We start from the raw sequence: 144179 nt of genomic DNA, 5'->3' as shown, positions 1-144179 counted from the left end.
CAAACAAAATTCCACATTTGCTGTATTTTCTTCATAGTTGCAATAGATTCTGATTTTTTTTAAATACTGTATTTCCTTCCCTTGTTCCTGGGGTGGGCCCTTATCTTCTGAACATGTTCCTTGATTCACGAATAACTTTGCTGTCAGATGTATCTTCAGATGTTCCTCTTCGTTTTCATACATCTTCAGAAATAAGGGTAGAGTAGGAGTCTATTTCTGTTCCCAAAGGTACAACCTACACCTCATGTACCCCCTTAGGGCTCATCATTGGTCCTCAAGGTAATGGTGTGCCTTTGTTTGGCCAAAAATGGACGTTATGTTAATAACATTTACTGTAGTAGATGCTCTTATCCAGAGTGATGTCCAGCAAACCCAGAGCAAACTGGGGGTTCAGTGCCTTGCTCAAGGGCACTTCAGCCATTCCTGCTGAATCCATCCATCCATTATCTGTAGCCACTTATCCTGGCCTACAGGGTCGCAGGCAAGCTGGAGCCTATCCCAGCTGACTATGGGCAAGAGGCGGGGTATACCCTGGACAAGTTGCCAGGTCATCACAGGGCTGATACATAGAGACAAACAACCATTCACACTCACACCTACGGTCAATTTAGAGCCATCAGTTAACCTAACCTGCATGTCTTTGGACTGTGGGGGAAATGAGAGCACCCGGAGGAAACCCACGTAGACACAGGAAGAACATTTAAACTCCACACAGAAAGGCCTTCGCCGGCCACTGGGCTCGAACCCAAAACCTTCTTGCTGTAAGGCGACAGTGCTAACCACTACGCCGTCCCTGCTGAATCCATTCCAGGGAATAGAACCAGCGACATTTTGGTATAGCGACAATAATGTACTTTATTTCCTGACAGTGTAAGAGGCTTGATTTGGAAGGGAAGAAGAAGATGTAAATGACCACATTTTACAAAGATTGTGTATTCAGGTGGCTTATGGCATTATGGTCTCGTATCTCTAGGCTGTCGATCCTGAACTCTACTATCTGCTTGGGATTCCTCCAGGTTCTCCATTTTCCCCCATGTTAACCTCCTATTAACATACAGTACAACCCCAATTCCAAAAAAGTTGGGACAAAGTATAAATCGGAAATAAAAACGGAATGCAATAATTTACAAATCTCAAAAACTGATATTGTATTCACAATAGAACATAGACAACATATCAAATGTCGAAAGTGAGACATTTTGAAATTTCATGCCAAATATTGGCTCATTTGAAATTTCATGACAGCAACACATCTCAAAAAAGTTGGGACAGGGGCAATAAGAGGCTTGAAAAGTTAAAGGTACAAAAGAGGAACAGCTGGAGGACCAAAGTGCAACTCATTAGGTCAATTGGCAATAGGTCATTAACATGACTGGGTATAAAAAGAGCATCTTGGAGTGGCAGCAGCTCTCAGAAGTAAAGATGGGAAGAGGATCACCAATCCCCCTAATTCTGCGCCGACAAATAGTGGAGCAATATCAGAAAGGAGCTCGACAGTGTAAAATTGCAAAGAGATTGAACATATCATCTACAGTGCATAAGATCATCAAAAGATTCAGAGAATCTGGAAGAATCTCTGTGCGTAAGGGTCAAGGCCGGAAAACCATACTGGGTGCCCGTGATCTTCGGGCCCTTAGACGGCACTGCATCACATACAGGCATGCTTCTGTATTGGAAATCACAAAATGGGCTCAGGAATATTTCCAGAGAACATTATCCGTGAACACAATTTACCGTGCCATCCGCCGTTGCCAGCTAAAACTCTATAGTTCAAAGAAGAAGCCGTATCTAAACATGATCCAGAAGCACAGACGTCTTCTCTGGGCCAAGGCTCATTTAAAATGGACTGTGACAAAGTGGAAAACTGTTCTGTGGTCAGACAAATCAAAATGTGAAGTTCTTTATGGAAATCAGGGACGCCGTGTCATTCGTACTAAAGAGGAGAAGGACGACCCAAGTTGTTATCAGCACTCAGTTCAGAAGTCTGCATCTCTGATGGTATGGGGTTGCATTAGTGCATGTGGCATGGGCAGCTTACACATCTGGAAAGACACCATCAATGCTGAAAGGTATATCCAGGTTCTAGAGCAACATATGCTCCCATCCAGACGACATCCCATCTGGGCGGCACGGTGGTGTAGTGGTTAGCACTGTTGCCTCACAGCAAGAAGGTTCCGGGCTCGAACCTCACGGCCAACAGGGGCCTTTCTGTGTGGAGTTTGCATGTTCTCCCTGTGTCTGTGTGGGTTTGCTCCGGTTTCCCCCACAGTTTAAAGACATGCAAATTCGGTACAATGGGACCACTGTAATTGGCACAAGCTGTTGTGGTTTCCCATGCCATGATGTATGTATATATAGATCTTCCTATGGCAAAAACTAAATAAATAAAACATCTCTTTCAAGGAAGACCTTGCATTTTCCAACATGACAATGCCAAACCACATATTGCATCAATTACAGCATCATGGCTGTGTAGAAGAAGGGTCCGGGTACTGAACTGGCCAGCCTGCAGTCCAGATCTTTCACCCATAGAAAACATTTGGCACATCATAAAATGGAAGATATGACAAAAAAGACCTAAGACAGTTGAGCAACTAGAATCCTACATTAGACAAGAATGGGTTAACATTCCTATCCCTAAACTTGAGCAACTTGTCTCCTCAGTCCCCAGACATTTACAGACTGTTGTAAAGAGAAAAGGGGATGTCTCGCAGTGGTAAACATGGCCTTGTCCCAACTTTTTTGAGATGTGTTGTTGTCATGAAATTTAAATCACCTAATTTTTCTCTTTAAATGATACATTTTCTCAGTTTAAACATTTGATATGTCACCTATGTTCTATTCTGAATAAAATATGGAATTTTGAAACTTCCACATCATTGCATTCCGTTTTTATTTACAATTTGTACTTTGTCCCAACTTTTTTGGAATCGGGGTTGTACTAGTAGGTGGATTGGATATGTTAAATTCCCCTTAAGTGTGTGTGTGTGTGTGTGTGTGTGTGTGCATGATGCTTTAGATAAACTGAGCACCGATGTAGGTGGATTTCACCTCAGGATTCCTGGGATAGACTGAATCATCAGACCCATAATCAGTATCAAGCACGGGCGATTGCTCTAAGACAACGAGGGACGCTCAGCCTCCTCTAAAAATGACGAACATCGTGTAAGATGAATTGCGCGAGGCTTATGTTATAGCCGACCTTATTACATTGCTATTTCAGATCCAGAATCATAGAAATATATGTGCTCAAACCAACTACAGTGCGAAATCATTCCGTTATAACTTTCCCCAGTTCGCCTAATGTGTGCGTGAGTTTTCCCCCTCGTGACAACGCGATGCAGCCCAGCCTCAGTGGACTTCAATGGCATTTGGGAGCTATGCGCTTTTCAATATCAAAATGCAAGACGATTATTGGACAAATACTGCGAAAACACCCGCCCACGGAGTCCCACGGACTCCCAGCCTCAGTGGACTTCAGTGGCATTTGGGAGTTATGCGCTTTTCAATATCAAAATGCAAGATGGTTATTGGACAAATACTGCGAAAACGCCTGCCCCACGGACTCCCAGCCTCACAGTGGGAGGGACATGGCAAAGCTTTCCGCAAGGAGACTGGCGATTGATGAAAGTGGCTGAATATTTTCTTTGATTGACAGCTCATTTCAAATATAGACAGGCAGCGGTGAATCTCAGTTCAGTCCCATGCGGATTCGCAAGTGCTGTGGTGTACTGTAAGAGATCAGCTTACATTTCGATTTCATTCATTACATACGGTTTCTACCAGCTTTTTTAGTTTGTATATATTTTCATTGTAAATAAAGTGTAAATATAGTGTTGTCAAGTTTGCTATCTTAGTTCCAGAAATTTCGTTTATTTGAGTGATTGAACTTGAACTTGAGGGGGCTAGTCAGCTAGCAAGTAAGCTGCGCACGGATGCCAAGCATTGCTGATTTAATTTTGGCGAAGCCATTTGCCAGTCTTCCTTTCGAGGTAAAAATTAAAATTAAAGAGCAGGGTAGACCAACGCCTCAAATTGACTTGGTGAAAAAGGTAGGGAATAATACTCGTTCCTTTCAGCTCTCCTGGTACGAGAAAGTGAATTGGCTAACAGCAAGTGACCCACATCAACAACAGTAAATAAGCTACTTTAGTAATATGTCATGGATGGACCAAAAATATAGAATCTATTTAAAATGTTTATGCTGAGTATATTATATTGGAATATATATTTCTCTGGATATGAATTAAACACAGCTACAATTTGGAAAACATTTTTAAACAAAAACACAGCCGAGAACATTTCACACTACAGACCTGGATTAAAAGTGAAGGGTTATCAAAATTGTCAATAAAACATTTCTCAGTCAAAATAAGTAAAATATAGGGAAAGTGTCATTGAATGAAATGTGTGGCACCAACTCTATGTTTGGCTCCCCAAGGTCAGTGCTTGTGCCTATTCCAGAACACTCTGCTGTTACTGCTGAGGTTCCTGACAAAGAGCTGCTTTCAATAATGATCAATTTTTAAACAACATGCCACAATTTTAAAAATATAAAATGTTAAAATATACCCCCCCAACACCACCATCATGTATATTGGACAGTAGGCTAATGGGCCAAAAGAACCTGTAATTTCACAGTTTGTGACCCTGCCAGCAATCAGCCAGATCATAGGCAAGAGTATGGGCAAAATTGATGTGTTTTTTTCTTTTTTCTTTTAAAATCTGGAAATATCGTAACCGACCACCCTCCCCTGTTTGAAAGACTACCAGCCGCCACTGGTATCAAGTCATTAGTGAAGATGAAGCCAAAATGACACAGGTTGATATTTATCCATCTTACTTCAAGGATTTAACAAAACAGTTTAATTAGTCACAATATACAGAAGTTGAATCGTAATATGTTCGTTTATATAGTGTGTACTGTATGTGTCATCCCTCCATCATCAGTAGATGAAATACATGGCACTCCTAATTGCTGTGTCTCTGCAGGCTGACACTCATGCCCAGCATGCGCGTGCACACACAAACACACACACACACAGGGGTTAAATTGGGATTGGTTATGTGGGGGGGCTCTGCCTCGTACCCGCCCCTGCCCCCGCCGCCCTGCCCCAATATACTTTTTGGAAAATAACCCTCTAATTTGATAACCATATCATATTGCACAGAGATATACACCTTATCTGTGTGTTGTAGGCCTATGTGTGTCTTGTAGTGCCCCCCTACACATTATGGCAGTTTGAATGTAGATTGGTTGGCCAATGTAACAGATTGTACAGGTTGTTGTATATTGGTTTGAAGGAAATGATTAGTGGGGGGTCTGGGGGTCCTCCCCCAGAAGTTTTTTATTATCATACATGTTATTTGCTGAATTCTGGTGCATTTTAATAAGTTGTTAGCTGACTTTACAGAGGTAGGTTGAGCAATATCATGTTAAATCTTGTCACATGCCTACAGGTGAAAAATGTGAAGGAGAAATGTTCAGTGAGAAAATTTGAAGCCTTGCACAATCTTAAACCAAAACAGTTGATTTATTTTGGAGGATAAATGTTAAATATGCCAAAACACTGTCAGTCAAATTGTCAATCAAATATATTCATGCAGTGAATGCAACCAAATACAAACAACACTATAACATTGGAAGCATTTATTATTATTGCTATTATTATGTATTCAATTATTTATTTGGCATGTGGTGCTTTTTATATTGTCTAGAACATACATAAGATGAGCATATTATAGCAGCAAAATAGAAGCACAATCATTTGAATGCAGCAAAAGTTTTGCTGCATTCAAATGATTGTGCTTCTATTTTGCTGCTATAATATGCTCATCTTATGTATGTTCTAGACAATACAAAAAGCACCACATGCCAAATAAATAATTGAATACATAATAATAACAATAATAATTACACTAATAATACACTAATATTAACAATAAATAATAATAAATTAACATTAAATTAAATATTAACAATAAATAATAAAACACTAATAATATTAACAATACAGTGAACATAATCATTATCATATTTTTTATTATTAAAAACAAAATATCAAATAATACTGAAGAGGGGAAAAAATAATACTGATCTAAATATGTTGTGTTTTTATTTTTAGACAGTATGTGTTTTGCTAAACCGGACTCTGAAACTGTAAGCTCAAATCTGTAAGCTTCCTCCTCTTTGCTTTCCTCATTTTTAACCTTTAGCTGCTGACCTCTAAAAATCAAAGACAACAAAACAATTTATTAACCTTCTTGTATAAAAGTGAAATTGACTGTATCGACAGTTAATTAAGGCTAGAGCACAAGACGAGTGTTTTGTTTATGTTTGCCAAAGGTAGCTAACTTGAGGCAACGTTAGGCTCAACTTTTGGTCAATCTCAGTAGCTAACTTTAACTGACATCTCCCCCTTCCCCCTGGCTAATTTCTGTCGATAACTGGGGACTATGGAAATTGAACTCGCCAAATGCACAGACAGTTCGTTCAAGCACCTCTGATGGATTAGGATCGTATGCAGGTAAAAGGGGAGACGGTGTACGGAGAAAATTATAAACAAGTCACAACGCTGAAGCACAAGCCCAAAAACCCGCAAACCACGACTTCTGATTTTTTTTTAAAGCGAACTCATAAAAAGAAACCCCAAAGTCGCTTATAAAAAGCGGAATTGGCAACCCACGCAGTGTTCCAGAAACCAGAATCTCTGATCGCAAGTTCTGTTCTAAATAGCTTTGACAGGTCGTCTTATCAGGAAAACTATGATCTATCTCATAAAAGTCATGGGTTTATTGATTAATAAAACGATATTTAATTATTCAGAACTGAAAATCGTGAAAAGGGTTTGTTGCTTTTGATGTGTGCATGATCATATGCCATCCGCTCCGAGCTTATGTGCCGGGGCTCAGCCCCGGACAGCCCCGGCCCAATTTAACCCCTGCACACACACACAGCGTAATCTGTCTGTCACAGGCCGAGGAGTTGATTAGCCAATGCAGGATCCCTAACTGTACACACAGGCTGATTCAGAGCACAATAACCAGTAGCATAAAAACACACAGCAGCCTTCACTTCGCTGTTTTGTGGCCAGATGGGAGAGATATTGTGGGATTCATTGGCCTTGCATTTCCCACTTGTGTGCATACAGAAACTGTAAGGCTTTGTTATGACTGCTGCTTAGAAAGAGGGAGTTTCATTTTCCTAAAAATACCCTTTTGTAATAAATGTTTCCAGTCAAGCATTGCAAGGCAAAGGCCTTTTCAAGGCAAGGCCTTTTAGGCAGTTTAAACTGTTCTAAACAGTCGGGCTATAACCCAATGCCACAGTCTGTATCTGTTAAATGCTCCAAATATCTGTACTCGGATTTGTACTGGAAGTCGGTGTGGTTGTACGCACTTTGCTACAGCTCCTGAATTTCTGCAGTTCTTCAACCTCAGCTACATCACACAGGTCCATTTTTGGTCTCGACCAGACATCTTGTGGATCTTTCTGGAAAGCCTTCTGTCTAATGTGATGGAGTAAACTGGATTAAACTGTAGATAAATAAAAGCTATATAAATAAAGGTTTAATTTTTGTGAATATTGGGCCAGTTTGTATAGAAATATCATCGTAGAAGTAGGGTTCTGCTTTAGAGCTCAGGAAGGCAGTGTTTAGGTTGGATGGGTGAAAAAAAAACATAGTGCCTCTGATTCATATCTGTTTATTGTGAAATTTTATTTATTTATTTTTCACATTCAGTTACATCAATACTCTAAGAACTGCAGTGCACACTTTTGGCACTTGATGCAATGCAGGGCCCGACGTTAACGGTAGTCCGACTGTCTGGGACAACCAAATGTTTAGTCCAGACAAGTCAAATCCACATCTGCATCAACTCGTTGTCAGAAATGGCGAGCTGAGGTGAAGTGAGGACCCAAGACAGGCAGTGTACAAAAGGAAACTTCTTTAATGAAGTACACGGCAGAGGTACAATAGGGCTCAGGCAAAATCAGTGGTCAAAGAATGGGCCAAGAGGTCAAAATACAGAAGAGCAGGCAGGCACAGTCAGGGACAAAAACAGGACAGAAAGATCTTCAAAAAAACTGAAAAAAAAAAAAACCAAACAGGGACAAGGGAAACCCAGGCAGAGGAAGCAAAAATACAATCCAAAGGAACAGGCAGGTAAAACAGGGGTAAAAACTGGACAGAAAACTAGACAAAAAACATGGAACAATACAGGCAGGGGGAATCGAGAAGTCACAATACAAAAGGGCTGTAGCGAGGCGAGGAAAGTCTATAAGAGACAGTCTGGCAACTGAAGTAGCTCCAAACAGCTCTTCAGAAGGCCCTGGCTGATGGGAGAGGAGTGGTAGCAGGTGTGAGAGTGCCGCTTCAGAGAAGATGGCCTCCAGCAGGGCAGGACTGAATTCCTGTCCAGGATCCAGCCTGGAGCCGGCATGGAAGTCCCACAAACTCAGGCATGGATGGACTGGACTGGACTGTGACACTTGTCTGATGGGATAAGTTGGATATTTGTTGAAAATCACCATTTTTATAGTAATTATTCAAGAGTTAGATCAATGACGTTCCAACAAAACTAGCTCAGTCCCCTCCCTGATCCAGCCGTGTTATTGTTTACAAAATTCCGGGGAAGCAGAGTACAGCAGGTGTGTGTGTAAAAATAACCATGTTGTAATATCTAATTATAGATGATTAGACTTTGAATTCCTCGAAATCTGAGAAATGGTGATCAAATACCTCAATAAAATAAATATCTGTGGTCAATCTTCATTTATTCAGACATTTCATTGTATTTTTCTTTTGTACGGTCCACATTAACCATCGCATATCGTAAAATATTTCGCAGGAACTTTACAACAGTGCCGAACTCACGGTTTGTTTTCATTCACAATGTGATTCTGTCACCCTTATCACGTCTGACTTGTTTTCTTTTAGTTTTGTTTCTTTAAATTGATTTATACTTCAAGTGTTACTGGATTAGTCACGATTTAACTTTATTTCCTTCAGAAGCTTTGAATTTGGTTGAGTGACTTTTAAAACTGCAGATCAGGTTATGGGTTAGAACAAAACACACACACACACACACACACACACACACACACACCGTAATGGGGTATTCGATAGTTTTTGTTTATTGTTGCAATTAAAGTTTGGGTTTTATTGAAAAATGATAAATCATTAAAGCATAATGATGATCATGACTATACCTGCTTTTTGATAATTTTTTTGTTAATCACTTTCATTTCATTAAACGAGTAAATGCATAGTAATAAAAGGTTCTGGTCAGGACAAGTGAAAACTCTTGCTGTTTGTCTGACTGGAAAAGTGGATTAAAAGTGAGTGTCGAACCCTGTGATGATCTTGAAATGGGAATGGAATGCTGCATTCAGCTGCATTATGAGTGACTCATGGCCGAAACACCAAACTGATGACTCTTGGAACATTTCCAAGTTCTGGGCTGAGTGACAAATGGGAAAATGTCAGCTGACTCTTGAAAAATACAACATTTATGGGCAGGAGCTGAGAAGCGTGATAAAGAAGGATCTCTTTGGGAATTACAAGCTGTCTTTATAACTATGCAGTTCGGTCGTTTTGGGGTCGAAGGTCAGGGATTAGTCTCTCCCAAACAGATAGCATGCAGGGCCGGGCGTGGGTGTGCTGTGTTTACAGTGTGAGGAGTGTAATCGTAGCTTTCCCAGCTATCTCTTCATTATGAACACACGGCTGTGTTTTCTGTATCGGTCTCTGCTTCGCGTTTATTTTCAAGGCACATGGAAGTTAAATCTGTACTGTAGAGGAAACGTAATGCTGTTTCTTTAGAGCGGAATGACTGGAATGACTGACATGCTGTCAAAGTCTTAAATCATTTGGATAATTTGAAAGCTGACATATGCCTCTAACAAGAAACTCACCTCTCAGAATCAGATTACACCTGTATCAAATCAACACAATTCAGTTATTTGTTCTCAGCACATTACAACACAAAACAGAGGGGAGTTTGTATCTTGATTAACAAAAGAATCTCTTTCACTCATAACACCACTATCACAGACCCAGAAGGAAGTTTTATCATTATAAACATTTCAATTAACAACACCCCTGTTACAATTGCTAATGTTTATGGCCCTAACACAGATGATCCAGTTTTCTTTCAGAACCTTTTTGTTTCCATCTCAACTTTATCTGACTGTCCCATCATAATTGCAGGTGACTTCAATACAGTTTTAGACCCCACAATAGATAGATCTGATCATTCAAAAAACAAACGAATTTGTCAATCCACAAAAACAGTAAAACAGTTCATGAGCGATTTTGGCCTTGATAGTTGCCGGCTTCAGCACCCAGACTCTAAAGACTACTCTTTTTTTTTCACCAGTCTACCACTCTTATTCCCACATTCACTATTTTCTCACTAGCAATTCTATCATGCCAAATATCTCTGATTCAACAATTCATCCCATAGTCATTAGTGATCATGCCTCTGTAACAATCAAATGGAACAGAACCCCCCCACAGAAATATAGTAATAGATGGTGCTTCAATACTTCCCTCTTGCAAGACCCCAAATGAGTCTGGCATGCTTTCTAGAAATGAATGATTCCTCTGGATCATCTCCTTCCCTTCTGTGGGAAACAGGAAAGACAGTACTTACAGGAAGAATAATCTCATTTTCAGTATACAAAAAAAAGAAAAAGAACAGGAAGTAGAACTAAATAACAAAATTAAACAATTGGAAGAGATCGATGCAAGTAACCCAACAGAAGAAATGCAGATTGAACTAAGGAAATGTAAATTCAAAGTCAATGAAATACTTAATAGACAAACTCAATTTATGATCCATCATTTAAGGCAAGAAAATTTCCACGATAGTAATAAATCAGGTAAATCCTTAGCAAATCAAATCAGACTAAACATGGAAAAAGCAACAATCCCAGTCTTTAGAACTCAGCAGGGAAGCTAACCAGCTTACCTGAAGAAATAAATCAGGTTTTCTACAATTTTTACAATAAACTATACTCTTCAGAAATTATCCCCAACCAGGACGCCATTGACTTATTTCTTAACAGCATCAACTTACCACAACTTAATGAAAACCAAACAAATAAACTAGAGTCACCTATAACTCAACAACAACTGTTTGAGGCTCTTAAACGTATGCCTAATAACAAAGCACCAGGTCTGGATGGCGTCCCTGCTGAGTTCTACAAACAATTTTGGTCCATTTTGGCTCCACTTTTTTTCAGGATGATCAATGAATCAAAACAACAAAAAAAGACTTCCAGCTAGTATCATGACAGCTTCAATTTCACTTCTCCTTAAGCCCAATAAGGATCCAACGATGCCATCCAGCTACCGGCCAATCTCCCTACGCAATGTTGACAATAAAATAATCACCAAAACGTTAGCGCGCAGATTAGAAGAGGTCTCCCCATCCATTATCCACCCAGATCAGACTGGTTTCATTAAAGGCAGAATTTCTTCCTCCAACACCCACAGATTGTTTAACATAATGTACCACTCCTCAACTATACAAGTAAAAAAAACATTATAGCAACTCTTGATGTGGAAAAAGCTTTTGACAGGATCAACTGGAATTTCCGTTTGCATGTTCTCCCCGTGTCCGCATGGGTTTCCTCCGGGTGCTCCGGTTTCCCCCACAGTCCAAAGACATGCAGGTTAGGTTAACTGGTGACTCTAAATTGACCGTAGGTGGGAATGTGAGTGTGAATGGTTGTCTGTGTCTATGTGTCAGCCCTGTGATGACCTGGCGACTTGTCCAGGGTGTACCCCGCCTTTCGCCCGTAGTCAGCTGGGATAGGCTCCAGCTTGCCTGCGACCCTGTAGAAGGATAAAGCGGCTAAAGATAATGAGATGAGATGAGATGAGATGAGAACTGGAATTTCCTGTTTTCCACATTAGGGCGGTTTGGTTTTGGGGAATCGTTCATTAATTAGATTAAGATTCTCTACACTTCACCCTCAGCCACAGTGATCACCAATGGACTAACATCACACAGTTTCATTCTGCACCCGGGAACTAGACAGGGATGCCCACTCTCCCCTTTATTATTTACCATCTTCATTGAACCTCTAGCTGCTGCCATCCGTCAGAACCCCCACATTAAGGGAGTTCAGACTCTAAGGCTACATCCACACGACAACGGCAACGAGATGTTATTTAAAAATATACCGCGTCCAAATGGGCAACGATCAGTAAAATATCAGGTCCATATGGCAACGCAACGCTTGCTGAAAACGATGCAATACACATGCCACACCTCTAGGGGCGCTGTAAGACGGTCCCTTCGGAGACACCAGAAGAATAGAAGAAGTAAGGACGCATGCGCATAAACTATTATGCGCGAGACTTCATATTAGCCACAAAGTCAGGAAAATCTGTTCGTAAAATTACATTATAATGACCAAATACAATGAAAAGTATTTTTCCAGTCTCACCTGTGAAAGGTAATCCCATGTGATCTCGTTTGGACGACAAACCTGTTGGTACAGTTAAACGCAGCTAATCTTTATTCTCCGCTTTGACCTATCCAATATGGCGGCGAGGATGACGTATGATTCTATGCGGAAGGCGGCGTCTTTAATGGTCCAGAATAAATTGAATACTACACGTTGATGGATTAATTTGTTGTTTCTCACCTGTAAAAGGTAATCCTATGTGATCTCGTTTGGACGGTAAACCTGTTGGTACAGTTAAAGGCAGCGCATGAATCTTTATTCTCCGCTTTGACCTATCCAATATGGCGGCGAGGATGACGTATGATTCTACGCGGAAGGCGGCGTCTTTAATGGTCCGGAATAAATTGAATACTACACGTTGATGGATTAATTTGCTCCTCTACACCCTTTTTGAGGAATGTACTGTAGGACTAAAACCAACATCTGAAGAGGTGAGATCGCTCCTTTTTTCCCCTATTTTTGTTGGCGGGATTGACTCTGCCCTAAGGGCAGAGTCTCTCTCTCTCTCTCTCTCTCTCTTTGCATCATTACACAATAAATATTCACAGTGAAAATATTTTGTAAGCGCGTTTCATGAACCAAGTTATAGGATTTGTTGACAACTCGCATCGCATCGAGAAGATCATTGGCACTACTGGTGTTAAGAATCAGACCATTTCATAAATGAATATTTTGCTGTAGAGCTGCAGTGTTTGTACAATTGCATGTTTTTGCTTCACTATTACTGTCACTATTCTGCTTCTTGCATTACTACTTTGAACTAACACTGAACATAATCTCATTCATTATCCTGTTCTACAGGGTCACAGGCAAGCTGGAGCCTATCCCAGCTGACTACGGGTGAAAGGCGGGGTACACCCTGGACAAGTCGCCAGGTCATCACAGGGCTGACACATAGACATAGCCAACCATTCACACTCACATTCACACCTACGGTCAATTTAGAGTCACCAGTTAACCTAACCTGCATGTCTTTGGACTGTGGGGGAAACCGGAGCACCCGGAGGAAACCCACGTGGACACGGGGAGAACATGCAAACTCCGCACAGAAAGGCCCTCGCCGGCCACGGGGCTCGAACCCGGACCTTCTTGCTGTGAGGCGACAGCGCTAACCACTACGCCACCGTGCTGCCCGAACATAATAATAATAATATCCAAGCTCGTGTTTCACTCTCACTAGTGCTCTGTAAGGCTTTTTCCTGGTGATATCCTGGTGATATTCGTTACACTGCTACCCGGCGTGAAGCACTGACAGTCATGTGGTTGTGACATCATCGTAAACAAATCCGTTCTACTCATCCAGACGACTTCACAACGGCAACGTTGCCAGATCTTTCCACTCTGGAACCCGTTCTCAAAAAGATTGCGTTTTGGGCACCCAAAATGCCGGTGCCGTGTGGACGCCAGGCCTAAACGATAAGCAATTGTATCGGAGTCACCTGAATCCGTTGCCGTGTGGACAGGGCCTAAATATACATCATAAAATCTGCCTCTATGCCGACGACATCCTACTTTATAGGAAACTATATAAAATGGGCTTTGACTCTGACTTGTGTTCTCACTGCATGCAAAATAACCCAGACACATACATTCATACTGTCTGGCATTGCAATCCAATCAACAGGTTTTGGTTAAGTGTCACAGAATCACTCTCTACCATTCTTGGCTGTCACATCCCAGCAACCCCTTCCCTATGTATACTTGGTGATACAACCACTATCAGTATAAGCACCTCATGCAATAAAATACTGCTAGTAGCGCTGACTATCGCCAAGAAAACAATCCTCATGAACTGGAAATCAAGGAATACTGTATACATCACTCATTGGAAAAATTTGTTAACAGATTATATATCATTGGACAATATATCCACTCCAAACTCAAACAATACTCAGGATCACCTTCTTACAGTTATGACCTGACCCTCGGCGCCTGAGCTCCAACTCACAAGTTTACATCCACATGTAAATAGCTATGTATAATAGGGGGGTGGATGGTAGCTGGAACAATTATTTTTACTATTTTATATATATATATATATATAAATAAAATCTCCCTCTCCCCTTCCCTTTTTTTAATTTTTTTTCCTCTCCTTTCCTCCCTTCTCTTTCTCTCTGCCTCTCTCTACTTCACTCATCCCTGTTCTGCCTGGGCCCCATGAGTGGCTCAGGTGGCCCGGTCCTGTTGGGTTGCTATGTGGGACCGGTGTTGGTCAGTGCTGTGGGGTATTCGTGGGTTCTGGGCCCCAGCCGCACACTCGCCCTTTGTGCACACACATAAACCTCTTCCTGGCAATATGCAACACGCCTTATTCTCTTTTAAATGCACTACACATTACGGTAGATTGCATACATCATACATCTACCAATAACAAGAACAAAAAATAGACTAGGGCAAACAAGGCGTGCATGCAGATGCCTCTGCAGGTGTTTCACTGCATGCCTCGCTTCTTTTAATGCTAACACAATTTAGAGGAGGCATATATTTTTTTCTCTCCGTGCTTCCATGGAAGGCGGTCACATTTTCTGCTCTCCCTCTCCCTCCTCTTTTCCCTGCTTGTGCTTCTGTGTCTTATCTCGTCTGCTGTACTTTTTGAAGAGACTCTCCCTGCATTACTTTCTAAACTAAAAAAAGCGTGGAATTGATAAACTGGTCTCCTAACGAAATTGACACAGTTTTCTCGACGAGAAGTTTGGGTTCGGGGGAACCCGTCTGTCCTGCCAGAACATTTGCAGCTGGTTACACGATGGACGTGTGGGAGCGGTGGCGGGTTGTGTGCCTGGCGATTCTTTCTGTGGACGACATTGAAGATATCTACCTATTCAGAACCATAATTACAGGACTTTTGCTAATTGGATTAGGCATTGCCCTGGTATATCGAGGAAATCAGACAACGGTGACAGCTGTTCAAAGCCCCACAAAGCTGCCTGATATGATTGGAGTGGTGGGCAAAGCTGTTGGCACTCGGACTGTGGACATTTAGAACTTTAACCACAAAATGGTTGTTATCTCAGAGCAGCTTTCAGCTTTGCAAGGAATACGTTTTTCGGAGATCAATTTGAATAGAATGGATGGAATGGACAGATATGGATGAGCGGTGTGGATGTGCAAAGACTGCGTCTGGAAAGACCAAACAATTCATATCTTATCGACATTCGGCACCCTGAGACAGCACCGGCCTTGGTTCAGGCCATTGCTGAGGAAACATTTCCCCCTGAAGGTCACTGCCGGGAGACACTCTCACATTCCTCGCATTCCTTCTCTAACTTTCTGTGGTTGCCATTTTTACCCCCAGTGTGACAAGCGGGTGCGTGACCAGCACCTTCATGGCTGCAGGAGCAGACGGCTGCTTGCTTGCACTGGATTACCTCCTCCCCCCTCCCCCCCTTACCCCTGATTCCCCCCCTCAAGTCCCGTGTTTAAAGTGTACTTGTGTTGTTGTGTGCTTGTGCAGAGGTTTTTAAATGTTCCCACACTGTACTCCTGACAGGAGCATAGTGTGGGGGTGTTCTTTTTTCCTCATCTTTCCTCATGTTACTACTGTGTTTCTTTTCTTTTATCCCTGTCTTCCTGTCCTGTTCCCCCTCTGTAAGGACAGGTCGATGGTCAATTTCACTGGTAACAGTGACAATAAAGGGTTCATTCATTCATATCTATGACTATGCAGGGTTGTTGCGGCGTGCAGGGGGAAATCTGGGCAGAGACTCACCCTGTGCGCACACTTCTTTTAATGCAATACATTAGAGAAAGCCCACAATATAGCCATTTACATTCTTACATAGGACAAATATGGCGTGTTGCGTGATGGTCTGGAGTCGAGGTGTGGTGGGTCGTGGTGGGTCATGGGGGGGCGTGGGCTGGCTAGCACGCAGGGCCTTCCCTCTGCCGTCTCATTGTGGTATATCTTGTGCGGGGACAGGACGACACCATGGTCATACTTGGGTGCCCAGGCAATCTGTATAATCAGTCAGTTAATAAAATTATTCCTATTCTTATCCCTATTCTTATTTCTCTTATTATTATCCTACATAAAGATAATAATACTCATTTCCTTTGAAATCCTCCTTCTCTGTGATCTAGCCTCCATCTCCCCAGTCCAACAGTAAGTCAGTACTACTCCTTATATACACTGGAATATAAATTTGATGGTGTGATGCCAGAGGTATAAACAAGATCTAAGATATGACCCTTTGAGTGGGTGGGAAAATCTACATGTTGGGTGAAATCAAAACAATCAAGGACAGCCACAAAGTTTTTAGCAAAATCACATTATTTATAGTACATTATAGGATAGTACATTTACATTATTTATAGTAATGACTGGCCGCGGCACTTAGAACACCTAAGGGCCGTCCTTAGGTCGCTGAGGCGAGCGGGTCTCACAGCCAACCCGACAAAGTGTGCGATTGGGCGGGTGGAAGTATGGTATCTGGGCTTTCACTTGGGTAATGGGCAGGTGCGTCCCCAAATCAATAAGACAGCAGTGATTGCAGCCTGCCCGAGGCCCAAGACCAAAAAGGGGGTGAGACAGTTCCTGGGGCTGGCTGGATACTATCGTAGGTTTATACCTAATTATTCGGACCTCACCAGCCTGCTGACTGATCTCACTAAAAAGGGGCCACCAGATCCAGTCCAGTGGACGGAGCAATGCCAGCGGGCTTTCGCTGCACTGTGGGGGGGGGGGCACTGTTACACTCCCCTGACTTTTCTCTCCCCTTTGTTTTGCAGATGGACGCATCAGACAGAGGGCTGGGGGTTGTTCTGTCCCAGGAGGTGGAGGGGGAGGACCGTCCAGTGCTGTACATCAGCCAGAAGCTGTCAGTGCGTGAGGGCAAGTATAGCACAATAGAAAAGGAATGCCTCGCCATCAAGTGGGCGGTCCTCACCCTCCGCTACTACCTGCTGGGGTGCCCTTTCACCCTCTGTTCGGACCATGCACCCCTGCAGTGGCTCCACCACATGAAGGATGCCAATGCGCGGATCACTCATTGGTATCTGGCACTCCACCCATTTAAGTTCGAGGTGGTCCACAGGCCGGGGGCGCAGATGGTCATGGCAGATTTCCTCTCCCGTCAAGGGGGGGGGAGTCAGCTGCAGGCCAGACAGCTCCCCGGCCTGAGGCAGGTGGTGGGGGTATGTAGCAGCGGGGGCATGGTCAAACATCGGTCTGTGAATGGTGGGCGGAGTCAGGGAAGGTAAGTGGCAGAATTACTGCACCTGATGTGAATTAACCTGTTTGTGTGTCTCCCCCAGTGACCGCGCCCTATAAAAGGAGAGAGCAGAGAAAGGGAGCTCTCCCCAACCTGGACACTTGTGTGTGTGCGTGTCTGACTGGGAGTGTGTGAAAGGGAAAGCTGAAAAGCTAGAATAAAACGTTTTTGTAACACTCAGTTCTGGCCTGCCATACTTCTGTGCTCCACCCACCTTCAACAATTCTTACAATGACTTTTCTTGTTTCCTGGAGCTTCTCATTACAATTCCATAGCTATATGTTATGCACTTTTGAACGTAGCTTAGGCTTAATTTCAAAAGAATAGATTTTTCATGCTGGAAATAATCAGATCTTTATTACACGTATGTTAAAACTGTAGGTGGAAGCCATGGTCTAATGGTTAGAGACGCAGCTTTGGGACTGGAAGGTGGCTGCTTCAATTCCCTGGACCAGCAGGAATGGCTGAAGTGCCCTTGAGCAAGGAACTTAACCCCAGGCTGTTCTGGGTATGTTGTTTTGGATAACAGCGTCTGCTAAATGGCATTAATGTAATGTGTGTTAAAAAAAAAAAATCATGCCACTTAAGTTCTGTCATCTAACAGTGGCATCAAAATCGGATTGAGGGACAATACTGCTTTGCTGAAATATAATATTATCATGGATGTGATGCAGATAATGTAAATGCTGCTAAAATTAGGGTAATTTCAATATCAGGCACCAATATCTATTTTTTATTAATTTTTTTTTAAATACACACCGCCTGAGTTTTGTTTGAATTTTTATTTATTTTTTGCAAACTTGAATTGCCCTTTTGTAATTGAATGGTTAAATTATGTTATGAATTCTTGATACTGATTGATCAGAAGGTGTTGAGCTCCTGTTCTAGAAACTTAACGATCAGAAATCACAGGTTTATATTAATGGGTTTAATACATTAGCACTTCTTCTCTTGCTTTTATGGTGGACTTGCTACATAAAGATTAAAAAAATAAACTCATGAAATTGATGTGGTGTTTTCTCTCAGGAAGTGTTTAGTTTGTTTGGCTTTTTTTTTGGAAGGAGCCTCTCATGTCAGTGTTTTGTTCCGGTTAGAGGTCAAGCTGTCCATTTACATTTGCAGACAGGAAGTTTCTTGGTAATATGACAAGCTTCATCTTATTAAATTTAATAAAGAGAGGAAGGTGAAGAAACAAATTGCATTATCACTGCTATAAACCAGATAACAGGAACCAGTTTGTTTTGCGGATGTTACAAAATTGTAATTGGCAAGTTGCTGTGGTACAAGAAGAATAAAGTGCAACAGGGCATGCGGTTATAGGAAAATAATCAACTGAGGTGATAAATTACTAGTAACCCTGTTATGTGATTTACACTCACCGGCCACTTTAATAGGAACTTGTTCTTGATTCTAAGATTCCTGTTCTTGGCTGGAGGAGTGGAACCCAATGTGCTCTTCTGTTCTGCTGTTGCATGCAGAGATGCTTTTCTGCTCACCATGGTTGTAAAGAGTGATTATATGAGTTGTTATATCCTTCCTGGCACTAAAGCTCGAACCAATCTGGCCATTTTCCTCTGACCTCTCTCATCAACAAGGTGTTTGTTTCCATCCACAGAACAGTCACTCGCTTGCTCAATGTTTTGTTTTTTGCACCATTCTCTCTGTGCAAACTCTACAGACTGTTGTTTGGGTGCAAAAACCCCAGGAGGTCAGCAGTTTCTGAAATACTCAAACCAACACCCATGCCACAGTGAAAGTCACACTGAGATCACAGGTTTTTATTTTATTTTTGGGGGGCTTTTTTCACCTTTATTGGATAGGACAGTGTAGAGACAGGAAATGAGCAGGAGATGACCTCGGGTCGGAATCAAACCCAGGTCCCTGGATTTATGGTATGGCACCTTATCCACCTGAGCCATGATGCCCCCATGGATTTTTTTTTTTCCCCCATTCTGATGGTTTAAAGTGAGCATTAACCAAAGCTCTTGATTTTTATCTGCATGATTTGATGCATCGTGCTGCTGTCAATGGATTGGCTGATTAGAGAACTGCATCAAAAAGCAGGTGGATGGATGTTCCTAATAAAGTGGCTGGTGAATACAACAGTAATCCTCTAATGTCCCTTTTTTTGTTGTTGTTGTTGTTTTTGGTGTCCATACAACTGAAATAATTCAGTGTACATGTGTCCCTCAGTTTAACCTGGGTCCCTATCACATGTTGGTAATATGACAAGCTTTGTGTGTAATATGACAAGTAATGTGTGTATTTTTCAATATCACACAGAACTAATGTAAGTACATTACAGGCATTTAGCAGACGCTGTTATCCAGAGCAATGTACAACATACCCAGAGCAGCCTGGGGGTTAGGCAGAGATGGACAAAGTACCCAACTTCATTACTTAAGTCAAAGTACAGATCCCACTGGTCAAATGTTACTCCGATACAAGTGAAAGTTGTACAGTCAATTTTTTTTTACTTAAGTTAAAGTACTGAAGTATTTGCTTTTAAAAATACTTAAGAATTAAAAGTACATTTTCTGTCAATGCATTGTTGTATTATTGCCACAACGCTTACAAAACCTAATGCCTCTGAAGCAACCGACTGGATCTACTGACTAGCAGCTACACCTGTAGAATAAACACCTTGTAGAATGTTACAAAATCAAACACAACTGAAAAAGAACCAGCCATTTTTTTTTTTAATTGTAACACTCCTCTCACCCCCACAAAGTAGCATGGTAGTGTTCTGACACAGCTCTGGTAGTGTATATTATATACAGTATATATATTATATACAGTATATATATATATATATATATATATATATATATATATATATACACACACACACACACACACACACACACACACATTATATATATATATATATATATATATATATATATATATATATATATATATATATATATATATATGCGCGCATGTTAAGCAGGAAGACATGGAATAGCTGTAAATGCAGCTTGCTCAGAAAATAAAAAATGACAATACAACCTGTTTAAAACCCAGGTCCACTCCTCAAGCTTAATAACTGCCCAACAACAACACTGCTTTAAGCAAGACAAAAAAAAAAAAAAAAGCTCATCATCATATGACATCAAAACAAAAAATTTCAACAATTTATTGTGACTGGCTAGTACAATACTGTCCATCTCACAGGTCTCATGTGTGTGTGCGCGCGCATAAGTGTATGCATTCATGCACATATGAATCAGTCTCTGGAATCATGGGGGTTTAACATTAAGCTAGCTAGTCAGTGAAGCTCATGCTAGCAAACGCTTTTCAAACTGGAACTCATACTGGGTAGCTAATGTTACTAGAAAATAAATATTTCTACATTTTATTTGCCAAGATTATGTTCAAACTTTCTGAAAGGACTTCAGATAAGTTAATGTTATTCATGTTAGCATAGCTCTGTTTTTACATGCGAATTAACAGTGTCCAAGTTAACTAGCTTTTTGTTCATGTTGGCCATGGACAAGGCTATGGCAGCTTGGCAGGCAAATCCATAGAAATTCATTTGAGTAACCAGACCACATAGCTATTGCAACATTATCGCTAGCTCTAAAAGCACAGACAACTTCATTGCAAGCTTCCTCTTGGAATAAAACATTTACACACCTCAATATGCTTCCACAGGTTAGACAGCAAGGTTTTGTGGGCTGTGATGTGCTCCGTTTTAGGCAAACAAAGCAAACATTTAGAACAAAATGACTCTATTCCTTTCAGAAAACTGAAACATGGGTTCTAGCTATAGTCATGGGTGTGTGCATTCCCCAGAAGAACTGCTTCCTTCCATTCTGCCATCAACTGAACGTGTTCAAATAATGCTGCTGGGAAATCATGGAACTTGATTTTATTCAGTCTGTGGACATGACCCTAGTAATTACTGAAGTTAAAGGAAATATGCAGAACCTTTATTTTAAAATAAAGTTTTTTAATCAATGTGAATATATATCAGGGACGCAGGAACTCATCTGAAGTGCAGGGTGCTGTAGGCTATGTCATCGGATGATGCACCAAATATAGCCCAAAGGCTATATTCTCAGTATTATTTCTTACAGTAGGCTACTAAAAGCCAGGCCAGAGCTATAATCTTACATTTACTGAGACACTCACATGTATTCAATAATAAGTGCATTTATTTTTTTAGACAAAAGATGAAAAATACAAAGTGCGTTCTCAGCCAGAGCGCGCCGCGTAGCTGTCCATGGTATCAAACATCCAAACTATGATAGGTCGTACTCGTAGGCGTACATTTTTAGGTGACAAAAACAAGATAACCATAACCTTAATAAGATTAACCATACTAAAAGAAGAGCGGGCCTATTAAATTATTTACGGCCGCATTTTGACATCGTTCATAGTCCACACTCGCGTTCGTGTTCTCCCGCTCTCACACACGCAGCGGAGGCAGCCCCCTCCATCTTTAAAGAAATCAGAAATCCTTTTCTGGCTCATTGCTGCTACATTGACACACACCACTAGCTAATCGAACTCTCCCGCCACCAGTGCACTGTTCTACGCCACTGTTTTTTCCGGTCTGGTTGAGGTCTAAACGTTTATCACTCACCTCAAACCAAATTTTTAAATTACATTTAAAACTACTTATAAGCATGTAAAAATTAGAAAAAAATGTTTTTTCATTTTGTTTTTATTTTAGAATAAAAGAAAAACGTATGCCTGAATTTACAATGCCAATGTTGTAGTTGCGTCTGTTGTCCAGGAGGGGGGTGGTGCAGCACCCTCAGCACCCCTAGTTCCTGCGTCCCTGATATATATTGCCCTATTTCTAATCAAATAAGTATGTTTATGTCAAACAACTAATAATGTTTTAAGTGGATAAATATTCATTGAATATATTTGATGTTTTGAAGCTCTGAGCCAGTTTAAATCTGACATGTAATTTGCATTAATATGTTTTGGCAGGGGGCGGCACGGTGGTGTAGTGGTTAGCGCTGTCACCTCACAGCAAGAAGGTCCGGGTTCGAGCCCCGTGGCCGGCGAGGGCCTTTCTGTGCGGAGTTTGCATGTTCTCCCCGTGTCCGCGTGGGTTTCCTCCGGGTGCTCCGGTTTCCCCCACAGTCCAAAGACATGCAGGTTAGGTTAACTGGTGATTCTAAATTGACTGTAGGTGTGAATGTGAGTGTGAATGGTTGTCTGTGTCTATGTGTCAGCCCTGTGATGACCTGGCGACTTGTCCAGGGTGTACCCCGCCTTTCGCCCATAGTCAGCTGGGATAGGCTCCAGCTTGCCTGCGACCCTGTAGAAGGATAAAGCGGCTAGAGATAATGAGATGAGATGAGATGTTTTGGCAGAGGGGTATGACTAAGTGTTGGCTGTGGGCAGAGAGGAGTCAGGTAGAACCAGAAGGTAACGCATGAAAAGTCTGGCCTACTAACTCCTGTGCTTGCAGAGAAGCTGGGGTCAATCCACTCATGTATGGATTCCCAGAGAGAGAACCAGAACAGTGTTTTGTGTTTGAGTTCAGGGTCTCAGAAATCCAAAGTAAGATCTTTATCATTGTTCAGTTTAAATGTTATGAGAAAGAACTTTTTGTTATGAGAAACCAGAGTGTGAGTGAGTGAGGGGTTTTTGTTGTTGTTGTTGTGTGTTTGTTTGTTTGTTTGTTTGTTTGTTTGTTTGGGGGGGGACATTCAGAGAGAGTGTCTTGGACAAACAGGTGTACATACATGAAACTTCTTTAATAAAATCTTCCTCTCTCTAAGTGTATGCGCCTGCTTGCAATCTTTATTGAATGAGAAAACAGGAAATTTAATTCAAAATCTAACACAACTTACCTTAAGAATTTTGCTCGAGCTTTCACCGCCGTGAATCAAAACAGCAGTTATCGAAGATTTTTTTTAAAGAATCAAATCTGTATTTAAGCTGAAGACAGAGGACATGAAGGTAACACAACTTGAGTAACACAATTAATTAAAATCACCCACTGATATCCTTCACCTGAGTTACTATCATTCCACCAATTTCCAGGAGGTTGTAATCAAGGATCTTCAATCTTATCCGCAAAGGGCCGGTGTATTACACTGAGTAGTAAGAAAGTACTGACGAGTTTCTAAATAGCTGGCATTAGCAGTGTTGTTCACATCATCTCTGAGAAACAATGAGGATGTTCAGATGGATTCAGTGACCACTGAGCTACAGATTTTTTTTTTTTTACAACTGACATAGTGAAGTGATTGTAATATAAAATATGATATTTTATGTACAGCATAAATGACTGGTGTTAGCAGTGTTGTTTACGTTGTCTCTGAGAAATAGAGAGGATGTTCAGAGGCATCCAGTGACCAACATAACTGCAGACATATTTTATTTTTATTTTTTGTTTTAGTGATTCACAGAGTGAAATGATTATAATATAAAATATGCTATTTTATGTTCAACATTATACAATAAAATGAAAATGACATGGCAAATTGATGTCATTGTCAGACGATGGGCAGGGTGCTGTTCAGCTAAATCAAATAGTTCATGCATTTTAAAAACTGATACTGAATATGTGTAGAGCAGATCAATCTACACATACTGTGTTGAATGCTGTGCACAAATTCACAGGCTGTGTTAATTTTAAATCTACACAAAACTATGTGTAAAAAAGCTGAATACTTCCAACGCAATTTTATTTAATTTTGACAAAATGTGTAGAATACTGCACATAATTTGTGCAATTATTCTACTCATTCCTTCAGTGGACTTTGAGTAGCTCACGTGATCATCATTCTGCATGTCTCACTGAGACACAAAAATATGAAGTTCAAGACACGGGCACTTGATTGTTACATAATAAATATTTTTCACAAGTTGACTTTGAATACAGATCCATGGGGTCGTCTATGAACACAACGCAAGCTTATGTCACTTACCCTCAGCCAGTGGGCAGATATGTTGCCAGCATGTGATGCCCCCTCTTGTGTGTACTGTCCCATAGCAGTTTCCAGAAGGAAGAGGGGCAAACCACAGGTCACAGCAAACACCAAGTAGGGCACCAAAAACACCCCTAATAATATACAAACAATGGCAACCTCCAAATTAGTCACAAAATATTTGTACATACTAAAATTCTGTTCTTGTAGTTGAATGTTTTGTGACATTTTTATGTCAGAGAAAGCACAATGAATCATTAATACAACATACAGTATAAAAAGAGATAATAGACAGTATAATACCCCTTTCAGTGCTCTTGCCTCCTCCATTCCTATAGCAGAGGTAGGGGAATCTCCAAACATTGCCCAGTCCTACGATGTCTCCTGCTACAGCCAGAAGGAATTCAATGTTACTGTCCCAGAGTCCCCTCGCCTCTAATTTTCTGTTTTTCAACATCTTCTAATGAAGTGCTGTCTCCTGCTATGATGAACAATTGCTGTCTCTTTGATTCCTGGCTCCACAGCCAAGTTTGACACTTTGAGCTGCTGTCTATACTCTTCCCAAACTTTAAAAGGAAGAATGCAAACAATTGTCAACATTTATAACCACACGTCACTTTGAAGCTAATTATTATGCACAGGTTTAAACTGTGAAGGGGTGTGGTCAAAACTGAACTGAAAACACAAAGGGAAGGAGAGAGAACAGGTGAGCTGTTGTATGTTTATAATTAAGACAAATCTATATAGTTTTTATGGAATACTGAGAGTGGACTTCATATTATACACACACACACACACACACACTATATATATATATATATATATATATATATATATATATATATATATATATATATAAAATTGTGTGTGTGTGTAGTAAAATCCACTTTTTGGTGAAGTAGCTTTAGCTCACACTGAAAAAATGAAAAAAAAAAATCCAACCATTAATTGAAATTCATTTATTCAGAGAAAAACAAATCCCTTATCAAGAAATAATTATTTTCAGCAAAAACACATATGCCCCTCTTATTGGCACTCCTGCATTTAATTCTTTGCACAACTTCCCTTCGCCAGCAAAACAGTTACCTAACTTACCTCAAGAATTTTGCTCTCGCTGTCACTGGCACAAGTCCCCTCCCCATCAAAATGGCAGTTTTGACATCATACAATGATGCTTATCACACATTCCGGCCAAAGTCACTGGACATTAGCATTACCCGGTAACACCATGCATGAAACACACACTTGCCAAACAAAACGAATTAACCACTACTGTGACTACAACATAAACCAGCCTTTACCTATGTCAAGAGCATGTCAGATGTAGTTGTTAAAAACAAGTAGCAAGCTAATGTTATTCAAGTTGAAGATAGAGAGAGCTAGCGGTAATGTAACACTACTTAAGTAACCACCATTAGTTAAAATTCCTCCACTGAAATCCCTCACCTGAGTTATTCTCATTCCATTTATTTCCAGGAGGTTGTAATCAGGGGTCTTCGAGCTTATCCGCAAAGGGCCAGTGTATTATACTGTGAGTAGTAAGTACTGATGAGTTTCTCAGTGGTTGGCATTAGCAGTGTTGTTCACATTGTCTCTGAGAAATAGAGATGATGTTCAAATGTGTTCAGTGACCACTAAGGCACACATATTTTTCTGTTTTGTTTTGTCTGAGTGTTTCACATAGTGAAGTGATTGTCATATGAAATATGATATTTTATGTATAACAGTATAGGATAAAATGAAAATGAAATGGCAAGTCGATGTCATTATCAGACTACAGATGACCGCTCTTCAGCTAAATCAAATAGCTCATGCATTTAAAAAAAAAGAAAGATACTGAGTTTGTGTAGAGCAGACCAGTCGACACATACTGTGTTCAGTGTTGTAAATAAGTTCCCAGGCTGTGTTTATTTTCAAACTACACATAACTATGTGTGAAAATCTGAATTCTTCCAACATAATTTTATTTAATATTGACACAACGTGTAAACTAAAGTGCTGTAGATAATTTGTACAGTTTTTCGACACATTCATAACCTAACACTGGATATTTAACACTGGATAAAATGCCAAGATTTTGTCATTATCAGACTATGGTCTGTCTGCTGTTCTGCTAAATCAAATAGTTCATGCATTATAAAAACTGATACTGAGTATGTGTATCATATATATTTTTACCGAGTAAAAATAACTGAGTAAATTGAAATACTGAATGTCATCATTTTATAGTTTAAAGTCACTGTACTGTTGTCAACCATACAAGAAAATTGCCAATGTTCTAGAAATTAGATATAACCAGGGCTTTGAACCGGTTCAAGGAACGAAAACGAAAACCGGGAACTTTTTCTATTTCACATGGAACAGAAACGAAACCAGAAACTTTATTATTTTTTATGTTCCGGAACAGAAACGCTTATTAAAAATAATGGTAACCGGTTAATACCGGTTTTTATTTCGTTCCTCAAAGTTTCCGTAGCCTACAAATAAAAAAGCCATTCTTCTCCTGCACAAGTTTCTATGACCCGCTGGGGTTCACTTCCTGTGTGACGTTCGCTGACTGAATGGAGAGAGCGGGAAGGTGGACTACTATCACGTCTCCATTACTGAGTGTCTGAGCAAAGAAGAGCCTGAACATTGCAACCTCCCTATTGGCTGTTTGTAAAAATGTATCAGTTGTTGCCCTTCCCACGGGAATCATCGCGGGCTCGAGAGACGAGACCTGACGAGTTAGTTCGTTGGTAGCAGAACAAAATGTCTGGACACAAATCGGGTTTTCAGAAAAGGAAAGAAAATAAACGGAGGGTTGAAAATACAAAAAAGGAGGCAGAAAATGCAAAACGAGTTTTAAGGTAGGACAAATGGTTACTTTTTAAGGCAGCCCGCTGTGGCTGCAGGCTTTCAGTTGTCATTGAATGGTTACTTTTCTGAGGCAGCCCGCCGTGGCTGCCTGCAGGCTTATTTATTATAGCCCATTTAGTTAAAATAGTTGATATAAAATGTTTATAGTTATAGTTATGTGATGGTTGTCCTGATTTAGACTGGTGGTTTTATTTTTTTTTTTGGGGGGGGGTGTTGCGCGATGTTGCACCCGGGTCCAGATTAGGGCAGATCCGGCCCTGGCTACATTTCAGGTGTAGTTTGTTTTATGTATGTATGTACTTGCATAGATGTGTACTTGGTCTTCCAATATGGCGCCTAACAAAATCTCGCGGCGCGGTGACGTCATGCGGTAGCCCTCTATAGGGCCTGACTAGCCTTTGGTAACACACTAAACGAATTATCTTTCATTTTTGGCACTTTTTCTGTTTGTGTAGATGGGGAGACATACTGAGAATCCAAACCACCAACATTTGAAATAATTGTTTTGAATTATTTCTTGTCTTATTTAATGAAGGTTGTAATAGAATTAGCCTACATTTGGCTTAAGCTGGATGAGACAGAGACATAATTTTATAGCCATTTGTTAAACAGCTGACAGGGAACGTAATTAACCGTTCCGGGAACGAAATTTTTTTGTTCTAACCGGTTCGGGAACGTCTATTTAATGGTGGAACCCAAAACCGGAAATGTTAAAATTCCGTTTCTGTTCGGAATGAACCAATAGGAAAAAAATTTTGGTTCAAAGCCCTGGATATAACATTGTTGAAGTAATTTTAAAAATAGGTGTTTTTAAACCCGCCAAAAATCCAGCCCACTGCCAAGCACTGAAACACAGGTGAAGACAATGTATGTTCCATTACAGGTATAGGAGTCAATCAGCTGAAATACATACACTGGGGACACACACACGTGTAATTGCTTTGCCACTCACCTCCCACAGTCTTGCCCTCCATTCAGAAAATGACCACAACTCCACCTCCCATCTACAGCCAAACACCCCAATAGTGGGAGAGGAAATCTCCATGAGCTATCTGCACCCATGGCCTGTGGACCACCTTGAACTGATTGTGATGAAGAGCCAGATACCCATGAGTGATCCACAGGTTGGCATCCTTCATGCAGTGGAGCCACTGGAGCAGGGTGTGATCTGAGCAGAAAGTGAAAGGGCATCCCAGAAGGTAGAACCTGAGGGTGAAGACCACCCACTTGAAGACTAGACACTCCTTCTTGATGGTGCTGTGCTTAGCCTCTTGCACTGAGAGCTTCTGTCTGATGTACAGCACTGGGCACTCCTCTCCTTCTAGTACCTGGGACAAAACAGCTCCCAGCTCTCTGTCTGAAGTGTCAGTCTGTAAAATGAAAGGGAGAGAAAAGTGTAACAGTGGCCTGACACACAATGCAGCTTTTACCTGAGTGAAAGACTGGGGGCATGGCTCTGTCCACTGGTCTGGATCTGGTGCTCCCTTTTTAGTGAGATCAGTCAGCAGGCTGGGGTCATTCGAATAGTGAGGCATGAACCTGTGATAATAGCCAACCAGCCCCAGGAACTGTCTCATCTCATCTTTGGTCTTAGGTATCTAGCAGGTCATAATTGCTGCAGTCTTATTAATTTGGGGATGCAACTGCCCATGACCCAAGTGGAAGCCCAGATACCATACTTCCCCCTAACAAATTGCATACTACTTTGGGTTCGCCGTAAGCCCTGCATGTCTCAACAATTTCAAAACAGCCCTCAGATGTTAAAAGTGCTGCTGCCAGTCATTGCTATAAATGATAATGTCATCGAGATAGGCCATGGTGCAGGCCAGGGGTGGGGAACATCCGGCCTCCAGGCCATATACAGGCGAGACCGTTTAATCCGGCCCACAAGATGATTCATAATTACTCTCACACACACACACACACACACACACACACACACACAAAAATTAAATCAGAAAAAATGAGACTGCAATTAATAAAATAGGTGAGTGATTGTCTTTCCGGGCCAAGGTCAGGGTCCTGAACCCCACATGAGCAGAGCGTGGTCATGCGGGGTCACGTCATGTCATTTGGCAGGCATAGGCAGACTGTTGAACAATTTCACCAAAACGCACCATGGTGAGTATGAGGAAGAGAAAGGTAGATGCGGAATGTCATGCTTTTCAGGAAAAATGGACAAACCATTATTTTTTCATAGAAGTAAAAGGCAAGCCAGTTTGCTTAGTTTGTGGGGACACCCTTGCAGTGATGAAAAAGGCTAATCTGGAGCATCATTACAGCACCAAACATGCCAAGCTGGATAAGCTGAAAGGACAAGTGCATGTGGATAAATTAATGCTCTTCAGCAGAGTTTGGGCACCCAACAAGCAACATTCACAAGACCTCAAGGTAACCAAGAAAACGTTACACAGGCTAGTTTTGTGGTAAGTGAGCTATCTGTTAAGAAACTGAAACCACATTCAGAAGGGGAGTTTGTGAAGGAATGCCTTGTCGCTGCCGCAGAACTGCTCGCACCGGACAAAGCAAAACTTTTCCAAAGTGTCAGTTTGTCTCGAAGAACTGTCTCCAATCAGATTACTGGCATGGCACAAGACATTGAGAAAACACTGAAGGATACCGCGAGGGATTTTCAGTTTTTCTCTTTAGCCTGCAACAAGACAACAGACATCACAAATACCACCCAACTTGTCATTTTTGTGCATGGGATTACAGCCAAGTTTGATACCTGGGAGGAAATGCTGTCTTTGCAAGCCATGCATGGCACCACCAAAGGTGAGGATTTGTTTGAGCAAGTTGTTTTGGCTATGAATAAATTTGACCTGCAGTTTGACAAGCTAAGGGGACTGGCTACAGACGGAGCCCCAGCCATGGTTGGCACGCAGAAAGGATTGACTGCATTGGTTAAAAAAGAAATGAGCCATCTCAGTCTGGATCCAAATGAGTTGGTTGTGTGCCACTGTATCATACACCAAGAGAGCCTGTGTGCATATTCCCTGAAGCTCAATAATGTGATGACTACTGTTGTTTCCAACATCAACTTTATTAAAAGCAGAGGACTTAACAGCCACCACTTTAAAGAGCTACTGAGTGAGCTTGAGTCAGAGTATGGAAACCTGGTTTACCATTGTGAGGTGTGGTGGCTGAGTCGCGCAGATATACTTACATGCTTCTACAACTTGAGGGAAGAAGTCAAGCAGTTCATGGAGATGAAGGGCAAACCAGTCGTTGAACTCAGTGATAGCAAGTGGCTGTGATTTGGGCTTCATGGTGGACATTACCAAGTACCTCTCAGAACTGAATGTTAAGCTCCAAGGTCCCAACCATCTTTTCAGTGCACTGTTTTCAAATGTGAAATCATTTGAAGCTAAACTGAAGCTGTGGTAAGTGCAACTGGAAAGGGGAAACATTGTGCACTTCCCTGCTTTGCAAGAACAAAAGCCTGCTGTGACATCTGAATATGCTGGGGAGTGTGCAAAACTACTCCAGGCCTTTGGAGAGAGGTTCCAGCTGATGAGAAGTTACGAGAAGGACCTGAACATATTTGCAACGCCATTCAATGTGAAACCAGCTGATGTGCCTGACAACCTACAGCACAAAATCATTGAGCTGCAAAGCAACACTGAGCTCAAAGCTAGGTCCAACCACCTTCCTCTGCTTGAGTTCTACAAACTGTATGTGCATCCTCAGGATTTTCCTACTCTGAGGAGACATGCACTGAAGTTTGTATCATTGTTTGGGACAACTTACTGCTGTGAGCAGTTCTTCTCAAAATTGACCCTTGCAAAGAATTGGTTCCACTCAAGACTGACTGACCCAAACCTGGAAAATCAGCTGCGAGTAGCATCGCCATCTGAACCATCTGATATCAGATGCCTCGCCAAAGAGAAGTTCCAGCCTTCACAAATAAGGATTGGCAAGAGGAAAAGTAGGCTGGAAGTTCTGACCATCAATTACTCTCACTTGGTCAAAAGCGTGTTTCAAAGTCTCACTGGCTGCTCCACTGGGAAATCCCTGAAGGGAATCCCAAGGGAGGGTGGAATGGCAGGGCCCTCCCCCCTCCATTTCCCCCTTACACAGAGCTGATGTGAAGGATCCTGGAACCATCTCCCCAGCTAAAGCTACACACAGCCCATATCATGTCTGACTACCACTGGAGCCATCCACAAACAGGTACGACATAAGCATTTAAAACCCCAGCAAATTTGTTCCCAAAATACGTGGATGCATTAGGTGGGGACAAACCACCAACTTGACACTGATTTTCTCCCCAAATTTGGATCTTGACAGACAGAGTATTCTTGAATAGCCCCATGCACACACGCTTTGGCAGATGGAGGTCTGGTTACAGTTTGAATCCACCAATGTGTGGTAGGTACCCCCCCCCAGATATTCACAGGTATGAGATGCATCCCAACTCAATGGGCCATGGTCTGTGGTGCATCAGTGATCCTGACCAATATGCCCACCTCCAACATGTGGCACTGGTCCTGGAAGTGCCCAGATTCCCCACAGTGCCAACAAAGGATTCACTTCCTCACCCACAGCTCAGGGATCACTCACCTGGGAGGGAGAAAAAACAAAGACATATGGTAAAGGGAAGGGGGAAGGGAAAACATGCATTCGCTAAACTGATTGTGGGGGAGTCGATCCCTGCTTCTGTGGTACAGGGATCTGGGGTGTGAGGAGAAGAGGAGAGACAAGAAAGACATGGGGGAGAGAGAGAGACGGGGCAGGATGACTGCCTGCCACCAGAAAGACTCCCGAAGGTTCTCAGCCAAGCAGATCACATCCTTCATTGATGCTGGACAGTCACACTCGGCCTATTCTGCTCTTCCTCTCAGCAACCAGGCAATGAACTGCCCTAGCACCACTGAATCAATGATCTTCTTGGCGTCATGCTCTTCTGCCATCAGCCACCGCCAGTAGCTGCTGGGTGAATGAAACCAGCCAGCTGACCCCCTCCATGGTCAGAATGTGGAACCATGTTGCTTTAGGGTGTGGCAGACACGTTGCAAGATGGCTCGTTTCAGGTCCGGTTACTCCAACATGTTGTCAGTGGGCAGCTGCTGTGCCATGAGTTGGGCTCCTCGACAGGAGCGGGAGTAGCCATGCCACTCGCTACTCTTCTGAGCTCCAAGAAGGCCTCAGGACCATCTTGTGGCTCAATGTTGGATATTGTGTATTTGTGAATAGAATAGAATAGAATAGAATGCCTTTATTGTCACTATACACATGCACAATGAGATTAAAGCATCTCCAATAACAGTGCAAACAGTGTGGAGAGAGAGAGAGAGAGAGAGAGAAAGAGAGCGAGAGAGAGAGAGAGAGAGAGGAAGGAAAAAAAGGGGGTGTAAGGGGGGTAAGATGCACAGTCCTGAGGTGTATGTGTTGTGTTACATATTATGGAGTGAGGTATTGCTCATTGCACATTATAAAGTATTGCACAGAGTCAGTCACAATATAAAGTATTGCACATTATAAATTATTGCACGAGAGAGTCAGATTATAAAATGAAATATTACACATTATGAAGTATTGCAAGGTAAGGTAAGGTGCACAGACTCGAGGTGTATGTGCTGTGTGTAAGGTGCACAGTCCTGAGGTGTATGTGTTGTGTGTAAGGTGCACAATCCTGAGGTGTATGTGTTGTGTGTAAGGTGCACAGTCCTGAGGTGAATGTTTTGCGTTTCACATTATGGAGGGAGGTATTGCAAATTATAAAAGTATTGCACAGAGAGAGTCACCTTATAAAGTACTGCACATTATAAATTATTGCACGAAGAGAGTCACATAGTAAAAATAAATAGACTATAAAGTCAGAGCATATCCGAGTTCAGGGTGGTTATGGCTATTGGAAAGAAGCTGTTTTTGAATCGATTTGTCTTTGTCTTGATGCACCTGTAGTGCCTCCCTGAGGGCAACAGGTCAAACAGATCAAAGCCAGGGTGGGAGCTGTCCTTGATAATGTTCTTAGCTCTGCTAAGGCAGCAGGAGGTGTAAATGTCCATCAGGGAGGGGAGAGGGCAGCCAATGATCTTCTGTGCTGCCTTAACTACCCTCTGGAGCCTCTCCCTGTCTACAGCAGTGCAGCTGCCATACCATACTGTAATACAGTACGTCAGCAGGCTCTTGATGGATGAGCGGTAGAAGGTCAGCAGCAGGTTGGAGTTTAGGTCATACTTCCTGAGGCCTCTCAGGAAGTGTAGCTGCTGCTGAGCCTTCTTAATGACTGCTGTAATGTTTACTGACCAGGAGATGTCGGCGGAGATGAGGACGCCGAGAAACCGGAAGGTGTGGACCCTTTCCACATACTCGTTGTTGATGTAGAGGGGGGCTAGGTCGGTGCTGTGCTTCCTGAAGTCAACAATGAGCTGTCTGGTTTTCTTGGTGTTCAGAGCGAGGTTATTTTCTGAACACCAGGCTGCCAACTTCAGGACCTCCTCTCTGTAGGCTGCCTCGTCTCCCTTTGAGATGAGTCCGACCATGACTCTTTATTTTGTAGTTTGGGACATCAAATATCATGTCATAGCATTCATCAAACAAAATTGGTAATAAACAGTAATCAAATCCTTATAATGGGACCAGTGCCAGTTATACTGCTCACTCATCATTCATCAGTTGTTAATTTAAAATTTCAGTCTCATTTACATTGAATCAACTTTTTTCATACATCACTTGGTATCATAAATATTGAAAGTTTCAAATGGATGCCACTACATATATTGTCAAGTAGATGGTCAAGACAGCAAAAAAAAAAAAAAAAAAAAATATATATATATATATATATATCATCTCATTATCTCTAGCCGCTTTATCCTTCTACAGGGTTGCAGGCAAGCTGGAGCCTATCCCAGCTGACTATGGGCAAAAGGCGGGGTACACCCTGGACAAGTCGCCAGGTCATCACAGGGCTGACACATAGACACAGACAACCATTCACACTCACTTTAGAGTCACCAGTTAACCTAACCTGCATGTCTTTGGACTGTGGGGGAAACCGGAGAACCCAGAGGAAACCCACGCGGACACGGGGAGAACATGCAAACTCCGCACAGAAAGGCCCTCGCCGGCCCCGGGGCTCGAACCCAGGACCTTCTTGCTGTGAGGCGACAGCGCTAACCGCTACACCACCGTGCCGCCATATATATATATATATATATATATATATATATATATATTTTATTATTATTGTTAAACCATGAATCCTACCTGTCTCAATGAATCAGGACAGTGTACAGAGTCAACATGTGCAAGAGTGAAATGTGATTGGGAAGTAATGTCTGAGTTACTGAAACATGGCAAAGGTCACTATAAACCAAAGGAAATTTTCCAATTTGATGTAGCTCATGGCGGCACGGTGGTGTAGTGGTTGGTGCCGTCGCCTCACAGCAAGAAGGTCTGGGTTTGAGCCCTGTGGCCGGCGAGGGCCTTTCTGTGTGGAGTTTGCATGTTCTCCCCGTGCCCGCGTGGGTTTCCTCTGGGTGCTCCGTTTTCCCCCACAGTCCAAAGACATGCAGGTTAGGTTAACTGGTGACTCTAAATTGACCGTAGGTGTGAATGGTTGTGTCTGTGTGTCAGCCCTGTGATGACCTGGCGACTTGTCCAGGGTGTACCCTGCCTTTCGCCCATAGTCAGCTGGGATAGGCTCCAGCTTGCCTGCCACCCTGTAGAACAGGATAAAGTGGCTAGAGATAAAGAGATGAGATGAGATGATGTTAGAGATATTAGTTTATTTGCTTTAACTACAGGGTTGAAGAAGGCTTGCGGAGAGATTGAAATGGCGAAGGTGTTGAGGGATGGAAGCCTACTAGTTAAGTGTAAGGACGGTGGACAAAGGGAAAAAGTAATGAAAGCTCAGTCAATCTGTAAGCAAGAAATAGTGGAGGTAAGAAAGTTTGGTTAGCTTGGAGCAAGACGAGTAATTTCAGGAGTGGCGCTTGGTGAAAACTTGGTGGAAATTAAAAAACATTAAAGGAGGGTCAGTTTTGGGAATTAAAAGATTGATGGCAAAGAGAGATGGAGCTAAGGTTGAGAGTACATCACTGCTCTTGGAGTTTAAAGAACATCATCTGCCTGAAAGGGTGATGATAGGCTTTATGAGTTTTAATGTGCAGGAGTATGTACCCCCTCCAATCAGGTGCTTTAAGTGCCAGCGGTATGGTCATGTAGCTGCAATTTGTAAAGGTAGTCAGAGATGTGGTAAGTGTGGAGGTAACCATGAGTATGGCCAGTGCGGGGAGGGAGTGGTAAGGAAGTGTTGTAATTGCGGCGGGGATTATACAGCCACTTATGGCGGTTGTCCAGTGAGGAAAAAGGCTGTTGTTGTGCAGCAGGTTAGAGCAACTAAAAACCTCTCTTATGCTGAAACAGTGAAAGAAGTTGACAAGGAAAAAAGGCTAAATGAAACCATGATCAATTCAGTATGTTTAGTGCTATTTATAGCATATGTAATAAATTGCACTGAACAGGCTAAAAACAGGACAGAGAAAATCAGAATTGTAGTGAAAGCTGCAGCAAAATTCTTAAATCTCACTAATTTATCTTGGGAAAAGATATATGCAGATCTGAATAGGTTGGGTGAACCCCCAGAGATATCATCTGCACCACTGTTGATAAGTCAACCTTAGTGATCTTACAATGAAACGCTAGAAGTCTCATAGCTAATGGTCAGGAATTTAAAGGTTTCATTCAAGATTTAAATGAAAAACCGGATGTCATCTGTGTTCAGGAACCCTGGCTAAAGAGTTAATTGGACTTTGTAATTAAGGGTTACTCTAGTATCAGGAGAGACAGGGTGGGGGGTAATGGTGGAGGGTATGTTACTTTTCTCAAGAGGGGACTACAATATAGAGAGCTAAAGAAAGGAGATGATCTGGACTATATAGGTGTTGAGGTATGGACTAAAGAAGGGAATGTGAGTGTGATAAATTTTTTATATTCCATGTAACCAGATTGACTTAGAGCATTTAGAAGAAATTTGGAGGGGTTTGGGTGAAAAGGTCATTTGGTGTGGGGATTTTAATGCTCACAGTTCATTCTGGGGAGATAAAAATGATATAAATGGTAGTATATTTGAAGAGTTTTTAGATGAAAAAGAGCTTGTATGTTTGAATGATGGGTCGTATACAAGAATAGATGTAGCAAGAGGTAATGAGTCAGCTATTGAGGTATTTCACCCACGTGACCAAGTCATGTGATGCTGCCATTTTGGACGGCACGGCTCGAATCAGTTTGAATGCGAGGAAGGCGACAAACGAAAAACATAAAAGAAAAAGGAGCAAGATGCAGAAAACACCTTCACTATCCAGCGACGTAGGGCATTTACAGGGCGAGCAGAGGGAGAGGTATTTGCAAAAATTGAGGTTAGCAGGCTTAGAGAACGACGTTTACCTGCTTCCACCAGGATTGCTCATTAATGTACGGAAGTACACGAAGCCCTCGTCTTTACCTGACTTCGGCCCACATGATCTGTATACCTATGTCGTTAAAAACCCATCGCCATACACAGGTATTGATCTGAAAGCGTATACGAGTTTGGATGCCTAAAAATATTTTGTGTCAGGCTGGGTAACATGCCTACATCAGCGGGTCGTTCCTGGAGCCGGTGGTCGCCATCTTATTACAGCTAAGGTTTGTTCACATTTTCATTTACTTTCGGTCCTCAGGATAAACAAAATGTTATTAAATGTCATTGAAATAACTTCTTAGTCTATTGAGACATGGCCCGTTATAAATTTGCTGTTACCAGGCAATGACCAAGAACTGTATTATTAGGGTCAGTGTAGTTGTAGCAGTGCACTAGCAGCTAGCTGTTAGCACTAGCTAATGTCAACAACAGTAGCTGGTACGGTAGTGACATACTCAGAATGCTCGCCTGTCTGCCGCAGAACGGTAGGGGCCCTCGCGGTAAGCTGCGGTAAGGGTGCAGTTACAACTTGCAGCCATGGGGGCAGCATAACACTGAAGTAGGCTTTGTCAGTGGCCGCCAAAACATGTGCGCCCGCCATCTCTCCCTCTCCTTTCGTTGATAATCGGCGATTTGGTGATAGCAAATTACCTCTATTGCTAACTAATAACAGAGACAATTGAACGCATACGAGTTGATAATTGCACGCCACAAACTTGAGCAGATGCGCCAATTTCTCCTCTCACCTCCTTTCCTCCATGCAGCTGTTAAAAAAAAAATTGCAATTGCACAGTTTGTTTGGCATGCCCCGTCACTTAATTTTTTTGTACAGACACTGCTGTTGTTTTGTAGGTGAAGACAGTTCGTCTGGTTATGTTAGTTATTAATAAATATCCCAACTTAATTTATAACATTAATATTCTAGCGCATGCCGATTCAGCTGATAACGAGATCATTAAACTGCACAGTATTCTCTAGCACACTTCCAGGATTTAAGTTAGAGAGGTGAAGTGGCTGTGCGTGATTTCGGTATTTAAAATAAATGTTGTTTGTATAAACGTAGTTCGGGAGGAAGCCTGCGGAGTGATTGACAGCTGTCATTACCTGCTCCCGCCTTCCCGGAGATTTAATCCCTCCTGCTCCTTTCACCTGTCATGCGCGAAGGCTTCTCGAATTGTCCCACCACCTCCCCCTTCTCCTCCATTTCACTAGAGCGCCCAGCTGCAATTCCTCTATAGGGGGTGTGTGAAGCGGATCTCATCCCGTATGATCTCCGCTGAAAGCATCCAGGTACCGAGGCCAGCTGACATGCCAAACATGCTTAATGTACACCAAGCACTCAAGGGAGAACTAGTGAAACTTGGTTTATAATTTACGCTATTTTACGCATCTAATGACAAAAGTTAAGATAGGCTATTAAACTGTTGGGACGAAGGCTGAGCATTTTTGCACAAGTGGAATTTAAACACATAGCCTAGTTATCATGCAGTGACGTTTCATTTAATTTCTCAGCATTCCAGCTTAATGCGCGGCAGAAATGACACTGCATGAAAAGTGGGATTTACGGGAGCAAACGGGACTGTAGATTTCTGTGGAATTTCAGGTTTATGACAATTTACAGCAATTTGCAGGCAACACTGAAAACTGCCGTGAATTGTCGGAAATGGACGTGTAACTTGCTTTGGCAGTTGTCCCCCATGACCCCCCTTCCCCTAAGCCTAGGGAAGGCTATACAAATGCAAATCAGGATAGCAGGGGGAGTTCCCAGGTAACATTTTACTAAAAGGTATTAACTTAATTGTAAGAATTGAGAATTGTAAGCTTTTTAAAACTGAGTTGCTGCACACAAGTCAAGTCAAGAAGGTTTATTGTCATTTAAGCCATACATAGTACACAGTGAGATGAAAAACTTTTACTCGTACTAAAAATAACAAAGACATGAATGCAACAATAATGTGTTTCAACAGTGTACTGTGAAAGTAGCAGCCAAGGACTTGGTTTCGCTTGGTTATTGTCTATCAATAATAGCAACAGTACAAAACCTGTATATTGCTGGAATATTGATGGAAAAGGCAGTGAGGGAATTAACACAGAGAACATTTCCAAGTATCCACACAAACTGTTTGATGCACAGAAGAAGCGATGTGATGGCGTTATCAGAAATCTTGAAGGCTGATTGCCATGACAAAAGCATCATGGCCAGAAATTTCATCAAGTCTTCTGGTTTTTCACTTCTGGACTGATCACTTCCATGCCCCTCTCCATCTTGTATGTCTGGACAGGCTTCACTCTGCTCCTCAGCAAGGCTTTCCCCCTCTTCAGTCACATACTCATCCTATGCAAATGTAAAACACATTTAAATTCATATCCATGCAATAAATTACAATGCATGCAAATGCCCACATTCGACACCTCAAACGACCATACTCAGTGCATGAATATGTCCATGTCAGAGTGAATAGGCCATCATTAGCATGGCCATTTTAGTATGAGACCAGTCAAATGACCACAGTCAGTGCATGAATATGTCCATGGCAGAGTGAATAGGCACCGTTCGAACTACGGGGGTACTCGGGGGATCCGAGATCCCCTGAAACAGACATGAGATCCTTTGAAAACATGATTTGGGAAATGTTGGGGGGGTCTCTAAAATATTGGCAAAATGATGTTTATTGACATAGCAATCGTGTGTAACGGGAAGCATTTGCATATCCGAAGTGTTGTGTTCACATCAAAGATAAAATAAACTGATATGACAACGACTGCTGCTGCCAGGTTGGGGACACAAACTAGTAGAAAGGAAGTGTGCCAACAGTGCCAACACACTTCCTTTCTACTAGTTTGTGTCCCCAGAATTTTCCCATTGTTACCATTGGTAATGTTCCCGTTGATATCATTGTTGATGCGAGGTTGTTTTTTGAACATGCCAATGTGGACATGATTTCCCCTGATGAGTTATGACTTCAGACGCGATGCGTGTGTGGAGGTGTGGAGTCCGCGTGATATGTGCGTAAGATAGGCTTCTCATGTGTTTGGAGAGCCGCACTCTGAGACAAGCGCAAGCACAAGCACCCCCCCAAGGGAAAAAAAGGGACCCCCCGAAAATATCGGCATAGTTTGAACACTGTGAATAGGCCATCGTTAACATGACCATTTGAGTATGAAAAGATTGTGAAACTATAGTTTAAAAAAATTATATGCATCTCAAACTGCTGTTAAAAGAAGCCTAATCTGTGGCCTCTGTGTTTATTTCAGGGGAATCTTGAAATTACTTATAATTGAATTATTTAATTCAGTCAGTAAGCAGGAACTTCATACTTCTATATTCAAAAATATCCAAAATGGTTTATATCACAAACATGCGAGCATGTACCGTATAACAATAACCTCGCATGTGATTGGACCAGGACCAGGCGGTCATGGGCGTGGCTTATACAGTATAAACAGGTGTACCATAGCTTACCAGGTACCGTAGTTTTCATGTGCTCTGGAACTTTCTCTTGGTTTCTGGGATTTTTGCTGCTTGGTGATCTTCAATGGCTGGACGGCGCCTCGCGTTCTACTCTCCGTCGACTCCTGTGTCTGGACGCGATGGACCTGTGTCGGGAAGTCCGCAGATCGATGAGAGAAAACTGCTGTCTGCTCTCAGTGGGTTGTCTCGTCAGATTGCAGAGCTGACTACGTTCGTAACCGACAGATTCAACTCTATGGACGACAGATTCAACACCGTGGAAGACAGATTGACTGCTTTGGAGGGATGTAACTTTGGGGAAAACGCAAACTCCAGGAAGAAAAGACGGGTGCAGAGTCCCATGATTGTGGTAAGAATTTGTCCGGTGTCTGCTAGCTAAGCTAAATAGCCTAAAAGTAAGCATAGCAGCTAGCCCAAGCTAAAAGTAGCCAGTAGCTAGCTATGAGGGACAAGTGACTTAAAAACGTTGTTTTGTTCTTTTCATAGGAAACAGTACGCCGTCTTCACAACTCGGAGACAAACACTAGGCGATACGAGCCGGCGCAAGGGTAAGATTTAAAGAATATGCTTTCATTCTGTATGAGATACGTTAATAGATGCAGATCCTAGCCTGATCCTAACTGTAGCCATCTTATTTTCACAGACTAACTTTGCCTCATAACGAAGCCGTGACAAGCTATTTAGTGCGGGCTTTGTCGACAAATCCAAATCTTCATGATGCTGACGAAGACAACATTGTGTGTAAGTAACAACTATTTCACTAAATATTATGGTAGCCTATACTGTCCTTTCTCTGCTGTCTACACTTCCCTTCTTCCTTTCCCTTATTAAGCTTAGCCTACTGCTACGTTTTTAATCGTACTCTCATTTGTTTTTCTAGCTGCCTGCAAGACGTATTACGAAACCTTACGCAGGAGCTACAGATACCAGCAGCCTGATCTTTCGTTGCAGGCGGAAGCAATGAAGTAGCCGGCTCGTAGTCGCTCCAGAAGAAAGAGGGTAAGATTTTTCAGTTTTGGTCAATTTGACTTTTTTTTTTCAGTGTTTTTCATGTGTTGTGTCCATACGCAGTGCATTGCTCAGTACTTATTCTCTTTATCGATCGTTTTTACAGCTGTTTGACGCGAGACGAGGTGTCCTTGCTATGGACAAGATGGATGTATGGCAGTGTGCTACCGTAGACCTGATGTCGGATGAGGAAAATGGGGTGGTGGATGGGGTGTCTGGGTGGATCGTTAAGCCTCCGCCGTCCCGTAACCCGGAGGTCAGCGAATTATTGCCGCTTTTCCACTACAAACGCGGCTGAGCCATGCCGTGCTGAGTTGGGCTGAGTCGAGCTGAGCGGGGCTGTTGGAGTTGCATTTCGACTACAACCGCGCTGAACTGTGCTGGCTGGAAGTGGGTGGACACATTGGGTGGAGTTAGCGAAAGTGGGTGGACGTCACGTGATGTCACTGTTTGCGCCGCTTAACGACATCAGTGATCTTTTAAGCGGTAGTCTCACAGCCCGGATAGTAAACAATAAACATGGAGGACATGGTGTCGTTAGTGTTGCTGGTCTTGGTGCTGTGGCTTGTTGTCACCGACAACGCCAACAGATACTGGCAAGAGCGTATAGATGAGACGAGGCGCATAAGGCTTCAGAAATTCTCGTAATTCGTAATTCTCCTTCTTCCGGGTTTACAGATCTCAGCGTGCTCGCGGGGCGTGTGAGGACACTCCTCCTCACCAATCAGTGCACAGGGGAGTGTCTGCTCACGCCCCCAGCCTCACTCAGCTCGGTTTGGCTCGCTTCAGCCCCACTCCAAAACCGTGCGAGTTTTGGGGGCTAAGCAGGGCTGAAGCGAGCTGAGTCGTGCTGTTTTAAGGTAGTCGAAATGCGAGCCGTGTCGGGCTGAAGTGAGCTGAAGCGAGCTGAAGTGAGCTGAAAAAGGGTAGTGGAAAAGGGCCATATGTGCTACCAGTACGCTGCAATCAAGGCTTGAGGCAGATCCAAAGTACAGGGCAACCCACCACAGACGACTGCATGTCGGTCCGATGCCGCCTGCTCCCCACAGCTCAGAGACCGCAAGCATGTACTTCATGGAGCTGTAGGACTAAAATACGGTGCTTATTTGCTTTTGTTTAGTTTTGTATCCTGCACATCTCTCTTGCACTAGAGAATGTATAGGCAACTACTGTTTGTCTTTGACTGAATGCTGCCATTTTGTTTATTTTTTAACGTCTTGTACTTACTCTGATTTTGAAAATAAAGCTCTTGTTTGATACAACGTTCCTTGCAAATTTTCCTTCCTCAATAAATGTGTGTCATTGATAGGATAACAATGACATGAATATACAGCATCATAGCTAATCATAACCACAACAGATATATATATATATATATATATATATATATATATATATAGGTTGTGGTTATGATGACCCAGGGTAACCAATAGCCTAGGCCTAGTGGCATCTGCCAACCAATCACGAGTGATTTCTTTGGTTTAAAAGTAGTGTTTTCATCCAATACTGAGTGAGGAAATTCGAGGCAAGCCAGGCAATTCTCGGACCACGCGCGGTTTCGCTGCTATTCATATGCAAATAGGCTACCCATTGATGCAGCAGTTTCGCTGCTATTCATATGCAAATAGACTACCCCGTGAGTAGAGGGGGGCCGGAGGATTTTGCTATCTGGGGCGAGTGCTCCCAAGTGCTACCTGGTGGTCGTTTGAGTACATTGCAGCTCAGTTCAAAACAGATGCGGTACGTACCGCGTCGATACCGCGTGCTTGCCGCGTCAATGCGGGCACATTGGCCTGCCACCGACGGTATGTTACTGTAGCAATGTTTACGTTCAGTCATTTGGATGACTGTTAAAAACCTTTCAGTCTCAAGTTTTTCCTTTACTGGATTTACTAGTTTACTGAGCTAGCGCACTCGGGCAAGCTGGGAGCTAGCGCGCGCTAGCTCCCTGGCGGCCGGCGCGCGCTAGCTCAGTAAACTAGTAAATACAGTAAAGGAAAAACTTGAGACTGAAAGGTTTTAACAGTCATCCAAATGACTGAACGTAAACATTGCTACAGTAACATACCAGCTACTGTTGTTGACATTAGCTAGCTTGACGTTTAAAATGGAGGACACCGGGGCGTCATGTGACCCTGTGACGTCAGGTGAAATACCTCAATAGACCTCACAATAGTTTCTCAAACTTTAGCTGGCAGATGTAGTTGGGAAGTATTAAATTACAGTACACTGGGTAGTGATCACTATCCTGTTGTGGTTCAGTTTAAGCTAGAACTAATAAGAGATCAGGTGGTAAGAAATGGGAGATGGATTTTAAGGGAAGCAGATTGGGAAACCTTTTCAGTCATCAGTGAGAGCAGTCTAATGGGTACTGGAGCTAATGCCAGTGTTGACTCCATGTGCTATTCTGTTACAAACAACATAATTAGGGCTGCTGAACTAACCATTCCCAAGTCAAAGTCAGGTAGTAAGGGAAGGATTGTTCCTTGGTGGTCTGAGGAATGTAGTAGGGCTGTCAGGGACCGTAATAAAGATTTTAGAACTTTAAAGCAAACTCTAAATTTTGGAAACTTGATTAAATACAGTGTCAAGCTGTGGTGAGGCAAACAGTCAAGAATACAAAAAGGGAGTATTGGAAAAAGTTTTGTGATTCAATAGAAAGAACAACTCCAATTCAAAGTGTATGGAACATGATTAAGAAAATGGGAGGGATTTTGAGTATCCAGTAATGATTGATGATCAAAGAGTTATTACAAATAGTAAAGATAAAGCTGAGGCCATAGCGAAGGCATTGCTAAAGGTGCATAGCTCAGAGAACCTCACTCATGAGGAGAAAAGAGGAAGAGAAATGACAATAGCAAAGTACAGGGATGTTTTATTTGAAGAGACAGGAGATGGGGACATTTTAAATACACCTTTCAACTTACAAGAACTTAATAGTGCATTAAAGAAAGTTGGAACGTCTACCCCAGGGAAGGATATGATCTGTTACGCAGTGTTGGAGAATTTGACTGATAAAGGGAAGGAGGTGGTGTTGACCTTATTCAATAAGGTGTGGACAGAAGGAGTCATCCCAGCAGAATGGAAGCAGCCTGTTATCATCCCTATTAGGAACACTGGGAAAGATGCAAAGTACCCAAGTAACTACAGACCTATAGCATTAACTTCTCAAATGGGTAAAGTAATGGAAAGAATGGTTAATGACAGGCTGGTCTACTGGTTAGAAACTAGAAATCTATTACATAGCTACCAGAGTGGTTTTTAGGAAGGGAAGAGAAAAAATTTATAATCTTATAAATTTTTGCCAGCATTTCTCAGGAGAATAGCATTAATTTTACAGCATGGATAGCGATAACGACAGTCTTCACAGCGAAAGCGAGTTTTACTACCCTGAGGAAGAAGAAATAAAATAAAACATTTCAGGAGAAAGCTAAAAACCTGTAATTTGCTAACACTGAGCAAAAACATGGCTGACTCCTGAATGACTCCTATTTGTATAAATAGGGGACTGCATAGGCGGCAAAATGTAGTTTTTTTCCTGCCATGGAAGTGCACTTGTATACCGAGGGGAAAGCAATTTGCATTACAGCCATGAATGAAGATTCAAAATGGCAGCTTGGCTTGGTTTTCCCTTTCGGGTGCTCTCGTTTTCTGTTAGAATTTGGAAAAGAAAAAATATATATTATTTACCAGCTTAAGGTCGGTTCGTATGGTGAAATACCGTGACCTCGGCCTTGAATACTGACCTCGGCCTTGAATACTGACCTTGGCCCAGAGGGCCTCGGTCAGTACTTTCAAGACCTCGGTCACGGTATTTCACGATACGGACCTCCCAGCTGGTAAATAACATATATGTATTTTCATTTTTTGTGTTTCAGTTTTACAAACTTTCAAGAAGATTTCAGTAAAATATGCTCAACCTGTAATCGAGCCTATGGAGTCTTTATGTTCGTTATCTGTTTAAGAATAGAAGTGATGTATCTGCCAGGAGAGAATAAGTACCACCAAGTACTTTCTCCAGTCTACAGACCAGTATAGCACAGCCAAGACTACTATGAAAGTGGTCAATATCTGGCCTGTGCTTTTCCAATATTTCAAAATGTTTGAATGTATTGCTCCCACTCTAGAAGTTGGCTGGCAATAGCTCATCACCTCTTCACAATGGGATTGTTATTATTTTATTTTTATTTATTTATTTTTAAATTTGCGTCCTCCCCTGGTTTAACACCACATTAATGCTCTTGATTGTGAAAAAGAGACACAGGAGGCAGAGGTGGTGACTCGCAGAACTTTTTTTAAATTGTATTTATGAAATTAAATGAGTGCTTTACCTGACCAGCATAGCCAAGGTCTGACAAATTACAAATATAAAATTGCAGGACCAAAAGGTCTAAGGCATCAATGGATATCCAATCTATGGGAAAAAAGTAACAACTCTCCTCGTTTATATTTTCTGTTTGTCCATCAATCTGTCTGTCCATGTGCCTGTCTGAGATTCTTGTTAGTGTAATCATTCAAGAACAAGTCATTATTTTAGACTATTATTTGTCTCATTTATAGAATTAGCAAATGTCATTTCTCCATATGTATGTGAAAAGACAGTGGCACTATTTGTTTAATATTGTGTAGTTTGTTCATTAGTGTTGATGGCTTTGTCAAACAGCTGATGTCATTTCCCTTTTAGGTCTCTGGTTACGGGTCAAAGGTAAGTTGCTCTTCGGACTGCACAGTTGACACCAACGCTGTGGAAAAAGCAAGTTATTAATTTTTATTCCCGATTTCTATACTAATTGACTATCATTCTAGAAAAAAAAACAGCATAATAAATGACCCTTGCTAAAAGACCTGCACACCTACTCAACCAAGAATCATGCATCACTCATGCAAGCAACACACACACTTTTTTTTCTCTCAATCTAAAAATAAAATTAACCTAAATTTTCACTGAATATAGTTTCTTCTTTTTGTACTAACTTATTACATCCTGGTCAAAACCCGCACCAGAGTTTATTTATTTGTTAACCTCTTTCTCCTGATTACTCTTATGGTAGATCTGGAGCTTATCCCAGGAAAACTGGACAAAATTCAGGAATACAGCCTGGAGGGGATGCTAGTCCACTGCTGGGCAATATGCACATACACACATTAACACACTTATTCACAGCTTGGAGGAATTTAGAATAGCCAATTTACCAAGAGAACCCAGAGAAGAACAAAATAGACACCGTAAAACTGAGACAGCAACACTTTGATATACCATATAGAATTAAAATGATGTGAACTACAATGTTAAAGCAAAAAGCATCATACCATACTTATCAAGGTATAATTGTTATATAGATGTTGTGTTTCACTGCTGACAATGGGCTATGTAATGTTTTAAAGTTGCATCAAATAATTCTGGGTAAAATTACAGTGTAATAGTGAGAATTTTCTCCAGGCCTGTAAAAACTGATTTTTTTTTCCCCTTATCAAAATAGTCAGTGCCAAACAGGGTAAAAGTGTAAGTTGCTTGAACTTTACAGGTCTCAGGAAAGTGTAAAATTCAAGTGGTGAGCAACGTGTAATGAAGGGAAGAGAAGTTATGTGGCTATTCTCACCTGCTTGAGGTTACCTTCTGCTTTCCATAAGTGGCCCAATGCCCATGCAGGAACCAGCAGGATGGAGGAGAGGGCCATCAGCCAGCCCAACCCATATGCCCCGGCTGGGTACACATACCAGCGTTTAAACGTCAGAGGCTGGTACTCCACCATGGAATATATGAAAGATATCTTGGGTTAAAGGAAGAGAGATAAGTAGTCAGTCAAGTCCACAAATGGGAGCAGGTAGCAGCAATGTTGTATTTGTTTGAAGAGGAAAAAATTTTCATTATCCAGGGAAAGATGTAAAAATGAGCTCTGTAACTGATATGTGGAGAAAATACTGTGAGACCAGGGATATCCAATCATTGTGTGGCTTCTTCTCTAATAATTAAATCATTTATTAGTTGCATTATTCAGATTATCTGAAATGGCTTTATCTACTGGTTGTTTGAGGTATGATGAAATATTAGTTAATTTGGTAAGAGTAAGCTTCTTTTAGTTAAAGAAGAGAGTGTAACAGCCAAACAGAAGCTTACCATAAAAGAAATGGGGTAATGTATTTCCAGCACAGCCTAAAGATGACATGAGGGTATGACCCTGTCATGTCTTCAATGATTTCAGACATTCGTTCAGCCCCTGAAAAGAGTCACAGCATATAAATGGGGTGAATGCAGGTATGTATTAAAGTTTTAATGGGGTCTTTAATGAAAATTGAATGGGTTTCCTAAAGTAGCAATCAAAAGTTTGGACACCCCTGCTCATTCATAGACGCGTTGCACACTATTGGCATTATCTTAACCAGCTTCATGTGGTAGTCACCTGGGATGCTTTTCAATTAACGGGTGTGCCTCATCAAAAGTTAATTAGTACAATTTCCTGCCTTCTTAATGCGTTTATCAAACAGTAAATAGTCAAGAATAAAAATACAGTAAATAGCCCTATTCCCCAACTGTAGTAATTTATATTTTGTAGCGAAATGCTCAGCTCAGTAAAGAAAAACGACAGTCCATCATTACTTTAAGACACAGAGCGTCTTAATTAATAAAGCAAAAGAAAACCCCAATTAATTAGGTGTCCAGACTTTTGACTGATCCTGTATTTACCTGTGGAAACAGATTTACATTTACCGATACATTTAGCAAAGGATCCCAGGCATAAAGCCTTATACTTCGTTTGTCTCCGCTTCTCAATGTGAGGACTGGTGCTCTATTTATAGTGCAATGTGTGAATAAGTAAGCTACAGTATACAAGAGAAGATTTTGTTTTTGATTCTGTACTCCAGCATTTTAAAGGAATTTGTAACTAAACTGTTTGAATCCAAGGACTCACAGCCAGTTTTATATGTAGTGTTCTTAACTCAGGGCACCTTAATATTCGGACAAATCCACATGATCCAAATTAAATTGATCATGTTCAGTACAACTGCAATAACCAGCCTCGGCATTCCCACTTCATACCATCAGTGGACACCCTCTCCTGAGTTTTGAACCTCTTCTTTGATGTTTATGCTCATTTCCTGTTTAACTGCAATCTTTTTTTTTTTAAAAAAAGCACATTGACGTATGCTAAAAATGAGTAGCTAAATATCCAATTAATTATTGTCTCCTAAAATGTGTGGACTATGTATAAGCAGACTCTGACTACTTTACCAATTACAAATGAATGAGAGCACAGCTACTATGTGAAGTGTTTGTGACCCACCAAAGGCCCAGCCCACAGCGAGAGACTGAGACACAGAAAGGAAGAAGATGCAGGCTCCATTGCACGCATAGTAGTCAAACAGCTGAAACATGTACATACCACCCTGCAAGACAGAATGACAAATGAAAATGCAGATCAGACTGTGAGACAAAATAATGACATCTTTGAAGTTACAAAACTTAAAAAAAAAAAAAACACACACTTTGGGAGAGACAGGTGTCGTCTCACCATCTGAGAATGATGGATGTGTTGGAGGGGTTGGGAAGAAATACACACACACACACACACACACACACACACACACACACACACACACACACACAGTGGTGCTTGAAAGTTTGTGAACCCTTTAGAATTTTCTATCTTTCTGCATAAATATAACCTAAAACTTCAGATTTTCACACAAGTCCTAAAAGTAGATAAAGGGAACCCAGTTAAACAAATGAGACAAAAGCATTATACTTGGTCATTTATTTATTGAGGAAAATGATCCAATATTACATATCTGTGAGTGGCAAAAGTATATGAACCTTTGCTTTCAGTATCTGGTGTGGCCCCCTTGTGTAGCAATAACTAAATGTTTCCGGGAACTGTTGATCAGTCCTGCACACCAGCTTGGAGGAATTTTATCCCATTCCTCCATACAGAACAGCTTCAACTCTTGGATGTTGGTAATTTCCTCACATGAACTGCTCGCTTCAGGTCCTTCCACAACATTTCGATTGGATTAAGGTCAGGACTTTGACTTGGCCATTCCAAAACATAATGTTTTATTCTTCTTTAACCATTACCCACCTTCTCTTGAGATTCAGTTCATGGACAGATGTCCTGACATTTTCCTTTAGAATTGGCTGGTATAATTCAGAATTCATTGTTCCATCAGTGATGGCAAGCCATCCTGGCCCAGATGCAGCAAAACAGGCCCAAACCATGATACTACCACCACGTTTCACAGATGGGATAAGGTTCTTATGCTGGAATGCAGTGTTTTCCATTCTCCAAACATAAGGCTTCTCATTTAAACCAAAAAGTTCTATTTTGGTCTCATCCGTCATCAAAACATTTTTCCAATAGCTTCTGGCTTGTCCACGTGATCTTTAGCAAACTGCAGACAAACAGCAATGTTCTTTTTGGAGAGCAGTGGCTTTCTCCTTGCATCCCTGCCATGCACACCATTGTTGTTCAGTGTTCTCCTGATGGTGGACTCATGAATATTGGTTAATGTTAAGCCAATGTGAGCGAGGCCTTCAGTTGCTTAGAAGTTACCCTGGGGTCCTTTGTGACCTCGCCGACTATTACACGCCTTGCTCTTGGAGTAATCTTTGTTGGTCGACCACTCCTGGGGAGGGTAATGATGGTCTTGAATTTCCTCCCTTTGTATACAATCTGTCTAACTGTGGATTGATGGAGTCCAAACTCTTTAGAGATGGTTTTGTAACCTTTTCCAGCCTGATGAGCATCAACAACGCTTTTTCTAAGGTCCTCAGAAATCTCCTTTGTTCGTGCCATGATACACTTCTACAAACGTGTTGTGAAGATCAGACTTTGATAGATCCCTGTTCTTTAAATAAAACAGGGTGCCCACTCACACCTGATTGTCATCCCATTGATTGAAAACACCTGACTCTAATTTCACCTTCTAATTTCGCATACTTTTGACACTCACAGATATGTAATATTGGATGATTTTCCTCAATAAATAAATTACCAAGTATTTTATTTTTGTCTCATTTGTTTAACTGGGTTCTCTTTATCTACTTTTAGGACTTGTGAAAATCTGATGATGTTTTATGTCATATTTATGCAGAAATCTACAAAATTCTAAAGGGTTCACTAACTGTCAAGCACGTGTGTGTGTGTGTGTGTGTGTGTGTGTGATATATATATATATATATATATATATTTGAGCCATCAATTCGCCTAACCTGCATGTCTTTGGACTGTGGGGGAAACCAGAGCACCCAGAGGAAACCCACACAGACAGGGGAAGAACATGCAAACTCCACACAGAAAGGCCCCTGTCAGCCACTGGGCTTGAACCCAGAACCTTCTTGCTGTGAGGCGACAGTGCCAATCATTACACCACCGTGCCGCCATACGTAAATCAATCCATGTTAATATATGAAATGTAGATATATGAAACTTTTTGCTTTGTCTGCTGAATTTCAAGGTTGCAAAAAGCCAAACTTCTCACACACTGTTCAGCAGACACAGCCAAAAGAAGTCCAGAAAACACATCCTGACTTAAATGAAATGAGACTCAAGTGAAGTATATTTCATAATATTTTTGTGAAATTATTTCTCTAGTGTCTTATTCATTCTCATTCCCTCATACTTTAAGATCCCACAAGTGCTATTGGCAACTTAGCATCTTTTACAAAACATAGTTTTGACTGTGGTGACTGGCAAGTTTCTTTATGTTTCTACCCTCATATTGGTGATTATTTCTTAATTATCCCCACCTCTGTGACCATGATCAGTTGGCTGAAGAAGCAGACAATACAGAAAAGAAGCAGGAAGATTTCTCGGGATCCAGTTCTACGTAGCATGTTTGGCAACACGTCTGTCAGTGATGTCATTATCATGTGGATAAAATAAACTGGAAAACCATACAAGTACAACAATATGCTTAAGAGTTTAACTGTTCAAAACTATTTCTGAAGATAAAGCACAATGTCTGTGAGCTCTTTTGGCATGATGATGAAATGGAAAACAATCAAACAAAAGTCACAAGGTAAAGGAGAGGTGGCCAAGAAAAGAAAGAAGAGGCATGACAATGCATCACTGAAGAGACATGTGCAAGCATCATTGACTCTGTCTTCATTCATGACAAGACAATGGCATAATCCAAAGCATCATTATAGATGCCACTGGCATCCATAATGTAAGGAACAGCCATGATTGCTTAATTAACATTTCAATTGCTTAATTATTATTTAAGGTATTATTTTGAAACCCTAAATACACTGTCTCTTGGTGTGTGTGCATACACCTGTGTGTCCAGACCAAGCAAAATAATCATAATGAAGAACACCACAGCCCACAGCTGAGGCAAAGGCATCAAAGCCATAACCTGAGGATAAGCTACAAAAGTTAGGCCAGGACCTGAGGGAAAGAAATTGGAACAATAAATTTATATATAGAAGGTATGGCTATTCAATAACAAGACTGATGCTGTTATTCAATTTTAAAGAAGAAAATGTACATTTCAATTCCTTTCTCCTTTAATATATTCCACTTCTGCAACTGCACACTGCTGTATTCTTGTCTTCTGCTGATTAATGCAGTGCGGTAGGTCTTCTTTTGTTAGTTGTCTCAGAAGGGCCGTCACTGTCTTTGTCATTTCTGGAAAAGTCTCAATAAGGGTTCTGTGGCAGCGGGGGCGTGGCTGAGCATCAGTTTGTGAATGGAGGGTGGAGTCGGGGAAGGCGAGTGGTTAAATCGCTACACCTGTTGTCAATTAATGTGTGTTTGTGTGTCTCTTGCAGTGACAGTGCTCCATAAATGGAGTAAGGGAGCAGAGGACGAGAGATTGGGACCAGAGCACGATGGTGTGTGTGTGTGTCTGAATGTCTGTGTGACTGTCCCAAGTGGGAAAGTATTGTGTTGAAAAGCCAAATAAAAACAAATCTGAATGCTAACAGCTGCTTGCCATATTTCTGTGCTCCACCCACATCTGGGCAGCTTTGACAGTGGTGCTGAAACGAAGGAGTGCAGAAGGGACCCCCCCCATGGAGTCCTCACCCTTTAAAGACCTCATCCATGCCCTCGCCACTGCACAGCAGAACCAGCAACAAGTGCTGATCGCCCTCCGAAAGGAGCAAGAACAATGGTTTGAAGCCTTGATGCTGGCCCAACAAGAAGACCGCCAGGCATTCCAGCACCTACTCACATCAGCGGGGTCCGTGACCGCCACTGTAGCGGACCCTCCCCACCTCACCCGAACAAAGATGGGTCCACACGACAATCCAGAAGCCTTTCCTCGCACTCTTTGAGCAAGCAGCGGAGGCGTGGGGTTGGCCAGTCGAGCTGCGCTGCAGCTCCCCGTCGACAACCTCCTCGTATATGCGGACCTCAAGAAAGCCATCCTCCAGCGTGTTGGCTGCTTCCCGGAGCAACAGTGTCAGTGCTTCCGCTGCGCTTGGAGGAGGTCGGCCAGCCGTTTGTGCTAGGCCAACTCTGGGATGCCTGCCAGTGGTGGCTGAGGGCAGACGACTGCGACGCAGAAGGAATTATCAACCTGGTGACACAAACAGTTCATCATGCGACTTCCGGAAAGATCGGTGGAGTGGGTCCAGTGTCCTCACCCAGCGTCACTGGATCAAGCCATCGAGCTGGCAGAGGACCACATGGCGGCGGTTCCAATGGCAGGAAGACATGCTTCTCCTTCTCTCCCCTCTCTCTCTCTCTCTCTCTCTCTCTCTTTCCCTGTGCTTCCCATCCTCACCATGTTCCCCCACCGTGGAGGCAGGGACCGGCTTCCCCCAGACGGCTTGACACACCTGTGGTGGCCTCCTGTTTCCTCCTTCCTTGTCTGTGTCTTCTCCCTCCCCCCAGGTGAGTGATGTCCATAACACCAGTGCAGAGGGGGAGCCTGAGCTGGTGTGCTGGCGCTGCGGGGAGCTGGGACATCTCCAAAATCAATACGCCGCAATGGAGGTGGGTGTGGTGGTCCAGGTCCCTGACTCCCCAGAAACCGCGCTCGATCGGCCCAGAGCATATCATATACCGGTAAGTGTCCAAGGGGATATGCATCAGGCCATGGTGGATTCTGGCTGTAACCAGACCTCAATTCACCAAAGCCTGGTGCAAGGTGAGGCATTGGAGAGAGCAGAAGTGGTGAAGGTATTTTGTGTGCATGGGGATGTTCACAACTACCCTTTAGTGTCCATCCACCTTCTCTTTCGTGGAGAAAAGCATAGTGTCAAGGCAGTGGTTAATCTCACCCACTCACTGATTTTGGGGACCGATTGGCTAGGATTTAAAGAGTTAATGAAACACATAGTAAGAAGTGGGTCCTGCAGTAATGTGTCTCGGGAAGATCCCGGACTAGCATTGGCAGGAGAAGCTGTCACAGAACCGTTTATGTCAGCACCGCCTCAGGGCGATATGCAGTGCAAGGAGCACCCAGCCCCTCCTCCCTCTCTCGGGGATTCCCTTGATGATTTCCCGTTAGAGCAGTCACGAGACGGGATTCTGCAGCATGCATTTGACCAAGTGAAAGTAATCAGTGGTCAAATTCTCCAGCCAAATGCGACTCCAGCCTTCTCATACTTTTATATTATAAAGGATAGGTTATACTGAGTGATACAGGACATGCAAACTGGTGAAAAGATAACACAGTTATTAACCCCAAAGAGCCACCAGGAACTCCATATTCCATGCAGCTCACTTTAATCCCATGGCTGGACACTTGGGGCAGGACAAAACACTAGCCCAAATAATGGCCCGGTTCTATTGGCCAGGGATTTGTGGGGATGTCCATCGGTGGTGTGCGGCGTGCCGCGAATGCCAATTAGTAAATCCCGCGGCCACTCTCAAAGCGCCTTTGCGTCCCCTCCCTTTGATCAAGACCCCTTTTGAAAGAATCGGGATGGATCTCATCGGGCCATTAGTTTGGTCAGCACAGGGATATTGCTTTATTTTAGTTCTGGTGGACGATGCAACGCGATATCCAGAAGCAGTACCTCTCCGGAATATCTCAGCACGCAGTATTGTGGAAGCGCTTTTCCGTATTATCTCCCGGGTTGGGATTCCAAAAGAAATCCTGACAGACCAAGGCACTCCATTTATGTCACGCACACTACGTGAACTGTATGGGCTATTAGGGATTAAGCCTATCCGCACCAGTGTCTGTCACCCACAAATGGGTGGCTTAGTGGAACATTTTAATCAAACACTCAGAAACATAATTTGGAAGTTCCTAAGTGAGGATGCACGTAATTGGGATAATTGGCTCGAGCCCCTGTTATTTGCAGTACGAGAGGTCATGCAAGCCTCCACAGGTTTTTCACCATTCAAATTATTATATGGGTAGAAGCCACATGGCATTTTGGATGTGCTACGTGAAATTGGGAGGAGGGACCTTCGCCTAGGAAGAACGAAATTCAATATGTTCTCAACTTGCACGCCAAACTCCACACACTCATGCACTTAACCCAGGAGAATTTGTGGAGGCACAAGAATGTCAAGTGTGACTGTATGACAGGGGCTCGCACCTTAGAGAGTTCATGTCAGCAGACAAAGTACTCATATTATTGCCCATGTCAAGTTCCAAATTAATCGCCAAGTGGCAAGGGCCCTTCGAGGTCACACGGTGAGACGGGGACATCGACTGTGAGATGAGGCGAACAGACAGGGGTGGGGCATTGCTAATTTACCACCTCAATCAGTTAAAACACTGGAATGAGGAGGTCACCGTGTCATTGGTGTCAGAAGTCCCAGAGAAGGAGGAGCTGGGGCCGGAGGTACAAAAAAAATTGACATCTCCAACCACTCTGGTCCCTTGTGGAGACCACCTCTCCCTGGCCCAACTTATGGAGGTAGCCCAGTTGCAGAAGGAATTTTCCGACATGTTTTCGCCCCTGCCCGGCCGCACCCACCTCATAGAACACCACATTGAGATGCCCCCGGGGGTGGTAGTGTGCAACCGCCCTTACCGCCTGCCCGAACACATAAAAAAGTGGTTCGGGATTAACTTAAGGCCATGCTCAAAATGGGCATAGTCGAGGAGTCCCCCAGTGACTAGAGCAGGCCAGTGGTCCTGGTTCCCAAGACCAATGGATTGGTCTGGTTGTGTGTGGACTATAGAAAGGTCAATGCAGTGTCTAAATTTGATACATACCCAATGCCTCGCATTGACGAGCTGCTCGATTGATTGGGCACTACTCGTTTTTACTCGACACTGGATTTAAAGAAAGGATATTGGCAGATCCCCTTGACTCCTCTATCCCGAGAGAAAACAGCCTTTTCCACACCGTTTAGGTTACAACAATTCATCACACTTCCTTTTGGGTTGTTTTGGGCTCCCATGACATTCCACCGGCTCATGGACAGGGTTCTCCACCCCCACGCCTCCGACACAGCCGCATACCTAGACGATATTATCATCTATAGCAATGATTGGCCGCGGCACCTTGAACACCTTAGGGCTGTCCTAAAGTCACTGAAGCATGCAGGTCTCACAGCTAACCCAAAAGAGTGTGAAATTGGGTGGGTGGAAGTACAGCATCTGGGTTTCCACTTAAGTCATGGGCAGGTGCATCCCCAAATTAACAAGACTGCAGTGATTGTGGAATGCCTAAGGGCCAAGACCAAAAAGGGAATGAGACAGTTCCTGGGGCTGGCTGGCTACTATCGTAGGTTCATACCTAATTATTCAGACATCACCAGCCCGCTGACTGATCTCACTAAAAACGGAGCACTAGATCCGGTCTAGTGGACGGAGCAATGCCAACAGGCTTTCTCTAGGGCAGGGGTGTCCAAACTGATCCATAAAAGGCCGTGTGGCTGCAGATTTTCATTCCAGCCATGCAGCAGCACACCTGACTTGGCTCATTCAATCAACTGAACTGACTTCACACAGTCAAATACTTGCAACCACACCCACCCTTGATTAAAGGGTGGGTGTGTCAGTTGATTGAATAAGCCAAATGAGGTGTGCTGCTGCATGGCTGGAATGAAAACCTGCAGCCACACGGCCCTTTATGGATCAGTTTGGACACCCCTGCTCTAGGGTAAAGGCTGCACTGAGTGGGGGGCCACTTTTACACTCCCCTGACTTTTCTCTCCCCTTTGTTTTGCAGACAGATGCATCGGACAGGGGGATGTTCTGTCCCTGGAGGTGGAGGAACGTCCCATGCTGTACATTAGCCGAAAGTTGTCAATGCATGAAAGCAAGTACAGCAAGATAAAGAAAGAGTGCCAGGCCATCAAGTGGGTGGTCCTCGCCCTCCAGTACTATCTACTGGGATGCCCTTTCACCCTCTGTTTGGACCACACGCCCCTCCAGTGGCTCCACCACATGAAGGATGCCAAAGTGCGGATCACCCGTTGGTATCTCGCCCTCCAGCCATTCAAATTCTAGGTGGTCCACAGGCTGGGTGCACAGATGGTGGTGGCAGACTTCCTGTCCTGTCGGGGGGGGTCCACTGCAGGCTGGATGGCTCCCTGGCCTGAGTCGGACGGTGGGGGTATGTGGCAGCGGGGGCATGCCTGAGCATCGGTTTGTGAATGGAGGGCAAAGTCGGGGAAGGTGAGTGGCCAAATCACTACACCTGTTGTCAATTAATGTGTGTTTGTGTGTCTCTTGCAGTGACGGCGCTCTATAAAATGAGTAAGAGAGCAGAGGACGAGAGATTGGGACCAGAGCATGATGGTGTGTGTGTGTTTGAGTGTCTGTGTGACTGTCCCAAGTGAGAAAGTATTGTGCTGAAAAGCCAAATAAAAACAAATCTGAATGCTAACAACAGCCTGCCATACTTCTGTGCTCCACCCACATCCGGGCAGCTTCGACAGGTTCCCTCAAGAGCAAGTGTGATTTGAAGGAAAAGAAAAGTCACATGGTGCTAGACAACGTGAACTGGGAGGGTGGTCAAGTACTGCGACGTGTTTGTCACCCAAAAACTACTCCACCTAGAGTCCAGTGCACTGGAAAACACCTTCAACAAAGATGAAGAATGTTTGATAAAGCAAGTCGAAGTTCAAGACCATGTTGACTGTTTTCTTTGATGTTAAGGACATATAATTTTAAAGAATTGGGGTCCAGATGGGGGAAAAAGCGAACCCACACTATTACAAACAGGCTCTAGAAACTTTGTGAGAAAGGATAGAAGGATAGGTGTCAGAAGAAAGGATATGGAAAAATAGGGTACAGCTGTGGGAAAATGGTTTCATCCTTCATCTGGACAATGTGCCAGCATACTAAGAAGAAGAAGAGGAAACCTTTATTTGTCACATGCACACTCACAGTGAAATTTGTTCTCTGTATTTAACCCATTTGAAGCAGTGAACACATACATGCACACACACAAGTGAGCAATGAGCACACACGCATACCCAGAGCAATGGGCAGCAATGCTAGAGTGCCCAGGGAGCAGTTAAGGATTAGGTCCCTTGCTCAAGGGCAGTTCAGCCCAAGGCCTCCCCATGTTAACCTAACCACATGTCTTTGAACTGTGGGGGAAACCGGAGCACCTGGAGGAAACCCAGGCAGACATGGGGAGAACATGCAAACTCCACACAGAAAGGCCCCCCACAGGCTGCTGGGATCGAACCGAGAATGTTCTTGTTGCTAGGCGACAGTGCTAACCACTACACCATGGTGCAGCCACTCAGCCATCTGTTTGTGGGTGACAGACACTGGTGCAGATAGGCTTAATGCCCAATATCCCATACAGTTTGCATAGTGTCTCATCTCATTATCTCTAGCCGCTTTATCCTGTTCTATAGGGTCGCAGACAAGCTGGAGCCTATCCCAGCTGACTATGGGCGAAAGGCAGAGTACACCCTGGACAAGTCGTAAGGTCATCACAGGGCTGATGCAGACACAGAAAGCCACTCACACTCTCATTCACACCTACGGCCAATTTAGAGTCACCAGTTAACCTAACCTGCATGTCTTTGGACTGTGGGGGAAACCGGAGCACCCAGAGGAAACCCAGGCAGACATGGGGAGAACATGCAAACTCCACACAGAAAGGCCCCCACAGGTCGGTGGGATAAAACCCAGAACCTTCTTGTTGTGAGGCGACAGTGCTAACCATTACACCACCGTGCAGCCACTAAGCCATCCGTTTGTGGGTGACAGACACTGGTGCAGATAGGCTTAATCCCCAGTAGCCCATAAAGTTTGTGTAGCATGTGTGACGTAAATGTAGTGCCTTGGTCTGTCAGGATTTCTTTCGGAATCCCGACCCGGGAGAAAATATGGAAGAATGCTTCCGCAGTACTGCATGCTGAGATATTGCAGAGAGGCACTGCTTCCGGATATCACGTTGCATCGTCCACCAGAACTAAAATAAAGCAATATCCCCGTGCTGACCAAACTAATGGCCCGATGAGATCCATCCCGATTCTTTCAAAAGGGGTCTCGATCAAAGGGAGGGGGCACAGAGGCACTTTTGGAGTGTCTGCAGGATTTACTAATTGGCATAAGAACATTCCACGGTGGTGCGAAGGTATGAAGTTCATCTTCTCATTTTGAAAAATATATTACTCCTTTGCTTCAATCACTTGTGAAATATACATTCACCACTCGAAGATAAACTTTCCAATCTTTATGTGACCATGTCACATCCTCTAGATACTACACACACACACACATACATTTTTTTTTCATTTTTCCCAGAAGTAATACCTGACTCTGCCACATCCTCTATAGGAACACCTTGCACATGAGCCATGAAGCCCAGAACTGAGAACACTGCAAAGCCTGCTACAACACTGGTACCACTGTTTAGCAGACACAGCCAAAAGCAGTCCCTAAAACACAGATACATGATTATATTACAATCAATGAGGCTAAATATCTATGATATTCTTGCGAATATATTATATTATCTACAACTCTAACTATAAGGCCCTTTTTGGATCATATCACAATTAAAATTCTTTGTGATTTATTTTACTTTCAGTAGCTTTATAACCAGTGACGAGCCAGTGAGGCTGAGAAGTTCCTGATGACTAGATAGTTCTTTTTTTCATCACTGTAGGACTTTTGTTGCTGGTGTTTTTAAGAAAGGGATTAATTGCAAGACAAATGTACTACACTGAGCAACGGCCTGAAGTCGAGTATAATCACATCTGTTATTTACTGTGCATGGCTGAACCCAAGATGGCTTACAGTTGAATGTTTGTGTCTCTCAGAAAGGAACTGTAGATTTGTATCAATAATTTGATCATGTTTTCCATTAAAGAGAACTAACATTTACCACATAACTTAACCTTAACAAACCATCAGCTTCAGCCTTAACACACAAATCACTGTTTTTTAAAACAATTATTATTATTAAAGTAAGACACCTGCATTATGATATATAATTAATGTAAAATATTCAGTTTATGGTGGCTCATTTAATCAGGTTTATTTATACCAATGACCTAATAATCACCCTTCAATAACATGTAAGTTAATCCATTTTGTTTGTTTGTTTATTTGTTTTTAGTGCAAAACATTATTATTACTAATCCCATTTACAGAAAAGTTGGGATATTTTCCAAAATGCAATAAAAACAAAAATCTGATTTGTTAACTCACATGAGCATTTATTTAACTGACAAAAGTACAAAGAAAATATATTCAGTAGTTTTACTGACGGGCGGCACGGTGGTGTAGTGGTTAGCGCTTTCGCCTCACAGCAAGAAAGTCCTGGGTTCGAGCCCCGGGGCCGGCGAGGGCCTTTCTGTGTGGAGTTTGCATATTCTCCCCATGTCCGCGTGGGTTTCCTCCGGGTGCTCCGGTTTCCCCCACAGTCCAAAGACATGCAGGTTAGGTTAACTGGTGACTCTAAATTGACTGTAGGTGTGAATGTGAGTATGAATGGTTGTCTGTGTCTATGTGTCAGCCCTGTGATGACCTGGCGACTTGTCCAGGGTGTACCCCACCTTTCGCCCGTAGTCAGCTGGGATAGGCTCCAGCTTGCCTGCGACCCTGTAGAAGGATAAAGCGGCTAGAGATAATGAGATGAGATGAGTTTTACTGACCAACGTAATTGTCACTCAAAAAAAAGTTGGGACTGAGGCATCATTACCATTGTTTTGCATAATCTTCCCTTTTAATGACACTTTTTAATCATATGGGAATCTGAGGATGCTAATTGTTGCAGTTTTGCAATTGGAATTTTTGTTCATTATTGCTTGATACAAGACTTCAACTGCTCAACAGTCCGTGGTCACCATTGTCTGATTCACCTCTTCATGATGCACCATACATTCTCAATCGGGGCTTTTCACTGACACCACAGATTTTTTTTTTTTTTTTTTATCACACAGCATCTTTCATATTGTCAGCCCTGTGATGACCTGGCGACTTGTCCAGGGTGTACCCCGCCTTTCGCCCATAGTCAGCTGGGATAGGCTCCAGCTTGCCTGCGACCCTGTAGAAGGATAAAGCGGCTAGAGATAATGAGATGAGATGAGATCTTTCATATTGCCGGGCAAACAAAAAAACATAGCTGCATCAGTTGAACATGAAAATCAAGATGACTGCAGTCAGTACAATCTCTCTGAAACAATTAAAAATTTATCTTATACCAGCAGATCATGATACATCCAAAAGCTAAAACATGCAGGCACCACAGATCCATACAATTTACTCAAAAATGTAATTATTATTTATTCTGCACACTCCTCTGGGTATATGTGCGTGTGTTCAGTACTTGAGATGGTTTAAATGCAGAGGAGGAATTTCACTGTCCTTGAGTGTACATGTTGCAGAAATAAAGATGTCTGCATCTTAATTTACTCACAAATGTATTTATTCCACTTGAAAAGTGTATGGCAGACCAATTACCAGATTTGGGATCCTATATGTCATCCTGAACTGTTTAGTATTTGTGACCTCTAAATACACTGAAAAGTTGCTAAAAGCATACAAAAATACAAATGTCTACCAATATTTCGAGGCAATGTTTGTGCATGCTGAAATATAATGGGAAATTCTTAATAAAGAAAAATACCTTGTTATGACAAAGGTAAGCTAAAATGTGCACCTCTAACAGTAATAAACAAGCCAGGGGCTAGATCTCACATATTTTATGGTGTTTAGCCTGGTCTACATCATCAGTACATCACAAACATGCTACTAGTCTTGCCAAACAAAAGGTGTAATAAAATATATTGCATCCAAAGCCCACATCCAGATATAGAGTTTAATGTTCATACATTTGCCATTTGGGTATTTTTTTGTTTTGTTCTGTTTTTTGGTGTTTTTTTTTTTTTTTGTAGTGCTGTAGAGCTGCTAAGTATGACATGCTTGTGTACAGTATGTATCAGTAGTCTGTAATGAGTAATGCCAGACCATGCAGTCTGTTAAAAGATTGACTATCGAGACCAAAGTTCTGTCAATGTTACGCCAATTTTTGGACTTGTTGAATGTTAACTTGAGTATACCTAGGCTAGATCTAGATCTTTGGGATTTTTATAACTGAATGGCCTTGAGCTAGAAAAAAGTGTTAGGAGAAATAACAGGTGCACAGAGTTTTCATATTAACCTGATATAAAATGTTCTCCACATACACGAGAATGGTTTGTTGGCATCCAGTCTTCCCGCTTAACTGTAGCTTGACCTTTTTCTCATCTTTCTGGGTTCGCCAGGAAGTGGTGAAAATTTAAACCAGGCTAATCCCCACATTTGTTATTATGTAGCGGGTTGGTTTGGAACAGTTAATTTACATATACATAACACACACACAACACACAAATACATATTGAGAAACATTTCATGATGACCAGTCATCCATTGAGCTCATTTATATACGGTATCTATTCAAACTTTAAAAAAGATTTATGTGTTTCACAAAGGTAAAAAAAAAGGACAGTAGACATCTTCTATATTTCTGTATTTACATGCCTTTATTGGATTTAAAAAAAAGGTGCATATCCACGCCAGGAGAGGGTGCTGTGCTGTGATGGGAACTGAACGTGAGCCTATCTGCAGAATAAATAATGCAGAAACGCTATTGCAACGCTATTCTGACTTTCTCCTGTCTTTAATCCCATCACACGTCAGTAATATCTCATTTTGCCTTAAAATAAGTTTCTTGGTCAACCACTTAAGAGTTAGACATGTGTTTGCTGGAGGTATTGTGTTAAAACTGAAACTGTATTGAAAGTTAAACCGAGTTATTGTGCCTGTCCCAGGTGATTAGCTCTTCCCATTGCAGTGTGAATGAAGTAACAAAGACTGGCGCGCTTTTGTAACACTGCTAGCATGAACATTTTCTAAGTTGCCCAGACACTGACATCTACTAAACAGTCAAATACTGTGGTAATAGACGAATGTATACTGAAGTTGTAGTGTAAATGGAGTAACAGAGAAAATCAAAACCGTTTGTATTGAGTGAATGCTTTGCTTTGAGTAATATGTCTTGTGAACCAACTGAGTTTTATTGGCTCATGGTTGTTGTATGCCATCATGTATTGTATGTTAAGTCTTTTAAAGAGCTATGTATGGTCTTTTGAGTTCAGAACCGTATGTTGGTTACAGTGTATAAATGGTTACTGACAGGCTATAAAGGTCTCGGTGCCATGTTCAATGCAGTAGTTGTGCTTGTATTATTTTAAGTAAATTTATTTGATTCATACAGTTTTAAAGGAGGGGCGGCACGGTGGTGTAGTGGTTAGTGCTGTCGCCTCACAGCAAGAAGGTCCGGGTTCGAGCCCCGTGGCCGGCGAGGGCCTTTCTGTGCGGAGTTTGCATGTTCTCCCCGTGTCCGCGTGGGTTTCCTCCGGGTGCTCCGGTTTCCCCCACAGTCCAAAGACATGCAGGTTAGGTTAACTGGTGACTCTAAATTGACCGTAGGTGTGAATGTGAGTGTGAATGCTTGTCTGTGTCTATGTGTCAGCCCTGTGATGACCTGGCGACTTGTCCAGGGTGTACCCCGCCTTTCGCCCGTAGTCAGCTGGGATAGGCTCCAGCTTGCCTGTGACCCTGTAGAACAGGATAAAGTGGCTAGAGATAATGAGAATGAGATGAGTTTTAAAGGAACAGGGATGCATCAGCACAATGTTAAGTGTATTGGTGTAAGTGTAAGTTTAAGTAAGTGTATTTGTATTACTACTGTGTTAAGTCGAGGAATACCTATTGGTAAAAAGTGGATAAGTTCTACCTCTCAAATGTTTTCTAGGTATATGAAAGCTTCATGTATTATTGATATTTTGTTTGGTTTATTCTTTCCTTCATGTGTACCTGCTCAGCAGAATAAATAATGCAGAAACGCTATTGCAATGCTATTCTGACTTTCTCCTGTCTTTAATTCCATCACAGGGGTAAACGCAATAGACCCACGCCATACCTGGGTGTGGTGGTAACAATTTGGGGGCTCATCCAGGATCGGCGCCACCCACTGGTCGACGCTGATCTACAGAGAACTACAGACGTGCAACTTCAGGATTCTTCACTCTTCACATCTTGAAGATGGCAGAGCTGCAGACACTACACCGTGACCTTAGAAGGCAGTTGTACCGACTGGCTGGAGCTGCAAACATCGAGGTGCTCTCCGAGTTAGCAAAGGCATGCCAGGGGCCAACGACCGGTGATTTGCCAGGTGTGGATGGGACAGAAGGGGAACTCCTCGACTTCGTGATCGACTTCATCGGAAGAGATGCATTGAAGAAGATGGAGGACAAGGGACTCTCTCACCTCCTATCACTACGTGACCTCATTGATGAACTGCAGCGTCCTACCCCAGATCAGGTGCCTAGTGGAAAAGACAATACAGCAATCGTGCCAGCGATGAAAGAGAACTTGGACATTAGTGGTGTGGCAGGAACAACAGTGACACCGGTAAAGACTCTCTCCTCAGTCTCAACTGCCCCTATGGCAGAGCAGGTACCAGGTGGTTATGTAAGGTTATCTGAGTTGCTACATTCCTGCCACGCCGAGAGTTTAAAATCCAAGGTGGTCAGATATCTGACTCAGATTCTGAGCTTAGCTTCCACAACATCTGTAGACAGATCGATGAAGGTATTGCACAAAAGTTTACTGAATCCGAGGTCATCAAGGCTGTTCTAAGAGTCATTAAACCAGGTACATTTAAAAACATGCTGCTTGCCAAAGATATACTGAGTGTAATGGAGCTTAAACGATTTTTGCGATCACACCTAAAAGATCAGAGCAGTTCAGAGCGCTTTCAAGAACTAAGTAATGCCAAACAATCAGACAAGGAGACTCCGCAGCAGTTTGTTTACCAATTAATGGGGTTGAGGGAGAGGGTACTACTGGCTGCTCAACAGACCGACTCAGACTTCCAATATGATAGTAAACTGGTGCAAGGTGTTTTCCTCCACTCTCTCTTCCAGGGATTTAATGAGAAAAATTCATTTGTCCGAACAGACATTCGCCCTGAACTGTCACACCAAAATCTTACTGATGATGTCATCCTTGAGCTAGTTTCAAAATCTGTTAATATAGACACTGAGAGACGAAAACGGTTGGGTGGGTTGTCTAAATCTAAAGTGGCTAGTGTAACAGCAGCCTCAGACTGTGATATGCAGGATGATAATGTCCAGACAGAGTTAAAGGCAAATCGTGATGCTATCCATGACCTTACTACTCAGGTTTCAGTGTTAGCAAAGAGTTTGGAACGAATGGCGACCCCTGTAGACATTGCAGTGGTAAGACAGAAACCAGGCCTAAAAACGGATACGAAAGGGAGGTGCCAGCTCTGTGTTTCACAGGGGAATGACCGTTGTACCCATTGCTTCAAATGTGGGCAGTCAGGCCACCGAGCGGTTGGTTGTCTTTCTCAAGACACTCAGACAGGAAATAAGATAAGGCAACCAGGACGGCGACCAGCAGAAGCCACAGGAGGCAGGGGTACCCAAGCCACACTCAACTGTCTTCAGAGTGCTCCCACAACAGCATCAGGCCAGATCCACAACAAAAGAGAACAAATGGGTGGCCTGATTGGAAGCAAATGCTTACTTCACTGTCACCTGGGGGGGGGGGGTTGAAGGTCAAGTGCTGCTGGACAGCGGAGCCCAAGTCAGTGTTGTTGGTAGATCATGGCTCCAACAGAAGTTGCCAGATGTAGAGATACAGTCAATAGAGAGCCTGTTAGCTGATCACAAACTCCATGTTACCGCTGCAAATGGAATGGAGATACCCTTTGAGGGATGGGTCAGTCTTTTACTGGAAATTAGGAGTGGTAGAGGGGGAGAAATAGCCATCAATGTGCCCATGCTTGTGGTTACAAGTTATGTTGATTATCCATTGGTTGGTTTCAATGTTATTAAGGAAATAATCAAAGGTAACACCCACAAAACAAATACAGTCAACCTATGTGACTTGCTGTCTGAAGCAATGAGCATGCAGTGGAAAACGGCTGAGTGTTTAGTTTCTGCTGTCAAGGAAGTCCTGGAAGCGCCAAGCATGAGTGTCATGAGGCTGGGAAAGATAGGCGTGATGGTGAGCAGCGGTCAGTTACTGGATATGTGCTGCCGTCTTAAATCTCGGCCTGTGCAAGGGGACATGATGTTTGAGCCATGTCTTGAGGGGGTTATCCCAGAGGGCCTAGAGGCCTTGCCCGCACTAGTGGATGTGCATGGTGCTGTTTCAAAGAGTGTGTCAGTGCCAGTATACAATGCAACAGAGCATGGTATCTTCCTACCTCAGCGGACGATACTTGGTACCCTCGAGCCAGTATTGGACAGCAAGCTGGCTGATGCTGGGGTGATGCTTCAAGGGTCAAGCAGCCAAAAGCATAAACATGCCTCATACTCACCCAGTGTATGTGCTACTAGCACAACAAGTGTACCTCGGCAGAACAGTAAGTTATGGCACCCCCCAGTGGACCTTAGCCACCTACCTTGGTCACAACAGCAAATAGTCAGACAGATGCTTTATGAGGAATCTGACATCTTCGCAGAGGATGATGGGGACATTGGATGTATTCCTAACCTGAAGTTAAAAATCAAGTTGTCAGACAATCACCCTGTACAGAGGAGTTACAATTCAATTCCTAAACCCCTGCTGCGAGAGGTTAAGGAGTATGTGCAGAATTTGTTAGACAGGGGCTGGGTGAGGAAGTCAGAATCTGCATATTCGTCCCCAGTTGTGTGTTCCCGCAAGAAAGACAGCAGTCTATGCTTGTGTGTGGATTACAGGGACCTCAATCGTAAGACAATACCTGACCGCCACCCTCTACCCCGGATTCAGGACCTCTTGGCCAGGTTAGGGGGCAACTCCTGGTTTTCTATTTTAGATCAAGGGAGTGCTTACCATCAAGGGTTTGTCAGCGAAGAGTCAAGAAAACTGACTGCATTCAGTACACCATGGGGTTTGTATGAATGGGTTTGCATTCCATTCGGTCTCACCAATGCGCCAGCTGCCTTCCAACGGTGCATGGAGGAGGTGTTGGAAGGTATTAGGGATGAATCCTGTGTCCCATACTTAGATGATGTGCTTTGTTACTCCAAGTCGTTTGAGGATCATGTGGAGGATTTAAGGCAAGTGCTGTGTCGGATGAGGGAACATGGCATTAAGTTCCGGCCCAAGAAGTGTGAGGTGTTTAAAAAACAAGTCCGATACATAGGGCACCTGATATCAGAGGATGGCATTCAGATGGATCCCCGAGATGTTGAGGCCGTGAGAGCATTGCAAGAAAAGGAGCCACGCACAATAGGAGACGTTTGGAAGCTATTAGGCTTCTTAAGCTACTACAGATCATTTATCCAAGACTTCTCTCATTTGGCTCGGCCCTTGTTTGAATTGCTGTGCTCACCAGGGACAAGTGTGGAACCAACCAGGCCACAATCAAAGGGGACCAGGACTTCGCCCAAACAGAAGCAAGGTGGGCAGCTTCCGTCCAGGACACCTATTGTCTGGACAGCAGAACATCAAACAGTGCTCTCCAGGCTCATCAAGATGCTCACAAACCCACCCATTCTAGCCTATCCCAACTTTGAGCTACCCTTCGTGTTGCATACAGACGTATCAAATGAAGGTTTGGGAGCTGTGCTATATCAGCATCAGGGTGGTAAGCTACGTGATATCGGATACGGGTCATGCACTCTGACCCCAGCAGAACGAAATTACCACTTGCACTCCGGAAAATTGGAATTCTTAGCACTAAAATGGGCAATATGCGATAAGTTTTGTGATTACCTTTATTATGCACCATCTTTTACTGTTTACACTGACAATAATCTGCTAACACATGTCCTTAGCACTGCCCGACTGAATGCGGTGGGCTATAGGTGGGTGGGTGAATTAGCAGATTTTCATTTTGATATCAAATACCGACCTGGGAAAATGAATGCTGATGCTGACACTCTATCCAGGTACCCATTGAAACTGCTGGACCATCTGGATGAGCACACTCAATCCTTGTCGCCAGACACGGTGTCAGCTGTGTGGCAGGGCAATAAAGTAGTGAAGGACGATGATGTGCCAATGGCAGTGGTGCTCCAGCTTAGCCATGACAGCGAGATGGATGTGCCAATAACCAATGTAGCCTCAGTTACATCAGAAAACCTGGAGTTGGCACAGTATGAGGATCCAGCCATTAGAGACATCTTGCTGTGGAAACAGAATGGGTGGATAGTCAATAACAAAGAATGTATGACACCAGAGGCGCGAAGGCTGCTCTATGAGTGGAACAAGTTGAGCGTGCAGAATGGAATACTTTACAGAACAAGTGGAAAGTATAAGCAACTAGTCCTCCCCAGAAAGCTTAAGGCAGTGGTACTGAAAAGTTTGCATGATGAAATGGGGCATGTTGGTGCAGATAAAGTTATCCATTTGGCCCGAGAAAGATTCTACTGACCTTTTATGCAGCAGGAGATAGAGGAGTATGTTACTAGGAAATGTGCTTGTATAAAACAGAAACACCCTAATGTACATCAGAAAGCTCCTATGGGCTGCCTAGTCTCAAGTGCTCCATTTGAGCTAGTCTGTGTTGATTACCTGCACTTAGAGACAAGTAAAGGGGGCTATGAATACATTCTGGTACTTGTTGATCACTTTACGTGTTATGTACAGGCCTATGCCATGCGGAATAAATCTGGAAAAACAGCAGCCGAAAAGATTTTCCAAGACTTTATCCCCCGTTTTGGCTATCCTGAGAAGCTGCATCATGACCAGGGATGCGAGTTCAAGAATGCTCTTTTCCGTAGACTGCAACAGCTGTCTGGGATCTCTCACTCATGGACCACTCCATATCACCCTCAGGGTAATCCAGTGGAAAGGGTGAATAAGACGCTTCTTCAAATGCTGCGTACCCTACATGAAGAGAAAAAAAGTGATTGGAAGGAGCACTTGCCCCACATTGTGCATGCTTATAATTGTACAAGACATGAGGCAACTGGTTATTCACCATTTTTCCTCCTGTATGGCAGGACTCCGAGATTGCCAGTTGACCTCTTGTTTGGTATTCAGTCTAGCACAGAAACATCTGACCGAAAGCAGTTTGCAGAGAAGTGGGCCATGCGGACGCGGGAAGCTTACCAGATTGCAGCACAGAACAGCCGGAACTCTTCTGCCAAGGGCAAGAAGTACTATGACCGAGGCACAAGGGGGTTCACACTCCAGGCAGGAGACAAAGTCCTGGTAAGGAACTTATCGGAAAGAGGAGGTCCAGGGAAGCTCCGGGCTTATTGGGAGAAGACCGTGTATCGGGTTGTAGAATGGATTGGAGATGGACCAGTGTACAGGGTATGGCCAGAAACAGGAAACCAAGCTCCCCGAGTGCTGCACCGCAATCTCCTGCTGCCAGTAAATGACCTGCCCTTCGAAGACAAAACCACAGAGCAGAAAGTGCCAGTAAAAGAAAGACAAAGGCGACAACAGGCTGTCCAACCAGGAGAAGCTGAGACTCACAGCTCAGATGGGGAAAGCTTCACTTACCCTGGAAGCCCTGTGGATGGAATCCCATTGTACCATTTTAGAAGACAACGACCCCAGGATGTGAGTAGTTCACCTCCAGGTGGGAATGTTCAACCTGTGCTGAGTCCGACAGCCAGAGAGTTCAGGCCTGTTGGTACCCATCAAGAAGCACCGATGTTTGAAGAAATAGTAGAGATGGAAGCCCATGAGCAGCCTCCACAGGAAGAAGTCTATGATGGATGTGAGATGGAAGGGCATGGAGATGGAAGGGCATGGAGAAGAGAGGATGATGGATTATGGAGATAAAGAAATGTGTGAAGAAGAGCCAGATGGAGAGGACAGGGAAGGAGTGAGAAGATCGAGTAGAGTTGTGCAACCGAAAGAAATACTGACATATGATACACTAGGTCAGCCAGTATACAGACCATGTGGAGCTGAGGTGAACACTCTTGCGTCTGTCCCCAACTACCCCTTCCCAGTAATACAGGGTTTCCCACCATACTACATGCCCCAGGTGTATTATTTTTGTCGTGTACCATACCAGTACCCCCATCCAAATTATGGTAGTTGTTAAGGCTAGTGATATCGGGTAGTAACTGTCCGGAGACAGCTTTTAAGTGGGGGAGAGTGTAGCGGGTTGGTTTGGAACAGTTAATTTACATATGCATAACACACACACAACACACAAATACATATTGAGGAGCATTTCATGATGACGTCATCCATTGAGCTCATTTATATATCTATTCAAACTTTAAAAAAGATTTATGTGTTTCACAAAGGTAAAAAAAAAAAAAGGACAGTAGACATATTCTATATTTCTGTATTTACATGCCTTTATTGGATTAAAAAAAACGGTGCATATCCACGCCAGGAGAGGGTGCTGTGCTGGGAACTGAACGTGAGCCTATCTGCAGAATAAATAATGCAGAAACGCTATTGCAACGCTATTCTGACTTTCTCCTGTCTTTAATCCCATCACACGTCAGTAATATCTCGTTTTGCCTTAAAATAAGTTTCTTGGTCAACCACTTAAGAGTCAGACATGTGTTTGCTGGAGGTATTGTGTTAAAACTGAAACTGTATTGAAAGTTAAACCGAGTTATTGTGCCTGTCCCAGGTGATTAGCTCTTCCCATTGCACTGTGAATGAAGTAACAGACTGGCGCGCTTTTGTAACACTGCTAGCGTGAACATTTTCTAAGTTGCCCAGATGCTGACATCTACTAAACAGTCAAATACTGTGGTAATAGACGAATGTATACTGAAGTTGTAGTGTAAATGGAGTAACAGAGAAAATCAAAACCGTTTGTATTGAGTGAATGCTTTGCTTTGAGTAATATGTCTTGTGAACCAACTGAGCATGAGTTTTATTGGCTCATGGTTGTTGTATGCCATCATGTATTGTATGTTAAGTCTTTTAAAGAGCTATGTATGGTCTTTTGAGTTCAGAACCGTATGTTGGTTACAGTGTATAAATGGTTACCGACAGGCTATAGAGGTCTCGGTGCCATGTTCAATGCAGTAGTTGCGCTTGTATTATTTTAAGTAAATTTATTTGATTCATACAGTTTTAAAGGAACAGGGATGCATCAGCACAATGTTAAGTGTATTGGTGTAAGTGTAAGTTTAATTAAGTGTATTTGTATTACTACTGTGTTAAGTCGAGGAATACCTATTGGTGAAAAGTGGATAAGTTCTACCTCTCAAATGTTTTCTAGGTATATGAAAGCTTCATGTATTATTGACATTTCGTTTGGTTTATTCTTTCCTTCATGTGTACCTGCTCAGCAGAATAAATAATTCAGAAACGCTATTGCAACACTATTCTGACTTTCTCCTGTCTTTAATCCCATCACAGGGGTAAACGCAATAGACCCACGCCATACCTGGGCATGGTGGTAACAATTACATCCAAAAGCACTACATGTCTCTGGCATTGTTCTTTTAAATGTAACTTCTACAAGTTTATCTATAGATGTTTACTAAATTTGGTTTACAATTACTTGCACACACTTGTGCCAGCCATTGTCAAACACAAAGCTTGCCCAGCAACATGGCTGCATAAACAAATCTGGAGTTATGGTGACATCATGTGAAAGGCCATGATATGAGACAGTTCTGGACTGGCAGCAGGCCAGTCAAGCAAGGTCATTCCATAATTGACAAAGCCATGCTGTTGTAGCCCATGCTCTGTGAGGCACGGCATTGTCCTGCTCAAATAAGCATAGACTTCCTGGGAAGAGATGTTGCCTTGATGAATATGTCTCTCTAAAATCCCAATACATGCCCCAATATGTCAATGGTGTCTTCACACACGTACAACTCTCCCATGCAGTGGACACTGATGCACCCCATACCATCACAGATGTTGGCTTTTGGACCTTTCTCTGATAACAAACATGTTCACCTTTGATACTGAGAACTCAATATCTGCTATTCCTAAAAGCAAGCTGAAATATGGACTCATCTGATCGCAGCACATTTCCACTGTCTTTCAGTCCACTTGAGATGAGTCTGTACCCAGAGAAATTGGCAGCATTTCTGCATAGAATTGATGAATGGCTTTCTCCTTACATAATATAGTTTCAGCTTGAAATTTCTGGATACAATGGCAGACTCTGTTAAGTGACAGTTGTTTTCCCAAGTATCTTGTGCCCAGATAGCTATAACATCAGTATGACGGTTTCTCAGGCAGTGCCTCCTCAGGGCTCGAAGGTCATACACATTCAACAGTGGTTTCCAACCTTACCCTTTAAGCACTGAAAAGTCTCAGAATACCCTGAATCTTTTCACAATATTATGCACTGTAGATTTTGAAAGACCTAAAATCTTGCACTGAGAAATGTTCTTTTTGAATTGACTCACAATTCTCTCACAAATTTTCACACAAAGAACCCATCCTTGCATGCAACGACTGAGCCTTTGGTGCATGCTCCTTTGATACCCAATCAAAGTTACCAATTAGCCTGCTTATTGTAGAATCTTCCACAATGGTGTTACTTGAATATCCTATGAACTTTTCAGTGTTATGCTGCCTCTGTTCCAACTTTTTTGAGTGTTGCAGGCATCAAATTCTAACTTCATGTATATAAGAAAGAAAGAAAACAATTTAGTTGGTCAGTAAAAGTCTTGGAAATCTTTTCTTGGTACTTTTGTTAGTTAAATAAAGGTTCATGTGAATGATCAAATCACAGATTTTTGTTTTTCTTGCATTTTGGATAATATCTAAACTTTTCTGGAAATGGGACTAGTATTTTATAGGTGAATGGGAGCAAAATGTATGGTAGAAAATGTTCAGGTCACCTGTAGCATTTGGTGTTGTATTGGTTGTAGCTGCTTAACACAGTTAATATTCCTAAACCTATACTATAAGAGAAGCCAATTTGACTGGCTGCCTCCATCCATACCTGCACACCCACACAAACACACATAAATTTATAAAAGCAGTGAGTAATACACTACACTTACTTTGTTAAGTGGACTTGAAAGTTAATTTATGAACAGTTATCCACCATAAATTTGCTTTTGTCAAGTTTTGCAGTTAACCCAAACTTTTAAAAGTAAATCTTCAGAACATGTATTTTAATACAGAAGATAGATTTTTTTCTTTCAAGAACAAACATTAGACAACTAAAATAATTCCGTTATACAATTATTATTAATAATCAAGGTCTGTAAAAGTAACACTGTATAAATTGTTAGTCCTGTGTCTATTTGTGTGTTGTGCGCTTACAGCACCTGAGGTTCCAGCAGTCACTGGAAGTCAGGATAGAGGTAGAAAATAACACCCTGCATGGCTCCAGGGAGAGTCAGTCCATGAATCAGCAACACCAGCAACATTACATAGGGGAATGTGGCTGTGAAATACACCACCTCAGAACAGTGGATGAAAAACACATTAAGTAATGTCATGTAAAACAAGTTCCAATGTTGCATTTAAGTGTTTACGACTTAACCATTCCTAGTGACTAAAAACTATTGCACGAGAAACTGAACTAGAACAAAGAAGAATAAATGAGTTCAGAAGCTGATATGGTTTTAATGGTAACAAACTTATTTGAATAGGCAATTATGGAAACCAAGCACACATATACCTTCCCAGTGGACTTGACTCCTTTCCATAGAGAAAAATAGCATATGATCCAAATTGCAATTAGACACAGGAGAATCTCCCAGTTGATGTTACCTACTTCATCAATACCTTTGGAGATAGAAAGCACTCTTCGCCTGTACATTAATATAATGAAAATAAGTGATAGCATAGTGTTCTCTGTAACTTGTGTGTCTCAGTATGGATTTAATACATAGTTGGTTTCAGTTAATAATGTAGATTTTTGTAACTACTGAAATGATGTTGATGAAAAGCTTTATTACATTTGCATGTACATGACACTTACTCCCAAAACTCAGTGGCTGCTGATGTTGAGTTGACCTGTCTGGTCCAGTTGGCATTATTTACATCAGTAGTACAGCTGTCTGAGAAAGAGAGAAGGGAATCTACATGAATTATGGCACAAATTATCACATTAATGCATGTATACTGTCACGAGCCAGCCGGGAACATCTTGGTCCTGATCCGGGCTTTTCACTCCACTCCCTGGTTTTACCTGAGCCTTCCCCACACTGTGGCCAGCACATCTGTCTCTCACCAGCTCATCCACGGCTCTATATTACACTGCTTGGAGATTCTCTTGATGCGGGATTGTCTTTACTTCGTGCAATGTTTTTTGCCTGTATTATTGTCCTACTTTTTCCTGGGACCCTAATTATTTTGCTACTTTGCTGTGAATGTTGGGATTACTCTGCTTTCCTTTTGTGATTACCTTTGCTTTTTTGGGACAGCGAGCACATTTCTCCTGCTGTGGGTGCGCGCTGGACTCTTTTACTTTTTGCGTCCGTGTTGTGAGCAAATTTTTTCCCACTGCAGGGTTGTGCTCTGGACTTTGCGACTTTTTTCTGCTTCCACACTTGTCTTGGAATTTCTACTCTTCCTGTTTGGCACTAACTCCCATTTCTATTATCTCAGTTTCAGATTTTTGCCTGGCTGCTGCTCCACTTTTCCAGTGCTTTGCGTTTTAAAGATTAAAGACCTTTTTCTTCAACTTTTGTGCACGTGAGTCTGCTTATTGGGTCTCGCCAGCATCTATGACCATTTGGCTCATGAGAGAACAATGCTGCCAAGAGGAATGGCCCCAGCAGACTTGGATGTGGTTAGAACAGCACTGACCCACCAAGGCTCTATTTTGGGTTACCATCAGCAGGAGATTGTGGCTGTCCAGAGTATGACGACCATCACAGAGACACTGCAGAAACTCTCCTCTTAGATGGAGATCCTTCAGAATTCAATCTCAAGTCAGCCAGCACCTGCATCTGTCAGCTCACCTGTTGTCCCAATGGCCGTTCTGACTCTGCAACCCCACTGAGAGCCATGCCTGCCTGCCCTGCAACCTTACAATGGGGAGCCTGGGACCTGCTGCTCATTCTTTTCCCAAGTGCTCCTTGTCGATGGAACTTGAGGCTGCTGCTTTCCCTTCCAAGAGCTCTCAAGTTGCCTATATCATCATGCTTCTGACTGGAAGGGCTCAGGAGTGGGGAACAGTAGTTTGGGATCCCAGTGCCCCCTGTTGTTCTAAGTACAAGGAATTCTTTGAAGAGATGCAGAAGGTTTTTGACTGGTCACCCATGGGCAAGGAGGCAGCAAAGTGACTCATGCAGTGGCTCAAGCAAGGCTGGTTTATGACTTTGCAATTGAGTTTTGTACCTTGACTGTGGCTGTGGACTGGAATACTGGTGCCCTGTCTGACGCATTTTTTTTCATGGACTTAATAGCTCTATATTGGATAAGATCATCCCTCTCAACCTCCCCTAGACTCTGAATGGCCTGATGGACCTTGCTGGTTGGGTGGGTAACCAGTTACACCAACAGAACCTGAGAAGGAGCCCCAAGTTTGAACCTAAGGTTGCTGTTTCCTCATCTGAGGCCACTGCTTCTCCTGAACCAGAGCCCATGCAGTTAGGCAGAACCTGTGTCACTCCCAAGGAGAGAAGACACCACCGTGAGCCCAGGTCCTGCATTTGCTGTGGCAAACCTGGACATTTTATCTCTCTCTCTCTCTCTCTCTTTCTCTCTCTATGCTCTGTCACCCCTCCTGGGGTATAGGCCATTGACAATTCCTCTCCAAGCAACTCTGTCTTCAGCTATCTTTTCCAGCTTGGCCCATGTGTGCCCAAGCCTCCTCATGTCTGCATGAAGGTCCCTACGCCAGCTGTTCCTAGGTCTGCCTCTTCTTCTTCTCTTCACTTGGGGCCATCCTTAAAAAAAATCCGTTTCCTGTCCACTGGGTGAGCAAAAAAATTTTCAGTAGGGAGGGAGGGATTTTTTTTTTAATGGATGGGTAAGAAATCGCAATGCTGTGTTTGCTTTTTCTTTCAGTAGTTTTTTATTACAAAAGCAGACACATTTAATAAAATGACAGTTTAATAAACTGAAACTTGTACAAAAACTTTAAGTTAGCATTTTAAATGCTGACTGCAACATTTGCAAAACTTTTACAAAGGTACTTAAAATGTCCGACACATGGACTTTTTGTAGTTCTAAATCGACCGTTAGGCCTAGTTCGGATGAAATTACACTATTAAAATTATCACTGAATGATTTGTTTTTCTGAATCTTTACTATTTTGTTGTTCGATAGAATACCATTTTGTGATTTCACACTTAAGCAAATGTTTGAAAACTCCGGATCTCCTTCCTTCATAGTGGCTGCCATTTTTTTGTGCCGCACGGTGCATGCGCAGACCTAATTTGACAGGGCTTTCCACAAGTGCTGGCTGCCGACCATACAGCCGACTACACAATTAAGTCCAGCCGGCTACTTTAATGACTATTATTTTTGTAGCCCACAGGCTCTAAATATTAATTTTCAATTTTAATAAAATTAAATGTTTATCTAATGGACTGACAATAATGTCAAACTGAACCGCACTCATTTAAATTGTGATTCGCGCTGTTTGTACCGATAATAACCACAAATTCCCCGCCGACTTTGTTGATCAAGGGAGAGTAACTCATCCGCGGCCCCTACATGCGGTGTGTGCGCGTGCGCACTTGGCGGAGGCAGTAGTGTGTCGGGGCTGTCGGAGGCGACATCGGAGGGAACAGAAGCAGAGATAATGCTTATTTTGTCTCCAGTAAACCAGTCTTCTCTCATTGAATTACGTGCTGGCATCAAAAGACACCGTTGGTTGTAAATGAAACCAAACTGAGTCATTGGAGTGTATTTGCATACACAAATGGAGAAATGTTCGCTGAGTGTGTAGCCACCACTGCAGACCGTTGTCGTTGTTAATTCATAGCATGCTCAGTTGCGTGAATGTGTCCTGCACCGAAAATAAGAGATTTACAAGCCAGGAACACCTCATGATGCAATATGCAAGAAAAGAAAGATGATTTACTGCCATTTTACTTTGTATTTGAGTAAAGTGAATAAATAAATGGTCTGTGGAAAATACATTTAATCCTGGGAACTGCGTCCACAGGAGTTTATTATTAGTGATGCAGTGCTATGCATTGCAAACTATTGACTCCCATATAGGGAGTTGCTGTGCAAAGCACAGCAAACTCTTGTTCTTCCGTTTTTCATCTTCCGTACAAATTTCGATTTCGAATAACCCAATAACCGTACATCGCACACAAACAATACATCAAAACGTGCGGCTTGATCGTATTCGCTATGCTATTACTTTGTTCATCATTCTACGATTTTTTTCGCGACATAGTCGCGAAAAAAATCACACAAAATTTCCCATTCATTTTCTATGGAATTAATTGAAAAAAATTGCACATTTTCAGTGTTTTTCAAACATCCGCTGCTCTGGCATGCTTTCACCTAGAGACGATTCAAACTTTAAAATGTAGACAAACTTCTCCTGTGTGGATCTGGTATTCAACTTTTTTGCTGGGTTCTATACTTTTGGCTCAGTCCCAGCTCAAACACCATGAGCAAATCTGGAGAAAATCAGGCTTTATAATGGGTGTCTATTGCGTTACACACCAGTGGGGCTCAGGAATTTAGAGTGTAGGCAGACTGAAAAAAAAGCTCAAACTTTCTCATTTAAACTGTGTTTTCAGCCACAATTTTCACTCTACACACATAATTTTCTCAAAAGTTGTAGTCACACTTGTCTTGATTCACACAATGTGTCTACCTGAACGATAGGACTTACAGTTTTTGAATGAGAAGCCTGAAAGTAAGGAGAGGACAGGCGCGCTGCCCCATAGACTCCCATTATAAAAGTGGGAGCGCTTTGACTGCAAGATCAGAAAAGTCACTTGTTTTTAACTCGCTCTATTGTCCACATTTTTTACACTAGGGACAAAAAAATTTCATCAGTGTGTTCATAGGAGCCTTGTAGCACTCAATGTGCAAGAATTTTGTGAATATCTCCTTTCATTTCTGTGTAAATCACAGTTGTTCGAGGAGAGAGAACTCTGAGAAAAAGCGCTCTTTGCTTGTCATATTGTGTCTCTTCCCTGCACCTGAGCACCGTTACCAAGGCACCGAGCTCCACTCAGGGAGCAGAGAGGGGAGGGGCTGCTCTCTCTCTTAGGCCATGTACACACGTAGCCGGGTATTTTTAAAACCGAACATTTCCCCCCCCACCCCTCCGTTTATAAAAATGTTTTATCCACACCACCTCGTCTTCGAAAAAAATCCCTTCCACACACAACCGAACATCTGCGTTTTCAATCACATTCATAAGCATGCCAAACCTGTAGATGGCATTATTTCCCCAAATCCTACCCCCTAATCACATCAGCAGTAGTTGGGCTTCTAAAATTAAACATGTAAATAGCACCTGCACAATAATTAACACTTTCAAGGCACGATCCATTACTCTTTGTCCATGCTTAATCTGGCTTCTGCAGTAAACAAAGGTCACACGTTTGACGTCAGGGCAGATTTGTTGTCAATTTTTGGTGCAGATTGTGATGTTCTAAAACGCAAAACTCCGGTTATCTCTGTCTACACGAAAAGGCATACACGGAGTTTTCAAAAATCTTCACTTTGCCCGGAGTTTTTTTAAATATTCGTTTTTGATGTGTTTTCATGTGGATGACAGGCCAAAACATAGAAAAATATCTTCGATTTAGCAGATACCCGGCTACATGTGGACGGGGTCTCAAACACACACTCCCCCCCCCGGCTGGCTACTTATTTGTCATGGCTGGCTAATATGAGCCTTAGTGGAAAGCCCTGGGAATGCATAAATGTCAAGTTCGATTTTAGATTTACGAACCCGAAAAAAATGTCGGAAAACCGGCGTTAAAAAAAAAAATTTCACCCGCACAAACGGCACTCACCCGGCCAGTGGACCGGAAACAGAACATGTTTTAATAATGGCCTGGGGGTTCCATAATGGCTTGTCTGGTGGCGTTTGATGCTGCCTTACACAGGGTGTGGCCAATCCACTTCCATCATCCTTGTTAATTTCTTCTTCTATTGGTAGTTGGTTAGTTTTTGACTAGAGATCTCTGTTACTGATCTTATTGGGCCAATGTATTTTCAGGATCTTTCTTAAGCAGTTGTTAACAGATGTCTACACTACTGATCGTATTTTTGGTCATTCTCCATGACTCCGAAACATAGAGGAGTTGATTTCACATTTGAGTTAAAGATCCTTATTTTGGTCTGCTGTTGATATACTTTTGAACTCCAGATGTTTTTGAGCTGCAAAAAGGCTATTCTTGCCTTGCCTATTCTTGCAGGTGAAGGCTTCTACTTCTTCGAGTCTGTTACCATCTATTTTAACCAGTTCATTGTTAGCTGTACTTATCCTCATCAGCTTTGTTTTTTCCTTTGTGTATGTTTAATCCTACTTGTAGAGAGGTTGTTGCCAATATATCAGTCTTATTCTGCATCTGGTAATGGTTGTAAGATAGTAAAGCAAGGTCATCAGCAAAATCGGATTGAATTGGAACTTCCGGGTTGAGTGTACGCTGGCACGACTTGCTGCCACAGCTCACCGGAAAAGTCTTAAAGTGTTTTTATGGTTTTATGGCCTGCATGGACTGTATAATTGCTTTTTTGTGTGAGTTAAAGCAGTCACTTTGCTTGTATAAGCACGGGTTCAGTTGTCGCTCCTGCGTTTTGTGTCCGTGTGGGCAAATATTAGCTCACCAGCTTGAACACAGCACCTGGCTACACAGATGCACCTGGCCGCTGCAGTCGTTATGTGGACCAGCAGGTTTTGTATCTGGTCTGCACTTGTCTGGACATTCTTGTCGCTCTGCCATCATCCTGTGGCAGGTTTATTTTGCTATACAGCCGCTGAGCTTTTGTAGATCCACTGACACTTGCCTGAGCTTCCACCGCCAGTGCTGCACCACCACCCGGACATCGCTCTCTTCCCTTGCCGGAGATACATCCGTCATGGGTCTCACAGGAATTTCCTCCATGAAAACTCCAAAACAATAAACTCTTTCTGGTCCACCTCTCACCGTCCTGCCAGAAACTCCAGCCGGACTGTTGACCGCCATGCATTAGTCAGCCTAGCTAGGTCGGCTAATGTTTCTGCCAAACTTGACAACACCACTGTCAACTTCGGTCTGCTTAACATCCGCTCACTCACAAGCAAAGGTCATCTCATTCAGGATCTCCTCACTGACCATAAGCTTGACTTTCTTTGTCTAACAGAAACTTGGCAGCAGCCCAATGTCTTTTTTTGAACTGAATGAATCCACTCCTCCCGGCTTTGTTTACATCTGCCATCCCCGTGGCAATGGCTGGGGAGGGGGTCTCGCGATAATTCACTGTGAGAAGTGGAAAGTCCTTCCAGTATCTTTGCCTACCTTTAGTTCATTTGAATACATTATGTTTAAGCTGCCTGGACCTATTCCCACCATTGTTGCTACAGTCTACCGCCCACCAAAGCTTCACAGTGACTTTTTAAATGATTTTGCCCCGTTACTCACCCATCTATCCACTCTCTCACCAAATGTAATATTGTTGGGGGTTCAACATTCATATAGATAATAGTAATTTGCCTCTTACCAGGGATTTTTCATCATGCCTTGAGAGTTTTGGATTCCATCAATACATACATTTTCCAACACACACAAAAGGACACACTCTGGACTTGATGTCAGCTCCACATGTCAGCTTGATCCCCTTTCCACAATCTTGGTCAAATCTTGCCTCTCCTCATTGCTTCCCCTCACATCTGCCATTATCCACTCTCCACTGGTGCTGTTCCATCACAATTCAAAACTGCAGCAGTCACTCCAGTACTGAAAAAAACTGGTTCAGATGCCAGTAACTACAATAATCTCTGCCCCATTTCTAACTTACCATTCATCTCCAAAATTCTTGAGAAAATAGTTGCCAGCCAGCTACACACACATTTAACTCAACTGCCTCTATGAACATTTTCCAGTCTGGCTTCCGCCCCGGCATAGGACTGAAACTGCCCTATTAAAAATTACAAATGATCTCCTCCTTGCAGCTGACTCCAGCTTACTCTCCATCCTTATCCTCCTTGACCTGAGTGCAGCCTTTGACACCATCTCACATCCCATCCTCCTCAGCTGACTCTTCTCCCTTGGCATCACTCATACCCCTCTGGATTGGTTTCACTCCTATCTCTTAGGCCGCACTCAGTTCATACAGCTCAAAACTTTTAAATCCGACCCCTCTCCTGTCACTTCAGGTGTGCCCCAGGGTTCTGTCCTGGGGCCCCTTCTCTTTATTATCTACCTCCTTCCCCTTGGCCACATTTTCCACAAATTCAACATTCATTTCCACTGCTTCGCGGATGACATTCAGCTCTACTTATCCTGCAAACTGGACTCCTGTCTCCCTCCCTCACTTCCTGCATATCAGAAATAAAATCCTGGTTCACCTCAAATTCCCTAAAATTAAACAACGATAAAACTGAATTCCTCCTCATTGGCACCAAATCCATACTGTCTAAACCTGACACCATTTCCCTCACCATTGACAATGTCTTAGTTTCCCCTTCTCCTCAGGTTAAGAGCCTGGGTGTCATCCTCGATAGCACACTATCTTTCCAATCCCACATCAATAACATTACCATCTCTGCATACTTCCATCTACATAACATTAATCGATTCTGCACCTATCTCACCCCCCATACTGCCTCCATCCTTGTTCACAGCCTTGTGGCCTCCCGGATTGACTACTGCAACTCTCTTCTTTTTGGCCTCCCTCAAAAGTCCCTCCATAAACTCCAACTGGTCCAGAACTCTGCTGCCCGTATCATCACTAAAACCCGCTGTTATCACCACATCGCCCCCTTCATCCGGCTACTCCACTGGCTCCAGGTCAAGCAACGTATAGAATTCAGACTCCTCCTGTATACCTTCAAGGCCATCCACAACCTCACCCCTCCATATTTGTCTGACCTCCTTCACATCGCCACTCCAGCCCATTCCCTTCATTCCTCCTCTTCTATCTATCTCACTGTCCCCTCTGCCCATCTCAGCACCATGGTGAGCAGAGCTTTCAGCCACTCTGCTCCCCACCTTTGGAACTCTCTGCTTCCTCATATCCATAACTCTGACTCTCTCCCCATCTTCAAGTCTCTCCGCAATATCTCAGCACACAGTATTGCGGAAGCACTCTTCCGCTTTATCTCCCAAGTCGGGATTCCAAAAGAAATCCTGACAGACCAAGGCACTTCATTTATGTCACACACACTGCGCGAGCTATATGGGTTACTGGGGATTAAGTCTATCCGCACCAGTGTCTATCACCCACAAACAGATGGCTTAGTAGAGCGATTTAACCAGACACTCAAAAACATAATCCGTAAATTCATAAGTGAAGATGCGCGTAATTGGGATAAGTTGTTCGCAGTATGAGAGGTCCCGCAAGCCTCCAAACGCCCCTGTACATCAGCCGGAAACTCTCAATGCATGAAAGCAGGTACAGCACAATCGAGAAGGAGTGTCTCGCCATCAAGTGGGTGGTCCTCGCCCTTCGATACTACCTGCTGGGGTGCCCTTTCACTCTCTGTTCGGACCACGCGCCCCTCCAGTGGCTCCACCGCATGAAGGATGCCAATGCATGGATCACCCGTTGGTATCTCACCCTCCAGCCATTTAAGTTCGAGGTGATCCACAGGCTGGGGGCACAGATGGTGGTGGCGGACTTCCTGTCCCATCAAGGGGGGAGTCAGCTTCAGGCCGGACGGCTCCCTGGCCTGAGTCGGGTGGTAGGGGTATGTGGCAGCGGGGGCGTGGCCAAGCAGCAGTCTGTGAATGGAGGGCGGGGTCAGGGAAGGTAAGTGGCTAAGTCATTCCACCTGCTGTCAATTAATGTGTGTGTCTGTTTGTTACAGGGACTAAGCAAAAAAGGAGAGAGAGCAGAGAAAGGGAGCTCTCTCCCCAACCACAATGCATGTGTGTGAGTGATTGAGGAATGAATGAATGAATGAATGAAAGGAAGCAAACAAGCAAGCAAGCTGAAAAGCCCGAATAAAAGATGTACAAATATCAACTCTCGCCTTCAGTGCTTCTGTGCTCCACCCACATCAGGAACTGTTACAGGTGCTTATAAATAAAATGTATTATTATTATTATTATTATTATTATTATAAATCAAGGTAATCGAATTGTGACCACAATGTCTATTGTATTCCATTTTTCCTCCCTTCAGTAGTTATCCTCATTATCCAGTTGATGCCAAGTAAAAAGAGAAAAGGAGAGAGGAGGCATCCCTCTCTGACCTCAGTCTTGATTTCAAATTGTTTGGTAAGTTGTCCCTCATGTACCACTCTGCATTTTGTTTTCTCGTAACTGTTCCTAACTAGATTTACCAGCTTCGCAGGTATTCCATAATGCCTCATAAGTTTCCAAATAGTTTCTCTATTCACACTGTCAAATGCTTTCTCATAATCAACAAAGTTAATATATAGTTGTAGTAAATCACTGATGTCGGTGGAGTACAGAAGCACAGCAGGCAGGAACTGAAGTTCTTGCAAACTTTATTGTGTTTAGCTTTTCAGCTTCACTCATGTTATTTTATTTATTCACTCTCTCTCTCACACACACACAGCTTTCTTTTTTTCTCCTCCTGTGTAAAGACCACAAGCGGAGGCCATCCACATCGGATCTGCTTTAATATAAACAGATCTTCGTTTAAGGTACGTGAATCTTTTCGTCATGGCACACCTTCAGCCTGTTCAGTGTGCTGAGTGCAGGATGTTTAGTCATTCTTCCTCCTTCGCTAGCGATAGCTTTATTAGCTTTATGTGTGATAAGTGCAGATTAGTTAGCTCTCTGACGGAGAAGATTACAATGCTAGAAGCGCATGTCCAGGCTTTAGAGCAGGTTAGTGAGCGTGAGAACAGTGTAGTTTCTGTAGGGGAAAGTCTGGATCCCCTAGGTGGAGTTAGTAATCCCCCAACTCCGGCATTAGAGCCCTTACAGTGGGGCGAATGGGTGATGGCTCGGCGGCATAAGCGTAGAGCCAAAGCTACCGCTGAGGCTCGCCCACGGGAGCACCACTCCTCTCCGCATCACGTGCCGAACAGGTTTGCTCTCCTTAGTGATGCACCCGCTGAGAAACCTGAAAGAGCTCTGGTTATAGGGGACTCTATCATACGGCATGTGAAATTAGCTCAGCCTTTAGGGGCACCAGCAGCTTTAGTCAGGTGTATACCAGGAGCCAGGGTGCCAGACATAGCAGGTAATCTTAGGGTCCTAGGCGAACACAGGTTCTCAAAGATAGTTATCCATGCAGGAGCTAATGATATGTGACCCCTCACCGGATCCAGGGACACATGTCGGCCGAAACGAATCCGAGATAATCGCAAAAGAAGCATTTTTTTTTCAAAATTTGTGATTTTTGTTTTTTTTCCATCATGTGCAAGTTGAGATCTTGAAGAATGCAATCAGTATTTCAGATAATAGATTGTTTTGTTGGAAAAGCATACATTTTTTGTTGCAAACTGTCTCGTTTTTGTCAGGACTGTAGCCTGCTGGGGGGTGTGGGGAAATTACCATATGGGCCATTCACATGATGATTTAAGTCTTCTGGTTTTTTTTCATGAATCAGCTGTATGATCCGAGCTGAGCGCATGGCTACTTAACTGCATACAGGCGTGTGATTTCACTATGGAATGAGTTACTAAACAGAGCGCAGAGGAGCCTCGCGAAGCAAACAGACACACGGTATTTACATCGGAGATAACCATTTCTAGCAAAAAAAACGCAACCTCATTTTCCAGATTGAATGGAATACTTGAATGATCGGATTATACACGGACCGTTCTAGGATTACATTCCATTGGAGGCATTGGTGTGTGCAAGGCGTCATTTCTCTTTCTGATGGGGTAAGTTTATTAATCTAAGGCTGTGTGGTTATTTTTGCATGTAACGGAGAGTGTTGTGGTTTGGTTAAGTCTAGGTCACAACCGGACATACGATTTTTTGGCTGTGTGATTTTTGGCGTTTCCCAAACCGCTGCGTTTTTTTTTTTTTTGTTCATGGAGAAAGACGCGCTTTGGCCGTAAGTTTGTCTTGCAACCTGAAAAAAACGTAAGCGCCCGTAGAGTTTGTTTGACATGACAAAGAACCTCTGCGGCCGGTCTGCGGCTCGAAAATCAGCACATCACACACGCGCTCTCGTGCTTTTCACACGCGCGCTCTCGTGCATTTCATGCGCGCTCTCCATGTGTTTCTTGCGTTTTTTGCATGTAGACCAGCCATAGGAGCACGTACGGCCGGTTGTGACCGAGGCTTTACATGAAACTAGTGTTGTGTTAGTTGTGTCATCATCGTGCTATCTTTCTTTCTTACGGTGTGAGTAATTTTTCAACCACAAAATGTTAAAGTATACTTTAGGACTTATTTTTGTACTTCATAATTGTGTTGGGCATACTTTGCATGGAAGGAAAATTGACGTGGTGATCTTTGTTTACATGAAAGTAGAATCGTGCTAGCTAGTAGGGGGTAGGGCTTTCCTTAATGTCATGCAAATGAGCACCATTATGTGCCCGCCCTACACCCAGAGTAGCTGAGATGGAAAACTTTGAGGGCGATTTTCTCCCTTTTCTGTTTTAAGAAGTATACACTTTCAAAAGGCGACACATTCTTCAAATATTGTCAGATCTCCACATGGAAGGCATCATTGGAAAGCTTAGAAACTGTACTTTCTGAATCTGTCAATAACTCAAAATGCCCCTGGGCAGACATGTGTCCCTGGATTCTGTGATCTGCCACATATACTCCTTCGTCAGTCTGAGGTTACTAAGAGTAACTTTGTAGAGGTGTTTAAATTAGCGAAGGCGATGTCCGATGCTGTAGTATGCTCTGGCCCCATCCGAATGCGGTGTGGTGATGTGGCTTACAGCAGGTTATGGTCGCTGAACTGCTGGCTGTCCAGGTGGTGCTCTGAAAAGTGTGGGCTTTATAGATAATTGGGCTAATTTTGAGGGCACTGCTGGCCTGTTAGGGCGGGATGGTATCCATCCCACTCGGGAAGGTGCTGTTCTCATTTCCTGCAGCATAGGTCATAGTCTCAGACCAGGCCTAGTTAATTTCTGACAATCCAGAGCCAAGACCAGGGAGCAGACGAACAGGCTAAACCGACTGTCTGCTAGCTGCACAGAGTCGTCACTCAGGGTCCACTACATCGAGACTGTGTCTGTTCCCCAAGCTCAACAAAAAGGTAGAAATTTTCAGAGAGTTTGTTCCAGTAACCTAATCAATATAAAATTAGATCATACTGACTGTACAGCTGCTGCCAGCACCTTTGATCTAAAGGTGGGGCTATTAAATATTAGATCTCTTACATCTAAAGCGCTAATGGTTAATGAACTCATTACTGATCAGGAGTTTAATGTACTTTGTTTAACTGAAACATGGATTAAGCCAAATGAATATATAGCATTAAAAGAAGCGAGTCCTCCTGGATACAGTTATATACACATGCCTCGTCTAACTGGCAGAGGAGGAGGCGTTGCGGTTATTTATAACGATTATCTAGGTGTAACACAAAAACCTGGTTATAAATTTAATACATTTGAAGTTCTTCATACTCATATAATGTATGTAGCCTCGAAAAATAAGACTACCCAGTTAATTCCATTGCTTATTATTTACAGGCCCCCGGGGCCATATTCTGAGTTTCTTTCTGAATTTGCAGATTTTATCTCAGATCTGGTTATTTCCTTAGACAAAGCTTTAGTTGTCAGAGATTTTAATATTCACTTCGATAACCCAGAAGACCCTTTAAAAACAGCGTTTGTGTCCATCTTAGATTCAGTCGGGATTAAGCAGAATGTCATAGGACCGACCCATAATGGTGGTCACACCCTTGATCTAATACTAACATTCAGATTAAACGTAGACAATATAGTCATACTTCCACAGTCTGAAGTTATCTCAGATCATTATCTCATCTCATTCAAACTATGTCTGAGTAATAATATATGCACCTCACCACGCTACTGTATTAAACGTACTTTCACGTCAACTACTGCACAGAGCTTTATAAATGATCTCCCAGAGTTGTCAACTTTGACTGGGTCACTGTCAGCCCCTGCAGAACTTGATCAGGCAACTGAATGCTTAGAGTCAACATTCCGCCATACTTTAGATAATGTAGCTCCTCTAAAAAGGAAAATGGTCAGAGACAAAAAATTAGCACCCTGGTATAATGATGACACTCGCACATTAAAACAGACCACTCAAAAATTGGAACGTAAATGGCGTCAAAAAAAATTGGTAGTGTTCAAATTAGCTTGGAAGGAGAGCTTCCTGAAGTATAGAAAAGCTCTTAGTGCTGTGAGATCAACATATTTCTCCTCCCTAATAGAAGATAACAAAAATAATCCTAGATTCCTATTAAATACTGTAGCAAAATTAACCAGGAATAAGTCCACTATCGACACATGCACACCTGCAGTATGTAGTAGCAACGACTTCATGAATTTTTTTAATGACAAAATTGAGAATATCCGACAAAAAATTCAAACTACTAATTTAAGGTCAGACAATGAAAGTGACCTTGTAGTTAACTATATAACTATCAGATCATCAGTTATAATGTTTTACTCCCCTTAAAGAAACTGAATTACTTTCATTAATCTCTACATCAAAAGCCTCAACTTGCGTGCTAGATCCCTTACCTACACATCTATTCAAACAGATAATGCCTGGAGTAATTGAACCGCTTCTAAAAATAATAAATTCTTCTCTTACGATTGGTTATGTACCCAAATCCTTTAAACTAGCAGTTATCAAACCCCTGATTAAAAAACCTGACCTTGATCCCTGTCAGCTGTCCAATTATCGGCCAATATCAAACCTCCCCTTTATCTCCAAGATCCTTGAAAAAGCTGTGGCACAGCAGTTATGCTCAAATTTACATAGGAATAACATCCATGAAATGTATCAGTCAGGATTTAGACCTCATCATAGCACAGAGACAGCACTGGTTAAAGTAGTAAACGACCTACTGTTGGCATCTGATCAGGGCTGTGTCTCGCTACTTCTGTTGCTTGACCTTCGTGCAGCATTTGATACCATTGATCATTCCATTCTTCTGGATAGACTAGAAAATGTTGTGGAAGTTAAGGGAATGGCCCTCTCCTGGCTCAGGTCTTATCTAACTGATCGTTATCAGTATGTTGATATAAATGGTGCTATTTCTAGACGTACCGAGGTAAAGTTTGGTGTTCCACAAGGTTCTGTCTTGGGTCCACTGCTTTTTTTCTCTCTATATGTTACCTCTGGGTGATATTATTCATAAACATTGTATTAGTTTCCACTGTTATGCTGATGACACACAGTTGTATGTCTCTGCAAAACCTGATGAGAGACACCAGCTTAATAGAGTTGAGGAATGTGTTAAGGACATTAGACACTGGATGCTTATTAATTTCCTTCTGCTTAACTCTGACAAGACTGAAGTACTTGTGCTAGGACCACATACAGCTAGAAGTAAGTTTTCTGATTACACAGTGACTCTGGATGGCCTTTCTGTTTCTTCAAATGCAGCAGTAAAAGACCTCGGAGTGATTATTGACCCCAGTCTTTCATTCGAAACTCACATTGATAACATCACCCGGATAGCTTTCTTTCATCTCAGAAATATTGCAAAGATAAGAAATTTAATGTCATTGCATGACGCAGAAAAACTAGTCCATGCTTTTGTTACCTCCAGGTTGGATTATTGTAATGCCTTACTGTCTGGATGTTCCAATAAGTGCATAAACAAGCTCCAGTTAGTTCAAAATGCAGCAGCAAGAGTCCTTACTAGAACTAGAAAATATGACCACATTACTCCTGTCTTATTCACACTGCATTGGCTCCCAATCAAATTTCGTATTGATTATAAAATACTACTATTGACCTTTAAAGCACTAAATGGTCTCGCACCACAGTACCTGAATACTGTGGTGCGAGACCATTTCTGCTCCTCTATGACCCACCACACCTACTTAGATCAAAAGGTGCAGGCTATCTGCTGGTACCTCGTATAGTGAAGGCTACATCAGGGGGCAGAGCCTTTTCTTACAAAGCCCCACAGTTATGGAACAGCCTTCCAAGTAATGTTCGGGAATCAGACACAGTCTCAGCATTTAAGTCTAGGCTGAAAACATATCTGTTTAGTCAACCCTTTTGTTAATTGTGTTTATGAGGTAAAGGTGTCGATCTAGAGGGTCCTCAGACATAGAGTGTTTTGGTAAACTGGGATGTATGGATGCTGTCAGTCCCCACTCGCTTGCTCACTCGAGTTTGTTGATGGTGTAGTGGCTGGCTGCTAGTCCTGGGGCTCCCTCATGCCTGTGTTACCTTCTGGCTCTCTCCTTTTAGTTATGCTGTCATAGTTAGTTGCCGGAGTCCCTGCTTGTACTCGGTGCAATATATACTGCTCCTACTTATTCAGGTGACATTGGGCATACCTAACAACCTGTGTTTTCTTTCCCTCCCCCCCACCCCAAATCTGTCCCTCTGAGTTACATGGAGTCAACAGGAAATCTTTTGGTGGAGAGGGTGGAGACCTCGACTGGCTATCGTAGCCTGCAGGGAATCGGCCGTCAGACTTTCTGTTGCATGTCCCAGACCCGGTGAAATGTAACTGAATTGTCTTGGCCAGCCCTAAGGGTCCCATCTGCATCTCATCATTGCTGAGGAGTGTGCTCCCATCACCCAATCAAGCATCCAGCCAGAGCAGGTCATGATATATTTTTTACCATATTAACATGCCATTGTTGTGTGTTATGCCTGATGTAAAGACTCTCGTCTCTGCGAGCCTACCACGCAGATTTAATACTTGTCATTTTTAGGGCATACCTAACAACATGTGTTTTCTTTCTCTCTCTCTTCCCCCCCCAATCTGTCCCTCTGGGTTGCATGTTGGTCCTGGGATTGGGGTGCTGGCCTCTTCTGCCCCTCGGACCTGCTTGGTCCATCCTGGTGCCCTGTCTCTGGTCGGAGTTTTATCGCATCGCTCCTGTGAAGGACGGCCCCATGAGGACAGTTGAGGGTTATACCTGGAGGATGCTCTGGACACTTACAGTAATGCTTTTATGGCTGAGGACTACAGTTGTCTTGCTAACTTTAGGACTGCAGTTATCATGAACAGTTTTGCACTCAAGTTTCCATCAATGAAGTGTTATAACATCAACGAAACTGTCCTCATGTTAAAACTGTTAATATTATAGTCAGGCTGTCTGTTGTTGCCCAAATGAGGATGGGTTCCCTTTTGAGTCTGGGTCCTCTCGAGGTTTCTTCCTCATGTCGTCTGAGGGAGTTTTTCCTTGCCACCGTCGCCACAGACTTGCTCATTGGGGATAGATTAGGGATAAAATTAGCTCATGTTTTAAGTCGTTCAAATTCTGTAGAGCTGCTTTGCGACAATGTTTATTGTTAAAAGCTCTATACAAATAAACTTGACTTGACTTCACACACACACACACACACACACACGTACAGTGGTGCTTGAAAGTTTGTGAACCCTTTATAATTTTCTATATTTCTGCATAAATATGACCTAAAACATCATCAGATTTTCACACAAATCCTAAAAGTAGAGAAAGAGAGCCCAGTTAAACAAATGAGACAAAAATATTATGCTAGGTCATTTATTCATTGAGGAAAATGATCCAATATTACATATCTGTGAGTGGCAAAAGTATGTGAACCTCTAGGATGAACCAGTGATTTCAAGGTGAAAATAGAGTCAGGTGTTTTCAGTCAATGGGATGACAATCAGGTGTGAGTGGGCACCCTGTTTTATTTAAAGAACAGGGATCTATCAAAGTCTGATCTTCACAACACATGTTTGTGGAAGTTTATCATGGGACGAACAAAGGAGATTTCTGAGGACCTCAGAAAAAGTGTTGTTGATGCTCATCAGGCTGGAAAAGATGACCAAACCCTCTCTAAAGAGTTTGGACTCCACCAATCCACAGTCAGACAGATTGTGTACAAATGGAGGAAATTCAAGACCATTGTTACCCTCCCCAGGAGTGGTCGACGAACAAAGATCACTCCAAGAGCAAGGCATGTAATAGTCGGTGAGGTCATAAAGGACCCCAGGGCAACTTCCAAGCAACTGAAGGCCTCTCTCACATTGGCTAATGTTAATGTTCATGAGTCCACCATCAGGAGAACACTGAACCACAATGGTGTGCATGGCAGGGTTGCAAGGAGAAACCCACTGCTCTCCAAAAAGAACATTGCTGCTTGTCTGCAGTTTGCTAAAGATCACATGGACAAACCAGAAGGCTATTGGAAAAATGTTTTGTGGACGGATGAGACCAAAATAGAACTTTTTGGTTTAAATGAAAAGCGTTATGTTTGCAGAAGGGAAAACACTGCATTCCAGCATAAGAACCTTATCCCATCTGTGAAACATGGTGGTGGTAGTATCATGGTTTGGGCCTGTTTTGTTGCATCTGGGCCAGGACGGCTTGCCATCATTGATGGAACAATGAATTCTGAAATATACCAGTGAATTCAAAAGGAAAATGTCAGGACATCTGTCCATGAACTGAATCTCAAGAGAAGGTGGGTCATGCAGCAGGACAACGACCCTAAGCACACAAGTTGTTCTACCAAAGAATGGTTAAAGAAGAATAAAGTTAATGTTTTGGAATGGCCAAGTCAAAGTCCTGACCTTAATCCAATCGAAATGTTGTGGAAGAACCTGAAGCGAGCAGTTCATGTGAGGAAACCCACCAACTTCCCAGAGTTGAAGCTGTTCTGTATGAAGGAATGGGCTAAAATTCCTCCAAGCCGGTGTGCAGGACTGATCAACAGTTACCGGAAACATTTAGTTGCAGTTATTGCTGCACAAGGGGGTCACACCAGATACTGAAAGCAAAGGTTCACATACTTTTGCCACTCACAGATATGTAATATTGGATAATTTTCCTCAGTAAATGACCATGTATAATATTTTTGTCTCATTTGTTTAACTGGGTTTTCTTTATCTATGTACTTGTAGGACTTCTGTGAAAATCTGATGATGTTTTAGGTCATATTTATGCAGAAATTTAGAAAATTCTAAAGGGTTCACAAACTTTCAAGCACCACTGTACGTTCTGGTCGGGAGTCAGCTCTTCTCTGCTTTCCCCCTCCTTTTGTGCTCCATCCCTGCAACAAACACACACACCCACATTAATTGACACCAGGTCTAATGACTTAGCCACTTACCTTCCCCGACCCTGCCCTCCATTGACAAACTGCCGCTTGGCCATGTCCTCATTGCCACATACTCCCACTGCCCAACACAGGCTGGGGAGACGTCCGGCCTGAAGCAGACTTCCCCCCCCCCGATGGGACAGGAAGTCCGCCGCCATTATCTGTGCCCCCGGCCTGTGGACCACCTCAAACTTAAATGGCTGGATGGCGAGATGCCAACGGGTGATCCGCCCATTGGCATCCTTCTTGCGATTGAGCCACTGAAGGGGGGCTTGGTCGAAACAGAGAGTGAAAGGGTGCCTCAGCAGGTAGTATCAGAGGGCAAGGACCGCCCACTTGATGGCAAGACACTCTTTTTTGATGGTGCTGTACTTGCTTTCATGTATCGAGAGTTTACGGCTGATGTACAGCATGGAGCGCTCCTCACCCTCCACCTTCTGGGACAAAATGGCCCCCAGCCCTCTGTCCAATGCGTCAGTCTGCAAAATAAAGGGGAGGGAGAAGTCAGGGGAGTGCAAAAGTGGCCCCCACACAGTGCAGCTTTTACCTCAGCGAAAGCCTGTTGGCTGGATCTGGAGCCCCCTTTTTAGTGAGATTGGTGACATCCGAGTAATTAGGTATAAACCTATGATAATAGCCAGCCAGCCTGAGGAACTGTCTCACCCCCTTTTTGGTCTTGGGCCTCAGGCAGGCCACAATCGCTGCAGTCTTGTTAATTTGGGGACGCACCTGCCCATGACCCAAGTGGAACCCCAGATACCGTACTTCCACCCACCCAATTGCACACTTCTTCAGGTTAGCTGTGAGACCTGCGTGCCTCAGCAACTTCAGAACAGCCCTCAGATGTTCCAGATGCCATGGCCAATCATGGCTGTAGATTATGTCATCTAAGTATGCAGCCGTGTAGGCAGCGTGAGGGCGGAGGACCCCAAATAACCCAAGAGGGAGCGTGACAAATTGGTGTAATCCAAAAGGTGTGGAAAAGGCTGTTTTCTCTCAGGATAGAGGAGTCAAGGGGATCTGCCAATATCCCTTTGTTAGATCCAGTGTCAAATAAAAGCGAGCAGTGCCTAACCAATCAAGCAACTCATCAATGTGAAGCATTGGGTATGCATCAAATTTAGACACCGCATTGACTTTTCTATAGTCCACACAGAACCGGACCGACCCATGGGTCTTGGGAACCAGGACCACTGGACTGCTCCAGTCACTGTGGGACTCCTCGATTATGCCCATTTTGAGCATGGCCTTGAGTTCATCCTGAACCACCTTTTTCTTGTGTTCGGGCAAGTGGTAAGGGCGGCTACACACTACCACCCCCAGGGGCATTTCTATGTGGTGTTCTATGAGGTGGGTACGACCAGGAAGGGGTGAGAACACATTTGAAAATTCCTTTTGCAACTTGGCCACCTCCGTGAGTTGGGTCGGTGAGAGGTCGTCTCCCCAAACAACCAGAGTGGTTCAAGATGTTACCTTTTTTATCTCTGGCCCCAGCTCAGCCTTCTCCGGGACTACTGATGCCAATGCCACGGGGACCCCCTCATTCCAACGTTTTAACAGGTTGAGGTGGTAAATTTGCAATGCCCCACTTCTATCCATTTGCCTCACCTCATAGTCGACGTCCCCAACTCGCCATGTTACCTCGAAGGGTCCTTGCCACTTGGTGATTAATATGGAGCTCGATGTGGGCAATAATATGAGTATTTTGTCTCCTGATGTGAACTCTCTAAGGCGCGTGCCCCTGTCACACAGCCGGATTTTACATTCTTGTGCCTGCCGTAAATTCTCCTGGGTTAGGTGCATGAGGGTGTGGAGCTCTGCGCGCAGGTTGAGAACATATTGAATTTCATTCTTGCTGGGTGAAGGTCCCTCCTCCCAATTTTCCCGTAGCAAGTACAAAATGCCGTGTGGCTTTTGCCCATATAAAAATTCAAATGATGAAAACCCTGTGGAGGCTGCGGGACCTCTCATACTGCAAATAACAGGGGCTCGATCCATCTATCCCAATTGCGTGCATCCTTCCTTATGCATTTCTGAATTATGTTTTTGAGGGTTTGATTAAAACGTTCCATTAAGTCATCCATTTAATAATCTCATCTCATCTCATTATCTCTAGCCACTTTATCCTTCTACAGGGTCGCAGGCAAGCTGGAGCCTATCCCAGCTGACTACGGGCAAAAGGCGGGGTACACCCTGGACAAGTCGCCAGGTCATCACAGGGCTGACACATAGACAACCATTCACACTCACACCTACGGTCAATTTAGAGTCACCAGTTAACCTAACCTGCATGTCTTTGGACTGTGGGGGAAACCGGAGCACCCAGAGGAAACCCACGCAGACACAGGGAGAACAAGCAAACTCCGCACAGAAAGGCTCTCGCCGGCCACGGGGCTCGAACCCGGACCTTCTTGCTGTGAGGCAACAGTGCTAACCACTACACCACCGTGCCGCCCCCATTTAATAATAATAATAATGTATTTGGAGCATATAAACAAAGTCTCTATGCTCTTACAAAAAGAAAATAGAAGGAAATTAAAACATTACCACACCAATAAAAATTATGAAAAAAGTAAATATATGTATTTAAAAGCAGTTGCAGTCAATTACTCAAAGCGCAACAAACCGAAAATGTCGTGCCTTTGGTTTCCGAATACAACTGCCTCAAACACCTTAAAACTTTAAACCGATAATATAACCTATAAATAATATATATAACCTTTTTAAACCTATAATAATATAATGCCCACCTGCCTGTTATTCAGTGTCCACCAACTATCAGGGAAGCATTACAGTCACAAAAACAAAGTTTACAGTCAACGCAAAAGAAGAAGCAGAAGTGGGGCAAGCAAGCTAGCATTCATATGAGGCTAAACAGCTCCCAGAAGAAACCAGCTCTATCCAGCCTGTTCATCACAAACACCTAGTTCACAATCAGCACAACTGACAAGTTGAGAATGATGATGATTTCTTCCCATGCAATGAAAAGTTGCACCTTATTTTTCACCAAAACCTGGCTAAATGCTAGCATCCCCGATGTGGCTATCAAGCTAGCAGACCAGTCAATTTAGTGCTCACATCAGACCACTGAATCAATTAAGGACAAAGGCAGCAGTGTGCATATATTTCGGCAGTGCTTGGTGCACCTCCACAGACATTACTGAAAAATGTTCCTCTCCAGAATTAGAATTAATAACACTGATGTACAGATCTTTCCATCTGCCAAGCAAATTTACAGTCATGTTTCTCACTGCAGTGTAGGTCTCCCCACAAGGTAACACTAAGTGAGCACTGGCTAAATGCACAAACGTGACAGACAGACTGCAAAATTCTCATCCAGATGGTGTAGTTATTATAGCAATGGAAGTTAAATCACACCAGCCTTAAGATTGTGCTCCCCAAATTCCATCAGTTTGTTGATTTTCTGACAAGAAGAAATAATACATTACACCATATTTGCTGCAGTATAACGAATGCTTACAAAGCCTCTAATCACAATACTCTGTTGCTGACCACAGCATACACATCCCTCATTGCCAACACAAAGACCACTGTGCAGACTGTCAGAGTCTGGCCAGAGGGAGCCATAACTAAACCACAGGACTGGTTCAACAACACAGACTCTGATCTGTTCAAATTGGAAGCCACTCAGAACAGTCACACAGATTTAAACACCTATGCCTCCCCCTCATCAACTTCTGTATGGACAATCTTACCACTGCTAAACACATTCACACATTACCCAACTGAAAATCTTGGATGAACAGAGATGTTCAAAGCCTGTTGAAGGAACATGGCAATACTTTCTGCATGGGAGATCCAGAGGCTGATAAAACAGCCAGGTCCAATCTGAGGAAAGGCATTAGGGAGATTAAACCCCACTACAAAATGTAAATAGATGAACAGTTTAAAAGCTCAGACTCCTGGTGTATATGGTAAGGTATTAAGTCCATCACAGACAATAAAGGCAACAGCACCTGTCCTACCAACACAGCAAACTAATATTTCCCTGACAATCTGAACCACTTCTCTGTATGGGTCGACAAGAACAGCAACCAACCTGTCACAAAGCTGACACTGTAGGAGGCACCATCATGTGCATTGGGGCTGAACTTGCAAGAGGTGAGAAGGACCCTAAGACAAATCAACCTCAATAAAGCCAGTGGACCTGACAGGGTTCCTGAAAGGGTCCTTAAGTACTGCTCTGGACAGCTGACAGCAGTGTTCACCAGCCTGTTTAACATCTCTTTGGAACAGGCCACTGTCCCCACTGTCCTAAAGTATACTACAATCTTCCCTGTTCCAAAACAAGTAGTGATCAGGTCTCTGAATTGCCCAGAGGCTTTGACCCCCTTAGTTATGAAATGTTTTGAATGACTTCTCTTGACACACAAAAAGTAATATCTCCCTTTCCCTAGACCAATACGAGTTTGCTTACAGGGCAAAGAGGTCAACTGAGGACACTGTCTCACTGGCCCTTTACACTGCCATGTCACATTACATACTGCATTACAGCATGGTATGCTGGCAGCACCTCTGAGAACAACCCATTTCTAATGGCACAGATTGCATGCTGATCTGTGTTCAATCCATTTCTGATGGCACTGACTGTATAAAAGTTATCTACCCCCCACCCCCTGTGCAATGTGCAATACCACTTGTAATCTAATTACTTAATCCTTCTGTTAGGACTGGGACTGTTTTGGCCTCTAGAGGCCGCTGTTATTTCCATCTTGTCATGTTTGTTTTGCCCTCTAGAGGCCGCCACTGTGTTTTTTGTGTTGTGTTGATTGCCTGTTTGTCTTCATTATCGTCACCTGTGTTCAATTTATTTTGTGTATAAATACCCCTCTGTTTGTTCCCTTGTCACGGAGTCTTTTTCCTTTGCTATGCTGTTAGTGCTAGTTCCCTCTGTCCCATGTACCTTGCCTGTGTCTTTGTATTCTTGGTTTTTTACTTCTTTCTTTTGGACTTTGTGGATTTTGTTTTGACCTTTTTATCTTCTGAGCGTTTGAGTTTTTGCCTCTTCTTTTCTTATTTGGATTTTGGACTTTGAACCTTGGGATATTTTATTTTTGTTTATCTTCTGAGCTTTGGATTATTCTTTTTGTTTTTTCCCTTGGATTGTACATATTGTAAATAAACTGTTTTTGATACTCTACTTTCGCCTCACGCCTCTGCCCCTGAGTCATCCCCCTGGTGGCCTAGTGGGGGTTTGCTGGATTATTACACCAGCGACCCAGGTTCGAATCCCAGCAAAACCCTAACAGAAAGACTCCGTCATGACTGACTCAGCAGAGGCTGCTTCAACTGTCTACCTGGCCAACCTTCAGGGAATTATGGCAGCTTTGACATGCTTCGGAGCGACCATGGACGAACGCTCACAAGCCAATGTGAGGCCCTTGCTCTCCATGAGGTACTGCTTCAGCAAATTGGGAAAACCCTGGCACAGCTGACACCTCTGCCTGCATCTTCTCATCCTGATCCAGTTCCTGCTCCAGTGCCTCCTGCCACACTGTCTCCTTCACCTCATGAACCCAGCCTTCCTGCACCACAGAGGTATGATGGCAAGCATGGTGAGTGCTGGGAGTTCCTTACCCAGTGCCAACTCACCTTTGAGCTCCAGCCTACCACCTACACTACGGATCACCGCAAGATCGCCTTTGTGATAACCTTGTTAGCTGGTAAGGCACGAGCTTGGGCAACAGCTATCTGGCAGAGACGGGGACCCGAGTGCTCTGATTTTGAACTGTTTACTGAAGAGATGCTTCGGGTCTTCGACCAGGCGGACATCAGTACCGACGCAGCCAGAAAGCTCATGTCCATCTGGCAAGGAGGAAGCGTCGCAGACTACGCCATATCGTTTCGGACGCTCGCAGCAGTCAGCGGATGGAATGAGGCTGCCCTGGTTTCAGCCTTTCACCATGGTTTGTCTGACCCCATCAAAGTCGGCCTGGCCTCTATTGGATGCCCAAGTGACCTCGAAACTCTGATCTCACATGCTATTCATCTGGACAACAGGATTAGAGAACGCCGCCAAGTCCTGAGTCTCCCCGGCCTTACTGCCTCTACATGGAGCCCGTCTACCTCCTCCAGTGACTGTCCAGAGCCCATGCAAGTTGGCCGTACTCGTCTTTCCGTAGCCGAGAGGGAGCGCAGAAGGAGGGACAAGTGCTGCATCTACTGTGGCAAGCCTGGTCACTTCCGAGCATCATGTCCCGAGCTCTTGGGAAAAGGACCGCCCCGTCCAGCCGAGGGAGGGTTGTGACGGGGCCTACCCTCTCTCCCGGACTCCCTGGCCAAGGAATCTACATCCCGGTCTCCATCTCCTGGGGTGAGTCCGTCCACTCTTGTCAAGCCTTGTTAGACTCAGGGGCGGCTGGAAACTTTATGGATATCCACTTCGCCCAAAGCATCAATGTCCCTACTGCGCCTCTTGAAGTCCCACTGTCTGTGTCTGCTCTCGATGGCCAAGCGTTAGGTGATGGAAGAGTCACCCAAGTTACTTCTCCAGTCTTTCTCCAGTCTCAAGGTCACAAGGAAGAAATATCCCTGCACCTGATTCCTTCACCAGAGTTCCCAGTTATTCTAGGTCTTCCTTGGCTTACCCACCACAACCCTTGTATAGACTGGGTCACTAGCCAGGTTGTGGAGTGGGGTCCGGCTTGCTATGCCTCTTGTCTGCTCTCTAGCTCTCCTGTGTCTCCTGCCAAGCCTCCTGATCTCACTGAGTTATCTCAAGTTCCCATAGAGTATTGGGATCTCAAGGAAGTTTTCAGCAAGAGCAGGGCCGCCGTTCTTCCTCCGCACCGTGCCTACGACTGTGCCATCGACTTGCTCCCTGGGACTACCCCTCCTCGTGGCAGACTGTTTTCCCTCTCTCAGCCAGAACACAAGGCCATGGAGGAATACTTCAAAGATGCCCTGGTCTCTGGGTTCATTCGACCCTCCACCTCACCTGCTGGTGCCGGCTTCTTCTTTGTCGGCAAAAAGGATGGGGGGCTCCGACCATGTATTGACTACAGGGGCCTGAACAAGATCACTGTGCGCAACCGATATCCCCTTCCGCTGATGTCCACAGCATTCGACCTGCTCCAAGGTGCCACCATCTTCACCAAGTTGGACCTACAGAACGCATACCACCTCATCCGTATCCGACAGGGAGACGAGTGGAAGACTGCCTTTAACACCCCGTCTGGGCACTACAAGTACCAGGTGATGCCCTTCGGACTCACCAACGCACCAGCTGTTTTTCAGGCCCTAATCAACGACGTCTTGAGGGACATGATTAACCTGTATGTTTTTTGTCTACCTCGACGACATCCTTATCTTTTCCAAGACCTTGCAGGAGCACCGTCACCATGTCTGCCAGGTTCTCCAGAGGCTGCTACAGAATAATCTGTTTGCCAAGGCCCAGAAATGCGAATTTCATGTTCCCGAGGTTTCCTTTCTGGGTTTTATTGTACGGACAGGCCAACTCCAAATGGACCCAGCCAAGACCCTGGCTGTCCGGGACTGGCCCACTCCCAAGTCTGTCAAAGAGGTTCAGTGGTTCTTAGGATTTGCTAACTTCTACCGCAAGTTTATCAGGAACTTTAGTTCTGTAGCAGCACCCATATCGGACCTCACCAAAGGGACAGGTGGATCTTATGTCTGGTCTCCTCAGGCGGAAAAGGCGTTCAAAGACCTCAAGCACCACTTCTGCATGGCACCCATTCTGGTCCTCCCGGACACCTCCCAACCATTCATCATGGAGGTGGACGCCTCAGACAGTGGTGTCGGCGCGGTGCTCTCTCAACGTTCGGAAGGAAAGCTGCACCCCTGCACTTACTTCTCCCACCGCCTGAGTCCTGCGGAGTCCCGGTACGATGTGGGGGATCGAGAACTGCTAGCGGTCAAACTGGCCCTTGAGGAGTGGAGGCACTGGCTGGAGGGAGCGCAACATCCATTCCTGGTTTGGACGGACCACAAGAACCTGGAGTACCTCCAGCAAGCCAAGAGACTGAACCCACAACAGGCTAGGTGGGCCCTGTTTTTCAGTCAGTTTGACTTCACCCTCTCATACTGCCCCAGCTCCAAGAACACCAAACCTGACGCACTGTCCAGGCTGTTTTCTGCCACTAACAGGGAGAGTGAAGTCGGGCTTATTATCCCTGTGTCCCAGATTATGGCCCCTGTCTGCTGGGGTATTGAGGAGGCTGTCCGATGAGCCCAACGCCAGGACCCCGGTCCTGGGACGGGGCCACCGGGCCTCTTGTACGTCCCACATCAAGCCCGGGCCAAGGTTCTCCAGGGGGGTCACTCGTCCCCTCTCACCGCCCACCCGGGAGCTCGGAGGACCCTGGACTTCCTGAAAAGACGCTTCTGGTGGCCTAACATGGAGAAGGAAGTAAGGTCATTTGTCCTGTCCTGTGAGGTCTGCACCAGAACCAAGAACCCGCGACAGCATCCCCAGGGTCTCCTGCATCCTCTGACCATTCCCCGGCGTCCCTGGTCCCACGTGGCAGTCGACTTCATCACGGGTCTCCCTGAGTCACAAGGTAACACTGTCATATTGGTCATAGTTGACAGATTCTCCAAGGCCTGCCGCTTTTTACCACTGTGCAAGCTCCCTTCTGCTCTTGAAACTGCTAAACTATTATTCACTCATGTCTTCCGAGTCTTTGGTCTCCCGCAGGACATCGTCTCAGACCGAGGGCCCCAGTTCTCCTCCCGAGTGTGGCACAGGTTCTGCAAGGTCATTGGAGCCACTGCCAGCCTCTCCTCTGGGTTTCACCCACAGTCCAATGGCCAGACGGAGAGGCTCAACCAGGACCTGGAAACCACCCTGCAAGGCCTGGCTATGGATAACCCGACATCATGGAGCACCTGGCTGCCATGGGCAGAGTACACCCACAACACCCTGCAGTCATCGGCCACCAAGCTGTCGCCATTCCAGTGCCAATTCGGGTTCCAGCCACCTCTGTTCCCGGACCAGGAGGAGGACGCGGGGGTGCCCTCGGTCAACCAATATGTGAGACGGTGTCGCATGACCTGGAGCAAGGTCAGGAAGACCCTCATCCAGACCTCCAGAACCAACCAGACTCAGGCCAACCGCCATAGAAGACCTGCCCACACTTTCCGCCCTGGGCAGCGGGTTTGGCTGTCCACTAAGGACCTTCCGCTGCGGGTGGAGAACCGCAAGCTTACTCCTCGCTACATTGGCCCCTTCAAGGTGTTGCGCAGGGTGAACCCTGTCGCCTACTGGCTCCAGTTGCCCCGGACTCTGAGGATCAACCCCACATTCCATGTTTCCCTGTTGCGGCCCGTACTGACGTCCACGTATGCCCCTGCCCATAGGAACCCCCCACCCCCCGCATCTTGCAGGGTCAGACTGTGTTCACCGTGCATCGCCTGCTTGACTCCCGCCGGGTCCGCGGCGGGCTTCAACATCTAGTTGATTGGGAGGGTTATGGCCCTGAGGAACGCTGTTGGGTCCCCGCCCGGGACATTCTAGATAAAGGACTATGCCGGGACTTCCATTCGGCCCATCCGGATCGCCCTGGGAACGTCAGGAGATGCTCCTGGGGGGGAGGGTCCTGTTAGGACTGGGACTGTTTTGGCCTATAGAGGCCACTGTTATTTCCATCTTGTCATGTTTGTTTGGCCTCTAGTGGCCACCACTGTGTTTTTTGTGTTGTGTTGATTGCCTGTTTGTCTTCATTATCGTCACCTGTGTTCAATTTATTTTGTGTATAAATACCCCTCTGTTTGTTCCCTTGTCACGGAGTCTTTTTCCTTTGCTATGCTGTTAGTGCTAGTTCCCTCTGTCCCATGTACCTTGCCTGTGTCTTTGTATTCTTGTTTTTTTGCTTCTTTCTTTTGGACTTTGTGGATTTTGTTTTGACCTTTTTATCTTCTGAGCGTTTGAGTTTTTGCCTCTTCTTTTCTTATTTGGATTTTGGACTTTGAACCTTGGGATATTTTATTTTTGTTTATCTTCTGAGCTTTGGATTATTCTTTTTGTTTTTTCCCTTGGATTGTACATATTGTAAATAAACTGTTTTTGATACTCTACTTTCACCTCACGCCTCTGCATTTGAGTCATCCCCCTGGTGGCCTAGTGGGGTTTTGCTGGATTATCACACCAGCGACCCAGGTTCGAATCCAGCAAAACCCTAACACCTTATGTTACTGGTACTCTTTATTGTATTTCTACTATTCTACTTTATTTTTACTGACATTTGAATAAGTTTTCATCCTTGAATACTTGAAAGCCTTTATTTGCATTCTTAATTTATACCTATTGTTGACTCTTGCTGTAATGGCATCTACTGGTTTGCTCCAAATGATCTCAGTGTACTTGTATAGTAACAATAAAGGCATCTTATCTTATGTGTTATATAAAAAATAAACATGAGTGAATCTGATTTTTTTTCTGGTATAATCAAGAAATTTCATTGAGATTCAACCAGAAAATCTGGATTCATTCATATGAAATAAGATTTTATCCGGGGGCGGCACAGTGCAGTAGTGGTTAGCACTGTTGCATCACAGCAAGAAGGTTCTGGGTTTAAGTCCAGCAGCCAACGACAGCCTTTCTGTATGGACTTTGCATGTTCTCCCTGTGTCTGCCCGGGTTTCCTCTGGGTGTTCCAGTTTCCCCCACAGTTCAAAGACATGCAGGTAGGTTAACATGGGGCAGCCTTGGGCTGAAGTGCCCTTGAGCAAGGTATCTAACGCCTGACTGCTCCCCAGGAGCTGTAGTATGGCTGCCCACTGCTCTGGGTGTGTGTGTGCACGTGTGTTCACTGCTTCAGATGGGTTAAATGCAAAGGATTAATCTCACTGTGCTTCAAGTGTATCATGGAATAATCACGTGGAGTATACAGTGGTGCTTGAAAGTTTATGAACCCTTTAGAATTTTCTATATTTCTGCATAAATATGACCTAAAACATCATCAGATTTTCACACAAGTCCTCAAACTAGATAAAGAGAACCCAGTGAAACAAATGAGACAAAAATATTATACTTGGTCATTTATTTATTGAGGAAAATGATCCAATATTACATATCTGTGAGTGGCAAAAGTATGTGAACCTTTGCTTTCAGTATCTGGTGTGACCCCCTTGTGCAGCAATAACTGCAACTAAACGTTTCTGGTAACTGTTGATCAGTCCTGCACACCGGCTTGGAGGAATTTTAGCCCATTCCTCCGTACAGAACAGCTTCAACTCTGGGATGTTGGTCAGTTTCCTCACATGAACTGCTCGCTTCAGGTCCTTCCACAACATTTCCATTGGATTAAGGTTAAGACTTTGACTTGCCCATTCCAAAACATTAACTTTATTCTTCTTTAACCATTCTTTGGTAGAACGACTTGTGTGCTTTGGGTCATTGTCTTGCTGCATGACCCACCTTCTCTTGAGATTCAGTTCATGGACAGATGTCCCGCCATTTTCCTTTAGAATTTGCTGGTATAATTCAGAATTAATTGTTCCATCAATGATGGCAAGCCGTCCTGGCCCAGATGCAGCAAAACAGGCTCAAACCATGATACTACCACCACCATGTTTCACAGATGGGATAAGGTTCTTATGCTGGAATGCAGTGTTTTCCCTTCTGCAAACATAACGCTTCTCATTTAAACCAAAAAGTTCTATTTTGGTCTCATCTGTCCATGAAACATTTTTCCAATAGCCTTCTGGCTTGTCCATGTGATCTTTAGCAAACTGCAGACGAGCAGCAATGTTCTTTTTGGAGAGCAGTGGCTTTCTCCTTGCAACCCTGCCATGCACACCACTGTGGTTCAGTGTTCTCCTGATGGTGGACTCATGAATATTAACATTAGTCAATGTGAGAGAGGCCTTCAGTTGCTTAGAAGTTACTCTGGGGTCCCTTGTGACCTTGACGACTATTACATGCCTTGCTCTTGGAGTGATCTTTGTTGGTCAACCACTCCTAGGGAGGGTAACAATGGTCTTGAATTTCCTCCATTTGTACACAATCTGTCTGACTGTGGATTGGTGGAGTCCAAACTCTTTAGAGATGGTTTTGTAACCTTTTCCAGCCTGATGAGCATCAACAATACTTTTTCTGAGGTCCTCAGAAATCTCCATTGTTCATGCCATGATACACTTCCACAAACATGTGTTGTGAAGATCAGGCCTTGATAGATCCCTGTTCTTTAAATAAAACAGGGTGCCCACTCACACCTGACTGTCATCCCATTGATTGAAAACACCTGACTCTAATTTCACCTTCAAAGTAACTGCTAATCCTAGAGGTTCACATACTTTTGCCACTCACAGATATGTAATATTGGATCATTTTCCTCAATAAATAAATGACCAAGTATAATATTTTTGTCTGATTTGTTTAACTGGGTTCTCTTTACCTACTTTGAGGACTTGTGTGAAAATCTGATGTCATATTTATGGGTGATTCTTTAACTATGGGCACTATTGGCCTTGTGAACTTGAAGGGGAAAAAAGTGTGAAAATATAAATTGTCACACTGGGATAGGTAAACACAACTAGTCTAGTTTGATGGTTCATAAGAAAACACACTGATATTCTAAGACAAGTTGGTGATTTTTAACAGATTTCCCTACTCCCCTTGCACAAATGTAATTTCCATCACATGTAAATATTTGTCATTTATTTTAAAATAGTATGATACACATCATTTCTTTTCACTGGAAGACCAATTTCATATATAGTTTTAGCAGTTTATGCCTATATTGTAATTCCCATGAATTTATGGATTAGGAAAATTAATTGTGATGAGGACCAAACACGAATCTTACGTCCACCACAACCTGAGATATAACATTGGAATGGTTAGATACACTTCAAGGAGTAACTACTTGTGTTTTTACTTGAAGTGGAACATTACCTCATAAATTATGCAGATGTTTTTCATGAGTGATTAGAGTTTTGTAACTATTTGTTTAAAAAGAAATGGGGTGGTGGAAATTACTAGGCGTAGTGGAAATTACTGGTTGTTGTGGAAATTACAATAAATGGATCCCATAGAAAAACAAAACTTTTATTTTAAAACTTTATGAAGCACCCAATTCCATTCAACAAATTCATTTAGTATGTTTGAACCTTTCTTTTTAAAAAGACAACTGTTATAATGTGGGGTAGTAGAATAAGTAGACTATGTAAACTGTAGTAATAGAGTAGTAACTAGAAAGGGACGCAGTAAGAACGCAGTGGCGTAACATTCTCCATCTTTATCTTCTTCAACTACTCCTCCACTTCCCTGTACAGTACATCGTATAGGCATATCTAACTGGCGCCATCTGGTGGCTTAACATCAACACAACATTCCCCTCTTAAGAATAAGTCCTGTAACACAAAATACATTGGGGAAATCAAATAGTAATACAATATTAATCAGAACTTATTCGTATCGATCTGAAATGGCGTAACTTATTAAAATGTCATTAACCTCCAGTATGACAATCAAAATTATTACAATGACACTTCACAGTAATGTAACTTAGAGCAAGTTTAACTTTTCGTAAGAGATTGCAAAAACACTTAACACTTAAACAAGAAACCAAGATGAATAAGATCAGTGTGCAGTAATGTCAGTAGCTAAAAGAACTGTGTATGTATGTATGTATGTATGTATGTAAGTGTGACGTTTGTGTACGCACGGCTAAGTCACATAGTCCTCAAGCCAAACCGGACGTTGTCTGAAGCGAGCAGGATTGGTGTGAAAGTTCACAGCATCAGGCGGGTCAGGCTCAGGGGCAGCAAAGTCATTTCTCAAAGTCTCTGGTGCGAATGTCTCTGGGGTAGCTTGGGCATGGTACCTAGCAAGACGTGAGGCATGCCATTTCTTTCCATCTGACAAAAGGTAGGTAGGTACTTGGACTCACTTGCTTTCTGACCAGCAGAGGTTCAAAGTAACGTGGGTGTGCCTTTGGCACATGGAAGGGCTTTCGGACACGCACTCTGTCCCCTTCTTTGAAAACAGAAGTGCGAGCTCTCCGGCGGAAGTCAGTGTAATGTTTCATGTGAGCTTGCTTGGAGGACACTCTCCTGCGAAGCTCATCAGCGTCAATGTTTGTAGGCGGCGGCGGAAGAACATGAAGGCGTGTGCGCATTTTTCTGCCATGCAGTAACTCAAAAGGTGACAGTCCAGTAGCAGCGTGTGGCGTGGCACAGTACACTTGCAGGGAATCTGTCACTGTAGCTTTCCAAGGTTTCTTTTGCAGGATGGCAGATTGTATGGATGATCTCAGGACATGGTGGAAGCGTTCAATCGCTCCATTTGCTGCAGGGTGGAAGACTGCTGTACATATGTGCTTAATGTCTCGATCTTTCAGAAATGCAGCAAACTCTGAGGACAGGAATTGGGGACCATTGTCGGATACAATGTGTCTTGGGTTACCCAATCTGCTAAACACTGACGTGAGAAATGTAATAATGTTCGCTGTAGAAGCAGTGGCTGAGAAAGCAACTTCAGGCCACTTAGTGTGATAGTCAATGAGTGTCAGTGCAAAACGACAGTCTGGGGAAGCATTCTCGAACGGACCCACCACATCTACTCCTAGCTTTTCCCAAGGCCATGCAGGAAGCTGTACTGGTTGCAAAGGAGCAGCAGTGGGGGCAGCAGACTTATCCATTGACTGACATATGTAACAGTTCTGAATCTGTGTATTCACAAAGTCATCCATACCTGGCCACCAGTAGACTTCACGGAGGCATTGCTTGGTTCTCACGATGCCCTGATGTCCTTCGTGAGCAAGATCAACGAGAGTATGACGCAGGGTGACAGGAGGGATGAGCCATAGGCCTCGAAAGACCAAGGCCGAATCCCATTTCACCCCTTGGACATACCCCTTGGCCCTTCCCCTCCATTTTGCGCGTTCACGTGAAGGGGTAGGGGTATCCCAATCCCAGTTAACGCGGAGGGGTAGGGGAAGGGGTAGGGCTTCTGTACCCCTCCAAACGGAGATTTTCCTGGAGCTGACTCCGAACGAAGGGGTTTGAGTGATTTCCCACAATGCCATGCGGATTTCAGCGAGATTTCATGCGGATTTCAGAAAGATGGCGGTTCCCGCGGCGAAAGATTGTCATAAATGTATTTTCTCCATTATTTACGTGTTTTAAGTTGTTATCCAGAGGAAACACGCCGCTTGATTCGCTTTCGAGCTGAGAATGAGCAGCGATTTCTGAAATCCAAGCTGCTGCTAAAAAGCTTTGGGAGTGAGTATTGTTTTCGGTTGCTTGACTGCGTACGTTTTGTTCTGTTATTCTCGCTTTTATTGTTTACATGAGTGTTCTGACACCTCATTCTGTCGGATGTGGTGCACGAAGCGCCAAAGATATCCCATTCAGTGGTGTTAGTTAACAAATCACACCCTGCCAGCAGAGATTTCTGGTTCTGCCTCTGGCTCTGACTGTAGCGGCTGGTCGCAGCCAGTGACGCATTTGGTCACGTTTTGCTAACGTAAACGCTGATGGAGGTACGCGATGACGTATGCGATCGTTGAAGGGCTATCCCAATACGTAAGGGTTGAATTTCAAGCCCTATCCCTTGTAGCTCAGTTTCAAGGGGAAGGGGGAGGGGAAGGGGGAGGGGGAGGGGTAGAAATTAGAATTGGGATTGGGCCCAAGTCATCTTGAATTGACAGTTCATGGCGCAGTTTGTAGTATGGGAGTGTGACTGTACTCACAGCAGCAGGAGAAGGAGGCCAACCATCAGTGCTTTGGGCACGCAGTGCAGAGAGTTCAGGACAGGAAGCAGATGCAGCAGCAAACTCGGCAGGGGAGACAGCAGACAGGTGATCAGCAGACAGCATGGCAACAAACTCAGGTTCAACTTCCTGTTCAGCAGCAGCGGCAGGCAGAGGCAAACATGAAAGGCAGTCAGCGGTATTGTTCTGTTTACCAGGCAAGTAGGCAACATCGTAGGAGAAGCAGAGCAGGCGCGCAGCCCAGCGCGCAATATGCATACCAGCACGGTCAGCTCCTTTGGTGGTCAGGAGGGTAGTCAGAGCCTGGTGGTCAGTACGCAAGGTGAATTTTCGGCCCCACAAATATGTTCTCCATTTCTCCACAGCCCACACACATCCCAGGGCTTCTTTCTCAACTGTCGAATACTTGCGTTCAGCAGGAGTCAGAGTTCTGGAGGCAAATGCAACTATACGCTCAGTGTGGTTGGGCTGAATCTGTGAGAGAACAGCACCAAGGCCATATTCGGAGGCATCAGTGGATACAATTGTGTCCAGGTCTGGGTTGAACAGAGCTAGGGCTGGACTATCTACCAGGAGCTTTTTCACAGTCTCAAAACTTTGTGCATCGTCTGACCAGCTGAAGTCACTGTCCTGACGAATGCAGCTAAGTAGAGGCTCGACGATGGTTGCAAAGTTGGGAATAAACTTATTGTACCATGACAGGAGACCCAAAAATGACCGTAGCTTGCCTGCATCAGTAGGGGCTGGAGCATGTAACACTGCAGAGATGTGCTCCTCATCTGGCTGAATGCCATCTGCAGTCACTGTATGGCCAAGGAAACGCAGACTGGCCTTGTTGAAGTTTCATTTGGAAGCATTAAGTTGTAGTCCAGCATCATTCAAGCGTTGCAGGACAGCTCTCAGGGTTTCATCATGACTGGCTTGTGTATCACCCCACAAAATCACATCATCTAAGTAGTTTGCAACGTTTGGCAGGCCTTTGAGAATTGTTGCAAGCATCTTCTGAAAGGCAGAGGGCGCAGACACCAGACCATAAGGGACACGGCAAAACCTAAACAGTCCTTCGTGTGTAATAAAGGCGGTCAAATCTCTGCTTTCCTCATGAAGAGGCAGTTGAAAGTAAGCACTCTCCAGGTCAATGGTGGAGAATACAATAGCTCCATGCAGTAGATCTAACATCTCGTCGATGTGTGGGAGAGGGAAGGAATCGACAACAACAGCTTTGTTGGGCTCCCGCAGATCCACACATAAGGATTCTGCCTGACTTCTTTTGTACAACCACGATTGGGGAGACCCAGGGAGATGCATCTATCTTCTCAATCACACCAGCATGAAGGAGACGTTGTATTTCAGCACTTACAGCATGTCGCACGGACAGGGGTAAGCGGCGTAATTTCTGACGCACAGGCGTTGCATTCTCAGACACTTTTACCTTATGTACAAAGCCTGTTGCGCAGCCAAGGGTGGTCTGAGGCAGAGGAGCAGTAGTCATGACAGGAGCAGGAGGCTGAGAAGCAGGAGGTTGGACAGTAGAGCCCTTGAAGCACAGGTTCAGTCCATTGATCAAGTCCATTCCGAGGAGAGCAGTACCAGATTCCACAATGAACAGAGAGGACTGGCATTTTGCAGAATTCCAGGACACTGTAACAGGAAGGCAGCCAATAACTGGGATCAGAGCACGGGAGTAGGTCACCAGTTTAACTGTAGGCGGTAGCAATTTCTCATGTTTGAATAATTTGTTGTAGATACATTTAGGCAAGATGGACACAAGATCCTGAATCCACTGTGAGCTTAACAGGCACTGGAGCAGTAGTTACAGTCTCAATGTCAACTGTGCACTTAATTTTATCAGACGCAGTATGCTCCTGCAGGTAAAGGATTTGCACTTCAGGAATGTCTATTTCGCGCACAGAGCGTGCTGGAGCAGAACGACACACTCGGGCAAAATGTCCAACCTTATTACAGTTCTTGCACTTAACTGAGGAAGCAGGGCAGGAGGCGTCATTGGCAAGGTGTTGATCAGATCCACAGTGATAGCAAGTACGGCTGGATGAACGTGAAGGCACAGGAGGACGATGAGCAGGAGATGCAGTGGAACGAGGGGCGGCAGCAACAGCAGAAGAAAGTTTCCCCGAAGGCTTGCGGCGATGGCGGGAAGTCGGAGCAGCAGACACAGCTTGCACAGGCACGCCGGAGCTATCAGTGGCCATACGTTTAGCTTGCTCACCCACAGCTTCGATCTGTGTGGCAAGGTTTATTGCTTTTTGCAATGTCAAGTCAGGTTCAAGAAGCAGTCTTTCACGTATACAAGGATTGCTTATGTATTCCACTAGCTGATCGCGTAGCATTTCATCTGTGTTTGATCCAAACTCACAGGTTGAGGCTAGGTCTCGCAGAGCAGCAACATACTGTAGCACTGATTCATGCGGAGCTTGTGCACGCTTTCTAAAAGCATGACGTTCTGCCACTATGTTCCATCGCGGTGTGAAGTAAGTTTCTAGCACAGCATATGCATGTTCAAGAGAAGTACCTGTCTCTGGCAACGTCTAAAAGAGTCTCTGTCCTTCAGTTCCCAAGCAGTGAAGGAGTAGTGCACGCTTGCGAGCGTCCGGCCATCCAGTATTGGTCACCACCACTTGAAGATAGTTATCAAACATTTTCCTCCACGTGTTGAAAGGCAATGCAGGCTCACCCGGACTTTGTAAAAATGGCGTAGAAAAAGGTGCAAAAGAAGCCATTTTTGCAGTAGTGGGAACGAAACTCGTCGCCAATTTGTTATAATGTGGGGTAGTAGAATAAGTAGACTATGTAAACTGTAGTAATAGAGTAGTAACTAGAAAGGGACGCAGTAAGAACGCAGTGGTGTAACATTCTCCATCTTTATCTTCTTCAACTACTCCTCCACTTCCCTGTACAGTACATCGTATAGGCATAGCTAACTGGCGCCATCTGGTGGCGTAACATCAACACAACAACAACTTCATATACATTTCATATCATATATTGCATACAATATGAACAGTATTTTGAAACCGTTCACAAACAGTAGTCTTGACAGTATCATGAAAAGTATTCTGAACACAGAGAGAGGGAGGTTTGTCCTGAGAGCATGACCATTGTTGGCCAAGAGAGCATGACCATTGTTGGCATGTGAATGGTTAATCAGGAACACTAAAAACAAACAAACAAACAAACAAAAAAACAAAATAAGGCGACGGCTGGAGTTGTCACGATGAGAACACAAGTCATTGGGCTGGGAACAGTATTCACAATAAAGAAAGAAAACGTCACAACACAGCCATCATGTGAACTTGCAATCAAGTAAACCTGAAGACATTTGGATGAGATATTGAAACATTCTGATTACTCACAGTTTTCTGAGCTAAGCGAGGAGCGCGCGTGTGTGTGTGTGTGTGTGTGTGTGTAAATGTAATTCAAGGCCAAATTTTGCAGATTCCTTGCCATTCTTTCTTTACTGCCATCTTAATTTCCTTATGCCGTTGTGTGTGTGTGTGTGTGGGTACACTGCCGTGGTGGTTGGCCTGGACATGGGCTCTCTGTGAAAGGGAGATGGAGTGTGTGGGACAACATGGACTATACTGGATGCGATGGGCACCATGAACTTTGTGTGTGTCAGTGAGAAGTGAGCTATGAGTGGGGTAATGTGAAGGGGCATGAGGTAGTTGGGGTCTATGCGTGTCTGTGGTGTGAGAGAGCATTCAGTGATGTGGATGTGGGAGAGCATGGACAGGATGTGATGGGGGAGAGTAGACTGAGTGTGTGAAGTGTGTGCATAGGCTGAATGTGTGGGGAGAGCATGAGATGAGTGTGTGAGAGAGCAAAGGCAGTGTATGGGGATCTAAGAATTTCGCCTGTATGCATAAATGTAATTTCCACCACATCATTGTAATTTCCACCCAAGAATGCAATGTGGTGGAAATTACGGTGGTGGAAATTACAATCCTACAGTTTTTTGAGGAAAAATCTACACTAACATCTTATATTAGCTAAGAAGTGGTATCTAGCATTTTGTGCATGCAAAATACATCTATGTGCGTTAAAAAAACAACTTATTTACAAACTCAGTTGACGTTACGGCATGTTTGGAAATTACATACAATAAAAATATTTTCATTTCAACCTATATTTACCTTGGCTTTTCTTCAAAAGTTGATGGATGAAGTCAAAATTCCCTCCATATCAGACATGTTCTCTGGTGTCACTGTTCATCTCCACAGAAACTACCCAATCTTTCATACAAACCTTTTAAAGGGACATTACAGTGTTGTGGTGGAAATTGCAGCAATAGTGTGGGACAACTACATTTGGTTAAAAAACACACAAACAGTTGAATGACCTCGAATACCCCAATTATGTTTTGATTATTTTACTGATACTTTATTCAGTGACATTTTAAAACATTAGAAAAAACATTTTTTACAATTAATTTTTATCATTGAAGATCAAAAGTCTGGGTGTGGGACAACCACAAAACAGCAACATTTGCATATATAATGATGTTGAAAAAGGTGGAAAAAGTCATCATACACTACCAGTACAAATTTCCTAAAACACTCTCATTGTAAAGATAACAATAAACGTGTGAAATTTCCTTTTTTTTCTTTCTTTCATAAAATATGATCAAAGGACATAAAAGTGCCCGTAGTCTAAGAATCACCCTTATGCAGAAATATAGAAAATTCTAAAGGGTTCACAAACTTTCAAGCACCACTGTATCTCTAAAAAGATACGAAAACGAATTGGACTACTCCAGAGAATAAAATATTTAACATTCAAGGCAAGGAAAATGTTTTATGATTCTCTAATTCAACCAATCATGGACTAGTGTGGGACAGTTTGGGGAGATAATTTCCAAAAACATGACAACGCAATGTTAATGCTACAAAAACGTGCAGCTCGCATTATATGTGATGTAAGATGGGACCATCCCTCCAGCGAACTGTTTCAAGCCCTAAACATAGAACCTTTTACTGTTCAAGTCAGACATTTGAAATGTCATCTCATGTTTAAATCTTTAAATGGATTTGCACCGGATTATCTAAAAGCAAAATTTAAAAACTTTGGGGCAATTCACTCTAAAAATACAAGATCTTCACAAAGCAACCTGCAGTTGCCAAAAAATACAACACTCTTTTGGTGAAAGAACATTCAGTTTCAGTGGTGCAAATCTGAATGCTTTACCAAGAGACGTTAAAGAGTGTAAATCGCTAGCCTCTTTTGGTGCAGCCCTCAAGAAATCTAAGTTGTAATTTGTAGTAATTTTTTTCTTAGCTAAAATTTTTCATGAATTCCAAATTGTATATTGTAGTTTTTCTTTTTTAGAGTCCCCCCTTTTTTATTTATTTATTTTTTGTTAGTGATTTTAGTTATTTAGAGGGCCACGTGTAAATTATCTATGATATTTAGTGTCACCCTTAAATAAAGTTCTTTAAGTTCTTTCAAGTGTGCACATGATAAAGGTTTTTTCTTTCTTCCTAGGATAGGGCAGCAGTCAATCCAGAGCTTGTCTTGGGAACACTGGGTGCAAGGTAACCTGGATAGGACTCCGGTCAATTACTGGGAATCACATACACAATCACTTGCATGCTCATTCACATCAGTGCACACTTTAGAGTAGTTAATCCACGTACTAAAATGTTTTTGGATGTTAAATGGAAACCTACACATACATGGGAAGAACATCCATGTTCAATGTCAAACTTCAGACTCTGCCACCTGAGCCCTTTTTTTTTCATCTTCTAAAATGTATAGAATTTTTTTCTGAGGTTGGCTTTCACTCACTCAACTTCAAAGTAGCATCAAGCACAAAAAAGCAGTTTAAGAAAAATGGAAAATGCAAATAAATGTAGCATTGCTAATATAGTGAGGCGAGCAGATTATCAGTTTCATCAATTTAAGTCACTCTTGGTACCATTTCATATTTGTATGAGCACATACTTGTGTTCCAGATGTTGTCACAACTGGCCCAGGGAAGCTGGGACTTGAAGGAGAAGATCAAACAGAGCAGTGCCCAGGCCAGGATTATGAAGTAACAGATGCAGCTATACAGTCCAGCCACTTGGCCTGCATAGCCAACACCTGAAAGAGGACAGAGAGCCACTAAGTTACAGACTACAGGGAATAAAATTCCAAACATTGCAAAGTACACTGTATGGCCTGAAGTATGTGAACACCTGAAATTTAAACCCATATCTGACCTTCTCTAAACTCTGGCCTCAGAGTTTGAAACATACAATTGTCCAGAAGGTCTTTGTTTGCAGTTACATCATGATTTCCCTTCACTGGAGCTAAGAGTCCCAAACCTGTTTCAGTATGACAATGCCCCTGTATAGAAAGTAGTAATGGGAAGTTTGGCTCTTTTCAGAGAGCCGGCTCTTGTGGCACGGCTCCCAAAGAAGAGCCAGCTCTTTCGGCTCCTAAACGGCTCTTAATTTATCATCATCTGTAGCCTCATACTTTAGCCTAACTTCGCAAATATGAATGCTTTGTGTGTTCATAAACTCTTTTGCATTTAGTGTTTTTATGAGAAGCCTTATAATTGCCTAATTTTGTGTATTTGTTCTGTTACAAAAGCAAGCATTCTTACTTTTGTTTAATATTTTAATCAAACTTTTAATTTTAATTTAACACAAAAACAAATGAACAAAACACTGCAAACAAATCCACAGAACCAGAACAGAAACAGAACCAAACCCAGTAACTGTAATATACTCACTTTGAGTATGTTGAGCGTAACACAGTAACAAGGCCAGTGTTGCACAAGACTTGTATTTTACTGCTTCCTTGACACGCGCACACACACAGAGTAGTACAGGGTGCAGAGAGTGATACACAGGTAGGCAGCTATGGAAGCCCAAAGACAAACGCGAACTCACAACAACAATACATTACATCACATCTCCCTTCCTCAGCAAAACTGTTGTCTGTGTTATGTGTAAGCTATAACAACTGCTTTGCCAGTATTAACAAATGTAACAGTGAATTGCTTTTCATTTCTCTTTTCCTTATAACAGAATGATAATAAGCTGATTTCCTCTTTACTTCTTTTTTCAATGAACAAACAATCTGCTTGCCCTGGTAGTGTCCAATGTCTCTGTCTCCCCGACATAACTAAACAACAACTGAACTCAAATATTGTGGCAGATCACAGAATCCAGGGACACATGTCGGCCCGGGGGCATTTTGAGTTATTGACAGATTCAGAAAGTACAGTTTCTAAGCTTTCCAATGATGCCTTCCATGTGGAGATCTGACAATATTTGAAGAATGTGTGGCCTTTTGAAAGTGTATACTTCTTAAAACAGAAAAGGGAGAAAATCGCCCTCAAAGTTTTCCATCTCAGCTACTCTGGGTGTAGGGTGGGCACATAATGGTGCTCATTTGCATGACATTAAGGAAAGCCCTACCCCCTACTAGCTAGCACGATACTACTTTCATGTAAACAAAGATCACCACATCAATTTTCCTTCCATGCAAAGTATGCCCAACACAATTATGAAGTACAAAAATAAGTCCTAAAGTATACTTTAATGTTTTGTGGTTGAAAAATTACTCACACCGTAAGAAAGAAAGATAGCACAATGATGACACAACTAACACAACACTAGTTTCATATAAAGCCTCGGTCACAACCGGCCGTATGTGCTCCTACAGCCGGTCTACATGCAAAAAACGCAAGAAACGCACGGAGCGCGCGCATGAAACGCACGAGAGCACGCGTGTGAAAAGCACGAGAGCGCGCGTGTGATGTGCTGATTTTCGAGCCGCAGACCGGCCGCAGAGGTTCTTTGTCATGTAAAACAAACTCTACGGGCGCTTACATTTTTTTCAGGTTGCAAGACAAACTTACGGCCAACACGCGTCTTTCTCCGTGAACAAAAAAACCCCGCAGCGATTTGGGAAACGCCAAAAATCACACGGCCAAAAAATCGTACGTCCGGTTGTGACCTAGGCTTAACCAAACCACAACACTCTCCGTTACATGCAAAAATAACCACACAGCCTTAGATTAATAAACTTACCCCATCAGAAAGAGAAACGGTGCCTTGCACACACCAATGCCTCCAATGGAATGTAATCCTAGAACGGTTCGTGTATCATCCGATCATTCAAGTATTCCATTCAATCTGGAAAATGAGGTTGCGGTTTTTTTTGCTAGAAATGGTGATCTCCGATGTAAATACCGAGTGTCTGTTTGCTCCTATGCGCTCTGTTTAGTAACTCATTCCATAGTGAAATCACACGCCTGTATGCAGTTAAGTAGCCATGCGCTCAACTTGGATCATACAGCTGATTCGCGGAAAAAAAAAAAAAAAAGACAAATTATCATGTGAATGGCACATATGGTAATTTACCCACACCCCCCAGCAGGCTACAGTCCTGACAAAAATGAGACAATTTGCAACAAAAAATGTATGCTTTTCCAACAAAACAATCTATTATCTGAAATACTGATTGCATTCTTCAAGATCTCAACTTGCACATGATAGAAAAAAACAAAAATCACAAATTTCGAAAAAAAAATGCTTCTTTTGCGATTATCTCGGATTCGTTTCGGCCGACATGTGTCCCTGGATTCGGTGAGGGGTCACATATTTAACTAGGAAGGAGAGGTTACCAGCACATCACTTCCTTCAGGTGTCTTTACCACACCTGTCCCTGAGTGTAGAACTGAGGTGCTAACAGATACACAGTCAGTCCATCAAACTAAGTTCAGTCTATCAGGCGGTTTAACAACTCTGCCCCATCTGGTGATATATAGTTCACCTGGTTGGGCTCGCGGGGAGCATGGTGCTACCTCACGAGATGAAGGGTGTAGTTCTGGAGGAGCTGGCGGGGGCTGCTGCTCTTTTGCTGCAGGCGGTCCAGGGGTCTCATGCCAAGGCTCATCACACATCACATGGCGTGACTGGTTGGCGACTGTAGTGCTGGCATGGAGGTGTTGGTTGTTACGGTGGAAGTTCTTACCTCCACTGTCCACAATGTAAGATCGTGGAGCACTGTGTGGCTGAACTACAACACCAGGCATCCATTTGTGGCTTCCAGGATATGGAGCCATTCTGACTTCATCTCCAGGTTGTAGGGCAGTATGGGTTTTGGCTGCTCTCTTGCTGTCGTAGTAGAATTTCTGGGTGTGCTTGGTCATGTCTAGCAGATGCTTGACTTTGACAGGGTCATGGGCCATGGGTGTAAGTAGTGCACAAGCAGTAGACAGTTTGTTGCGAGGCCTCCTGCCCATGAGCAGTTGAGCTGGTGACAGGCCTACTGACTCGAGAGGAGTAGTTCTGTAGTCCAGGAGTGCAAGGTGTTTGTCGGGTGCTTTGCTCCAAAGCCTCTTGACTGTTTGCACCGCATGCTCTGCTTCACCATTGGAGTGTGGCGTGTGTGGTGAAGATGTCTTATGCAGGATGCCATAGCTCTTACAGAACTCCTTGAATTCCTCCGATGAATACTGCAGACCATTATCTGTCCTAAGGGTGGCAGGGATGCCATGTCTGCTGAACTGAGTTTTCAGAGTCTCTATTGCAGTGCGGCTGCGCTGATCTTTCAGTTCATCCACTTCAATGTATTTTGAGTAATAATCCACAAGTACAACATACCATTTTCCTTCAAACTCGAACAGGTCGGAGGCTACCTCTTCAAATGGCAGTTCTGGTGTCTCTGTTGGTATAAGTGGTTGCCTGGGAAGTCTGTTTTGGATTTCAGCACACTTGCAACAATTTCTGATCATGTTTTCTATTTCAGCGCTCATGCCTGGCCAGTATAACACTTCACATGCTCTCTGCTTACTCTTCACCATTCCTAGGTGGGACTCGTGTATGAGTTCCAACATGTGTCTTTGCATGGTGGGGGGGCACCATGATGCGCAGTCCCTTATACACTATGCCGTCAGATACAGCTAATTGGCTTCTTGAGTCCCAGTAGGGCTGAACAGGAACTTCCCGTCTATTATCCGGCCAGCCTCGATGAATTGTCTGTTGGAGAAGGCTTAACTCCTCTTTTGTGCATTCTTGAAGTTCAGCATATTTCTGATCACTCACTGATACGAAGTTGAGCATGGAGACACAGTCCAGGCCAGTTGCCTCTGGCGTGTCGTCTGCTAGCTGTGCTCTAGAAAAGGTGTCAGGCAGCTCCATGTCCTTTCCTCTTCTGTAGCTCACCGTGATGTCATACCACTGTAATCACAGGCACATTCTCTGGATATGCATAGGAGTAGACAGCAGTGGCTTTTTGTAGATATCCTCAAATGGCTTGTGGTCGTTGTATACTGTGACATGTTTACCAAATATGTAGTGGTGACACTTAATGCAGGCATGGACAATGGAGAGCATCTCCTTCTCGATTTGCGCGTAGCGCGTCTCTGCATCAGTCAGCGATCTGGATGAGAAGGCGACAGGCTGGTCGTCCTGTAGTAACATGGCTCCTAGTCCCATGCTGCTCGTGTCACAGTATATTTCAACAGGCTTTGCTGGATCATAAAACTTGAGTAGTTGAGGGGGGGAGCATAGCTGCTTGAGCTTGTCAAATGCCTGTTGTTGCACTTGCTGCCATGCGAACTCAATGTTGCTCTTCATGAGCTGCCATAGTGGAGTGTCTACTTTACTTAAGTTTGGAATAAACTTTGACAGGTATGTCACACACCCTAAGAAGCGACGGACACCTTCCTTGTCTGTTGGCGGAGGCATGCTCCTTACTGCTTCAGTTTTTGCTGGGTCTGGTTTTAACCCATCAGCTGTAATCAGGCTGACTGGCAGATGTGACACTTGTTGAAATTAAGCTTCGGATTATAGCTTGTGGCTCTCTCAACTACTTTGCGGAGGATCGCATCATGCTCCTTCATCGTGGACGCTGCTATAAGAATATCATCCATCATGCCTGTGGCTCCATTAATGCCCTCGAGCATTTGGTCCATGATGCGCTGGAAAATCTCAGGTGTGCATTTTATACCAAACAGCAGTCTTAGCCATCTGAACCTGCCTATTGGCATGTTGAAGGTTGTAAGGAGGGATGACGCCTCATCTAACTATCTGAAGGAAGCCCGATTTAGCATCCAAAACTGAGAATACTTTTGCACCAGGTACTGTATGGTGGATATGACCTCTTCTGTGGTGCGCATGGGGTAGTGCTCCCTCTTAATTGTCTTGTTCAGGTCACTCAGATTTATGCAGATTCTTATCTTGTCCTTACGTGTGACAACGACCATGGAGCTGACCCACTCTGTCAGTTGGTCTCCTTTGACAATGTGTCCATCCTTGACCATCTCATTAAGCTTCTCAATTACCTTAGCCCTGAGTGCTACTGGTTGTCAGCGCACTGGATGCACAACGCCCTTTGCATCTGGGTCAATCTTTATGCTGCATTTGCCTAGCAAGGTGCCTGTGGTGCATGTACAGTGGTGCTTGAAAGTTTGTGAACCCTTTAGAATTTTCTATATTTCTGCATAAATATGACCTAAAACATCATCAGATTTTCACACAAGTCCTAAAAGTAGATAAAGAGAACCCAGTTAAACAAATGAGATAAAAATGTTATACTTGGTCATTTATTTATTGAGAAAAATGATCCAATATTACATATCTGTGAGTGGCAAAAGTATGTGAACCTCTAGGATTAGCAGTTAATTTGAAGGTGAAATTAGAGTCAGCTGTTTTCAATCAATGGGATGACAATCAGGTGTGAGTGGGCATTCTTGTTTTATTTCAAGAACAGAGATCTATCAAAGTCTGATCTTCACAACACATGTTTGGGGAAGTGTATCATGGCACGAACAAAAGAGATTTCTGAGGACCTCAGAAAAAGCATTGTTGATGCTCATCAGGCTGGAAAAGGTTACAAAACCATCTCTAAAGAGTTTGGACTCCACCAATTCACAATCAGACAGAGTGTGTACAAATGGAGGAAATTCAAGACCATTGTTACCCTCCCCAGGAGTGGTTGACCAACAAAGATCACTCCAAGGGCAAGGCGTGCAATAGTTGGCAAGGTCACAAAGGACCCCAGGGTAACTTCTAAGCAACTGAAGGCCTCTCTCACATTGGCTAATGTTAATGTTCATGAGTCCACCATCAGGAGAACACTGAACAACAATGGTGTGCATGGCAGGGTTGCAAGGAGAAATCCAGTGCTCTCCAAAAAGAACATTGCTGCTCATCTGGTTTGCTAAAGATCACATGGACAAGCCAGAAGGCTATTGGAAAAATGTTTTGTGGATGGATGAGACCAAACTAGAACTTTTTGGTTTAAATGAGGAGTGTTATGTTTGGAGAAAGGAAAATACTGCATTCCAGCATAACAACCTTATCCCATCTGTGAAACATGGTTGTGGGAGTATCATGGTTTGGGCCTGTTTTGCTGCATCTGGGTCAGGGCGGCTTACCATCATTGATGGAACAATGAATTCTGAATTATACCAGCAAATTCTAAAGGAAAATGTCAGGACATCTGTCCATGAACTGAATCTCAAGAAAAGGTGGGTCATGCAGCAAGACAATGACCCTAAGCACACAAGTCCTTCTACCAAAAATGGTTAAAGAAGAATAAAGGTAATGTTTTGGAATGGCCAAGTCAAAGTCCTGACCTTAATCCAATGGAAATGTTGTGGAAGGACCTGAAGCGAGCAGTTCATGTGAGGAAACCCACCAACATCCCAGAGTTGAAGCTGTTCTGTATGGAGGAATGGGCTAAAATTTCTCCAAGCCGGTGTGCAGGACTGATCAACAGTTACCAGAAATGTGTAGTTGCAATTATTGCTGTACAAGGGGGTCACACCAGATATTGAAAGCAAAGGTTCACATACTTTTGCCACTCACAGATATGTAATATTGGATCATTTTCCTCAATAAATAAATGACCAAGTATAATATTTTTGTCTCATTTGTTTAACTGGGTTCTCTGTATCTACTTTTAGGACTTGTGTGAAAATCTGATGATGTTTTAGGTCATATTTATGCAGAAATATAGAAAATTCTAAAGGGTTCACAAACTTTCAAGCACCACTGTAAGTTCAGGAAAATCTTCCAGTCCAACTGGTGCATGTGTGTTTGGGTTCAGAGTGGCTTCAGTGTTAGTGCTCACCTTGTTTCCGATTGCACCATCCTGCAGAGAGTCCAGCCGAACAATCAGGCCAAGAGCCTCAGCTGAAGTGCCGCTGAACACGTTCTCTTGAACAATGTACACAATTTCCAGCTCTGCATTTGTTTCACAGTCTTTGTATTTCAGGGGGAGGTCAACTGCAGCAACTGGCTTCACCTTGTGGTTGGAATAGGTGCGCAGCACCTTGATGGAGTGTTTCAGTTCACCTGTGTGCATCAATAACTGATAACAGTCCAAAGTCAGTGTATTACACTTTGCACCTGTGTCTATTCTAAACTGCACTTCCTAGGAAAGAACACTGATGTCTACAATCCACTTGTCATCTGCCACAATTGCTACTGGAACATCCACTCATGTCAGGTTTATGTCCAGCATTTCTTCCTCAGGTGTGTCCTCTGGCTCCGCGCTCACTGAACTCATGCTACGGTTGTGGCAGACTGCTTCCCAGTGGCTTGGTTTGTGACAGTATGAGCATACAGAGCCTTTAGCTGCACATTTTCCTTGGTTCCATGTATGTTGTGGGTGTTTTCCGCATTTTAAGCAGTTTTTTTGAATTTGTTTCCTGTCTGTTTCTGCTGAATGGGCTTTGTCTGCACATTGCTATGTGACTTTTTATTAGCATAGGCTGTGTGCTTTGTTCTTGTGGCCACTGTTGACACTTGTGAGTCCTCCTCTCTAACAATTCTCATCTGCTTTTGTGACATTTTGAATTGCTGGGGAATTTCAATAGCTTTAGCCAATGTCAGATCTTCACCTTTATCCAGCAGCCTCTCTTGGACCTGTTTTTATCTAATTCCTGCTATTATAGCATCAATCAACATGTCGTCTGAGTCAGCATACTCACAGTCCATTAGTAGTAGCCTCAGATCCTTCAGAAAGTGGTCAAAACTCTCAGTTGCACCTTGTTTCCTCTGCTTGAAACAATGTCTGGCTATCCTTTTATTCTTTCTTGGTCTTATATAGCTGGCAAACTTATTCAAGACTTTGACTGGATCTTCTTTCTCACCATCCACCCATGTTAGCATTTTGTAGATTTCCCTGCCTTGCTTGCCGATCCACGTTCCTAGCCAGCTGGCTTTCTGTTTAGCTTCTAGCGCTGAAATGAGGACCAGCGAAGACGAAACTCGCGTGGCAGCGGAACCTCTCGAATTCTTGATAAAGATCGGCGGTATCCCAGTCAATCCTGGGGTGATCAAACTGCGTAGTCATGGCTGCGTGTACTGTTCTTGACAGACTTCTGACACCATGTAATATACTCACTTTGAGTATGTTGAGCGTAACACAGTAACGAGGCCAGTGTTGCACAAGACTTATATTTTACTACTTCCTTGGCATGCACACACAGAGCAGTACAGGGTGCAGAGAGTGATTGTAGTGGTTCAGTGTTGGTGGGTGGAGCACAGAGGACGGCAGGACAGAGATCAGGTTCAACAATCGCTTTTATTGCTACACTTTTCAGTCTAACATTCCTTTCACACAGACGCACACACGACTGGCGTCTTGCTCGGGGATGAGCTCTCCTCTGCTCTCCCTCTTTAAATAGGGTGTGGTCACTGGGAAGACACACACAAACACAGGTTAACTGATGTCAGGTGTAGTGATTCTGCCACTTACCTTCCCTGACTCCGCCCTCCTGTCACAGGCTGGCGCTTGACCACACCCCCGCTGCCACAGTGATACATAGGTAGGCAGCTATGGAAGCCCAAAGGTCGTATTCACAACAACAATACATTACAGTAACCAAACATTATGTCCTCAGTGCAGGTTGGCATTCAAAAAAATCAAATGCCTCAGTCTGGATGGGCTGATGTGCTGGTTTCTCCTCTCAGTTAGTATCTGCCCTGTTTTTGACAGGCAGTTGTTAGTTTGGGACCAGACACACTAGGGTCAGTAGATGTTGAGCCAGCTTGGCCTCTTTCTCCTCCAACTGCACTGTGGGATGGACAGTTCTGATGTGTCTGTGCAGGTTTTTAAGAAGAAGAAGAAGAAGAAACCTTTATTCATCACATGCACACTTCAAGCACAGTGAAATTTATCCTCTGCATTTAACCCATCTGAAGCAGTGAACACATGCACACACTCAGAGCAGTGGGCAGCCACACCAAAGTGCCCGGGGAGCAGTCAGAGGTTAGGTACCTTGCTCAAGGCCACCCCATGTTAACCTAACTGCATGTCTTTTGGATTGTGGGGGAAACTGGAGCACCCTGGAGGAAACCCACACAGACATGGGGAGAACATGCAAACTCCACACAGAAAGGCCCTCGCCGGCCACTGGGTTTGTGGTGGAACCTGCTCTTACTGTTATTTTCATTTTACAGTGAAGGCACTCTGTTCTGCTATTCCCAATATCTTTAAACTGCAGCCAGATGCTGCTTTGTTTATGGGTGTCAGTCATATTTACATGTTTTTGCGATGCACTCGCCCTATATCCTCACATGTGATTGGCCACAAAGCCACCATGCTGCCAATCAAAACAAAGTTCTGCTGTGAGCAGAGCTGAGCCACTGAGAGTGAGAGCTGAGCAGCTAAAGAAAAAAAAAAATGGGGAGCCGGCTTTCATCCAATGGGAGTTGGCTCTTCTGATTCACTACAAAGCATTGGCTCTTAGAGCCGATGATTTTGCGCATGACATCACTACCAGATGCTCATCAAGGTGCCGGCAGACTGGGTTTAACAAACATCTTATGCATTCTAGCATCTTCCTAGAGTTGTATGATCACCTTGGTAGAAATAACGAGACAGCAGAAATCTGTGTGGTGTTTGAAACAACTTACTTTGAGGTACTAATTTGCTGAATATGTCTCAAAAGAATCCAACATTTTGAGAGTTGTCATTGATGCACATTTCTGATTTAATATTTCTCCATGGCTAGGTTTTGATCATACATGGGCATGACCAGGATACTTCTGTTTATCTGAGACTCTGAAACATGGTGAACAATTAATTCATTAGGTACAGTGAAGCAAGACCATGAAGGCATTCAAAAATGAATAAATGGAGCTACTGGTAACCAGCATAGCTGCTTAAAAACAGATGAATTCTTGTACATGTCAAGATTACTGCAGCATTATTTTTCACTCTCTGTAAACCAGATAAGAGTCTTACAGTCATCCCGATGAGTTGACCAAAATGCATGTATATGTTTCTCACCATCAGTAGTCAAAAGAATGTAACAGACCTTGGATATGTTTTTGAAGGTGAGAGAATGCTGTTTTGCAGACAGTACTTATGTGGGTCCTCAAGCTGAGGCTGGTATCAGCAATAACTCCCTTTTTTTCCCCTCAGTTTTTAGCCTTCACAAACAGAGAAATCAGCTAAACCAGGATTTTGTTTTTATCATTGTTTAACTGCAGAAAAATATAGTGCAAAAATATAGGACCTGATGTTCAACAAAACAAATTTCACAAGGGCTTTGGGAATCAGCCACAAGAGCACAAGAATTTGGACAATGAATGCCATTTAGAAGGTCTGGTGAAAACAAAAGGTTGATGTTCCAATTCATCCCAAAAGTGTTCAGTGGAGTAGAGCTCTGTGCAGACCACTCGACTTCTTCCACACCAAACTTGGAGAACCATATCTTTTATGGTGCTCTGGCACCTAAGACATGATGGTTTACCTCTACTGACCTCAAACTAACTCCCAAGGAAATGAGTCTTCATTGGAACAGAGAACAATGAAAACAATTTTATGAACTGATCACTTGATCAAAGTTTCTCCCTTTTCCCCTGACTCAGTATTTTATCGGCTCTGCTGAAAAGATCTTTGCCACAAATGAACGTTTACACGAACGGAATCAATGAAACATTCAGAAAATGTGCACAAGTGCATTTGCACCTCCCCCCCCACACACAAAAATAAATAAAAACCTAGTCACCATGTGGGCAGAAGATAGGGGGATGCTCCTTAGTAAGAGAAAAGGTGTTGAATAATCAATTTATTCCCAGACCAGTGTGTTGTGTGTGCCTGTAGAAATGTTAGAATAATCAGTATTTTAATCAATGTGAATGTATCTTGCCCTATTTCTAATCAAATAAGTATGTTTATGTCAAACAACTAATAATTTTTTTTGAATGTATAAAGATTCATTGAATACATTTGATGTTTTGAAGCTCTGAGACAGTTTAAATCTGGCATGTACAACCCCGATTCCAAAAAAGTTGGGACAAAGTACAAATTGTAAATAAAAATGGAATGCAATGATGTGGAAGTTTCAAAATTCCATATTTTATTCAGAATAGAACATAGATGACATATCAAATGTTTAAACTGACAAAACATATCATTTAAAGAGAAAAGTTAGGTGTTTTTAAATTTCATGACAACACATCTCAAAAAAGTTGGGACAAGGCCATGTTTACCACTGTGAGACATCCCCTTTTCTCTTTACAACAGTCTGTAAACGTCTGGGGACTGAGGAGACAAGTTGCTCAAGTTTAAGGATAGGAATGTTAACCCATTCTTGTCTAACGTAGGATTCTAGTTAGTCAACTGTCTTAGGTCTTTTTTGTCGTATCTTTCGTTTTATGATGCACCAAATGTTTTCTATGGGTGAAAGATCTGGACTGCAGGCTGGCCAGTACAGTACCCGGACCCTTCTTCTACACAGCCATGATGCTGTAATTGATGCAGTATGTGGTTTGGCATTGTCATGTTGGAAAATGCAAGGTCTTCCCTGAAAGAGACGTCATCTGGATGGGAGCATATGTTGCTCTAGAACCTGGATATACCTTTCAGCATTGATGGTGTCTTTCCAGATGTGTAAGCTGCCCATGCCACACACATTAATGCATCCCCATACCATCAGAGATGCAGGCTTCTGAACTGAGCACTGATAACTTGGGTCGTCCTTTTCCTCTTTAGACCGAATGACACGGCGTCCCTGATTTTCATAAAGAACTTCAAATTTTGATTCGTCTGACCACAGAACAGTTTTCCACTTTGCCACAGTCCATTTTGAATGAGCCTTGGCCCAGAGAAGACATCTGTGCTTCTGGATCATGTTTAGATACGGCTTCTTCTTTGAACTATAGAGTTTAAGCTGGCAACGGCGGATGGCACGGTGAATTGTGTTCACAGATAATGTTCTCTGGAAATATTCCTGAGCCCATTTTGTGATTTCCAATACAGAAGCATGCCTGTATGTGATGCAGTGCCGTCTAAGGGCCCAAAGATCACGGGCACCCAGTATGGTTTTCCAGCCTTGACCCTTACGCACAGAGATTCTTCCAGATTCTCTGAATCTTTTGATATTATGCACTGTAGATGATGATATGTTCAAACTCTTTGCAATTTTACACTGTCGAACTCCTTTCTGATATTGCTCCACTATTTGTCAGCGCAGAATTAGGGGGATTGGTGATCCTCTTCCCATCTTTACTTCTGAAAGTCCCTGCCACTCCAAGATGCTCTTTTTATACCCAGTCATGTTAATGACCTATTGCCAATTGACCTGATGAGTTGCAATTTGGTCCTCCAGCTGTTCCTTTTTTGTACCTTTAACTTTTCCAGCCTCTTATTGCCCCTGCCCCAACTTTTTTGAGATGTGTTGCTGTCATGAAATTTCAAATGAGCCAATATTTGGCATGAAATTTCAAAATGTCTCACTTTCGACATTTGATATGTTGTCTATGTTCTATTGTGAATACAATATCAGTTTTTGAGATTTGTAAATTATTGCATTTCGTTTTTATTTACAATTTGTACTTTGTCCCAACTTTTTCTGAATCGGGACTGTAATTTGCATTAATATGTTGTGGCAGCGGGGCTTGATCAAGTGTCGGCTGTGGGAGGAGAGGAGTCAGGTAGAACCAGAAGGTAACGTGTGAAAAGTCTGGCCTACTAACTCCTGTGCTTGCCGAGAAGCTGGGGTCAATCCACTCATGTTTGGATTCACAGAGAGAGAACCAGAACAGTGTTCACTCTGTGTGGGTTTTCATGGTCTCAGAAATCCAAAGTAATATCTTTATCTTTGTGCAATTTAAATACTGTGAGAAATAGCTTTTTGTTATGAGAAACCAGAGTGTGAGTGAGTGAGGGGGTTTTGTTGTTTGTTTGTTTGTTTTGGGGGGCATTCAGAGTGTGTGTCTTGGACAAACAGGTGTACATACATGAAACTTCTTTAATAAAATCTTCCTCTCTAAGTGTATGCGCCTGCTTGCAATCGTTATTGAATGAGAACAGGAAATTTACTTCGAAATCTAACACAGCTTGTCACCACTGTGAATCCTCTCCCCATCAAAACAGCAGTTATCGAAGATTTTTTTTAAGAATAAAATCTGTATTTAAGCTGAAGACAGAGCTAGCATTAAGGTAACATGACTTGAGTAACCCAATTAATTAAAAATCACCCACTGATATCCCTCATCTGAGTTACTATCATTCCACCAATTTCCAGGAGGTTGTAATCAGGGGTCTTCAATCTTATCCGCAAAGGGCCAGTGTATTATACTGTGAGTAGTAAGAAAGTACTGATGAGTTTCTACAGTAAATAGCTGGCATTAGCAGTGTTGTTCGCATCATCTCTGAGAAACAATGAGGATGTTCAGAGGTATTCAATGACCACTGAGCTACAGATTTTTTTTTTTTTTGCTTGTTTGTTTTAGTAATTGACATAGTGAAGTGACTGTAATATAAAATATATTTTATGTACAGCATAAATACCTGGTGTTAGCAGTGTTGTTTACGTTGTCTCTGAGAAATAGAGAGGATGTTCAGAGGCATCCAGTGACCAACATAACTGCAGACATTTTTTAAATTTTTTGTTTTAGTGATTCACATGGTGAAGTGATAAAATATCATATTTTCTATTATAATGTTCAACAGTATACAATAAAATGAAAATGACAAATTGATGTCATTCTCAGATGATGGGCAGGGTGCTGTTCAGCTAAATCAAATAGTTCATGCATTTAAAAAACTGATACTGAATGTGTAGAGCAGATCAGTCTACACATACTGTGTTGAATGTTGTACACAAATTCACAGACTGTGTTAATTTTAAATCTACACAAAACTGTGTAAAAAAGCTGAATACTTCCAACACAGTTTTATTTCATTTTGATAAAATGTGTAGAATACTGCACATAATTTGTGCAATTTTTCTACTTATTTCAATGAGTGTAAGGACTTTGAATGGCTCACGTGATCATTCTGCATGTCTCACAGACACAAAAATATGAAGTTCAAGACACAGACACCTGATTGTTACACAATAAATGTTTTTCACAAGTTGACCTTGAATACAGAACACAACGCACCCTTATGTCACTTACCCTCAGCCAGTGGGCAGATATGTTGCCAGCATGTGATGCCCCCTCTTGTGTGTACTGTCCCATAGCAGTTTCCAGAAGGAAGAGGGGCAAACCACAGGTCACAGCAAACACCAAGTAGGGCACCAAAAACACCCCTAATAACATGCAAACAATGCCAACCTCCAAATTACTCACGAATTATTTGTACATACTAAAATCCTGTTCTTGTAGTTGAATGTTTTGTGAATTTTTTTACGTCAGAGAAAGCACAATGAATCATTAATACAACATACAGTATAAAAAGAGATAATAGACAATATAATACCTCTATCAGTGTTCTTACCTCCTCTATTCCTGTAGCAGAGGAAGGGGAATCTCCAAACATTGCCCAGACCCACGATGTCTCCTGCTACAGCCAGAAAGAATTCAATTTTATTGTCCCAGAGTCCCCTCGCCTCTAATTTTCTGTTTTTCAACATCTTTTAATGAAGTGCTGTCTCCTGCTATGATGAACTGTAACAACTGCCATCTCTTTGATTCCTGGCTCCACAGCCAAATTTGATACTTTGAGCTGTTGTCTACACGTTTCCCAAACTTTAAAACAAAGAAAGCAAACAATTGTCAATATTTATACCCACACATCATCTTGAAGCTAATTATTAGGCACAGGTTTAAACTGTGAAGGGGTGTGGTCAAAACTGAACTGAAGACACAAAGGGAAGGAGAGAGAACAGGTGAGCTGTTGCATGTTTATAATTAAGACAAATCTATATAGTTTTTTAATGGAATACTGAGAGTGGACTTCATACACACACACACACACACACACAGCGCCCTCCACAATTATTGGCACTCCTTATAAAAATTAGTTAAAAGGGTTTGAAAAAAATCCACATTTTGGTGAAGTCACTTTAGCTCACACTGAAAAAATGAAAAAAAAAAAAAGATCCAACCTTTCATTGAAACTCATTTATTCAGAAAAAAAATCTCTCATCAAGAAATAATTATTTTCAACAAAAACACATGTGCCGCTATTATTGGCACCCCTGCATTTAATACTTTGCACAACTTCCCTTCGCCAGTAAAACAGTTACCTAACTTACCTCAAGAATTTTGCTCTCGCTGTCACTGGCACAAATCCACTCCCCATCAAAATGGCAGTTTTGACATTATACAATGATGCTCATCACACATTCCGGCCAAAGTCACTGGAAGTTAGCATTACCCGGTAACACCATGCATGAAACACACACTTGCCAAAAAAAAACAATTAACCACTTCTGTGACTACAGCATAAACCAGCCTTTACCTATTTCGAGAGCATGTCGGATGTAGTTGTTAAAAACAAGTAGCAAGCTAATGTTATTCAAGCTGAAGATAGAGAGAGCTAGCAGTAATGTAATGCTACTTAAGTAACCCCAGTAGTTAAAATTCCCCCACTGAAATCCCTCACCTGAGTTATTATATCATTTCACTGATTTAGGGCGACCAGATTTCCCGAGTCTAAAACCGGGACACTTTGTGTGTGACTGTGATAGCCGTGCACGCACACGCATTTTGATGTAAACATGCGCCAGCTCAAACCATGGCTCAGACAGGTGCTTTTATCATTTTGTAGAAGCTCACTTTTATCAACATTTCAGAGAATAATCAAGTATTTTCTTGTTATCTACATGTAGTTCTATCACAATTCAGTTAAAGTAAGAAAATCAGACAACAGATGTGATATTTGGGAATAGGCCAATAGCCTAAATTTCAAATGATTTATTTCACCTTTGTGAAAATGCCAAGAAAATGCATTCCTTGCATATTAACGTCAACATTTTATGCGATGAACTTTTTGTTTTAAACAATAGGCTATGCATTGTAACAGGAACGAGTGCATGAGCCTAATCGTTGTCACCTCTGAACCTTTACCCAAAATGCCTCTGTTTAATCTTAACCAGTGTAGGCTATTAACTATTTTGAAAACGTGAACCCTGAGTTGACAACAGCATCAAACAAGTCAAGACAATCTGTGATACAGATTAAAGACAGATGAAAGACAACAAAAAATGTTTCAGAAACACAGCCACCCAACCCACCCTAAAGAAGATGCCATTTTATTGCATATATTTATATGATGAGTGAATTTGCTCCAGTAGCGCTTTATTGCCCGAGAGCCTGCTGTGAAACTGCAAGCAAGTATCGTTGAAATTGGCCCGGGTAATGAGCAAGACTTTGAGAGTATCACGGTCATGTAATTCCTCTCGTCAGTCCAGGTGTTGCACGAGTGAAGATATTTGCTCAACTGGAGCATTGGTGCCAGGTAGGCACATGGCAAACTGGCAAAGCTGGCTGACATTGCTGTAAGGAATCACCCTACTCTTGAAGTGTGCGAACATCTCCGCCCAGCGCTCATCCATTCGGCATTGTCGCGTACTAGTTGACAGCCGCTAGCGGAAAAAGCCATTATAATGTGGCCTCTATATTGCAACATTGTACAAATAGATACATTCTAATGTTGACTGCGCACACATGCACATTGATGCTGAATTGCTAGAAGCTTTATTGACATCTCGTTGGCTATATATGATCGTTGTAACTGGGACAGTTTGTTAGTGTTTGGTGTAAACCGGGACATTTCAGCGTCCCGACAGACCTTTGTCGGGACTGGGGACACGCAACTAAAAATCGGGACTGTCCCGGTCAAACCAGGATGTCTGGTCACGTTACACTGATTTCTAGAAGGTTGTAATCAGGGGTCTTCGATCTTATCCGCAAAAGGCAGGTGTATTATACTGTGAGTACTAAGTACTGATGAGTTTCTCAATGGCTGGCATTAGTAGTGTTGTTCACATCATCTCTGAGAAATGGAGTGGATGTTCAAATGTGTTCAATGACCACTAAGCTGCACATATTTTGTTTTGTCTGAGTGTTTCACATAGTGAAATGATTGTCATATGAAATCTAATATTTTATGTACAACCCCGATTCCAAAAAAGTTGGGACAAAGTACAAATTGTCAATAAAAATGGAATGCAATGATGTGGAAGTTTCAAAATTCCATATTTTATTCAGAATAGAACATAGATGACATATCAAATGTTTAAACTGAGAAAATGTATCATTTAAAGAGAAAAATTAGGTGATTTTTAAATTTCATGACAACAACACATCTCAAAAAAGTTGGGACAAGGCCATGTTTACCACTGTGAGACATCCCCTTTTCTCTTTACAACAGTCTGTAAATGTCTGGGGACTGAGGAGACAAGTTGCTCAAGTTTAGGGATAGGAATCTTAACCCATTCTTGTCTAATGTAGGATTCCAGTTGCTCAACTGTCTTAGGTCTTTTTTGTCGTATCTTCCGTTTTATGATGCGCCAAATGTTTTCTGTGGGTGAAAGATCTGGACTGCAGGCTGTCCAGTTCAGTACCCGGACCCTTCTTCTATGCAGCCATGATGCTGTAATTGATGCAGTATGTGGTTTGGCATTGTCATGTTGGAAAATGCAAGGTCTTCCTTGAAAGAGACGTCGCCTGGATGGGAGCATATGTTGCTCTAGAACCTGGATATACCTTTCAGCATTGATGGTGTCTTTCCAGATGTGTAAGCTGCCCATGCCACACGCACTAATGCAACCCCATACCATCAGAGATGCAGGCTTCTGAACTGAGCGCTGATAACAACTTGGGTTGTCTTCTCCTCTTTAATCCGAATGACACGGCGTCCCTGATTTTCATAAAGAACTTCAAATTTTGATTCGTCTGACCACAGAACAGTTTTCCACTTTGCAAGAGTCCATTTTAAATGAGCCTTGGCCCAGAGAAGACGTCTGTGCTTCTGGATCATGTTTAGCTACAGCTTCTTCTATAGAGTTTTGGCTGGCAATGGCGGATGGCACGGTGAATTGTGTTCACAGATAATGTTCTCTGAAAATATTCCTGAGCCCATTTTGTGATTTCCAATACAGAAGCATGCCTGTATGTGATGCAGTGCCATCTAAGGGCCCAAAGATCACAGGCACCCAGTATGGTTTTCCGGCCTTGACCCTTATGCACAGAGATTCTTCCAGATTCTCTGAATCTTTTGATGATATTATGCACTATAGATGATATGTTCAAACTCTGCAATTTTACACTGTTGAACTCCTTTCTGATATTGCTCCACTATTTGTCGGCACAGAATTAGGGGGATTGGTGATCCTCTTCCCATCTTTACTTCTGAGAGCCGCTGCCACTCCAAGATGCTCTTTTTATACCCAGTCATGTTAATGACCTATTGCCAATTGACCTAATGAGTTGCAATTTGGTCCTCCAGCTGTTCCTTTTTTGTACCTTTAACTTTTCCAGCCTCTTATTGCCCCTGTCCCAACTTTTTTGAGATGTGTTGCTGTCATGAAATTTCAAATGAGCCAATATTTGGCATGAAATTTCAAAATGTCTCACTTTCGGCATTTGATACGTTGTCTATGTTCTATTGTGAATACGATATCAGTTTGAGATTTGTAAATTATTGCATTTCGTTTTTATTTACAATTTGTACTTTGTCCCAACTTTTTGGAATCGGGGTTGTACAACAGTATAGAATAAAATTAAAATAAAATGGCAAGTAGATTTCATTATCAGACTATAGGCAGCTGCTCTTCAGCCAAATCAATTAGCTCATGCATTTAAAACACTAATTCTGAGTTTGTGTAGAGCAGATCAATCTACACATACTGTGCTGAATGTTGTGAATAAATTCCCAGGTTGTGTTAATTTTCAAACTACACATAACTATGTATAAAAATGTGAATTCTTCCAACAGAATTTTAATATTGACACAATGTGTAAACTAGAGTGCTGTAGATAATTTGTGTCATTTTTCTACACATTCCTTTGAAGAGTGTACATTCATAACCTAACACTGGATATCTTTCTTTATGCTTCTCAGACTGAAATGTTCTAACTATTTTGAAGCTTGTTCCTCTGATCTTGCTTTCAGTAAATGATGTCCATGTTCACTCAATTTTTTTCCTTTATCTTATGCCTAAAAGACACTTTCCATTACTTGGCAATGTCACATATTCCATGATTCAGATGGGTTTTATGGAATGCAAGGAAAATCATCTTGTACAAAATTTATTGGAGCGCTATGATCACAAATTCAAACCTAACCCTAATGTTTGTAAATTTTTATACAAATTTTACACAATTATTTTGCACATTTTAATGTATTAATGCAAAATTTATTATGAATTGTGAATTTAGAGCTAAAACTAAGAACTGATGACTAAATGAATGTCCAGCTATTTATGGTCTCCACAAATTTATAGCCTACATTTTTGTTTATTTTCCTTTTTCCAGATGCATCTCCTAGTAAGGATAGTGAAGGGCACAGTGGGATGTTGTGATTTAGAAAATGAGATAGTTCCTAAGTGATTTTAGTCCAGAAGTGTGTAACTGTTATACAGTCCCATGGGGCATATATGTAATCAGCTTGTGCATTTTGTGTGCACTGCATGCAGTTGTTGGTTTAAAATGGCTAAATAACTCAAACTAACATAATAATAATAATAATAATAATCTCAGTGTAAATTGAATTACTGAATATTCTGAATGTCATTGTTATATAGTTTAACATGATTGTGCTTAACAGTCAAGCCTACAAGAAAATGTCCCATGTCCTAGAAATGAGAGATGATGTACATTGTATCATTACTTTTAAAAAATGGGTGGTTTTTTTTTAATCCACTGAAGACCCAGCCCACTGCCAGGTACTGAAACACATCAATGAAGACAATGCATGCTCCATTATAGGTGTAGTAGTCAAGCAGCTGAAATACATACATTGTACACACATATACACACACACACACATTGATCTTACCAACATGTCTACATTATGCCAAGAAAAAAAGGACATCAGCCATAATCTCAGAGAAGCCATTGTTACTGCTCATCATTCTGCGGAAAGTTATAAGCCCATCTACAAACAATTTCAAATTCACCATTCTCCAGTGAGAATTCTTTACAAGTCAATGACTGTACAAGTGCATCTCAAACAATTAGAATATCACACAAAAGTTCATTTTTAAAATTCAAATTGGTAAAATTTCATATTTTATATACACACACTTTCTTCATGACATGTAAAGTGAAATGTTTCAAGCCTTTTTTGTTTTAGTTTTAATGATTATGGCTTATAGCTCATGAAAATCAGAAATACGGTGTCTCAAATTATTAGCATATTTCCTAAGATCAGTTTAAAAAAAAAAAGGTGTTCTGCCTTCCAGGTATTTGCTGTTCATTTTAACGCTAAGAGTTTTATTTGGAAAATAGAGCTTTTATTTTGGTAGTACGCACCACACATGTGCACAGGAAGTGAGAATTCCAGCTAGGCAGAGGAGAGCGCAAGTGATGAAAAAGGAATCAACGGACCCAAAGAGCAAAAAAAGTAAACTTAGTAAGGAACTCCTGCAGAAGCAACGCCTGTATGTATGCATTTGTAACATTTTGTGTAAATTCATTCGTTTAAAAAGTACTTTAAAAAAACGGTTTTGAGAAGTAAGAAAAAAGATGTAAGTCACATTATTTAAGCTAACAGTAATTTTCCCTGTGTTATGCAGCCACAGGTAAAACGCTAATTTTGAGATTGCGCTGTAGTAAATTGATGTATTGTTTTATATAAATGTGAGCCACCTTTTGTGGACAATTGTACTGATATATTAAGTTAAACTCGCATTGGATTTATGTGGAACTTGAGAGATCGCTGATTGCGTTTTTTTGTTTTATTTTCTTTTCTTTCTTACAGTTTCACTCTGTGTTAAGGTGAACATTAAAACTATAAAACTACAGCTGTCTCATCTTTAATATAGAGTTTAGCTCGCTGTCAAACTGAGTAGCTATCGTCTCAGTGAGGACAGTACAGTGAAAAGGCGGGAATCTGGAGTCCAACTAAGAAGCAAAAGGAAAGAAAATGGAGGTCAAGTCAGAAACAGGATCAAAAGCTACCAAAACCTCTTGCTCCTCTGGATCCAGCGCAACCATCAGAGCAAGGGCTGAAGCAGAAGCTGCAAAGGCAAGGGCTTTATATGCAGAAGAAGAAGCAAAGCTTAAAGTGGAAAGTGCTGAGAAGGAAGCAGAGCTGCAGTTAGGAAAAGTGAAGTTGGAAGCAGAGCTAAAAGCCCTGGAATATAAGAGAGGCAGCCACAGCCGTAGCTTATGCTGAGGCTATGGAAGCGGCTGAATAAAAGTCCGATAAGTCAGACTCAAGTAGAGAAAGTTTAAGAAAACGCAAAGAACAAAGGACACAGGAATATGTGGAAACGCAAGCAGAGCTAAAATCTGAGAAAAGCCAGGAACAAACCACAGGACTCTGTCCAGCATCACAAGAAAAAAAGTTTTGCTACATGGTACGCCCAATCCCAAGCAAATGCAACTGTTCAGCACCAAGCAAACAACAAGCACAGTAACACACAAGAAAAGACATGTCTGGACAAGGACAATGATTTCAAACACAACAGCTACGTAAATGGTCAAAATGGGTTCCTGCCAAATCCTGTCACAAATAGCTACTACTATGGTCCCCCAGTGAATCCAAAATCGCCACAGTATGTTCCTCACAGTATCTCTTCCACACAAAGTGTAACACCTGAAACAGAACATCTGGCTCGTTACTTGGCTCGCCGCGATTTAGTGAGTACAAGTCTCTACCAGTTCGATGACAAGCCCGAAAGTTATCGAGCATGGCAGTCATCCTTTAACAATGCCACTTCAGATATTGGACTCACAGCTACAGAAATGTTGGATCTGCTGGTCAGATGGCTAGGACCTGAATCTGTCAAACACGTTAAAAGAATCCACTCTGTGCATGCTGGAAACCCCAATGCAGCTCTGGAAAAGGCCTGGATACGGCTCCAAGAGTGTTACGCTGCACCCGAAGTAGCAGAAAAAGCCCTTTTTAAAAAGACTGGATGATTTTCCAAAAATAACTGCCAAAGACTACAGCAAGTTGAGGGACTTTGGAGACTTGCTCATGGAGATTCAAGGAGCTAAAGAAGAAGGATACTTAACAGGACTCACATATTTGGACACTGCAAGAGGTATTGGGCCCATAATCCAAAAACTTCCTTATGGACTTCAAGATAAGTGGCTCTCAGTTGGTTCAAAGAAGAAAACAATGGACTTTTCCCTCCATTCGACCACTTTGCCAGTTTCATCTGTCACGAGGCAAAACGGAGAAACGACCCAAGGTTCATACTTTCACGTGCAACTGAGAGACCCCATGACGCACCCACAAGGAGCTTTGGGAACAGAATATCCATCCACAAAACTGATGTTTTCACAAGGCCAAAGCAAACGACAAAGTTGCCTGCAAGCGATCAAGAAGGGCAAGAGAAAAACTGTCCCATTCATAACAATGCACACCCACTAAGAAAGTGCAGAGCCTTCAGAGCAAAAAACATTGAAGAAAGGAAAACAATTTTGAAAGAAAACAGGATCTGTTTTAAATGCTGCGCCTCAACTAGTCATCTCGCTAAAGAATGCAAAGTTTTTGTAAAATGTTCAGAATGCAACAGCGACCGTCATGACACAGCAATGCACATTGGCACTCCACTACAAGTCTCCACAAGGCCTACTCCCCCAACAAACGATGGCGGGGAGGAGGAGCAAGCTGCCACCAGCACACAAGTGAGCTCACAATGCACCCAGGTTTGTGGCCCAGGGCAAGCAGGCAGATCATGCTCAAAGATCTGTCTGGTTCGAGTGTATTATCAAGGTCAACGCGAAAAAGCAGCCAACATGTACGCAATACTGGACGACCAAAGTAATCGCTCACTGGTGCGCTCAGACTTTTTCGAACTGTTCAACATCAAAAGCCCACTCTTCCCCTACAAACTAAAGACTTGTGCCAGGCCGCTCGATACAGCTGGCCGCAAAGCAGAAGGTTTCCTGATTGAGTCTCTTGATGGAAAAATAATACTGTCACTACCGCCGCTGATTGAGTGCAATGAAATACTGAATGACCGTTCTGAAATCCCAATGCCAGATGCAGCACGAGGTCACCCACACCTGCAAAAAATAGCGCAACACATCCCTGAGCTTGATCCCAGCACAGAAATCCTGATACTACTGGGAAGAGACATTTTAAGGGTCCACAAGGTCCGCCAGCACGTGAACGGTCCCCACAATGCCCCTTTCGCTCAGAGGCTGGACCTGGGATGGGTCCTGATTGGAGACGTGTGTCTTGGAAACGCACACAAGCCCACCATAAGCACGTACAGAACCAGCATTCTCGAAAACGGCCACCCCTCAATCTGTACACCCTGCAACAAGTCCATTAAGCTGGTTGAGAATGCTTGCCAAGGCGGGGAGCAAAAGACTCAACCCTGCAAAGCAACACTAGAGACTTTGGGACAAAACGTTTTCAACGAAACAAGCTCTGACAACAAGCCTGGCCCCTCCATGGAGGACACAATCTTTCTGGAGATGATGGACAAAGAAATGTTCAGAGACGAGTCAAATCACTGGGTTGCACCGCTGCGCTTCAGACCTCACCGCCAACTGCTCTCCAACAATCTTGAGTATGCACTGTCTCGTCTTCACTCACTGCAAAAGACATTAGACAGAAAGCCAAAAGTAAAAGAGCAATTCATCGAGTTCATGAGCAAAATCTTTAAAAATCAACATGCAGAGGTAGCTCCACCATTAAAAGAGAACGAGGAATGCTGGTATCTGCCAACTTTCGGAGTCTTTCATCCACAAAAGCCAGACAACATACGGGTGGTCTTCGACTCCAGTGCAAAATCATCTGGGACGTCTCTCAATAACGTCCTCCTCAAAGGCCCAGACCTCAACAACTCGCTCATTGGAGTCTTGGTCCGCTTTCGGAAGGAGCAGGTTGCTGTGCTCGCAGATATTCAGCAGATGTTCCACTGCTTCCTCGTCCGCAACGATCACAGGAACTATCTAAGATTCTTGTGGCACAGAGACAATGACATGTCCAAAGAGATAATCGACTACAGAATGCGGGTTCATGTATTCGGGAACAGCCCATCCCCGTCTGTGGCCATCTACGGACTCTGAAGAGCCATCCAAGAAGGCGCTCACAAGTATGGCGCAGACACAGTTAAGTTCGTCGAACTCCACTTTTATGTCGATGACGGCCTAATCAGTGTGCCCACAGACAATGAAGCCATCAGTCTACTCCAAAGAACCCAAGCTTCTCTCAGTGAATCCAACTTAAGGCTGCACAAGTTTGCTTCAAACAGCAACACTGTTCTCCAAGCATTCACACCAGAGGACCGAGCCCTTCTCAAAGATCTCGATCTCAGCGGAGAAGCTACACCAGTACAACGCAGTTTGGGCTTGCTATGGATGACCACCATAGACACCTTCACTTTCAAAGTGTCCGAAGACAAAAAGGACTTCATGCGCAGAGGTGTTCTGTCCACAGTGAATAGTGTCTTCGATCCCTTAGGCTTGCTTGCACCTGTGACAATTGAAGGTAAAAGTCTACTAAGAGAGTTCTGTGCAGACAACAGCGATTGGGACGCTCCACTCCCCAAAGAAAGACTCAAATAATGGGAAGCATGGAGAGACTCTCTGCACAATCTGAGCAAACTGCATATTCCAAGAGCCTATACAGAAACCTCACTCTCCAAAGCCAAACACACTGAGCTATGCGTGTTTTCTGATGCGTCCATCAAAGCTATCGGAGCCGTGGCATATCTTAGGACAGTTCAAGACAATGGACAAGTGAATGTGGGATTCATTCTAGGAAAAGCTAAGCTAGCTCCGCTCTCCCAACCCACCATTCCGCGGTTGGAGCTGTGCGCCGCGGTACTAGCAGTCGAGGTTGCTGATCTCATTCAAGGTGAACTGGACCTGCAAGTACACTCAGTCAAGTTCTACTGTGACAGCAAGGTTGTGCTTGGATATATTCACAATCAAACAAAACGCTTCTACGTCTATGTGCACAACCGAGTTCGTAGAATCCTCCAGTCCACCAAACCAGACCAGTGGTTCTACGTCAGCTCAGAGAAAAACCCAGCAGACCACGTGTCCAGGTCAGTTCCCGCATCACACCTCACTCAGACAACATGGTTTATTGGACCAGCATTCTTGTACAAACCAAGCCTAGACCCTCAGAACGCAGAACAGTACGAACTTGTAAGCCCAGAGACAGACACAGAGGTTCGCCCGGAAATGAGCAGTTACCTGACACAAACAAAAGAGAAAGATCTCTCAGCCAAACGATTTTAACGCTTTTCATCCATGCAGTCACTCACCAGGGCAATAGCAACTCTCACCCATGTAGTCAGAATCTACAAGCAAAACGAGTTCAGCGGGTGCAAAGGATGGCACCACTGCAAGCTCCCTCAGACCCCTGATGAGTTAGATCAAGCCAGAGCACTCATCATCAAAGCGGCTCAAGAAGAGAGTTTCTCTCAAGTGACATTGCAGCTCTGACGTGCACGCAATCTGTGCCCAAAAGCAGCACTCTCCGAAAGCTGAACCCCATCCTGAAGAACAATCTGATTTGTGTCGGAGGCAGATTCAAGCATGCAGGACTCAACAACACCGAAACAAACCCTGTCATTTTGCCAAAGAACAGCCACATCTCCCTACTTCTGGTGAGACATTATCACGAACAAGTAAAGCACCAAGGCCGCCACTTTACTGAAGGAGCACTCAGAGCAGCAGGCTATTGGATCATAGGTGGAAAGCGACTCATCTCTTCAGTTTTGCACAAGTGTGTGATATGCCGTCAGTTACGTCGCAAGACTGAAGTGCAGCTCATGGCCAACTTGCCACCAGAACGCTTACAGGTGTCCCCACCTTTCACATACGTTGGAGTGGACGTGTTCGGTCCTTGGCAGGTCGTCTCCAGACGCACAAGAGGTGGTCAGTCCGAAAGCAAGCGATGGGCAATGCTTTTTTGTTGCATGAGTTCACGCGCCGTCCACATTGAGATCATCACTTCCTTGGACACATCCAGCTGTATCAACGCACTAAGGAGGTTCTTCGCAATACGAGGACCTGTCAAGCAGATACGATCGGACTGTGGAACAAACTTTGTGGCAGCCACCAAGGAGCTGGGGCTGAGTCAAAAGGATCCAGATGTCACAATGCAGAAGTTCCTCAACGAACAGAACTGTGAGTGGGTGTTCAATGTACCCCATGCATCCCACATGGGAGGATCGTGGGAAAGGCTAATAGGACTCTTGAGACGCATCCTGGATGCTATTCTTCTCAAGGAGAACATCCAGCTTACTCATGATGTCTTATGCACTCTAATGTGGGAAGTGGCTGCCATCATCAATGCCAGACCCCTGGTCCCTGTCTCAAATGACCCAGAATCACCTTCCATTTTGTGCCCTGCCATGATTCTCACACAGAAAGTGGGAGTCCCACCACCTCAAGGACAATTCACAAACAAGGATCTCTACAGTAAACAGTGGAGACAGGTGCAGGCACTCGCAGATGAGTTCTGGCATCGCTGGCGTCAGGAATACCTTCCTACCCTGCAGCTCCGCAGGAAATGGACAGAAACAAAGAGAGATGTGAAAGAAGGAGACATCGTACCTCTCAAAGACCATCAAGCCACACGCAACAAATGGCCAATGGCGAAGATCACCACTGTTTCACCTGGGAGAGATGGCAGAATCAGAGAAGTGGAACTCAGAGTGTCAGAGCAAGGTTCCATAAAGACTTTTAGGAGACCTATTTCAGAGGTAGTTCTTCTATTGCCTGTAGAGTAATGGTTAATGTTTAAAATTGTTTGTTAGTGACCTAGTTAGGTCAGGCGGGGAGTGTTCTGCCTTCCAGGTATTTGCTGTTCATTTTAACGCTAAGAGTTTTATTTGGAAAATAGAGCTTTTATTTTGGTAGTACGCACCACACAGGTGCACAGGAAGTGAGAATTCCAGCTACACTGTAAAAAAAATATTTGTTGTTTTAACTTAAAAAAAGTTAGTGCAAGGGCTGACTTAAAATTTTGAGTTCACAGGAATTCACATAGTAAGTTAAATTGTTGTGAACTTACTATATTAATTTCAGTGAACTCAAAATTTTAAGTCAGCCCTTAAGGCAACCCTTGCACTAACTTTAAGTTAAAACAACAAATCATTTTTTACAGTGTAGGCAGAGGAGAGCGCAAGTGATGAAAAAGGAATCAATGGACCCAAAGAGCAAAAAAAGTAAACTTAGTAAGGAACTCCTGCAGAAGCAACGCCTGTATGTATGCATTTGTAACATTATTTTGTGTAAATTCATTCGTTTAAAAAGTACTTAAAAAAAAACGGTTTTGAGAAGTAAGAAAAAAAGATGCAAGTCACATTATTTAAGCTAACAGTAATTTTCCCTGTGTTATGCAGCCACAGGTAAAATGCTAATTTTGAGATTGAGCTGTAGTAAATTGATGTATTGTTTTATATAAATGTGAGCCACCTTTTGTGGACAATTGTACTGATATATTAAGTTAAACTCGCATTGGATTTATGTGGAACTTAATTGAGAGATCGCTGATTGCGTTTTTTTGTATTTTTTTCTTTTCTTTCTTACAGTTTCACTCTGTGTTAAGGTGAACATTAAAACTATAAAACTACAGCTGTCTCATCTTTAATATAGAGTTTAGCTCACTGTCAAACTGAGTAGCTATCGTCTTAGTGAGGACAGTACAAAAGGATTTACAATCTAGAAATGTCCAACATCTGAAAAGTATGTTCATTTATACACTCAATACTTGACTGGGGTTCCTTTACCATGAATTACTGCATCAATGCAGCTTGGCATGGAGACGATCAGCCTGTAGCACTGCTAAGGTGTTCTTGAAGCCCAGGTTGCTTTGATAGTGACCATCTCATCTGCATTTTTGGGTCAGGTGTTTCTCATCTTCCTCTTGACAACATAGGTTCTCTTTAGGGATTAGGTCAGGCAAGTTGGCTGGCCAACCAAGCACAGTAATATGGTCAGCAAACCTTTGGATCGTAGTTTTGGCACTGTGGGCAGGTGCTAAGTCCTTCTGGAAAAGGAAATCAGCATCTGCATAAAGCTTTTCATCAGATGGAAGCATGAAGTGCTCTAAAATCTCCTGGTAGATGGCTGCATTGACTTTGGATTTGATAAAACACAGTGGACCAACACCAGCAGATGACATGGCACCCCAAATCATCACAGACTGTGGGAATTTCACACTAGACTTCAAACACCTTGGAGTCTGTGCCTCTCCACTCTTCATCCTGACTCTTGGACCTTGATTTCCAAATCTCATGTCATCTCATTAACTCTAGCCGCTTTATCCTGTTCTACAGGGTCACAGGCAAGCTGGAGCTTATCCCAGCTGACTACGGGCGAAAGGCGGGGTACACCCTGGCCAAGTCACCAGGTCAACACAGGGCTGACACAGACACAGACAACCATTCACACTCACATTCACACCTACAGTCAATTTAGAGCCACCAGTTAACCTAACCTGCATGTCTTTGGACTGTGGGGGAAACTGGAGCACCCGGAGGAAACCCACGCGGACATGGGGAGAACATGCAAACTCCACACAGAAAGGCCCTCGTCGGCCACAGGGCTCAAACCCGGACCTTCTTGCTGTGAGGCGACAGCGCTAACCACTACACCACCATGCCGCCTGATTTCCAAATGAAATGCAAAATTTACTTTCATCTTAAATGAGGGCTTTGGACCACTAAGCAATAGTCCAGTTCTTTCTCTCCTTAGCCCAGGTATGATGCTTCTGACATTGTCTCTGGTTCAGGAGTGGCTTGATATTAGGAATGTGATGGTTGTGGCCCCTTTCCTGAAGACAATGCGTGGTTGCTCTTGATGTACTGACACCAGCCTCAGTCCACTCCTTGTGAAGCTCTCCCAAGTTCTTGAATCAACTTTTCTTGATGATCCTCTCAAGGATGCAGTCATCCCTGTTGTTTTAGCACCTTTTCCAGCCAGCCTTTTCAGCAATGACCTTCTGTGGCTTACCCTCCTTGTGGCGGGTGTCGATGATCGTCTGCTGGACAATTGTCAAGTCAGCAGTCTTCCTCATGATTGTGATGGTGTGTACTAAACTAGACAGAGAGATACATGGTATTTATACTGTTTTACTCAAACTTGAAATGAAAACTTGTAATAGTTTGAGATTTTTTTTTTCAACGTAGGCCATAATTATCAAAATTAAAATAGAAAAATGGTTGAGTCGAGAATATATTAAATGTTCACTTTCTTAAATAATTGATGGAAAATCTTGAACTTTTTCACAATCTTCTAACTGTCTGAGATGCACTATTATCTATTTGCATGTATCTTTTCCCATGATTATATCTATTTCCATGTCATGAATTTGCAACAGCTAAGGCTCCCACAGCTGTTGGAAATCAGGATCAAGGTGGAATTTAACAATCTGCATAGCTCCAAGCAGAGTCAGTCTATGAATCAGCAATATCACATTGTGGAATGTGACTATAAAATACACTACCTGAAAATAAAGGACATAGAATATATGATGAAAATTTAGACCTTACTGATTTATAATGCTTTATGACCATAAATGACCATATAAGTGAGTCATTTTCAGGACTGATATGTTGCTAATGTTAGGTCATCATTTGTAGCTACGTATAAAAGTTGATGAACATACCTTCCCTGTACAATTGACTCCTTTCCAGATACAGAAAGAACAGAGGATCCACATTACAAGTAGACACAAGAAAATCTCCCAGTTGACATTTCCCACAATACCTTTAGAAATAGAAATCACTCTTCTCATTTGGAGTGAATGGAATAAATTGGGGGGAGGGGGGAGAATAATATTCTGGAACATTTTGTTACATTAAATTCCTGGGTAACTCAGTAAGAATTGTTTTATTTTATAGTGGTATCATTCTACAAACCTAAGGATAACGAAGCTTCCCCTGTTTGTTTCCAACACTTGGTCCTTTCAATTTCCATTCTTCTACACTAACAAACAGAATTCATAATGAAATACAATGCCTCCATTTGCTCTCCCAATCTATCACTACATCACCTCATGAATCATAGTTTTGTGGTCCTGCTGCTCTTATGTCAACAGCAAATAATAATAATAATAATAATAATAATAATGAATCCTACCTGTCTCAATGAATCAGGACATTGAGACAGTGAAATATGAGAGTGGCACGTTCTGTCTGAGAGCCTGTCTCTCTGTGAGGTATCCCATCACCTCTTCAGAGTGGTACATCTTTTTATCTTTGGTCTAACAGTGTTCTCCCCTGGTTTAATACCACATAAACACCCTTGATTGTGAAAAAGAGAC

General features: G+C 43.1%; 1 pseudogene; it reads right to left on the bottom strand.

Annotated features, from left to right (window-relative positions):
• Positions 1–45949: 45949 nt before the first annotated feature.
• On the bottom strand, positions 45950–128391 carry LOC132888108 (sodium- and chloride-dependent GABA transporter 3-like; annotated as a pseudogene).
• Between the last annotated feature and the right edge of the window lie 15788 nt (positions 128392–144179).

Source organism: Neoarius graeffei, chromosome 6 (assembly GCF_027579695.1).
Source record: "Neoarius graeffei isolate fNeoGra1 chromosome 6, fNeoGra1.pri, whole genome shotgun sequence".
NCBI classification, from domain to species: Eukaryota; Metazoa; Chordata; class Actinopteri; order Siluriformes; family Ariidae; genus Neoarius; species Neoarius graeffei.
This window is presented reverse-complemented; position numbering and strand designations above follow the sequence as displayed.